The sequence below is a fragment of the Danio aesculapii genome, chromosome 9 (genome assembly GCF_903798145.1).
Source record: "Danio aesculapii chromosome 9, fDanAes4.1, whole genome shotgun sequence".
Lineage (NCBI taxonomy): Eukaryota > Metazoa > Chordata > Actinopteri > Cypriniformes > Danionidae > Danio > Danio aesculapii.
In genome coordinates, this window is record NC_079443.1 from 17,757,628 (window position 1) to 17,901,806 (window position 144,179).

The following is a 144,179-nucleotide window of genomic DNA, read 5'->3' on the forward strand; positions in this document are numbered from 1 at the left end:
CTGTGAGGTGGAAGTGCAAACCACTGAGCCACCATTTTGCCCTCACCATTAAATGTATCCTGATATAAAAATGTTAATTTACATTTTAAAAACTGCACAAAAAACACAACACACTTTCATGTAAGGAAGCTTGCTCATTTGTAAAATCATGATTCAGGCTGGTAGCCAGCTTATTGAAAGGAGTGTTTTTTTTGTTTTTTTTTTAGTTGACCTTTTGCAGTTATTTGCCTCATTTTCTATTCAACTTTAAGGTTTAAATACTGCATTTTAGTGACATTTTAGACACTATTTTTTTTGCTGGATTAGATTGTCGGATGGTGACCATAATCACACTTTTTGATGCTACAAAATTATTCCCCACATTTTTGTCAGAGTGCTTACCATTCTATATTACCGTGAAGTGTTTATTTACAAATGTGCATTTAAACTCTATTACAGTTTTATAAATAATGTTATGAGCTTAAAATTTTAAAAGAAAAAATTGAACAAAGAAATATGAAAATATGCTTGCTTTTAAAATATAAATTTATTATCATCCATTATTTAAAAAAAAAAAACATTTGACTTATCAAGTTTTAAGTGTTCAATGGCTTCTTTGATCTCATTAGCGGAAATTGGAGATTCACAAAACATTTTATCTTCTTGACTAATTTTTTATATTAGGCGAGGCAAGATTATTTATATAACACATTTCATACACAGTGGCAATTCAAAGTGCTTTACATAAACAGGAATAAAACAGACAAGTATAAGAAAAATTAAAAACTAATAATAAAAATGATTAAAAACAGATAAAAACAGATTAAAATGTGTGAAAACAGGTAATAAAACAATGAAAAAGATGAGAAAAATGTATTTGTGCGATCTGTTGGACACAGCACAGTTCTCATTCAGGAAAGGCACAGCTAAACAGATGTGTTTTCAGTCTTGATTTGAATGTACCTAATGTTGGAGCACATCTGATCATTTCTGGAAGTTGATTTCAGCAGCGAGGGGCGTAGTAGCTGAAAGACGATTCACCCTGCTTTGACTGAACTCTTGGAATTTTTAGTTTATATGATCCTAAAGATCTGATAAAAGCATGAACAAGTTTTTCTAAGTCCTCACTGGAAACAAAGCATCTGATTCTTGCAATGTTTTTGAGATGATAGTATGCTGATTTACTAACTGCTTTGACATGACTATTGAATCTCAGATCTGACTCTAGAGTCACACCAAGATTCTTGACCTTATTTTTTGTTGTTTGACCCTTAGAGCCAAGGTACGCATTAACTTCAGTTTTCTCTTTGTTTAACTGAAGAAAGTTTTGGCACATCCAATTGTTAATTTCATCAATGCATTGGCAGCCCAACCCAATTTTGCAGCCTATCCAGAAGTATGCTGTGATCGACAGTGTCAAATGCGGCACTGAGATCAAGCAATACCAGCACTGTTAGTTTGCCTGAATCTGTATTTAGGCGGATATCATTGATTATCTTTATAAGGGCGCTCTCTGTACTGTGATGTGGTCTGAAACCAGATTGACAATTGTCCAAACACCCCTTGAAGTTTAAGAACTTGTTAACCTGGTTAAAAACAACTTTTTTAATGATTTTGCCAATGAAAGGGAGATTTGAGATGGGCCTGTAATTGCTCAATAGGGTATTATCCAGGTTGCTCTTCTTCAAGAGGGGTTTAACTGCAGTTTTAAGTGAGTTAGGAAAAATCCTAGAAAGAGGTGAAGCATTTACCTCTTTTAGAAGATCCATTTCTAAATAGTTAAACACTATTTTAAAGAATGAAGTGGGGAGCATGTCAAGATTGCAGGTTTATGTTTTCATAATTTGCACGGTTTCTTCTAAGATTTTACCATTAATTGCCATGAAATCTGACATAACATTTCATTTTTACTGAGCAATGTTATAAATGATAAATTAAACATGCAATATAATGGTTATTATAAAGTGAACTACTGTTGTTTCACTGTTCCTTTTACTTTAGATACTGTATGTACTCCTAACTAGAGGCACACTACACAGCATTGAACGGAAAAGACTTTGCCTGTATGAAAGATTCTTTTTTCTTTGGTTGGTAATGTCTGTTTATTATTGCCTGTGTTCACAAACCAGCTTTGTCCTTGTTTCTTTAATGATTATGTTCTGGACTGGTGTGTGTTTTTTTTTGTTTTGTTTTGTGTCTTCGTTCCTCTCTTGGGAATATTGCGGTTTACTCGTAGCAGTACTTAATTGTGTGTGGTTTGTATGTGCGTTCAATTAATCTAAATTTTGCATCATTAATCTTATAAAAATTTAATGTAAATGAAACCCTAACAAGATCAGTGAAGTAGGAATATTCAGATGAATGAGTCAAAATTATTGAATTTGACGATATTATAAGACAAATTTGGTTTCAATTAAAAATAAATGTTTGAATTTCATATAATCGCAGATACCAACTTAGTTGTAACCTACTATTCCATTTATTGTAGGTTTTCTGGAAGCTCCAGTTGAGGGCATCAGGGACAAACTGATGGCCTAAACCGGTGTCAGCATGGACAGACATCTATTGCAGTTCTGCTACACCATACCAAACTCTCTGCTTTTGTATGGATGTCTGACTACTACTATATTCTCTGAAGGTATTACTGGGGCAAAACAACAGCACCCTTTACAGTGAAATTTGTGTTCATAAAGGATAGTGATATATGTGTAACAGGTCCAGTACATTTGTCATAATGGTTAAATCAGAGTAAAGTTATTTTTAGAACTTGCAAATGTTTTTTCTTCTTCCCTTCTCTCTCTCCAAACTAAACATTGGTTTGTGCTGGTTTTGGTGATTTTTATGTGATATTTGACTCATTTGCCATGAAGCTTTAGTTCCCTCTTTCTCCATGTACAGCACGGGTCCCAAGATGTTCAAAGTCTAGAAAAGGAACTAAAAACTTTGTCAAATTTTGTCAAAACATTGCTTCTATCTTCAGTGGTTGAACTGTAATCATACAAAGCTCCAAAACACATTTGTCCATCAAAAGTACTGTAAAAATAACTTGTTTGCCTCTGCCACAACAGGTCAGGCTGTGCGCTTACTTCTCGTAGTAAACACACAACAACAGGTTAGGCTGTGCGCTTACTGCTTGCAGTAAACACACACCCTGATCTAATGCAGGAGAGATATATGCAAACAAATTTGTATTTACTGTTTTGTTTTGCCTCACTAAAGTGTTGTTGGAGCTTGGTATGTTCACAGTTGAACCACTGAAGTCACATGGAAAGTTTTGACAATGTTTTTGTGCCTTATCTGGACTATGACCATCTCTGGACCATTGCTGTCTGTAGAGGATGAGGAGCATTTAATCTAAAATATTTTAGTTTGTGTTCTGAAGATGAACGGGTCTCTGGGATGACACAAGTAATTAAAAACAGAACTTAAGTGAAAACTTAATGTCACATTTTTTAAAGACCAATGTTATAGTGAAATTTATCTTCATTTTTTACTAGTTGAATAGTCCTACATTCACAAACATGAGCCATCCTTGTAGGACCCATGTGAACATGTATGTACTGTATGTGGTCATATACACATACATACACACACACACACATATATATATATATATATATATATATATATATATATATATATATATATATATATATATGTGTGTGTGTATGTATGTGTATATGACCACTAATATATGACCACTAATGTTAACCACTAGATGGGAGTCAAGATCTTCCGCCGCAACTTCACCTCTGCACCTGTCACGCGCTCGTCAGGCGCTCGTTAAAAACCCAAAGAACTTTTATGAAACCTTTTTAACACATTTTGCCGAATAAATAATAGTATAAAAACAGCTTCTCAAATCAAACATGATCTCTGGTTGACGTTATCTGTGAAGGAGGAGGCGTGGCTTTTAGAGAAACAACTCTGACGTAATGCGCGGTGACGCCACATCAGGGCGAGTCCAGAATGCAGCGCAAGTCAAAAGAATAGCGGAGACAGACGTGTATCAAAACACGACCAGCAAATTGTCTTACATCATGGAGCTTAACGGTGACTGAAACGTAAGTAAATCATCATGCCTTTATTAAAGCGGGTCATGTTTGCATGAGGTGGTATAAAATGTAAAAGCTTAGGAGGCAGTAAGAAAAAGGAAATACATTTTCTGTAGATAAGCACGATACGGAGTGAGGAAATGTGTGTGAATGATCGTTAGCGTATTTTGCAATGTTTTTGAGTTATTATGATACATAACGGAGGACGCAATCTTGCCTTCAGTCGTCATCACGCTTTATATTCCGTCATGGGTGCATTATCAAAATACAATTCGAGATGTCAGCTTTTGATGCTGCAGTAGCTGAACTGCTATGCTGTCAAGATGCTCAGATAATGTTCATGGGTGAAAAGGGTAAAACTAAATATTTTTTTACATGATTAGCTATGTGTCTTGCACACGTTATGCATGGAAACAGATTCAGTTTCTGTTCCACAAAATGCCAGATTCGAATTATTTTCTTGACGTTGGGTTTCGTTAAAGGTTTTTGACCATTTGTTTATTCTGACATCACAGACGGAACTCTGTACCTAAATAAGCAGACAACATATACAATCCGTAACATTCAGAGGCACCGCAAATCGTTATTGAATCTACAAAACAAAACAGCGAACATTACCGAATGAATGACTCCTAAAAACCGATTCTTTTAGTGAATACGGTCAGTGTTTTACGACCGCTAAATGAATGACTCGTTTGAGTCGACTAATTAAAAAAAAATAGTTTTTGACAAAAAGCAAAACAATCAAAAACGTAATAATCACATTGAGTAAATCTGACTCACTAGTTGAACCGCACTAGAGTTTTGTAATCAGTGCTATTTTGTAAAAAAAAAAAAAATGAATTTAAGTTTTTACGTTTTAGTATTTGAAAATATACATAGCATATATTTCTGATTTGTTGTATCATGTTATGATGAAATATGAAAAGATTTTATCTCTTTGCCCTTAATCCTTAACATACTCATAATTTGCTGAGGGTTAATTAAACCTGACCATTCATATGTTGCTATTTCAAACTGTACTTATCTACATCCTAGATAAACATCCTTAAATGTATTATTTCTGTGTACTTCGTACACTCACCGACCACTTTATTAGTTACACCTGTCCAACTGTTCTTTAATGCACATTTCTAATCAGCCAATCACATGGCAGCAACTCAATGCATTTAGACATGTAGACATGATCAAGGCGATCTGCTGCAGTTCAAACCGAGCATCAGAATGGGGAAGAAAGGTGAATTAAGTGACTTTAAATGTGGCATGCTTGTTGGTGCCAGATTGTCTGGTCTGATTATTTCAGTAACTGCTGATCTACTGGGATTTTCACGCACAACCATCTCTAGGGTTTACAGAGAATGGTCTGAAAAAGAGAAAATATCCAGGGAGCGGCAGTTCTGTGGACGCAAATGCCTTGTTGATGTCAGAGGAGAATGGCCAGACTGGTTGGAGCTGATAGAAAGGCAACAGTAACTCAAATAACCACTTATTACAACTGAAGTATGCAGAAGAGCATCTCTGAACGCACAACACGTCAAACCTTGAGTCAGATGGGCTACAGCAGCAAAAGACCACACCGGGTGCCACTCCTGTCAGCTAAGAACAGGAAACTGAGGCTACAATTGGCACAGGCTCACCAAAATTGGACAATAGAAGATTGGAATAACATTGCCTGGTCTGATGAGTCTCAATTTCTGCTACGACATTCGGATGGTAGGGTCAGAATTTGGCATCAAAAACATGAAAGCATGCATCCATCCTGCCTTGTATCAACGGCTCAGGCTGGTGGTGTTGGTGTAATGGTGTGGGGGATATTTTCTTGGCACACATTGGGCACATTAGTACTAATTGAGCATTGTGTCAATGCTACAGTCTACCTGAGTATTGTTGCTGACCGTGTCCATCCCTTTATGATCACAGTGTATCCATCTTCTGATGGCTACTTCCAGCAGTATAACGCGGCATGTCATAATGCGTAAATCATCTCAGACTGGTTTCTTGAACATGACAAGAGTTCACTGTACTCAAATGGCCTCCACAGTCAACAAAACCCAATCCAATAGAGTACCTTTGGGATGTGGTCGAACGGGAGGTCCGACAAATCTGCAGGAACTGCGTGATGCTGTCTGGTCAATATGGACCAAAATCTCTCAGGAATTTTTCCAGAGCCAGAAGGGGATCCAACCCGGTACAAATAAGGTGTACCTAATAAAGTGGCCAGTGAGTGTATATTTAAACCCTTTAGCATTGTGCAAGTCATATTAACATGTTTTTTTCATTTTCTGAATGGACTTTTTAAACTATAGAGGTAAAACAAAGTCACATTTGACTCTACTCAAAAGCTAATTCAACACTTTTTATACAGCACACAGTGTTTGTGTGACTGCAAAGCATGTGAATTTGAGGCACGCGATTGGCTGACTGTTGCCAAGCATAAAACCATAAAACTATAACACCGTAACACATAATAATTTTTATCAACATGTTTTTTATCAACACAAAAGCTTGCTAACCCAGCTTCTACATTACAAGTGTAAAACATTCATTTATCCAGGATCAAAAGTGAGGTTATAAACAACGATAGCCTGGTGTTGAGTTCAGTGTGAAAAACCCTACAGAGGGCCAGGCCTCAGTTATGTGTGTGTAACAACTGAATGCTGAAACTTTGATAGCTAACAGCATGATGTTAACTCCTCGTTCTCAGCTGGAAGGTGTGTAAGTGTTGTCATCTCTTCCTGTATGTCACTTTGTTTTCCTTGAAAAAAAAAAAACAAGGGCATTTTTGCATCTTCATCAATACTTTCTCTATAAGTTGCTCTTTATAGGTTTGTTTTGTTGTTGTTATGTGTTTGTAATGTTCAGTGTGCTTTAATATTTCGATCAGCTACTGGAGGAAATGGCTGAGATTCTCAAAAACCTTTAAATGTGTGATCTGGGCTTCCAATGCAAATGCAAAGACTCGATTTCGCAGTCCCTATTACAAATAGATACACAAAACTGAATGTAATGTAATATTTCAACGTTTTATTAACTGCTTTTTCTTTTAATTCTTTTTGTCTTATTAATTGTTTCTGTTTAAAACAAGTGAAATTGTTTTTGAGTGCTGGAAATTGAAAATCATAAATCCAAGAGTTTTGTTTCTGTTTTACCAAAACATATGGCTTGTTATAAACCAATCAGACATTAAGCTCATAGTATACTTCTGTCCAGTTCTATTCAAGAGATGCGACCTTTACAGAGACAAAGAATGTTCTGTAGCCTAAAACAAGTAATGTTTTTTTTTTTCATTGTCTGATCAGTGTTACAATGGTCTATGAACCTTAAGTTCATGGTTATTCAAGTGGTGAGACAGTTACTGCCAATGACAAGTGCTTCATTGTTATTCTTTCAATTCATGCACAAAACACAAACAGCACATGTTTTTTGATATCGCTGCACTTGCAACTAAAGAAAAGACATGTAAACTGAAAAACAAATTAAGAAACATCTTTAAGAGTTTGACAACACATACTGTACATACCTAAAATAGTCACAGACAGTTCAACTAAACACAGAAAAGTCCACAATATAAGACTAGACTTATACTTAATAATGATAAATACAATCGGTTTGTGCAATGATTTATTACAGTAGCATGTGTGTAATACAGTTTATGATTCTGTTTATGATTTGCTGACATACTTTATATCATAAGTCGAGTTTTTGAAATCAATTCTTTTTTGACCACACAGGGTTTTGTATCACAGAATGAGGAAGAAATTAGGCCTGCACAATATATCGTTTCAGCATTGATATCGCAGTGATCATTCGCAATGGTCACATCGCACGATATGCAGTGTTGAGTTTCTATTATAATTCATCATTTGTATGTGTATTGGATGCCTGTGATTTGTATAATGATTTAAAAAAACATCCATTCCGGCCGGCCGCGTACCCAATCTAGACTTTACCAAAGAGCATAGAATCACTGAGAGGCGACACTCTAGTGCGATTTGCGAAACAGCCACTGGATGCCATGGCAGCCATTTTGGAATGAAAATTCCAATAGAACAACAGCATATTATAAGTCTGTAAAATAAAGATTAAAAGTGCAGATGATTGTGATAGTACGTGTTGTATTGTTGTCTTTCAGGTTGTATCTCCAGCTTTAATGCACTTTTTAAGTAAATAAACAAAAAACAAAGCGGCTGCCTGCCATCGTGACAGCAATAAGATCCAATGGACAGCCGACCGCTTTCACTCCAAAATGGCAGAATCGCAGGGCTGTTGCTGGGCACTGATGTTGCAATGGAACATTCTATTGAGTGTCACCTCTTGGTGATTCTAAGCTCTTTGGTTGCGTCCGAAACCGCCTACTACTCAGTAGGTACTGCATTTGAATTTAAACATACTACTCGGCCGATAGAAAAGTGTGTTCTATACAGTATGTATGTGAGATGTATGAATGCAATTCAGACGTACTACATCCGCCATTTTGTCATGGTCACGTGACCTACATGCGTCAGTTGCGTCACTTCACTGCCATTCATGAATTCTCTCGCGGGGCATCATGGGATGTCACGAGGCACTTCAGAATCTCGCCGGAAGTAGTCAGTCTTCCGGGTACTTCTCGCATACAGATTTTCAAATTCTATAAATTCGGACATACTACTCGGCTCACATACTGATTTTAGCGTACTGTATAGTATGGAAGTATGCGATTTTGGACACATCCTTTGACTTTACCTGTGATAGCTGATGTCTTTTCTTCAGTGATCTATATGTGGCGTTTATGTGCGAGGACACCCTCTAGTGTCCACTATGAATGGAACAAATAACATTATAATGTCTGATGACAACGGAGTGGTTTCGAACCCACTGTCCTGCAAAGTTTATTACTTTTGATAGAAAATTATTATTTCCATCTGCTTGTTAATTTTCGATTCTGAAAAGCTTAATTGGCAGCTTCAGTGTGTTTGGTTATGGGTGAGCTCTGCTGGATGGTAGATATCAAGGAGCAGGGTTGGAGATCTCTGCTGTATTTCCTTTTTTTTTTTTTTAAGTTGAAAATTAACATTTTTCTCTAAACATACAGGGCTTTTTTTGTTTCTATGTTGATACTTATGAATTATGTCATCATTAGTATCGTTATTACAAAAAATCCCAGAAAATATTGTGATATATTTTTAATTCTGTCCGTAGCCTCAGCTTACAATTTTGCAAAACCACAAAAATGTACTTCAACATACTGTACAGTTGACTGCAGTCTTTTTGGTAAAGTGAATGCGACTGGACAGTATGACACCAATAGCTTTTGTTCCTTTTCACATTAGTAATCATTACAGGGACAAAACTATGTGAAATCAAGATTAACATGGTTATATTGCAGTTTTATCCTCCATTTGCTTTTGAAAACACTATTGGTTGGGTAAGGGTTTAGGCCAGTGGTTTGCCAGGTGATCTGTACAACAAGCTTAACAAGAAGAACATAAAGGTGTATTTGAAACATACAACAAAATATACCCTAACATTAGCAAAAAATGTACACAGTGCCCTCTAGTGGATTTGTCATTTAAAACGTGACAAAACGTATGCAGAGCAACGTATTTTAGTTTTTCGCAAAAATGTTGCCTGGCACATGTATTTTCAATAAGCCTGGGCTGTTGTTTGTTGACGTTTTGGTGTGTTGGGCCTTTGCTATTCGTCTCCTTTATAAGTCAGACTCTGTTTGCATCTCCACACTATTTACGATAAGTTCACATCATTTATCTGTCTGTTATGACACAGCCAAGATATTTTTAAATGAGAGATTGGCCTCTCAATTTTAGGATAAGTCGAATCCCGCTCAGCCAGAAGAAATGATGCAAGGTCTAGAGATAAAAGGGGAGCATGGATAATCCTGTTCTCACCCAGACAATGACTAATCACTAAAAGGAAATGGCTGTTCATTATCGTTGTGTCTACTTTAATTACTGATCATACGAATCCAATCAAAACAGAGATTAAATGAGCATGCTCTTTGATATTTTTTATTATTTTAATTTTTTTGGCATATTCTAAATGAAAGTTTGCTTTTATTCATTTATTTGATTATAATTTGTTTTGCATGAATGAACCCTTTCAAAGGCTTAAAGGTATAGTTCACCCAAAATGAAATAAATACTGCCGTTATTTACTCCATTCCACATAACTAGACTGCCGTGTCATGCTTGTTTATAGCTCAAGAACAAATGACATTTACAGTGACGGTAAATATGACGCATAAGATTGGGGCTTTGAGTTTGAATTTCATATTTGAATTTTAGCCTGTTCAAAGTATATAAATATGGAGACTTCAGGAGTATAAATCAGGAGACTTATGAGTCATATGGACTAGTTTTATGGGGTTTTGTCCTTTTGGATATTGACATTTTACTATGAACTTTTTTGTATTGCGAACAGCAAGTCTTTTAAATATTGCTTTTCGAATCATGTGCAAATGACAGCAGCATACAGGTTTGCACTGACATGAGGATGATGGTTTTTAAATTAAGAATTTTAATTGTTATATAAATTATTTGATGAATAATGACCCCAAGTTATCATATGCCTTACTCCTTAAAAATGTTTAGATCTGTACCTGAACAGTTATTCCATTTTAATTCTGGCTTTGCCTCCTCCTTGTCTTTTGGTCTTGGTTATTTAAAGGAACACTTTTTTTGGGAATAGGCCCATTTTACAAGTCCTCTAGAGTTAAACAGTTTTACCATTTTTAAACCCACTCCGCCAATCTGCAGGTCTGGCTTGAACACTTTTAGCTTAGCTTCGCATAAATCATTGAGTTAAATTAAAATGTTGCTATTTGCTAGGTTGATTTGGTGTGGAAATATATTCTGATTCTAGCCTAATTAAAGAACTTTGCTGCTCTATAATGGTGGCAGCGAGTGGAATGATATTATGCAGTTTCTGAAAAAGTCCCCTGCTAGCTAACTAGATAACAGCACCACATAATCGTTGTGCATAACTAATTATCACTAATAAAGCCTAGAATAACAGGACATTGGTATATTGTAAATCAATAGATTCAAATATTTATTTCCAGATATCAAAGAAATAATTTGTGCCGTAATTATAGTTTTGTAACTATTAAATTGTTGTAAAGACTGAATTGTAATATATAGCTATATCAGTGTAAAACCTATGTATGGTGGAAAAAACGTTTCTGTGATTGTGTGTTAAAACCACCTGGGGTCTCCACTTTTGCCATGGCCTCTCTTTTTGACTTTAGCAGACTTATCCCTCAAGTTATTCCAAACATTTCTTTACAAAACCTTTCCTCTTTTCTCACGGCTGTTGCAGTTTCTACCCAAGAATTATTGGTCATCTGGTTGGGCATAGACGGATCATAAAGATGTCTGTATACAGTCATCCCTGTTGAGACCAAATCTCTTCAAAATGATTCATATTCAACTCAAATTAAATGTGATGCCATGTGAACTGTTCGTTTGAGTCTTGGAAAATTTTGTGCACTCCACCAGCCAAAATCATTTCGCATGCACCCAAAGTGAACCCCCCGTAAACGCTGCGATGACATCGCATTCACCGCGTGCACTCAAGCGAAAGTGTTGAGTATAAATTAGGTGCATTTGTAAAATTTGTCTGGTTCTTTGTCCTAAATATGTACATATTGTGATGTGAGAACAACTGGACCGCTTCTGTTACGTTTTTGTTGGTTGACTTGATAGGTGGTGTAAAACCTACAGTACGGTATTGTTCATCAAGCTAAAACATTTAAATTTACTTCATTTTAAATGTTTTTACTGCCTAAGGTTTCTGGGGGTTTTTAGGTTTGTAGTTTGTACTTGAGCTCAGAATTGCAAACAGTAAAATGTCTTTGTAGAGGATGTATGTTTGTACAGTAAAGTATAATTCAAGTTGTATTTGTATCAGTCAGTCTTCAAATGTAAAGTTTTACCCACTTATGCAGAGTGGAATACTTCAGTAAGGATGATATACAACCCTACCCTATAGTCAAACAATATTTTATATTATAATCCACAGCCTCAGGCAAATGGTCCAGAGTGACGTCTTGTTTGTGAACAAATCATTATTTTGAATGAGTTCCTTTTAGAGATGAATTAGTTCACCAAAGCAAAACATGATATGAGCCAGCACAGATCTACAAGCTACTCAGTCAAAACCTGCTTTTCAGACTGAAAATTAGCCAATATTCTTGTGTATGTGATCAAGTGACACCAGAGTTTGCTAACTTATTTGGCGCTTCAGTTATTCCAACAATGATTGAATGGAGGAAACAGCTCTGAATTGAACTGAAAAACATATACAGTGTATATGCATTAACTCAGCACTTACATTAAGGGGCAAACTTATAGTTTTGGTGGTTTCATATTGTTTATGTCAAAGGTGAGTTGATGAGTAGTTGTTTACAAAAATACAAATACAAAATGTGGATGTTTTAAATCTTTTAATCGTGTAAATGAACATGATTAAAATATTTAAAACATCCACTTTTGTATCATTATTGAGTGTTTTTCTAAGCCATTGGGTTATATAAAACTGGTGATTTGAACCAGAACCAAACTATTCAAAAGAAAACTTGGACTTCCCCATTTGTTTGAGGCTATTGATTACAGGTAATAATGTTGTAAATCAGGTTTATTTTATTACACTAACTGATCGTTTGGCCTCATTAAACCTCAATGTAATGAGTTTTGCATGACCTGATGCACTTTTATTTTAATTCATTTAATAGTTTGACTCTGATGTAGGGCTGGGTAATATGAAACAAATCTCATGTCATGATATAAGTTCCATATCCTGATAAAGATATATATCACAATATAGTACCTTTTTTGTAAATTAATATTTTATATACAGTTGAAGTGTTTTATAAACACTACCTGACAAAAGTCTTGCTGTCGATCCCAGTTGTAAGACTTGTAGTTGATCATTTGGAAAAGTGGCAGAAGGTAGATTTTTCTGATGAATCATCTGTTGAAATGCATCCCAATCATTACAAATACTGCAGAAGACTTATTGGAACCCACATGGACCCAAGATTCTCACAGAAATCAGTCAAGTTTGGTGAAGGAAAAATCATGGTTTGGGGTCACATTCAGTATGGGGATGTGCGAGAGATCTGCTGAGTGGGTGGTAACATCAACAGCCTGAGGTATCAAGACATTTGTGCTGCTCATTATATTATAAACAACAAGGAGAGGGCAAATCCTTTAGCAAGATAGCGCTTGTTTTCACACATCAGCCTCCACATCAAAGTTCCCAAAAGCAAAGAAGGTCAAGGTGCTCCAGGATTGGCCAGCCCAGTCATCAGACATGAGCATTATTGAGTATGTCTGGGGTAAGATGAAGGAGGAGGCATTGAAGATGAATCCAAAGAATCTTGTTGAACTCTGGGAGTCCTGCAAGAACGCTTTCTTTGCCATTCCAGATGACTTTATTAATAAGTTATTTGAGTCATTGCACAGATGTATGGATGCAGTCCTCCAAGCTCATGGGAGTCATACACAATATTAATTATTTTTCCACTGCAACATGACTTCATATTTCATACTGTACATTATGTCTGTTAAGTGACAAGACTTTTGTCTAAGCAAAGTCAGGCCTTACTGTCCTAAATGAATAATTAAAAATCAAGGCATGATCATATTTTATTTTGGTAAAATAAGCATAATCTAGAGGCCTTTGCATTTCATATAAGCCACTTCTGATACCAAATGATAAACTAGAAGTCAAGTTAATACTTGTTGTTACTAAAACTTGGATAGGCAACAAGACTTTTGTCAGGTAGTGTACACCTGAATTATTCGCCCCCTGTATATTTTTTTTCCCAATTTTTGGATTTTTTTTTAACACATTTCTAAACAAAATAGTTTTAATAACTAATTTCTAGTAACTGATTTCTTTTATCTTTGCCATTATGAAAGTACATAATATTTTACTAGATATTTTTGAGGATTAAAGTGCAATTTAAAGGCTTAACTTGCAAGTCATTGTATAACAGTGGTTTGTTCTGTTGACAACTGAAATCAAAATTGCTTAGGAAGCTAATAATGTTGACCTTATAATGATAAAAAAAATGTTTTTATTCTAGCCGAAATAAAACAAATAAGACTTTCTCCTGATGAAAAAAATGTTATAGAAAATACTGTGTAAAAATGTCTTACCCTGTTAACCATCATTTGGGAAATGCCTGAAATAAAAAAAATCACAGGCGGGCAAATGATTTTTTACTTCAACTGTACATTGACCATGTTGAAAGGTTGCTTTTTTTTTTACATTTTAAAGAAGATACTCAATTTACTCATGCTTATGTAGTTATTTTTCTCACTTTATTTAGAACTATAGACAAACAAATGTTTGATTGAGAATGTAGAAATACTGAGTAAATAGATAAAAACACTTCCATTGATTACAGGCCCAGTGGCATGTAAGGCTAAATAAAATGCAGAATGTAAACATTGAATGTTATTCACGTTTCTGCATCCCCGATGTGCCGTGTAAGATTGCAGTCATCCAAATGATGAGAAAGTATTACCAACAATTAATATATTTTCCAACACCACAAAGTAAAGAATGGAGCATAATGAAGATGAACAATGTTTACCTGTGACAGCCGATTTGAATGTTATCACTCGACTGAATGAGAGTTATCAGCTGATAGATATGGCCAAGTAGGGGCCATCTGCACCTACTGGTAAGCTCAGAAGGCTATTATCATCCACCCACATGGTTAATCAGACATAGATCACATATGGTTGTGGCCGAAAGTTAACGAGAATTATTTATATTATTTATAAAATTTCCCATTAATTGTATTTTATTAATGTCTAATGTACTATGTCCATTGAAGAATTCAAGAAACTGGCTGAAAACGGAAGAAAAGGCGGCATGTCATCAACATTTATTTATTACATCTATGTGTACACTTTTTTTTTTTTTTTGAACGCAATAATTCATTTGACATAAAGATTACATAAAGGCCTAGCTATGTGTATAAATATGTTAATGTGATATATAAAAATCTGATACAAGCACTACCACACAAAATCCAGGACAATATAAATAATGTACCCTGCCATGTAATTGCTATAATGAAATATCCATCTGGTTTTGCAATAATCCAAGTCTTTACTGGCGTTTCGGTGGAATAAACAACCATACCATTAAGTTCTGTATGCGCACCAGCGGTGAATGTTTATAGTAAGTTCATTGACCAAACACGAAAGAAATGCAACCGTTGCGACAAAACTAGACTGTTATTATTGTGGAGCACTTTTCCCCCTTACAAAAGTAAATAAATAAATAAATAGTAATGTAGACTATGCGTCAGATGTGTTGTAACACAGCAACATTATAATTACTACGACAGTTTAATTCAAGTAATTATCTATAGTATGCTTCCAAACACTGTAGTATTTACTATAGTATTCTTTTCATGTAATGTAACGCTTATACAGTATATACTGCCTCTGACAGGCAAATATATATTTTATGTTCTCTGCCCTCTTCATGATATAAGGATCATGTCCAACATGTGTGCTTATTTTCTATTTATGTCTCCTTTGAAATATGGTATAAATTGCAAAAATATGGACTTTGTTCTATGTGTCCGATTCTGTAATTTACTTCCTGCCCTCCATCTGAATTCTGCACATCATCAGTACCACGTGATTGAAAACAACCTATAAAGAAATCACATTTCTTTTATCTTGTATGTTTACAGTGCAGATCACCACACAAATGAACCGCTATTCTATTATTTACGTAATGCATTTTTTTTACAAAACATTTGGTGGATTGGTTTAATATTCTACTGCAATGCAATCATTATAAAGTATTTTCAGTATTCTCACACTCTAGTGTTCTTAAACGCTGTCTTATTGTTAGTAGTCCTTAAGATTAATCTCATTCAAATCTGTGTTTAGACATATAAAAGAGTTAAAGTATATAAAACACATTCGGTTTAAAGATTCCACCTCCTCTGTAATATTTCCCACCTCTGTTCCTCTTTAAGTTTCAGCAGTGCTAAAACAGCTGTAATTACATAAGGCTTGAGATCCTTTGGTATTGTTTTTTTCTGCCAGATATTTTTAGATTTCGATTTTCCTTGAATCCAAAAGAGAATTTCTCCTCTGATAACGCAAACTATTTACATTTATTAAAGTCTATAGGGCTCTTGCGTGTCCCATTAGGCACTGCTCTCCTAATGGTTAAATGTAACATCTTAGTTATCCAAGAAACAGGGATATTGATTATCGGGCCTGAATTTGCAGGTGTGTATGGATAACCAGCTCTGCTGATGTTGAACAGAAAGTGTCCGCTCACTGGCAGACCCAGAAAGCTCAGCTGAAAGGAAAGTCACTCACACTTCCTGATTAAGCAAAAGGTCAGGATGCAGTTGTGACAGGAGCTGGACTGTATTGCAGACTGACAGCTGACAGGGTAGAGTGACGCTGAAGATGTGTGTGTGCTGAGACGCACTAACCTGATGGTCGGCTGATAGAAAGCATCTGGCTGTCGGTGAGGCTCTGGCAAGCTAGTTTGTATGGTGTCACCAGCCTGATCTCACAAAGAAACAAAACAATTTTACGTATTTTGAGAAAAGTGCCTGTTTCTATTAATCGCATCCAAAAGAAAAGTTTGTTTTGACATAATATATGTGTGTGTGCTGGCTCAGATATATGTTTATATATGTTTTATGTATAATATATGTTTCAGTGTACTCCTTAATTAATGAAGCAAAAATTAATTGATTGTCTTTATTTTTGAGTCTTTATTTATTTAAATGAACCAAGTAATGTCAAGTTCTTGTTTTAGCAGAAGGAACATTGCTTTCTATCAATTTAAATTTTAAATAGATCTACAAATTAGTACATTTGATGTAACTTGGTTTAATTAAGACACCTTTCCACTTGAAATCTGTTATTTCACTTTATTTAAAGCAAATTGAACCCAAGAGCATGCAAATTTACTTTCAAAACGCTTACTGATCTCAGAGTTAGTGTTAGCACAGCTATGACTCTCTGAGGGAAGCGTCAAAAATTGATGCTGAGGATAAAATGCCAAGACCCTAAGCAAGGTGGTAACCTCAAAACTAAAAAAGACCTACTCAAAACTCTTCTTAATCTTCAAACTAATGAAGATTAAACTCTAACAACTTTTTCTCTCAGATTTAAACACCTAAGATTGCTTGTATTTTTTTAAATATTCTTCTCTGCATGCTGGGAACATGTCCATTGCGACATATCCATTATTAAAATTTACTTAGTGGGTGGCACGGTAGCTCAGTGGTTAGCACTGTCACCTCACAGCTAGAAAGTCTAGGCCAGTTGGCATTTCTGTGTGGAGTTTGCATGTTCTCCCTTTGTTTGCGTGGGTTTCCTCCGGGTGCTCCAGTTTCCCCCACAGTCCAAATATATGCGCTATAGGTGAATTGGGTACGCTAAATTCTCCGTAGTGTATGAGTGTGTGTGAGAATGAGTGTGTATGGGTGTTACCCAATGTTGGGTTGCAGCTGGAAGGTTATCTGCTGCATTAAAAATATGCCGGAATAGTTGGCGGTTCAGTCCGCTGTGGTGACCTCCGAAATGGAGACTAAGCCAAAGGAAAATTAATAAATGAATCAAAATTTACCTAATATTTCTAAGTTTGCAATGATTAGAAAATATTTAAATAATACAAGTGAATGAATATCAATGTTTAACTTTATATATTAAAATAAATAATAATATTTAATTTATTACATGAAGTAAATGTCTAAATATTAAATATTTACTTAGAAAATTCTAGTTATCCTTGACACATAATAGTACAATTAAAAAATCATGAGAGTAAATTTATTACATTTGACTAAACCAAAAAGTCATTTCAGTGTAAATTTGAGGAAATCTTTGTTTGTATTTAGATAGTGGGTAGCATGGTGGCTCAGTGGTTAGCACTGTTGCCTTACAGCAAGAAGGTCAGTGGTTCGAATCCCAGCTAGGTCAGTTGGCATTTCTGAGTGGAGTTTTCATGTTCTCCTTGTGTTCGCGTGGGTTTCCTCCACAACTCCAAAGACATGCGGTATAGAAGTTGTATAATAAATAGAAAATGATACAAATGATATATTAATTTAAATAAGTACCTAAATAGTTTTTTTATGTATGTGTGTATTTCAAATATGTGATTTAATCGCAGTTAATTTTTGCCAAGCACTAATCATTCGTTCATTCATTTTCTTTTCTGCTTAGTCCCTTTATTAATCTGGGGTCGCCACAGTGGAATGAACTGTCAACTTATCCAGCATATGTTTTACGCAGTGGATGCCCTTATAGCTGTAACCTATCACTGGGAAACATCCATACACACTCATTCACACACAAACACTACGGACAATTTAGCTTACCCAATTCACCTATACCACATGTTTTTTTTTGGACTTGTTGGGGAAACTGGAGCACCCGGAGGAAACCCACGCTAACATGGGGAGAACATGCAAACTCCACACAGAAATGCCAACTGACCCAGCCGGGGCTCGAACCAGCGACCTTCTTACCGAGGCGATTGTGCTGAGTCATGCACCCAAACTCTACTTCTAACTAGGCCTGTCACAATAATCAGTATATTGACTTATCGCACAACACATAAACATGACCTCAATTATTTTTTGTGATGCTATATAATATATATCGCCCATACTTAAAAACCAATGCTAATGACACTTTAGCTGATAGCACAGCCTCTGTCATCTCATCCAATCTCTTTTGAAGGTGTCAAGATGGTTCTACTATAAATTACTATAGTGTATTTTCATGTGAGTGAATACAAAAAAATCTGGTATAGGATGTGGCCTGTTCGGTGTCCTGTGCCTCTGTTAAACAGTCTAAACTGACTTTAAGCGTGTTTCTTTTTTCCTAGTTCTTGGTATCTTGCACTTTTTGTTAACATTTTTCTTTATGTATTTGTTTAACATATGTTTTCACAATCTGATTTCAATGCCTAATTGTTAAAGTTTCTATAATATATTCTTAAGAATAAAATCTTATCTGTTCTTTGAAAGAGAGTACTTCCATTATAATGCTATTATGTTTATAGTTGCATTATATATTGAGTGGCATCAACTGATTTTAAAAAGACAATAATATTGTTTATTTCAATAAATTATCGTGCAATATATCGTACAACGAAAATTTGATGTCATGAACACTTAATCCTACTCTTCATTGAGGGATGAATAAATCATACTAAAATGTACGAATGAGATCGTACAAATAAATAGGAATTAGCCACTAAGGACATACTCGCACAATGTACAGTTGCCTTGAACCGGGCCGAAGCACGCTTGTCCACCCTCCCGTCTCCCCTGACGGCCCGCACTCACATTACATTCTACCTGGGCACGCATACGTCATAGATGATGCACTGGTCAGTAAGTGCTCTCGCTCAGCACAGTGGAGATTTCTTTAGTTATTTAGTTTTAGTGGTTTGATATGCAGTGACACGCAGTCAAATATTTCGCCAAACAGATCAGCCACTTTTGACACTCATAAACAATCATAAAGTCTTCGTGCTGCAGGAATTAGGAGATTTGCTGAAGGCGCAGCTGTCGTGCAGTGAGGGGTTTGCGTCTTTAATAATTTACGACAGTTTGCGTTTATTGAACAGTAAGAATGTTTAATAAATTCATATTAAGCAGTCCCTTAAAAGTCACGTCTCATCTTCAGTTTCGGGCTCAGGCGCATTTTGCACTCACACACAAGCGTACCGCACCTGAGCCCAGGTGAACCGCGCTCTGGCACACCTCTTCCAACCGGGCCAGGGCCAGCCAAGTGAATCGTGCCTGAGCCTGATTCAGAGCACTCACACTTCTTAAACGATCCGGGAAATGGGCCTGGGCATGGTTCAAATAGCATAGTGTAAATGTGCCCTAAATTGATACTCTAGTTCTCCTAAACTGGACTTCTGTTCTCTCACAAGTCATTTTTACTCAAAGAGCATTGATGCATGGCACCTTTGAGGCAGTGTTGGCATCCACTTCCTGAAAATTGAACCAGCAGTTTTTATTAGGGTATTCAAACATTTTTTATGCTTGAATCTGACTAGTTATTTTTCTCACTGAAATATGCTTTATATTCTTTATCAAATGTAAAGTACTCTGTGAGTCTGAAAAATGCTGTGTTGTTTTTGTAATCCAGCTCAGTGTCTAATATGGATGTACAATAATTTAATTTTCCCTCATATGGTTTTAAACCTTAATGCAAGAGTGTCCAAACTCGGTCCTGGTGGGCCGGTGTCCTGCAGAGCTTAGCTCCAATTTGCCTCAACACACCTGCTTCTTGAACACCCAGTAAGAGCTTGATTAGCTGACCCAGGTGTGTCTGATTGGGGTTGGAACTAAACTTTGCAGGACACCGGCCCTCCAGGACTGAGTTTGGGCCCCCTGCCTTAATGAGTTTCTTTCTTCATTTATTCAATCATTTTACTTCATCTTAGTCTCTGATTTATCAGTGGTTGCCACAATGGAATTTACCGCCAACTATTTCAGCATATGTTTTACACAACGCAGTACTAGAAAACACCCTTACACTCTCATTCACACACACACTCATATTCTACGGCCAGTTTAGTTCTTCCAGTTCATCTATACCGCATGTTTTTGAAACCAAAGCACCCGTGGAAACCCACGCTAACACGGAGAGAACATGCAAACTCCACACAGAAATGCCAACTGGCCCAGCTGCAACTAGCACCTTTCTGTGAGGTGACCATGCCACCCCCACAAAAAAAGAAGATATTTTCTAGAATGCTGGTTGTTGGCACCCATTGACATCCATAGGATAATTTTATTTACAAAATTCAACAAAATCAACAAGTTTGAACAAGTGGAGGATGAGTAAATTAAGACAATTTTAATATTTAGGTGAACTATCCCTTTAATCACAAGTATGAAAAATGGAATCCAAAATCACTCTTGGGATAAATCCTTTTCGAGACTTTAATTGTCTAGACATTTCGATGACTCTAATAATGTCCGAGTTTTGAACTCTAACCTGAACTCCAATGTAATTGTTTTGCATCGTGGAGTATCTTTTCTTGAAAATTGCTTTAAAATTTTTTTTTAAGGCTCAAGTAATCCTTTATTTGAAGCTGTCTTTTATTTGATATATTATTTATTTTAGATAATAATAATATTATTGACCCCTAGAATTTCTGAAATAGCAAAAAAAATATATAATAAATAAATGATATAGCTCAAAATCATTTTCTGTGATAACCTATTATTACCTGTCAAAACATCTAACCAAATGAAATGTTAAAATTGTTCAACGTGTTGTAATGCAATTAGTGATTCATCGTCAGGCTGAGAGAAAACTTTTAACTGAAATCAACAAACTTCTCACTGATGTAACTTCCATCTGAGGAAATGCCTATCAAATTGGTGCGTTTTCCATAATTGCATTCAAGACAACCTAAATATGCATGAAGCCTGAATGAGGCCTGTGAAAAATCTCGAGAATTATGAACCGGTGCAGTGGCTGGTGTTTAATATCCGTGAAATGTCAAGGCTAATAAGTGTGCGGTAATTATAAAACCTCGTGAGATGGTTTATGGAGCTCTTTAACTGCAGGCGGGAGATGACTATTCTGATGATGACCATTTCTGTCCTTGATTTCACTCAACGCATTATGATAAACGTGCTGTGATCTGTATCTTGTGATATGTTCTGGACTATAACAGGCAGATGGATAGCTTGTGGGTTGTTGGTTTTGTATATGCTGGAGCCTGAGTCAGAATCAGCCATTCAGCCCCAGACTGCTGCCCACTACCTGCTGCTTTGCCTGCTTCGCAGCCAAAAACCCTCCATCAACCACTGATGCAGCGTATTTGCATCCTCATTCAGCCCTTCTGCTCTCTGTGTCAGGATTATTTTGTACTACTACTATAGTCTATTGTAATACTCTGTGTGTGATTACAAACTGTAGCTATTAGCTGTTTCCATCCACATCTTTTAATGTGCATTTTGGAATATAGCATACAAATCTTTTAATGGAATTGGCCAGATGCAATTTTAAGAAGAAAAGTTGAAAACTTATACGCACTACTGAGTAGGATAACCTTTTTACACGATAAGAAAAAAAAAAATGCATAAACTATGATGAAAGCTCATTTGCCAAATAAATTTTAGCATGGGTATCAACAAATCATGTGTTTTTTTGTTTTAACTGATCAAAAATTGAGTAAAAAGGTTGCGATAGAATGACATTAATGGACAAACCTTGGATTGACCACATTGTAAAACATCTGAAATGTTGTTTTGTTCATTTGAAAATCCCTTATCTAAAGTCTGTCAATAAAGAACTGTCTTGAGCATCTACACTCCCAAAGAAGGATCTCGCTCCATCAAAACCCACCATACATTCATTGCATTTCGTCATCGTCCTCTTAATAGTTAAACAAATAATTTATTGTAGAAGAAAAAGTGTCCAAGCAAATTCCATTTTTTTTTTAATTAGCACCAGTTTATCAGGTAATGACAAGTTTGACCCAATGAGTTGAAACGGTGCTTTATTCGCAAATGATTCATACAATATTCCAGTTTTGCGCATAAGTTTAATGCGTTTTATTAGACTGAAGGGCTTTATTCTGTGAAAACAACCATCATGGATGAAATTTATTCTGCTTATTACTTAGCTACTTGCCACAAAGCATAACAATTTGACACAAAACATTGTTCTAAGCTTTAATAGTTGAATAATTCTTTAATTAAAGGCAAAGCTGACAGAAATGTAAACAGCTGAAAGAGTGTACACTAACTTGCGCGTTATTCAGTCAGAAGAAGATACCAAAGAATCAAAAACCGCAGTGTGACAGACAAGCAGATACAGATGAATGTGGATGTAAATATATATGGATTTAAACGTGTTCACTGATGATGTCACGACTGACCAATTAGAATCACGTATTCCATACAGCTGTGAAATAACATTAGTTAATGCATGAAGTAAACATGAACTAACAATGAGCAACTTTATTTCCATTAACTCATGTCAACCAAGATGAAGAAATAGAGTAATTCATGCATCATTCATATTTTATTTATTTATTTGTTAATAATTTTGTTCATAGTTCATATACCTACATTTTTCAAATGATTGTAGCCTAGGAAATATGTATTTTAGATGTGTTGTAATTTGAAACATGTAGCACCTAGATTGAGCTGTGTCTGTGTAAACTAAACGTCCAATGTTTTAACGTCATTGGAAATCCTCTTTAGCATATCCCAACAACATCCTGTTTGTGAACCATTTCCTTTCAGTCATAAATTATCCAGCCATAAACGTAGGGCAATTCTCTGGCACTTACTCTTTTGATTGCAGTTTTGTCATAGCGCGTGTTCAATTTTAAATGCCCTCCTATGAAACCGCATAAATAATGCACATACATGCATACCTACAACATCTTGAGATCAAACACAGATCTCATTGTTTGGTTGTCTCCGGTTAACATCCTCAGTAATCTACAGATTTTTGAGTCTCCAGACAGTTGGTGACGCAAATACTGACTCATCTTCTTTTGTCCCCTTTTCTTTCACTGTTTAGATTCAGAACTTTTGGACTGAAACAGAGCCTGGATTACTGGAAAAACCTTTAACATAGAGTGGGATTGTAAGAGCTAATCCTATTGGTGACTGGAGCCAAGATGGCGGGAAGAGAGCGTAGTCCCCGCCACAGGCCCTGGTCTGTGTACAGAGCTACCACATTTGACTTGTCTTCTGAGATGATGGGGTTGGCACTCACAGGTGAGGAATAATTCACTTCTGATTTAGTTTTTTTTTTTTATTGTTAAATTTGTACATACAATTGGTTGCAAATGTGCCTATAGGCGAGGGCTAATCAATTGGCGGCCCGCTGGCCAAACCTGGCCCCTGAAGCAATTTGTTCCGGCCCTCCAAATAGTGTGACACCAAAAATAAATTTAGTTTAGTCGAAAATCGGCCGCTATAGTTATGTAGTGACGTGCGTCTGTTCAATACACTACGAGCTGCAGTTGAAGGCTGCACAGAGAGTGAGTTAAGTGACATAAAGTGAGGGGTGCGGGCAGCCGAAAAACATTTGGATATGTTTGTAGAAAAGGCCTTTTGTACAATGCACTGATAGAGGGATGCAATGATTCGCCGATTTCACTATTAACCGCGCTTTAACTCATTAAGGTTAATTAATCGTAAAGGCTTCTCAACGCCGCATTTCTCTTGCACAGAACAAAACTGCTGCTGCTAAACAAAGTTATGTCAACTGTGCTAGTTTAAAGTTCCGAGCTTATACCGAGGCTAATACGCACGCACATTTGATTAACTATAGCAGCAGGCCGTTCACATATTGAGTCTTTTCCGCACGCAAATTCATCATTTCCAACGGAGATGTGTGCGTATTGGGAGCGGTGCACATGCAGCTCGCAAGCAGACCGACGCACACAGTAGAAATGAACTCACGCTGTAGTGGTGAGAGTTGTGCGTGGCTTTAAGTGCAATGTAAACAAAAGATACGTTAGACGAATTATTACAAATTATTAAAATGATTATGTATGTATGAACACAGATGATAACAACCGTTCATTTAAATACTTATCTAATATGTAGCTTAAATTAACACAAACATTTTTTTATTTATTATTAATTTTATTTGTTTATTCATTGTTCTGTCATTTATTTTCATTTTAAAATTATCACTCATGTTTAAATCAAAAACTTTTTCATTTATTTTTAAGTCCAAAGAGAGAAATGGACTATTGTTTGTTTTTTATTAATATTTTGTGCTGTATTATTTGATAACTGATCAGCAATAAACACTTTAAATAAAAAGCAGTTTTCTTGTGATTTTCTAAACTAGTAGTGTTTTGAGTTTAATAGATGCATAATCATGGTGTTAACCGTGAAACCATGATTATTCTTCCGACCATAATCGTACAACCAAAATCTATAATCGTTGCTTCCCTAACTGTAACGCAGTTCAAAACAAAAGATATGAATGTGTCTGAATGTAGAAGAAACCTACTTGAGCAATGCACTGTTTTTGCTGTGCTTCGTAATACAACATTTGAATATGTTTGTAAAAAAGCCACATTGTACAATGCACTGATATTATGTAGATTCAAAATACAATATATTAATATTTTAATGTAGAAAAAGCCAACGTAGGTGTCTTAAGGAGCAAAAATACAACATATGGGCTCTTATATGCAGTTGTGTCATCACTTATATTGCAAGTCATCTCTCTCCGGCCCCTCATTTGGGGTGCTTTTCATGAACTGGCCCCCATTACAAACTAATTGAAAAGCCCTGGCCTAGGCTACCTTGCTGAATGGTTTAACACTAGTGTATTAGACTATAGCTGTATCTCATTTCAGAGATTACATCCTCTGAAGAATGCATTCAAAGTACGCTGCGTCATCGCAGCGCGACGAAAACTCTCATTTCAAAAATATTCGAAGGCTCCTTTAAATACAGCCTCAAAATGCATCCTTCGTTTCCCAGGTAATGAAGGATACAACCGGTGGATCCTTTGCTGCCTCGAACGTTCCAAGATTCATTGCGCACTGAAAACAGCAGGAAGTTTTTAAAAGAAAACTCCGGTTTAAATGGATATCTAAACACATGTTAAAAAACAAAAGAGTATGACATGTCTTACTAAAGAGTGATTTTATAGACAGTTTACATGTTTATGTGTACATGTATAGAGCAAAGGAAATATATTTCCAGCTTCTGTATACCTTGTTTTGCCTTCAAAATAGCGCTTATTAACAGCAGCTGTTAGGCTTGCCTGGTGACTAGATCCGTCCTCTGTAGGCTAGATTGTCTCAAATCAAGACGCTCGGTTCAGCCTGTGTGGACTTCAAAGGACTCACCATTGAAGTCTGCATCCTTCAGAGGATGCAGCCTTTGAAATGAGACACAGCTTACTGTATGTGTGCCTTGGCTACTTTTCTGACCAGCTTAACTAGATAATGTGTACCTAGGCTACCTTGCTGACCAGTTTAACACTAATAATGCACACTGTATGTCCTCATTACAAAAAATGTTAGCAAATATTTCATGTAGCATCGCTAATGGAAACACCGCCTATGAAATGACTGAATGAGACATGTTTAAGCAGATAAGTATGGATGTGCGATATGTCAATTTTTGATCGTGGCTGATTAAACTGTCTTCACCATCTGCTTTTGAAGAAATATTGTAGTGTCGTGCTATAGTGCTCATTGTATCTATTGCAATTCTGGTGCCTCTGCCTCAATATACTGTCTACCATTCTTTTTTATTTTATGTTTTGTTGACTTGTAATGCTTTGTTTTTAAACTAAGTAAATTAGTTTGGCTATACTGCTAAAAATTGTGGTTAAAATCTTGATTCAGAATTTTGCTGAAAATATTGTGACATTGTATATTTGCAATATCGCCCACACCCACCTATAGCCAAGTATGACATCTGTATATTACCCCATTGAAGCACAAGGTTATCAGTTGCTTCTGAACATGGTTTTATAAACACTGCTGCTTATGTTTAAATGCATGGAAATTGTATACAAGGCGCTTGGATTGAAATTTATAACCGCGCACTTAAAAACAATAGTTTAGTAGCACATGCCCTGTCATTCATTCATTTTTTTTATGCTTAGTCCCTTTATTAATCTGGGGTCGCCACAGCGGAATGAACCGCCAACTTATCCAGCATATGTTTTACGCAGCGGATGCCCTTCCAGCTGCAACCCATCACTGGGTAGCATCTATACACACTCATTCACACACACATACACTACGAACAATTTAGCTTAGCCAATTAACCCATACCACATGTCTTTGACTTGTGGGGGAAACCGGAGCACCCGGAGGAAACCCACGCCAACACGGGGAGAACATGCAAACTCCACACAGAAACGCCAACTGACCTAGCCGAGGCTCGAACCAGCGACCTTCTTGCTGTGAGGCGACAGAGCTACCCACTGCGCCACCATGCTGCCCCCATGCCCTGTCAATTAAAAGAAAAAAATAATAATCATTATTTTATTTTTAGATGTTGTTTCCAGCTCATTGGATGAAGATGCAATGGCAACCAATTTCCTGCGCCATGGGTTGATGATGTGGTTGGAAGCAGATTTGATAGGACCTATCAGCCTGCATACCCACTAGTTTCATGACAGAACTTTGTATTATTATTACTTAATACAATGGGGAAAATAAGTACTGAACATTTTTCTCAGAAAACATATTTGCAAAGGTGCTGTTGACTTGTTGAAATGTTCCCTGGTTGTTGATAGAAACCAAAGAAATTAATATGTAATTAGTTTACAACTGAAGTTATGCGTAATAAAATGAAATGACGCAGGATAAAAGTATTGAACACACAAAGAAAGGGAGGTGTAGAAAGGCAGCGAAAGTCTAGACAGCAGCTGAAATCTCTCAGTAGTTCTTCAGCAACCCTCTGCCCTTCCTTATTGTAAATTAATATTAGCTGCTTCAGTCCAACATCTACATTAACAGGATGATGAAGATGAAACCAGAATTGAACATTTCAGCAAGACAATGATCAAAAACACAGCCAAGAGAACTCTCGAAGGCTTTCAGAGAAAGAAAATCAAGCTGTAGAATGGCCCAGCCAATCACCTGACCTGAATCGAAAAGAAAATATAAAATAAAAATCTGTTTCGATAGACGAGAACCACAGAACCATCAATATATTTACACTCTGTTGAAGTCTGCCCAACTACTACCTTACTGACTATTTATATGCAGTTAATTAGTAGTTTATTGAGCTAATACTTTTAGTTAATACTTTGTTAATAGTTTGTTAATAGCATGAATTGTACATTTTAAAAAGTGTGACCATGCCACAACAGAATAAGCTTATAATCAAGTAAAAGGCTTTAGTATTGATGTTAATTTTATGTTTCATGTTGTGTTTAGGAAACAGCCAGGATCCTGATGAGCCAGTGCTTGAGTTCAGTCTGGGTAAGTTACAACACTTCAGTCAATCATAGAGAGATTAAAGTTCAGACCAAACTGAAGCTCCTGTCAGTAATATTATGCCACCTAAGCTGGAGTCCACTCATCAAAGAGAGATGTTTACATCTGCATCCAGTGAAGAGTCCATCGCCTCATGTTCTTCCTCCTTTTTTGGCTTCACACTAGCAGTGCACAGCCCACTGTATTTGTGAAGGAAATAAACTGTTTATCAACCATACCCTTTTAACTCATAAGCAGTAAACATTCATGCAGCTTATCTGTGCACTGTCAAATCAGATATGCTCATAGTACTGTGTGCACTGGGTTTTGTCAGGTGCTCTTTGACAGTTATATTACTTTTTCCATGATGAAACGTCATGTTGATTACAGTTTGCCACCTACAGTTATTTGACACTTGTTTATACGGTGCATTTTACTTGTCATATGAGTACAATCTCAGCTAAATCACTCATAATCATTTGACTTACTGAATTGTTCTCCTCCTTCCCGCAGCATGCAGTGAGCTGGTCACCCCATCGCTGGATCGTAAGCCCAGTAGTTTTGTAGCTGTGAGCTGCACCACTCCTCCACAGGCATTCTGGACCAAACATGCACAGACGGAGATCATAGAGGTGAGGAGGGAAACAGACTTGCTATAAAATGCACAATGATATTACCTTGCTTCTGAGCATGTACCATGATGATTACATCCGCAATCCAATCTTCCTGAGCAGCATCGCCTTCTTCCAGGGCTCTCTGGCAGCTAACTCTCTGCAACTCTCACATGGTCGCCCACTGAAGCTAAACAGGGCTGTGCCTGGTCAGTACCTGGATGGGAGACCACATGGGAAAGCTAGGTTACTGCCGGAAGTGGTGTTAGTGAGACAAGCAGGGGGTGCTCAAACTGCGGTCTGTGTGGGTCCTAATGCCCAAGTATAGTGAAGGGGACTCTATACTGCTCAGTCAGCACTGTCTTTCGGATTAGACTTAAACCGAGGTCCTGACTCTCTGTGGTCATTAAAAATCCCAGATTGTCCTTCAAAAAGAGTAGGGGTTTAACCCTGGCATCCTGGCCAAATTTGCCCACTGGCCTCTGTCCATCATGGCCTCCTAACATCCCCATATCATAATTGGCTTCATCACTCCAATCAGCTGGTGTGCGGTCTGACACAATATGGCTGCCGTTGCGTCTTCCAGGTGGATGCTGCACACTGGTGATGGATGAGGAGATTCCCCCCAATGTGTAAAGCATTTTGAGTGTCTAGAAAAGTGCTATATAAATGTAAGGAATTATTATTATTATTATTATTATTATTATTATTATTATTATTATTATTATTATTAGTTGCTGAGACTTTATTTTCAGTATGTTGATGTACTTTCAACTGAATCTGAACATCAAGTACAGGCGGGGCTTTTTTTTTGCGCATCATACGCTCGTAGCAAACTAATGGTCAGAATATTATGGCTGAAGCAATCAAACAGAGAAGGACCACTAACTTGGAATTATTACAAGATTATTACTACTATTTTACAAGAAACAAGCACTTAGTTTCTCACTTCCATCAATATGGATTAATGATCCATCATAGTCCATCATCCTCAGCTTTTCATCATATCAAATTTTGTCTTGAATCTTACAGGGGTAATTTACCTAGACATTAAAATCTACAGTTAATTTACTCCCCCAGGCCATTGCAGTATTTATTTTAAATAAACAAAACAATACTATTGCCTGCCATTCTGTGTATCACCAAGGACCACAAATTCAGCTAAAAATGTCTTTAATGTTCTACTGATGAAAAGGTCACCCACATAATGGATGACTTAGGTTAGTAAATTAGTAGGAAATGTTCATTTTTGGGTGAACTATCCCTCTAAGACACTAAAGCTGCTGCAGAAATTAGTCTTTTATTGATATGTATTATATTAAAATATGAAATGTTTGTAACTATAAATTTGGGTAAGACTTTATTTTGATGGTCCGTTTGAGTATTAGTATACTGTCTGCTTGATATCTGTTGATACAAGACATTCAACAGACATTTAACTGACTATAAGAAACTTTGCAAGTACATGTCAACTTACACTAACCCTAACCCCAACCTAAAAGTCTACTTGTAATCCAATGAGAATTTGTTGGCATGTAGATGCAATGTAAATTCAACAAACGGACCATCAAAAAAAGTGTGACCTAAATTTTTGATAGATTTTTGGTATGTATTATTTGACTTATGAAAATCATGGTGTGTTGGAATTTATTTATTGTTTGTTATGGAGATGAGTTGCATTATAAAGTTATAAGTGTCAATTTTTTTTTATTAAAATTTATTAAAATTGAATGCTGAATAAATAAGCTGTCCATTGATATATTTGTTAGGATATGACAATATTAGTTGAAAATGAAAATATATGTTAGAACAGTTTGACAACCTAGAATCTAAGGGTTAAATATTGAGAAGATTATATATAGCTTATGTAAAATTATATATAAGTTGTCCAAATAAAGTGATTATCAATGCATATTTCTGATAAAAATAAAGTTTTTATATATTTACCATAAAAAATTTACAAAATATCTTAATGGACATGACTTTCTAGAAAATAAAAGAAAATCAATAGTTTCGACCAATACTATGTATTTTTAGTTGCTGGCAAACATATACCCATGCAACTTAAGACCCTGGTTTTGTGATCCATGTCACATTTACAAATACATTCTATGATAGTTTTGGAATAGGATATAAATTAAAATTAAATACAACATACAGAATATTTGCATGTACAGTGCTCAGCATAATTGAGTATCCCTATTTTAAAAATGAATATTTGTTTCCATTTCTAAGTGAATAGGGCCAATATATATTGGTGCATTTGAACAAAACAGATTTATTAAACAGATTTATTTATTAAAATAATATTTTATTCACAGAACATCTTTAGAAATTGAAAGATAATACATTTAAATTCATGCAAACTATTGCAAAAGTATTACAAACTACAACATTTCAACACAATATTTTATATTTTTTGTTTCTCTTGATTTTTGCTATTTTTGAAAATTTTATTTAATATTTTTCTATAACATAAATTTTGGCTACTAATTTTTTAACCGTTATCGTAAGTTATTTTGTTAGATTAGCTCCAGATAATCTTCAGTACTGACTAAACTAATGTATATAGACAAATATAACATTGTAAAGCATCCTATAGAAAATAATAACTTATATGTGGGGAGTGTACTCATATATGCTAAGCACTGAATTTCAGCTTACTTTCAGCCGTAAAGATACCCTCATTTGCACTAGACTTCTTATTATGGCTCCGTTTAGAATAACACTGACTGCTTTTTGCATCCTAGAAGTAAATTTGCTCTGTGAAACCTGGAAGTATCATATTTTGTTTTTCCATTTTTCACAGGGCACCAGCAATCCAATCTTCCTGAGCAGCATCGCCTTCTTCCAGGACTCTCTGATTACCCAGCAGACCCAAATCAAACTGTCTGTGTACGATGTGAAGGATCGCTCACAAGGGACTGTAAGAAACAATCTGTTATTCTTAAAGAAACATTCCTTGTTTTTTTGGAAATAGACTCATTTTACAAGTCTCCTAGAGTTAAACAGTTGAGTTTTACCATTTTTTATCCATTCAGCTTTTCTTAGAGTCTTGTGGGAGCACTTTTAGCTTAGCTTAGCATAGATCATCGAATCAGATTATACTAGCATCTCATTAAAATTATGTTAGAATAAGAGTATAGTTCATTTTGACATAGAAAATAAGAACTTTTTTATTTTCTGTCAGTTTTGGTAAACAATCTAACTACAGAAGAGTCAAGCTTTAAATAGGAAAATGATTAAAAAGCTGGTTATTTTTGAGGGAGATGCTAATAGTCTAATCCGATTTAATGATCTATGCTAAGCTAATCTAAAAGTGTTTGACACAAGGTGAGTTGTAAAATGAGGACATTAAAAAATAAATAAATAAATATATAAATAATAAATATAAATATTTATTATATATATATATATATATATATATATATATATATATATATATATATATATATATATATATATATATATATATATATATATATATATATATATATATATAATAAAAAAAGTAGAACATTCCATGAACATACTTGACCTGTTTGCCTCCACTTCATAAGCTCGCCTCTGTTTTATTAGATGTACCTGCTGGGTTCGGCTATGTTTACAGTAAAAGAGCTCCTTCAAGACAAACACCACAGGCTACACCTCATGCTGAAGTATGTCAGATAAATATAGGAACTCTCATAGCATATTATTAGCATAACATTTGTCAGTATTTCTAGGAAATGTGGTCTGACACGTATTTGTTTTTTTTTTCTGTGGCTCAGATCAGCAGAGAGTGAACGGATGGGAAACATCACCATCATTGGGTGGCAGATTGAGGAGAGGAGAGACCAGCGAGCTCCTCTGGCACGATCAGATACGGTTAACGGCAGGGTGAGAGCTGACACACTTTTAGTTGTTCGCTGATGTTTGGCATTTTTGAAAGGGGGCTGATGGAAGATTTTATAACTGGAAATCATATGCAGTGACAAAACAAATGTTTTTCTATTATTGGAAGTAGCGAAAATTAAAACCATATTAAAGATTAACATTCAAAAAAATGTCCATTTAAAAAATCTTTACTTTTAATAGTTTAATAAATAACTTTTAATAGCAAAATAAATGTTTATTTTTTTAACTTAATAAAACTAAAATATAACAAACTAAATAAGTACAATAAAAAACCTATTAAATATGTAGAAAAACACACACACTTTTTGAAATGCACATTATAATCAGCCAATCACATGGCAGCAACTTAATGCATTTAGACATGTAGACATGGTCAAGACGATCTGCTGCAGTTCAAACCGAGCATCAGAATGGGGAAGAAAGGTGATTTAAGAGACTTTAAACATGGCATGGTTGTTGGTGCCAGATGGGCTGGTCTGAGTATTTCAGAAATTGCAGATCTACTGGGATTTTCACGCACAACCATCTCTAGGGTTTACAGAGAATGGAGTGAAAAAGAGAAAAAATCCAGTGAGCAGCAGTTCTGGGGGTGCAAATTCTTTGTTGATGCCAGAGGTCAGAGGAGAGTGGCCAGACTGGTTCCAGCTGATAAAAAGGCAACAGTAACTCAAATAACCACTTGTTATAACCGAGGTATGCAGAAGAGCATCTCTGAATGCACAACACATCCAACCTTGAGGCGGATGGGCTACAGCAGCAGAAGACCACACCGGGTGCCACTCCTGTAAGCTAAGAACAGGAAACTGAGGCTACAATTCACACAGGCTTACCAAATTGGACAATAGAAGATTAGAGAAATGTTGCCTGGTCTCGATTTTTCTGCTACGACATTCAGATGGTAGGGTCAGAATTCATGTCAACAACATGAAAGCATGGATCCATCCTGCCTTGTATCAATGGTTCAGGCTGGTGGTGGTGGTGTAATGGTGTGGGGGATATTTTCTTGGCACACTGGGCCCATTAGTACCAATTGAGCATTGTGTCAATGCCACAGTCGACCTGAGCATTGTCGCTGACCATGTTCATCCCTTTATGACCACTTCTGATCTTCTGATCACTTATGATCTTCTGATGGCTACTTCCAGCAGGATAATGTGCCATGTCATAAAGTGGTAATCATCTCAGACTGGTTTCTTAAACATGACAATGAGTTCACTGTACTCAAATGCCCTCCACAATCAACAGATCTCAATCCAAAAGAGCACCTTTGGGATGTAGTGGAATGGGAGATTTGCATCATGGATGTGCAGCCGACAAATCTACAGCAACTGTGTGATGCTATCATGTCAACATGGACCAAAATCTCTGAGGAATATTTCTAGTATCTTGTTGAATCTATGCCACAAAGGATTAAGTCAGCACTGAAGGCAAAAGGGGCTCCAACCTGATACTAAATAAGTGTACCTAATAAAGTGAGTGTATATATGTGTGTGTGTGTGTGTGTGTATGTATGTATGTACAGTATGTATGTATGTATGTATGTATGTATATATATATTTATATATATATATATATATATATATATATATATATATATATATATATATATATATATATATATATATATATATATATATATATATATATATATATACACACACACATACACACACAAACTAATATATAATATAAATAGTAAAATTAAAAAGGATAAAAGTATACTACATGGTGACTTAAACTAATACTAAAATTAAAACAAACAAAAAAAATTCTAACTAATAAAAAAATTCTAAAATAGAAAAGAATGGATATAGAATAATATATAATAATGCTGATAAATCTGCCGGCCAAATGCTTAAAAAATAAACTAATAATATAATCGTACTATAAATAAACATGACTAAAATGACACTGTGATTAACAACCTTATTCAAAAGTGTCTATTTATACCTGTTCTGCTGTGTGTTTTTAAATCTATGTGTCCTCATAGAGCAACATCAATATAATCACCAGATAATCATTCTGCTGTTTCTCACAGATGGTGTTACCTGTTGATGAAAGTCTGACAGAATCCATGGGTGTAAAGGCTAAATCTGCTTCCTTATGCAAAGACAGTCTTTTAAAGGCAGGTGAGTGTCTAAAGTTAATATTTCAATACGTTGCAGCACAATTTGGTTTTCATTTCTTAATCATTGCAGCTACATTCCATCTGGAGGCAGCATTTTATCTGTAACTGTGTCCCTCATAACAGAATCAATGAGCTGTAGTTTTCACTTCCCACTGTGAAGATTTATGAACGCCACAGGCTGTGAAAGAGGTTCTGAAAGCTGCTCCTGCACCCATAAAAACACAACAACCCGTATTTATAGAGCAATCTGTAGGAATAGATTATACTGTATATTCTGCAATTCTACTAGCATTTCCTTTAAAAAAAAAGTGCTTTGCGGCAGCAGAAGATGTTTTTTCAGGCTTTAGTTCTGTGTTTGGGGCCTCATTTGCAGCTGTTCCTGCAGACCGCTATACTAGCTTGTTTCCATTGAACAGTTGCTACGGTAACAGTATGGTTTAGTACAGCAGTGGTTCACAAAGAGGAGGTCGGGATCCCCTGAGGAGGTCGCTAGGAGATTTTATTTAAAATGTTATTAAACTATTACATAGTTTATCCATAACCTACAAAGATATAAATATAGTAGCTTACAGTCAAATAAAAAAAAAAACAAGCAAATAAAAAGCCATCAACCTTTTGATTTATAAACAAAAAAAAAGAAAAGATAGAAACTGTTAGGCAAGGCAAGTTTATTTATATAGCACATTTCATACACAGTGGCAATTCAAAGTGCTTTACATAAGCAGGAATAAAAGAGACAAGTATAAGAGAAATAAAAACAAAAAATAAAAATGTAAAAAATAAATAAATAAATATCGTGACCCCCGGGGTTATTACGTTAGATTAATTTTATGGGATCATATTAAACTTTTCCGACACCTTTTGGCACTCACGTACACGACTGAACATAGAGGATGATCTCCGAGTGGCAGTCTTCAAATTAAACCAAGAATAGACTTGCTGTATCCTAAACATTGTCCCCACCCATCTCATTATGTGAGGTTAATCTTGTACAAAGAAATTATACAAATTAATAAATGACTATAAAACATTTCTGTGGTTGTTAGACTGTTTTTGTGTGTTGTCAGTATGCTTGCAGGGCTTTCTACAGCTTTAAAATATATTCGTTGTGGTAGCCGGATTGAAACACACCATTTACCCACATCACATAAGTGGTGAACTATATGCGACAAACAAAACATAATGTCATTTTTAACAATAATTATATTTATAATTACTTTCAAGTTCAGAACTAACTTTAATGCCAGAGCATTTTATATATAAAATAGCCTACGTAATATAGACTAATGACATCATCAAATGAATAAACTATACAGCAAATGAGATTTAAATGACAGACAAAGGAATAAAACAGACAATATCTGTAAAAATTATTATAATTAAAAGATTAAAATGTGTAGATTATTTAAATAAGGCAAATGCATTGAATAACCATTATTAATGGTGTGGCTTCGAGTATATGGTAAAGAATTATTCCATGTTTCTCTCACTCTTATGACTGTGCGTGTGCTGTCAGCTACAAAGCCAAGCGAAAGTTGGCTTTAGTAAAAAGGAAATGCAAAAACTATAAACGAACAGCAGCTTTAGAAAGCAATAATCCCGGACATTTTAGGAAATTTAGAAACCCGGCCGGACAAATTTTTTAAGTGCCAAAAAGGCATGTCTCTGTGGGTCTCGCGCATAAAGAATGAAACGGGTAAACGAGAGAGGTTTCTCCACTATTTAATTGATCGCAGATGTTTGGTTATATTAGGCGGATACAATATAGTGTAAATAGATGATAATAAAAATATTAAAAAAAACATGTCACTAAATATACTTAAATGGCTGTTAATATACCCGGGCGGCCCATCCAAGTAAAGTCTATGTGTAGGAAGCACTGGCTTGTCCTTATACAGTATATACAGTAGGCCTATTGGCTTGTGTGCGTTGTTGCACACAAAATTTTTGTCCAAAATTTTGTATATTTATAACCACCTCCAATGAAACAGAAACAATTGCATACCGTACTATTTTATACTGAATCCGTTAACCGCCCACCATATTGGAATATTTACCAAATTAATATCCTGCCAATTTTTAAAACCAGGGGCTAAATAATAGTGTGGCGCCATTGACGGCATATTAAATGACGCTGGAAATGTTGATGTGTCTGGAACCTTTGGCTTTGAACATTGTATTCATGTAAATTTATCTGTTGTCTTGAGTTACATGGTCCTTCAGAAATCATCCTGATTAGATGATCGAGGGCTAAAGAAACATTTCCCTTAAAATGCTTAATATTGTTGTGCTGCTGGTAGGAGGTATTTTTGAAATTATTATAATTTTTTGTAATAATTAACATGGTTTGTGTCATTTATAAAAATCTTACCTGCCAGTTTTGAATAATTTATTGCATCCTTTTAGAATACGTTCTTAATTTAATAAATTATATATATTTATACAAACTCCAAACTTTTTCAACACCGGTGTATATTCAAATATGACGGTACCAGTTACAATTTAATTAGAAAATATTTTCAAAACTTCATTAACGTCGATTACAATTCATTACACAATGTATTGTAAAACCAATAATATGTCAAAATCTATAGTTGTGATTTTTACTGTATCTTGATTAGCTAACTGACAGATTGATCGATAAAATGATCCATTGACTTACTGCATGACTGATTCTGACCTGTTGTTTGATTGATTAATTTATTGACTTATCGATTGATTGACATTGATTGATGCAGTGTTTGGAGGCACTGTTTCAAGGATGTACCGATTGCCCACGACTGATGGGAACCACCTGCGTGTCCTGGAGCAGATGGCAGAGAGTGTGCTCTCTCTACACATACCAAGACAGTTCGTCAAATTACTGCTGGAAGAAGATGCTGCCAGGTAAATGACACATTTTAGTCTTACTTTTAGGCCACATACACACTGAGAAGCTTCAGTAGTGAACAACAGCATATAAATATAAGAATAAATCCCCTAGGTCATCATCTGCATGTATACAGAGCACTACTCACTCTTGAAATAACGATGAGAGTAACCTGAAGATCATGCGGTGTCTTTTGCATTTCTAGTTGACCAAATTAATTTTGAAGTGACAAGATTTGTTCTGTCGTTTTAGCTAAACAGCCATCGACAGAATCATCAAGTTTTGTTCACGTTTCACAGAGCTCGCTTTTGAAGTGTTGCCATGTCCTCTTTTTATAAGCATTTTTGGGGATTGTTGTTTGGACTTGATTTATGAAGAAGCAATAAAGTTGTTAAAGGGCACCTATGATGAAAAGGACAGAACTGTGTGCAGGTATAGTGTGTCCACTGTCATATTAGGGTAATTATAAAGAAAATAAGTCTATATTTTTGTTAAAATAGGATCCAAATTCCTCCCATTTTGAGGCCGACCGCAACGTGATGTAGGAGTGCAGTTTCCCTGCCCACTGATATTGACAGACATATATTAGCATATCTCCGTAGTAACACGTATAATCATATCAACAACACAGGATGTGTACAAAGCAACTGGGATTAAAATATCTGTTGAGCTCTCTGTAATCATCAATCAGTATCAAATGTGATCAAGAATGACTTTTACAAGTTTAAAATGTTAATAAAACAGTGCTTGTTACTGTCTTTATGTTATCACCACAGCCGCATGTCAGTACAATTATAGAAGAAGTGGGAACGGTGGGTGGGGAGAACTAGCATTAAAGGCATAGGCCACAAAAACTGATGCATAGGGTTCAGAGCAGAAATCCAATATTCTGAAAGCTATAATAAATAATCTGATGAGTGTTTTGAGCTGAAACTTTACAGACACATTCTGGAATTGCAAAAGACTTATAATAAATCTTGAAAAATGGGTAAAATATTGATCTAATTTATAAAATATTGTCATTTTGGATTATCATCAACTTTTTATTTGCTCTTTTCAGTTGTCAGAATCTGATGCAGATCATAATGTTTTTCAGAAACAAGTTGCTCAGTTCAGGGGCCTCACATATGAAGCCTTGCGTTGAATTCATACTAAAACATTGCGGAATCCCATGCATATTTTCTTTGTACATCCGAATTAACGTGAAACTGAGCACACGTGCACAAACTCAAAACCCCTCCCTGCCTCCTCCCCCTAACAAATATGGTAATGACTCTACTTTGGCAAAACCAAATGGAAAAGCAATGACAAAAGCAAGCAAAAAGAGAAAATTTGAGCAGAATGGGAATTGGAGGTGATCCTTTCGGAGGTACACCAGAGAAAAATGGTGTTATTTGCCAGTTTGTCCTCCAGAATTAATAAAAAAAGAAAAAAATCGAGTGGGAGAGTTTAGCTGATGCTGTTAACGCAGTGGGGTCTGAACATCGCACTGAGTGAATTAAAAAGGACATGGTCCGATGTAAAGGTGTAAAATTTTGTAGTGTCTATTTAGGCTAAGTTCAAATAGCACACCTTGTTGGAATGAGCTAGTTGAGTGATTCCCGCTCATCACTGTTTGATTAACAGAGACAACATGACTAAAGAGAGCGGCAAACAGGAGCGTGAGTGGCATAGCTCGTAAAGCGCATGGCAACATGTTTTGACTGGATCGATCATGAAACCGGTTCGAATCCAGCATCTGATGAACTTATTCTTCGTTTTTCCCCCACTACATATCAGATTTTGCCTACTCTTCATCATGAGGAAGACAAGTAGGAATCATTAATAAGTGTGTGTATTATGTTAATCGCATTTGAGCATCACATAATATTGAATGGAAATGTTTCCATTTCACGTATGCAAATTCATCTTCAGATGGTGCCTTTATACAGTAGCAATGTGCGTGCAGTCAATCTCTCCGATTACATTTGGAAAAGTGGCGATCGCTGCAAATTGCGCTTTAATGTTTGGCTGGTCAACTGCATGGTATGGAAACCTTGTATACCTGCTAGACATGCAGATGATCCCGTCCCATACAGCTGCCATTGCACGGCTCAAAGATACTTTGTAGTGTGCAATTTAACATAATTGCCTCTAGCAGTCGCAGATGGAAATAAAACAAACACACACAAGAAATGCACGTACCCCAGACATGAAGTTGGTGTGGACCAGCGCACATTCTCACGTTCATTTCATCGTTTGTAAATCCAAACGTGAGCGTGAAATCTGGCATACGCAAAGTTTTTGTGCTTACGCAGCATTGATGCATGAGGCCCCAGGGGTTTGTTCTGTATACACTGAATGATTTTTGTAGTCACTATGTGGATTTTTCAGGAGTTCATTTGGTTTTAGAATGTGGATGTAAACTACTCCACTCCCCACATACCCGTCAAACGTGATTGCATTAAAAATCAATAGAAAAGTAGTGCAATGGAAAAGAAAAACGCATTCTGTGTAAACTGCCCCTTCCTCTGCTTCACGCTCTATTAAAATAACGTTTGAATAATTTGAACATGACTTCTGCTGGAGTCCCATAGGACGTAATGAAGACAACAACTCCCATGATTCCACACTAAAACTATGCCTTTGTTTGTTGTGAATATGCGCCCTCTAGTGGCTAAAATGACACTGCTTTTAAATAAATTTTATTATGGGGCTTGCCTATATTTGCAGTTTTTGCTAGCAAGATCTGGCAACACTACTGAGAAAAAAAACATACCTTTTGTATGTTATTACTGGACAAACAGAAGAGACACACATTTCGCTTGTGCATTTAAATACGTAATTAGCAACTAGTTATTAAAGAAGGTTTTTATACAAAAGGAATACATTTTTGTACATTACTGTCTTCATTTCTCAGGAGTTTATTTGGTTTCTGAACAGTGTTGGCCCTCCATACATTACTAAACTGTGTATTCACAGAACAGGATTAAGCACTTAAAGGCGAACTGACAAATTCATTCAGCTGCTATGTGTATTTGGCAGTAACCTGTAGTTGATTTATATTCGTGTAACTATCCATTTCTGATTCTCTGTTTCTGTATTTAGAAATAAGAATGATCATATTATTGCACATTTGTGTCTGCATGCAGGGTGTGTGAGCTGGAAGAATTGGGAGAGTTGTCGCCCTGCTGGGAGAATCTGAGGAGACAGATCATCACCCAGTACCAGACTATCATCCTCACCTATCAGGAGACTCTCAGTAATTTACACGAATACAAGGGTAAGCGTCGTGACTTCTGCTCAAGATTTCATGTACAATCAAGGAGGAGGTGAAATAATTATTAATAAAAGTTACTTCATTATTGTAATTATTTGATTTCTCCATGACAGGTGCTTCCTTCAAATCTAGCACTCTGAAAGGAGAGAAGAAATTAGAGTTCATGCCCACAAACCTCCACGTACAGAGGATGAGAGTGCAGGGCGAGTCTGGTTATGGTGAGCTATCAATGGTCAATATTTTCTATTCGATTCCCCTTTATTTGTATAGTGCTTTTACAATGTAGATTGTGTCAAAGCAGCTTCACATGAAAGATCATAGTAAACTGAATCCTTGTCAGTTCAGTTTTCAGTGTTTAAGTTCAGTTCAGTTTAGCTCAGTTCAGTGTGGTTTAATAATCACTACTGAGAGTCCAAACACTGAAGAGCAAATCCATCGATGCGCAGCTCTACAGATCCCGATATTTGCTTTTCAAAAAAAGGCATTCTTCAGTAGTACTTCAGCATTATGGTCATTATTATTCTCATTACCAAATAATCAGGGCCAGGGCAAAACAGCGAACATTTTTTGCTGTTTCTGCACAGAATTTGGTACAAAATCTGTATTTATGCAGAATGATTTTGAGAGTAAAGTAATTAAAAAATAAGTCCAATTAGAAGCATTTGTTTGGTAAACAAAGCAACTCTCTCATTTAATAAATTCACTAAAAGACATAGAATATTACTTTACAAACTGTATTGTACACACATCATATAAACATTTGCAAACCATGCAATAATGCTGCTGTATTTAATATTAAACTGACTAAATATTTTTACACACATTTACATAAGTAAAAAATAGACTCAGTGTTGGGCTCATAAACCTGTGGGGGCAGATTACGGCCCAATCCCAATTCTATTTTTGTGCCTCTACCCCTTCCCCTTCCCCTTGGCGCTTACAACCGAGGGTTAAGGGGAAGGGCTTCAAAATTTACCCCTAATAATTGGGACAGTACTGCATCACCTGCGCACATCATCATATGTCATTGTGAGCTCTTGCTTCATATAAGATCAGACGATTGCGACTGCTGTAGTTATTCCAGTTGTGTTATTTTTTGGTATTTATCTTCAGGAAATCACTGACGGCATATATTATGATAACATAACGATCTAATGTGGCAATAAGCTCATAACTATACTGTGTATTTACACCGTGGCCATATTCATCTAATGTAAACACACAAAAAACAACATTAACATTATAGCAGACACTGTAAAAAGCTCATTCCCAGCCACTAGACTTTTCTAGTAGGATATTCCAGTGTCATTGAGTGTCAGAATGTTGTGGGACTGCTATACAGGAGTTATTATTAGGGATTATAGATAGCGAAATTTAGCGTTTTTTTTTTTTTTTTTTTTTTTAAGCATGATGGTAAAACATGAACGCGGTTATGAATATATTAAAACATGTGTTTGTTTGTCATAAAAATTCAAAATAATAACAAAAAATACTAATTTGTTGATCTCTTTACTTCCGGGTGTAACTGTCCTGCCGCTGTGGCAGGTGTATTCTGGGAAATTTTCTTACCCCTTGGTTTCAAGTGTGGTCCTGAAAAATCTTTGTTCGAAGGGCTATTTACCCCTTCCCCTAAGCCCTACGCCTTCAAGCTAAGGAGAACTGGGACACCACTACCCCTGGTGTGCACGCGCAAAACGAGGGGTAGGGATAAGGGGAAGGGCTAAGGGGTAGAATTGGGATTGGGCCTACGTGTGGACCTAACAATAAATTAATGATTCGGCATACCCTTAGGGTGTACTCACACTAGGCTCTCCGAAGTGCGCATGGACATTGTACTAAAATTGGTTGGCTGGCCCTGGCCTGGTTAGAAGAGTTGTGCCAGAGCACGGTTTGGTTGGGCTTTGGCGTGACACGCTTGTAGTGTGAGTGCAAAGCACGCCTGAGCACGAAACTGAAGACCTGACGACACTTTTAACAGACTGTTTCATTTGGATTTGTTAATCATTTTAACCCATTAGTGCATTTTGACCATAAAATGAGGCAGAAATATGTTTTTTTTGCAGCAATTCCAGGTAAGTTTATGGTTAAAACTGCTTAAACGTTTTGTTTACTCCCAAAAAAGGAATATTAAATGAATATCTCAATGGAAAAATTACAGTTAACTTAACTTTTAAGCTTGGAGCTTAAACTCACACTTAAGTTGTACCAATCCTTTTTTCTGTTAAACATGAAAGTAATATCTTTGAGGAATGATTGGAAGTTGTTACTCATTGGTCTGTGGTAAAAATTTCATATTGTGGAGGTCAATGGCTTCCAGTTACCAACATTCTTCAAACTTTCTTTTATGTTCAGCAGAAGAAGGAGTCCTAAACAGGTTTGGAACAAGTAAAGAGAGTATGAATAATGACAGAACTCTACTATTGGGCTTGACTATTACTTGAGGTCTTAAATTGTCATAAGAATGATTTTGGACAATAGTTTTAATCTTCGTTTTAGTTTTAATTTACTGAAATAACCTTGGTTGGAGTGGAGAAATAAATGATATGTATTTTGAGTCCAATCAACATCACTAACTTTTGTTGTTAAAATGATGTCAGGACTAGCTAGATCATTTCCCATCGACTCCTCTTACTATTGTACACCAGAATGAGGTGATCTTGACATACTTTTACAACATTTCTGAACAGATCGCACATATGACGTGGTGACCACAGGGGCTCCTGCTGCGCACCATCAGGGCTTTAAGAGCAGTGGACTGAGGAAACTCATTCAGAAGTTTGAGGAAGCCAAAAAACAGTAAGACCTTTTATTTAAACAGTTTTGTAAACTATATGAATCAAAGCCTTTGTGAAGGTATTTATTTTATCATTTATAGCTTTTGTATTTTGTGAATGTATTATTTTATTAATTTATAATATATGGAAACTACACTACCTGACAAAAGTCTTGCCGTCAATCCCAGTTGTAAGAGCAACAATTAATAACTTGAAAAAAGCTCATTTTAACTACAATCAAAAAGAGTTTTGTGCAGCTTGTTCAAATTACTTGTTTAAGTAAATGTTTAATACACAAGTACTCGTCATTAAACAGGTACACATAGACATCAGCTATATACTATATAACTTCAGGTTAACTATACTTTTATATAGTAACTATCTGTTAAAAGCTATTAGTTACTAGTTAATTAAAGTAATTATCACCTGATAAAGTTATGGTAACTACTAATTATGTTTTCAGACTGTAATACAGTAACTATTGTTATACAAACAAACTTGAATTTAATTGAATGTAATTGAATCAAAATGAGCTGAAAGAACATTAATTTTTGAGGTTTGGGCAGGAGGGGGGGGGGGGCAACTTAATTGTTTTATTTTCAGTCTACTTAATAGTTATTAGTTAACTTGAAAGATTTGTGTTGGGACAACATGCATGAATTGTGTGGAACCCAGCATTTTTTACAGTGTAATATATTTTTTTGGCTTTGTCTTTTTATCCAGTGAATTCCAATTTTTTTTTCAATTCAAAGTAAAATGAACAGAATTGTGACATAAACGTACCAAAAAAAACAAAAAACTTTCTTATCACCTTTTTTTCTCAGAGTTGCAGCTTAATATCTTGAAATGGCAAGTTTGTATGTTAAAAAAGAGAGATAACAAGTTACAATACTGATAATTCTGTTTATTCTTGTCATGAGAGTGACTTGTATTTTATTTATTTTCATTATGTATAAAGAAGTCATTTCGCATTGATCACATCACTGCTTTTATAATGGGTTGCCCTCATGTTGTTTGTTTTCCGATCAGTGCATTTGAAGGTGAAGGGTGAGTTTCAGGGTTATTGACCGTTTTCCTTTCATGCGTGGTGGTGTTTCATCATGTTTATGATCAGTCTGTGTTCGTCACTTCCATTAAATGTGAAGGATTGTTTGTATTTGCACCAACATTTGTGTTTTCGGAATTACCAGTTAGTGCAAAACCGCTCTCCCACTCATTCAGTGGCATTTGTGTATGTACTGTACAGTTGAAGTCAGAATTATTTTTTCTTTTTTATATATTTCCCAAATTATGTTTAACAGCAAGGAAATTTTCACAGTATGTCTGATAATATTTTTTCTTCTTCTTTAGAAAGTCTTATTTGTTTTATTTCGGCTAGAATAAAAACAGTTTTTTTTTGTTATTTTTTAAACATTTTAAGGTCAAAATTATTAGCCCCTTTAAGCTATATTTTTTTCAATGGTCTATACAAACTATTGTTATACAATAACTTGCCTAGTTAACCTAATTAACCTAGTTAAGCCTGTAAATGTCACTTTAAGCTGTATAGAAGTGTCTTTAAAATATCTAGTAAAATATTATTTACTGTCGTCGTGGCAAAAATAAAATAAATCAGTTATTAGAAATGAGTTATTAATACTGTTGTGATTAGAAATGTGTTGAAAAGATCTTCTCTTCGTTAAACAGATATTGGGGGAAAAAATAAACAGAGAGGCTAATAATTCAGGGGGCTAATAATTCTGACTTCAAATGTATTTCTCTGTGTGTGTGCTTGTGTATCACACATCTCATCTGCAGTGCAGTCACTGTTTGTGTAACTTGGCAAGTGATAATGAATGTTGTTGTTTTTGTTTTGTTGTTAATGGTATGTCTGGTTTCAGTGTTGGAGAGTCAGCTCCTCTCTCTATGCGCTACCAGCCGCAGGATGTGCTTAAAGCGAAAGAAATCATTTCTCATATCAACACTCTGAAGACGCAGGTCAGCTACTACACTGAGCGTCTGTCTCGCGCTGCTAAAGAACGCTCCACTAATGCATTGGAGAGGACCCTCGCAATCCTCACTGACAAGGTCAGGACCACTTGAAGTTTGTTCATTGTCTGTCTAATCATGCATTTTGCACACAAATCTGTCATGTGCTGGCTGAAATCTTCACTTACAGTTCGATTGACAGGCTTCTTTCTTTTTCTATTTGACAAAAAAATAAGTGAATCCACTTAATTTGTCAAGAATATACACAATAAAGGTTTAAAATCAAATCTTATTTCTTTTCTGGTTCATCACTCTATACAAATCTGTGAAAGATAGCTGAGCTTTGCCTGATGAACTAACAGTTAAAATAGTCATTGAACTACTACACAGTTCATTTAATTTAAATAAGTTTATTTAAATGGTGCCAAATTTGTTAAACAGACAGTGAAGACTTTGATGCTGAAGCACTGATGTTCTCAGGACTGGCAAAATAAAAGACACGGTGCTGTCAAAATAAAAGTTTATGACATTGGCCTGACAAAAAAAAAAAGTTAAAGAAGAAGAAGAAAAAAAGAAGTTAAACTGTTTATAAACAATAATGACTTGAATATTTTCTCTATTTTGTGTGAGGAATAATTTGAACATTTTAACTTTTGAAAAAAAACCTAAATAAAATAAAGATATTCTGAGCACAATTTCTTAAATATGTATACAATTGAAGTCAGAATTATTAGCCACCCTGTTTATTTTTTCCCCCAATTTCTGTTTAATGGAGAGATTTTTTTCAACACATTTCTAAACATAATAGTTTTAATAACTCATTTCTAATAACTGATTTATTTTATGTTTGTCATGATGACAGTAAATAATATTTGACTAGATATTCTCCGAGACACTTCTATACAGTCTAAAGTGACATTTAAAGGCTTAACTAGGTTAATTAGGTTAACTAGGCAGGTTAGGGTAATTATATGTATATGTATGTATGTATGTATGTGTGTGTATATACATATATATATATATATATATATATATATATATATATATATATATATATATATATATATATATATATATATATATATATTATATATATATATATATATATATATATATATATATATATATATATATATATATTTATTTATATATATATATATATATATATATATATATATATATATATATATATATATATATATATATATATATATATATATAAATAAATATATTATATATATATATATATATATATATATATATATATATATATATATATATATATATATATATATATATTTATTATATATATATATTTATATATATATATATATATATATATATATATATATATATATATATATATATTGCGATCGTGATTTTAAAAAGTATTACATCACTTCGTAAACGTTTATTGTTGCCATTTGGTGAGTCTCCCCATACAATTTGATAGAGCACTTGAAACCGGAAGCCGCTTTGCGTGACATCACACTTAACAAGCAGATACTATAATTTACAGGGTTTGTACGGGTGCTGGAAATCCTGGAAAATGCTTGATTTTTAATATAGTGTTTTCAAGGTTAAAAAAGTGCTTGAACATGCTTGAATTTGAAATTGCATTGCTTTCATAATAATTCGTTATCTTACAGAGTAGTTTTCCTTTTAGCTTAAAATGCATTTTGCACATAATGAAAACCATTTGACAAGTGGGACATTTGCCATACATTCAAAACAGTACCTTAGTCCTAACCTAAAGTAATATTGACAATAATAAAAAGTAATATTGATGAAAGCTTTCAAACTGTGGTTTGCATATTTGGTGACTGATTTTCGAAAGTGTTGACATAGTTCATTAATTTGCAGCAGGAATACTCTCTGACTCATAAGTATTTAGTTTGTTTCATGACTTTTGAAAAGGATGGACATGAAAGTTTGGTACTACACCCGAACACAATCTGACTGTAAGCTCATTTTTTGAGAAATCAACTTCAGGTAGAAAGAGACCAAACTTTAAAAGATACTTCATCCAATAACTGAACTTTTTGTTTTACGTTTTTGGGTGAACCATTTCAATAAATCTATTCTCCAAAGTATTCAACAATTTAAGTTAAAAGGTCATATTGTGTTTTTTTAAATAGCACAATGGATTTAAATGTGAAAAAGTATATACAGCAAATATAAATGTAATTTATCGTGGTTGTTAGGTGCTGAAAAAACATAAAAATGCACCTTGAAAGTGCTTAAAAAGTGTTGGAATTTGAAGTTGGAAAAGGTGTAAGAACTCTGATTTACTAAATCAATAACTTCATTCCCCATTCATTTCTTTGAGTTTAATTATTTTAATATCATTAATTCATATTAGTACCTGAAAAACTACCTACCTAATGTCAATTTTATTTATACAGCACTGTTAAACATGAGCAAAATTTAACAAATGTGCTGCATAATACAAATCACAAAAAGAAAGATATAAAATTATAGCGAAACCAAACAGTTCTCACCGATAAAATGCCAAATCAAAAAGGTAAGTTTTCAAGATTTAAAAACAGACTACTTAATTTACATAAACATTAAACATAAGTTGTAAACTAATGACAACTTTAATTAAAAAAAAAAAATCTGATTGTGTAATTTTCACTCTCCTTTATAGAAGTTTACCCAATTATTATGACAGAATCTCTGAAGAACCCGAACCCTGGAAATGTGAAAAGAGTCTATTGTAAAGTGTTTCTGTACTAAGTAAAAGCTATTCAGATCCACTTAATGAGTGTGTTCATCCTCTGTTTCTGTCTCAGACGCGGCAGCTAGTGACAGTGTGTGACAGTAAGCTGTTAACCACAGCTATCCAGGCTCTGAGTGCTGCTCGGCCAGAGTTCATCGCCTCCAGAGGCTCTCCGTCCGCCCATGACACTGAGCGCGTGGTGCTGAGGAACGATCAGGGCTCTCCACAGGCCAAATGGAGCGGAAAGGGGAACAGAGCGTCCGTCAACTTAACCTGGCAGGAGGAGGAGTGGGTGAGGACATTCAAAGAATCACTGGACTCTCATGATTAGTGGTCAAACAAATATTGTTTAAGACAGTGTATGTACATGGTATTTTCCACTGCAAAAGTAAAGGTATTACTTTACATTTTGAGGTTATTTATGTTTTTTTTTTGTCATTAAAAATATACAGTTTTTATACATATACATATATACATATTTGTTTTTTTATGTTGCAGCCTTATTCCAAAATGGATAGAATTAATTTAATTTCTCAGAATTCTACACACAATACCCTTCAAAGATTTTTTGGAAATTGTTGCAAATTTATTAAAAATAAAAAGCTGAAAAATCACATGTCAATCCTGTCTCGGTGGTCTACAGACAATTCCTTTGTCTTTATGCTTGGTTTGTGCTTTGACATGCACTGTCAACCCTGGGCCCTTATATAGACTGGTGTATGCCTTTTCAAATCATCTCTAATCAACTGGATTTACCACAGGTGAACTTCAGTTAAGCTGCTGAAATATCTCAAGAATGATGAGAGGAAACAGAATGTACCTGTTACGACTTTATAGTTTTGTTCTAGGGTATAAGAGGCAACATTTAAAGGTGGTTAAAATTTGTAGCGAGTTGGTGGCAAAATTTCAACAACAACAACAACCAAAATACTGCCAAAAATAAGTGAATTTATTTACAATAGTGGAAAGGCAAACAGAAAAGAAAAGTATTATTTACAAGATCACACAAAAGAGAATAAATCAACGTATTATGGCCAAATCTAGCTAATATAACCCTCTAAACTATCTAATAGAAAATAAACAAACAGAACATCTTCAGCGTTTTCACGCTATATCTAAACCTACTCTTCTAACCAAAATTATAGAGAAAACTTACAGCGGGAGATCAGGGGCTTTTCACAAGCACACATTCAAGATGGTAACAGCTATGAACACAACAAGAACAAGACCAAAATCAAAACTCTAAACTAACATCAATATCACATTACATAATAAGCCAAAACACACACAAAAGCACGAAAACACAAGGCAAGCAAGACAGAGCAAAAGCAGAACGAGCTTCCCCGCTCGCGTCCCTTTAAACTGTGAGCTCCTAATGTGATTGGTAGCGATGTCGATGACGTCACAGGGTGGAATAGAGATTGACATCTTCACGGACGAATGGGAAACTGGAATGGGCGTACCTGAGAATTGACATAGAGAGAGGGAGGGAGCGAGCGAAAGAGAGAGAGAGAGAGAGAGAGAGAGAGAGAGAGAGAGAGAGAGAGAGAGAAAGAGAGCGAGCGAACACACACAAGCAAAACAGACAGGCATAATATACATTTGACTGTAACAGTACCTGAGCTCAATTTAGAGCTTCACGGCAAAGGCTGTGAATACTTATGTACATGTGATTTTTCAGGTTTTTTTGTTTTTAAAAAATTTACAAAAAATTTCGAAAAATCTTTTTTCACATTGTCATTATGGGGTATTGTGTGTAGAATTTTGAGGAAATGAATCAATTTAATACATTTTGTAATAAGGCTGTAACATAAAAAAGTGAAGTGCTATGAATACTTTCCGGATGCACTGTATCATTCATTCATTCATTTTTTTTATTTGGCTTAATCCCTTTATTAATCCAGGGTCATCACAGCGGAATGAACCGCCAACTTATCCAACACATGTTTTACGCAGCGGATGCCCTTCCAGCCGCAACCCATCTCTGGGAAACATCCATACACACTCATTCACACTCATACACTACGGACAATTTTAGCCTCAATTCACCTGTACCTCATGTCTTTGAACTGTGGGGGAAAACCGGAGCACCCGGAGGGAAACCCACGCGAATGCAGGGAGTACATGCAAACTCCACACATAAACGCCAACTGATCCACGACCTTCTTGATGTGAGGCAACAGCACTACCTACTGCGCCACTGTGTCGCCCGGATGCGCTGTATTATATAGCAATATATATATTTTTTTTTAACTAAAGGGCAGTTAAGAAAAAAAAATTCTACTAATTATTTATTCTCAGAGAGGATGAAATGACTGGTATAAACTAGTTGCAAAATAAATGTACACCATTAGTAATGGATAATCAACGCATTTGCCTTCTTTAAATAATCTACACATTTAATCTTGTAATTATGATCATTTTTAGAGAGTCTGTTTTTATTCCTTTTTCTGTCATTTATTTCTTATTTTCTGTATATTTTATTAATTTGATGATGTCATTAGTCTATTTTATATACATATGTAAAATGCTTTGGCACACAAGTTTGCTTTGAAAGAGAGAGAGAAGCAGATTTGACCTGTCAGTGGGTGCACAGGGCTCCTGAACAGAAAAAAAGAGATAGTGGATTTTCTTTTTTAATTTTTTCTTTTTTTACTTTTTTTAACCCATTGACAAGATACTGTGAATAACAGTGTCGTAATAAATAAAATTATTGTTAAAAATTAAATTATGTTTTGTTAGTCGCATATAGTTAAATATTTATGTGATGTGGGTAAATGGTGTGTTTCAATCCGGCTACCACTGCAAGTATATTTCAAACCTGTGGGAAGCACTGTAATATATAACAAAATGTAATATTTTAGTAATTACAGGAAATTACTTTTTAGGCAAAGTAATTAGAATTAATTAATTTATGCAATTAGTAATTGATTTAACTTTTTAAAGTAACTTGCCCAACAATGAATAAGTCTCATTTTTAACATCTGAAACATTCTAAAGTTCAAGCTTGGTGAAATCTGACTTGTGAATTTACGTCACGTGAATGTTTAAGACCAATAGAAGATTAAAACGACGACGCAGTGGCGCTGTAGGTAGTGCTGTTGCCTCAAAGCAAGAAGGTCGCCGGTTCGAGCCCCGGCTGGGTCAGTTGGCGTTTCTTTCCGTAAAATGTGTGCTGGATAAGTTGGCGGTTCATTCCGCTGTGGCGACCCCAGATTAATAAAGGGACTAAGCTGAAAAGAAAATGAATGAATGAAGAAGATCGAAACATGACCTCCCTGTGGAAACAAGTGAAGCCCATTTCCTTATTTGAAATATGTTAATGCAAAACCTGCAATATTTCTGCTTCAGGAGAAAATCTGGCTGAATGTGGACAAGAGTCTGGAGTGCGTGATCCGCTGTGTGGACCGTCTACTGACCCGAGAGCGCATGCACAGTGACAGCAGCGAAGACGTGTTTCTGTCGGACCAGCAAGCCGACACAAGCAAGAGAGGTAGCAAGGGCAATGCATTCTGGATCAACCCTGGTGACGGGCTCTCATCCCCTTCCTCATCACACCCCCTATCAGCTCCGTCATTATCACCATCCTCCTCACCCTTTCTGAACCCTGCATGTCCATCCACTCCTAACACTCACTCTTGTAGGTTCTCTTTTGGTTTCTTTTACAAAACTGCTCTCATGTACCACAGATGCTTTCAGTTTTACGTCCTCTTTTGGTAATGCTGCACTCCATTCAAAACGGATGTGAGATTTTTCTACCTGATCAACACGTCTCGGGAAAAATCAGTGGTGTGAAAAAGTGTTTGCCCCCGCACAAATTTGGTTTTGTTTTTTTGTCATGTTTCTCACACTTTAATGCTTCAGATCATCAAACTAATTTAAATATTAGTCAAAGGTAATACGCGTCATGCAGAGCTGAAATTAAGATTTTTATTATTAACCATTATGTACTATTGGGGATGTTTTCATCCACTCTGGGGTGATTTTGAGTCTTAATTTGGCCATAACTTTTTCTGTGTTTCAGCTAAGCAGAATGATTTTTGGTGACAAATCTTATTTTCACACATTTTTGAGAAAAGGTTGAAATTTTAAAGAACTCAACGGTACAAATTTACTACCTTTTGTTATGTTCAGGATGAAAACATGCACTGAATTAAACTGCTGTAAAATTGCATCGGATAGTTCTTTTTTTTCGCATAAATCTGTTAATCAACCTCAGTCCTGATCAAAACTACTTAATTGCTTCGAAAATTACAGGATTTTAACTCTGTAATTGCCAGATTCATAAATGATGTCACTGATTTTGTAAAAAAAAAAAAAAACACACACAAAATGATGTATTTTCAATATGAAAAGTTACTGTAGCATGGATTTTTTTTATCTTTTATTAAAGTCTTGGACATGTGAAACAACATTGCCTTTGATGCATTGTTTTTGATTCAATTTCATTTTATTTCTCCTTAATTTACTGTTGGTGGCTGTTTTTGTCCCGTTGACTACCATTATAACCACAATTTTTTGATTGCAAAACCAAGACACCATATAATCATGCATTTTTTATTTTTTGGTGGTTTTCCCTGTTGGGAAGAGATAAAGTTTGTAATTTTTAATGTTGATCATCAGTTGGCACCATTAACCGTTTAGATAGGCCTGTGCAAAAAAAAAAAGCTTAGTTTGTTGATTTTATATGAAGTATAACAGCAAATTAAAGTGTGTGTCTGTGAGTGTACTGTATGAGAGTGACCTTTACGCACTTACCTTAATGTGTCTGAGAAAATCTGATTATGCATTTCAGCTCTCAGAACTACATGGAGTAAATAAAAACAAAGACTGTGTATTTATGCACCATCAAATGTGGTTATAATGGAAGTTAATGCGGCAAAAACAGCCACCAACAATAAATTAGCGAAAAAAAATTAAAATCTAACAATGCATCAAAGCCAGTGTTGTTACTGATCGTTCTGATCTGTTACTGATGTCCAAGACTGTAATAAAAGGTAAAAAAAATAACAAAAGGTAGCAAATTTGAATCGTGCAGAAAGGTTAAGGTGAAAACTAAATACAAACCTATATAAAATAAAACTAAATTAAAGTGTGACATGCAAAAAAAAAAAAAAAAAAAAACTTTTTCACACCACTGTAAGTGTAGGTAAGTGTACTTTAAAAACATATTTATCATACAATTATGTATTTATTATGTAATATTTTGTCTCTCCGTAATTTCATCTAAAATCTTACTTTAACATTTTAATATGGACAAAAACATGCAACAATAAAGTTTTCCATAACAGAACATGAAGAAAAAAAACATTGTTTTTTTATATAGATCACATTTTTATTTAAGTTGATAAAAGTCAGTACCTTTATAAAATATATAATTAATATAATACTTGGCTGGACCATTTGGCATTTCTGTGGGGAGTTTGCATGCGTGGGTTTTCCTCCGGGTGCTCCAGTTTCCCCTATAGTCCAAAGACATGCACTATAGGTGAATAGAAAAAGCTAAATTGTGTGTGTGTGTGTGTGTGTGTGTGTGTGTGTGTGTGTGTGTGTTTGTGTGTGAGTGAATGAGTGTGTATGGGTGTTTCCCAGTTCTGGGTTGCAGCTGGAAGGGCATCCGCTACATAAAACATATGCTGGAATAGTTGGTGGTTCATTCCAATGTGGCAACCCCTGATAAGTAAGGGACTAAGCCAAAGAAAAATTAATGAATGAATAATATAATATTTATAATTTAAGTGCAATAATTTATATTATTATTATTTATAATCAAACATAATATTTATATATTTATATTTCTATTAAATATATTTAATACAATAACACTCTCAATAATCTGTTTTTAGTGGGATGAAAAGCTTGTGATTTTAATTGAGGTGAGAAAAAATGATGCAATGCTGTAGGTCAATTTGATACTGATTGATTAAACAAATTAATATGTCCTGTTTGATAAATATATATTTTTATAAAATATGTTTTTTTTAGATGTATAGCGTAACACAAAAATTGTATTCTTTGTTTGTCTCTATGTTTCCTTTATATCAAATATAGTCCAGTGGTTGTTGAGGTCAAAAAAAAGAAAAGGAAAATTTACATGATTATTGTCTGTGCACAATTTAATAGGCAAACGCAAAAAAAAATGCTGAACTATTGAGAGAATCTGCTCTAAAGAGTCATTTTAGGCAACAAAAATCTGAAAAATGCCCTGCAAAATCCTAGAGGGACTGGGAAATAATTCTTAACTGTGATTTAAAGCCATACTTCACCCAAAAATGAAGATTCGTTTTGGTAATCCTAGATTTTGGTAACTTTAAAAAAGTAATTTGTTTTCCCTTTCCTTTCTTTTTTTTTTTTACAAATCATTGTTTGAGACTCAGGAAATAAAATAACATAAGTTTTCAGGAATTTGTTTGTGAACAAAATATCCTTGTGGAGAATAAATTCTTCTGTGCAGTGTTAGCATTGCTTCATTCTGACTTAAACTAAACCAAGACTAAAACAAGTTATCTGACGTTTGAGCTGAATGGAATGCAGCATCATTCCTGGTATGAGTTACTTATGTTTTGATACTGTATATGTTCATATCTATATACTGTACTTACTGTTGAAATCAGAATTATTAGCTCCCCTTGAATTATTTATTTATTTATTTTATATTTCCCAAATTATGTTTAACAGAGCAAGGAAATTTTCACAGTATGTCTGATCATATTTTTTCTTCTGGAGTAAGTCTTATTTTGTTTTATTTCAGCTAGAATACAAGCAGTTTTTAATTTTGTAAAAGCCATTTTAAGGTCAAAAATAATAACCTCTTTAAGCTATATATTTTTCGACTGTCTATAGAACAAACCATCATTATACAATAACTTGCCTAATTACCCTAACCTGCCTAGTTAACCTAATTAACCTAGTTCAGCCGTTAAATGTCACTTTAAGCTGTATAGAAGTGTCTTGAAAAATATCTAGTCAAATATTATTTACTGTCATCATGACAAAGATAAAATAAATCAGTTATTAGAAATGAGTTATTAAAACTATTATGTTTAGAAATGTGTTGAAAAAAATCTTCTCTCCGTTAAGCAGAAATAAACAGGGGGCTAATAACTGTTGAATCTGACTTCAACTGTATATGTTGTCAAACCAAAAAATGAATTCATAAGATTTCATGAAGTGTCCTTGTAATTTTGGCTATATTAAAATAATTATAATTGTCTAAAAAGCAATTCTATATCTTTCCCCGTTTAGATAATGCCAGTGTTGAAGGCTCCTCTCCTGGTAAGCCTCTTTCTGCTCAATATTTATACTGCAATTGTGTGTGTGTGTGTGTGACTGTTTGTGTGTGTGCGCGTGCGCTGTTGAGTTTTCTGAACATTGCTGATATTAACTGTATGTGTTTGCGGCTCAGGTGAATGGAGTGAAGCTCTGTATCCTCTCCTGACCACTCTCAATGAGTGCGTGGCCATGATGAGCGACAAAGCCAAGAAGTCCATGGTGTTTCTGCTAATGCAAGACAGCGCTCCGACTATCGCCATGAGTTTATCACTGCAGTACCGCAGAGATGTGGTTTTCTGTCAGACGGTTAGTACAAGATCACATTAAAGAGATGCATAGATCATTTTATTGACAATTAGAAAATACAGTGGAAGTCAGAATTATTTGCCACCCTTTGATTTATTTATTTTTTTTCATGTTTAAATATTTCCCAAATTAAGTTTGACAGAGCAAGGAAATTTCTAAAGGAAACAGTATGTCTGATAATATTTTGTCTTCTAGAGAAAGTTTTATTTGTTTTATTTTGGCTAGAATAAAAGCAGTTTAAAAAAAAAAAAAAACCTTTTTAGGGTCAAAATTATTAGCCCCTTTAAGCTATATATTTTTTCCTATAGTCTACAGAACAAACCATCATTATACAATAACTTGCCTAATTACCCTAACCTGACTAGTTAACCTAATTAACTTAGTTAAGCCTTTAAATGTCACTTTAAGCTGTAAAGAAGTGTCTTGAAAAATATATAGTAAAATAAATCAGTTATTAGAAATGAGTTATTAAAACTATTATGTTTAGAAATGTGTTGAAAAAATCTTCTCTCTGTTAAACAGAAATTGGAGAAAAAATAAACGGGGGCTACTAGTTCAGGGGGGCTAGTAATTCTGACTTCAACTGTATATGGTATATAGGCTTGAATTATTAGCCCCTCTGTGAATTTAGTTTTCTTTTTTAAATATTTTTGTTGATATAAGTGCTGTTTATCATAGAGCATATATATTTCAACACACTTTACACATAATAGTTTTAATAACTAATTTCTATTAGTTAATTTCTTTTTTCTTTGTCATGATGTGGTTTGTTCTGTAGCCAATTGGGGAAAAACATATCTTAAGGAGGCTAATAACACTGACCTTCATTTGAAACTTTTTAAAAACTGCTTTTATTCCAGCCAAACTACAAGAAGTACGACTGTTTTCAGAAGAATAAGCCCTAAGAATTTTACAAAAGGGCTAATAAATTTGTCTTCAACTGTATGCACATACATGGAATATATTGTTGATTTAAACATAAATTATACCAGTTTTTCTTTATAAATCTCATGAATCTTATTATTTAATGCACATTGGTTAACATATTAGCTAATTTGATAATGTATTCAGCTTCTAGTAAGGGTGTAGCCGGACATTTTGTTATGTTATAAATTGGCAGTTTTATTAAAAAATAAATAAATAAAATATTAAAATAAAATATTAAATAATAAAATAGATGAAGTTTTTGTATACAGTTAGGTCCATAAATATTTGGACATTGACACAATTCTAACATTTTTGACTCTATACACCAACACAATGGATTTGAAATGTTGAAAACAAACAGGATGTACTTTAACTGCAGACTGTCAGCTTTAATTTGAGGGTATTGACATCCAAATCAGGTGAACGCTGTAGGAACTACAACAGTTTGCATATGTGCCTCCCATTTGTTAAGGGTCCAAAAGTAATTGGACAATTGGCTTCTCAGCTGTTCCATGGCCAGGTGTGTGTTATTGCCTTATTATTCCAATTACATAGAGCAGATAAAAGGCCCAGCATTCATTTCAAGTGAGCTATTTGCATTTGGAATCTGTCACTGTCAACTCTCAAGATGAGATCCAAAGAACTGTCACTATCAGTCAAGCAAGCCATCATTAGGCTGAAAAAACAAAACAAAACAAACCCATCAGAGAGATTGCAAAAACATTAGGCATGGCCAAAACAACAGTTTGGAGCATTCTTTAAAAGAAAGAACACACCAGCGAGCTCAGCAACACTAAAAGAATTCTTTCCCTGGTGAAGAATACTTCCTTCACAACAGTTGGCCAGATCAAGAACATTCTCCAGTAGGTAGGTGTATGTGTGTCAGAGTCAACAATCAAGAGGAGACTACACCAGAGTGAATACAGAGGGTTCACCACAAGATGTCACACATTGGTGAGCCTCAAAAACAAGAAGGCCAGATTAGTGTTCTAAAAAAAGCCATCACAGTGCTGGAACAACATCCTATGCACAAATGAGTCCAAGTTTAACTTGTACCAGAGTGATGGGAAGAGAAGAGTATGGAGAAGGAAAGGAACTGCTCAAGATCCTAAGCAGTGAAGCTTGGTGTTGGCAGTGTAATGGCGTGGGCATGTATGGCTGTCAATGAAACTAATTTTCTTGTATTTATTGATGATGTGACTGCTGACAAAAACAGCAGGATGAATTCTGAAGAGTTTCAAGCCAAATGCTTCAGAGCTCATTGGATGGTGCTTCACAGTGCAGATGGACAACTACCCAAAGCATACAACAAAACCAACCAAAGAGTTTTTGAAGGGAAATAAGTGGAATGTTATGCAATGGCTAAGTCAATTCCCTAACCTGAATCCGATTGAGCTTGCATTTCACGTGCTGAAGACAAAACTAAAGGAAAATACCCCAAGAACAAGCAGGAACTGAAGACAGTTGTAGAGGCCTGACAGAGCACCACCAGGAATGAAACTCTACAGCGTCTGGTGATATCTATGCGTTCCAGAATTCAGGCTGTAATTGACTGCAAAGAATTTGCAACAAGTATTAAAAAGTGAAAGTTTGATGATTATTATTCTGTCCAGTTACTTTTGGTCTCTTAACAAGTGGGAGGGAGTGGGAGATTTGGATGTAAATAGCCTCAAATTAAAGCTGACAGTCTGCAGTTAAAGCACATCTTGTTCGTTTCATTTTAAATCCATTGTGTTGGTGTACAGAGCCAAAAATGTTAGAATTGTGTCGATGTCCAAATATTTATGGACCTAAATGTATATTACAAAATAAACCAAAATACTCAAATTAATTGAGCTATTATAGGTAATTAAATTTTCTGTATATAAAGTAAGATATATATTTGGATATGTTCCAGTTCCTTCTTTTGTTTGTGTAGTTTTTAAAAAGATACATTAAATTGCACAATAGTATTTTATTTTTTTAAATATTGTTTTTTTTAGTATTGTATTTTTTCATTTACCACAAATATATTAAAGATTCTATCCATCCTTCCATTCATCAGTCTATCTCTACTACCTTATTCAGTGAATAGACATTTCCTTAGCTGACTGTAAACTATAATTTCTCAAATTTGTAATAATAATAATCCTACATCCCTCCTCAGCTGACGGCCCTGATCTGTGGGTTTGTTGTAAAGCTGAGGAACTGTCTCAGTGACAGTGGCTTCCTCAGACAGCTCCACACCATCGGCTTACTGGTCCAGTTTGAGGGTCTCCTGAGCACCTATGGTAAAAACACAAACACAATTCACCTTCCATTTTTAACTTATGCATGGTAATGAATGAACCTGAGTGTGTCAACTCTAACTCTAAGTTCTGTCGCCCTAAAGGAGAAGAGTTGGCCATGCTGGAGGACATGAGTGTAGGAGTAATGGACCTTCGCAACGTCACCTTTAAAATTACCCAAGCCACCTCCAGCTTCAGCCCCGACATGCTGCCGGTCATCACAGGCAACAGAGACGGCTTTAATGTGCGCATTCCCCTACCGGGAGTCATGTTTGATGCACTGCCACGCGAGATCCAGAATGGAATGCTGCTACGCGTTCAACCAGTCTTATTTAACGTAGGAATAAATGAGCAGCAAACGCTAGCCGAGAAGTAAGTGTTTGTTTTGCCAATCTCATCTTAATCTTGCAGTGCATCCTTCATACCTCTGAAAAGTATTTAGCTTTATCAGATTTGTCATAGAATTCTCTCTGAGCTTCTGAAGGTATGTCTGGGGCAGAGCTAAAGACTCGCAAGCACTTTCAGTGGGTTTTAAATTAAAAATGGACATACGGCGGTCAGCTAATCAAATGCATGTCAACACACTCACATCTCTTCGCGTTGTCCCTGGATAACCTCAGATCCACTATAGGTTTGTTTACATTATATGTGTTTACATTATATACATTATCTTTCCCTCTCAACCACCAGAAAAATATTAGCTAACACTTTATAATAACTACACACTATGAATAATTTATGAATGCGTAAGTAAGTGATTAAGAAACATTTCAAAATAATGTTTATATATCTTCTTATTTAGACATACAGTTAAAGTCAGAATTATTAACCCCCCTCTTTCTTTTTCTTTTTTCAATATTTCCAAAATGATGTAGAACAGAGCAAGGAAATTTTCACAGTATGTCTGATAATATTTTATCTTCTGGAGAAAGTCTTATTTGTTTTATTTCGGCTAGAATAAAAGCAGTTTTTAATTTTGTAAAAGCCATTTTTAGATCAAAATTATTAGCCCCTTTAAGCTATATATTTTTTTCGACTATCTACAGAACAAACCATCGTTATACAATAACTTGCCTAATTACCCTAACCTGCCTAGTTTAAATGTCAAATTAAGCTGTACAGAAGTGTCTTAAAAAATATCTAGTTAAATAATATTTACTGTCATCATGGCAAAGATAAAATAAACAGTTATTAGAAATGAGTTATTAAAACTATTATGTTTAGAAATGTGTTGAAAAAATCTCTCCGTTAAACAGAAATTGGGGCAAAAAATAAATGGGGGCTAATAATTCAGGGGGGCTAATAATTCTGATTCAACTGTATATGCTATGAAGCTGCAGGTTAACTATGTTTATATATAATTACATATATTTCATTGTAACTTTGATTTAATTTGATTGTAGTGTAATAATGTGCACCCTAAATATATATAATATATTTATTTCAAATAAACTTGAATTGAATTTAATTGATTTGAATTGTTACAATAATGGTCGATCATGTCAGAGCGAAGTTTCAGGCGCACCCTCTCTTGATCGGTGACACAGACCGAAGACGTTAAGCCACAAATGATCTTAAAGCTTTCCACACAGCATTTCCTTTGCAGCCTTTCATCACTCTGAGCTGCTCTTGCCAGATCCGCCAGCAATGAAAGTGTGCGTCATCAAAAACAGTTCAAACACAATAAACACCTTTCATAGACCCAGATTACAGATCTCTCATTAGCCAGCTGCACTCAAGCACTTCTACTCTGTGATGCTGCAAAACATTACATATGAAGCTGTAATTGGTTATATATATCATAATTGAAATGCAGATAATTTACTGTAAAGTTATATTGTGTTTTAATGTTGGTAATTTATATATTGTATATTAAGTATATATGTATCTATAATATACAGTGGGGAAAATAAGTATTGAACACGTCAAACAATACAAACATAAAAAAAGCTGAAAAATGAGTTATGTAAAATACCATTGAAATGACACGAGGAGAAAGTACTGAACCACTGAAATGTATTTAATACTTTTATATAAAAGCTTTTTTTAATGATGGCAGCTTAAAGGGCCATGAAACCCCCCATGTTTCACCAGGGTGTTTTCACACCTCTAGTTTAAAAAAAGTCTGGAAATTGGGTAAATCCAGCTTTGTTTAGGTGGGAGTGTCGAATGGCAAAATGAGGAGGGGTTTGCATATAAAAGGGGAGTTTCAGTTAAAGCACCCTCTGATTTTCAGGCAAAACATTGGCAAAACAACACACAAACGCTGGGGAGAAAGACAGTGACTATGTTTACATGGACACCAGTAATCAAATTATTTGCCAAAATTTTAATTTGTTGACTTTTAACTGCAGTTTGGCACTTTCACTTTCATTCAGGAACATCTCATGCATGCCCCCGTGACAAACCAGATATTGGATGCGAGGAACTGCTGGAAGAGTGTAGTTTTGATGGAATTTTTGATACCGCACGCTGTATGGGAGAAAAAAAAAACCTCGGCATTTCTCTGTAACTTAGATCCACTTGGTAGGTGCAGAAAGTCGTGTGTATATAGACTATCTTGTCATAATCCTATCCTGCAGCGAAAATCCTACACTACAGTAATAGTTTAATTAAGGTGTTTACATGTTTACACTCGGAGAGCAGCATTTACAGCCGATGTTTCAGCCCATAATATTGTAGTGATATTAATGTACCATCTGAATAAACCTAAACAAAGAACATTGATCGTACATTTACCAAATCCGTAGAGACAGAACAATCAACACGAACTGGAACAGAGTCTTTTTTAAAAGGAGACGAGTGGCAAATCCGGATTTCATCATTTCCAGATGCGAAAAGCTCTCGGGTAAAAAGATGTTACTTACAAACGTATTGTTGTGTGTTAGCAGACCACTGCAATCCACACGTGAGTCCAGTTGCGCTCTCATAGTGGGGAATTGAACACAAAGCCTTCGTTGCGGCACATTTATAAACGCAACACTGACGACCCATGTCTCCAAACAATTCTTCTTCTTCCACTTGTTTTAATCACATTTGGCAACACAACATGGTGTCTCTCTGCCGTCTGAACATTGTAACAGGTAAAAACAGTCTTCGAGGCTATCATGCAAATGAAGTTGCACCTCATTTACAATAGAACGTGCTGATTGGTTCGAACCAAGTCTTTCTCATGAATTAATGATGAAAACTCAAAGACCCACCGGTACAGACAGCCAGTCTACACAATGGAATTTACACAAGGATCTAATCTCTGTGACGTAGCTTCTAAATGTCTTTTCAAACCAGAAGAACGAATTTACTCGAAATAACGCAAAAAACTATTTTCACTTTTTAGGAAAATATATGTGTCCTAATAGTGTTTTTAGTATCATGGGACACATATATGCCTGTCACCATCTCAAAAATGTGGTTTGGTGTTTCGTGACCCTTTAAAGCAGGGGTGTCCAAACTCGGTCCTGGAGGGCCGGTGTCCTGCAGATTTTAGCTCCAACTTGCCTCAACACACCTGCACGGATGTTTCTAAAAAGCCTAATAAGTGCTTGATTAGCTAGCCCAGGTGTGTCTGATTAGGGTTGGAACTAAACTTTGCAGGACACCGGCCCACCAGGACCGAGCTTGGACATGCCTACTTTAAAGTCACCTCTTATATGGAGAATGAAGTCACATGCATTGCTCAGGTGTGAGTGTTACACAGACTTCAACAGAGTGTAAAAATCTTGATGGTTCTGTGGGTCTCATTTATCAAATCAGAGCTTTATTTTGTATTCTCTATTGGATTGAAGTCAGGTGATTGGTTGGGCCATTCTACAGCTTGATTTTCTTTCTCTGAAAGCATTTGAGATTCTCCTTGGCTGTGTTTTTGATCATTGTCTTGCTGAAATGTTCACTCTGGTTTCATCTTCATCATCCTGATAATGTTGATGTTGGACTGAAGCAGCGAATATTACTTTACAATGATGAAGGACAGAGGGTTGCTGAAGAACTTCTGAAGATTTCAGCTGCTGTCTGGGCTTTCACTGCCTTTCTACACCTCCCTTTCTTCATGTGTTCAACACTTTTTCCCTGTGTCATTTCATTACACATAACTTGCATACATGGATTTCTTTGGTTGTTATCAACATCCAGTAAAAATTTCAAGTCAGCAGCACCTTTAGAACTATGGTTTTTTGAGAAAATGGTGACCTTCAATACTTATTTTTCCTGCTGCATAGGCAGCACATTTGTGTCTTATAGTTTCCACAAGGCTATGCAGACTGAGCATGCATACATATCAATTCTGCAATACCACTGGAAATTTAAACAAGAACTGTAAATTAGTTGTTGACACTTATTCTTATCATAAGGTTTTTTGTTTAGTACTGTAGTGTTGTTTGACTTGTGAATGAGACCTTAAGTAATCTGATGTTTTGCAGACGCTGCTTTAGCTGTGTGTGTGTGTGCTCATGTTTTTTTTTTAGAGCAGGTCTGGTTTTGAATGAGAGCTCCGAACAACCCGTTAATATATTTAGCATTTTTGTTCAGGTTTGGAGACACGTCACTGCAGGAAGTCGTGAATATGGAGAGTCTCGCTCGTCTTACCTCCTATTATGACCAGTTTAAAGAAGTGCTGCCTGAAGACTGTGAGTTCTGAACGCTCTTCTGTATCACTCATATTCTTTTATGAAACATTAGTAGATGTTTTTTTTTTTTCAATCCTCACCTCTTGAATGCCTCATCCATAGGTTTACCACGCTCTCGCAGTCAGAACTGTGTGCCTGAGCTCCTCCGGTTCCTCAGTCAAAATATTAATGCCAGGAAGAGCAAGAACGTGGACATCCTGTTGCAGGCAGCAGAGGTACAGTGATACATCTGATGTTTAATTTTCATCATATTCAATAAAATGACTAGGAAGAAATGAACTTTTAGTTTTCCACTTTTTATTTTCATTCATTTTCTTTCTGTTTAGTCCCTTTATTAATCTGGGGTCGCCACAGCAGAATGAACCACCAACTTATCCAGCATATGTTTTACGCAGCGGACGCCCTTCAGCTGCAACCCATCACTGGGAAACATCCATACACACTCATTCACACACATACACTACGGCCAATTTAGCTTACCCAATTCACCTATACCACATGTTTTTGGACTTGTGGGGGAAACCGGAGCACCCGGACGAAACCCAAGCTAACATGAGGAGAACATGCAAACTCCACACAGAAATGCCAACTGACCCTTCCAGGGATCGAACCAGCGACCTTCTTGCTGTGAGGCGATAGTGCTACCCGCTATGCCACTGTGCTGCCCCAGATTTTATTTTATTTTAATTCATTAATTAATTTTTTAAAAATTATTTATGAATTTATTTTTTATTGTCTTTGTTTTGTTTTATTTTATTTTATATTTTTATTTAGTTTTTGGTTTTTTTGCATATGGAGAGGAAAAGTTTGTGTCACCTAGAAAGTATCTGGTGCGCACGGAGAGAGGGAGAGTGGTCCCTCACTCACCTGTGTCGAGCACACTCAGAATATTTTCTTAGAAGGTGTCTGGTAAATATCGCCATATTATCAAAAATGCAATTGATTGTTTAGGCCTAATGTATATTGGTTAAAAAAAACTAAATAAATAAATCTTGTCAGCGTCAAAAGCCTCATCAGTAGTGCACCAACGTATCTGTTTGTCAAGTGTGACATCTTGCGAATATATCAAATTGTATGGGGAGACTCATCAAATAGTAATAGTAAACATTTACAAAGCGCTGTAGTACTTTCAAAAATCACAATCGCAATATATATATGTCCATGCGTAATATCAGATGGCCAGAAAGTCATACATTTTTTATAAATTGTTCAAATTTACATATTTGTGATGCAGCAAGTTCAGAGACTGTTGTGTACTCTGTGATATATTTTTGTATATGTATATATATATATGTATGTATGTATGTATGTATGTATATATATGTATATATATGTATATATATATATATATATATATATATATATATATATATATATATATATATATATATATATATATATATATATATATATATATATATATATATATATATATATATATATATATTCCCCTCACTTTTTTTCAAGATTTGTCGGCGTCTGAATGGTGTGCGTGTGACTAGCTGCAAGAGTGCAAAGGATCGTACGGCCATGTCGGTGACACTGGAGCAGTGTCAGATCCTCCAGAGTGAGCACTGCATGGCCCCGCAGGTCTTCACACAGGCCCTCGACTGTATGCGCAGGTGAGACTGAATTTACAGCAGTGTTCAGTAGGATCATTTTCATTAGTATTTTTCTCAAATATTTTTTACCGATGAAAACAAGATTTTAACAAAATCAAGAAAGTATTTAGTTATTTAAAAGAGTTTTTTATGAGTGAATTTTATAAAAGCATTTTATACAGTGTATCAATCTTAATTGCCTCTCCGGTTCCTCAGTGAGGGCTGCCGACGAGAAAACACCATGAAAAACGTGGGCAGCCGCAAATACGCCTTCAACTCGCTCCAGCTGAAGACCTTCCCTAAGCAGTACAGACCACCAGAGGGAACCTTCGGAAAAGTGGAGACCTGATCTGGGATGACAACTGCATGTTCCCCCTTGTCCGCTTTACTTTATCACCACATATCAGAAGGAAAGTTTTATTATGCACAGTCATGCTGTAATACGCTCTGGTTATTATCCAGATGACAATGTTAATGTTTCTCAGATCCCCCAAACCTCTTGGCTTTGAGAAGAGAGGAGAAATAGGGAAAGAAAGTCAGGCGAAGATCTAGATTGTTGCACTGAAAGCAGGTAAGAAGGCCTGTTATTTCAAACTAAACAATATATATAAATATCAAAGCATTTTACACCCCCCAAAAAGCATCTACTTCTTTTAATCCTTGTTTAGTTAACATAAATACACATATGTTAAATGCTTTCCAGCATCATACATGATCTTTGTACTAAAACACAAAGGTCGAAACTATCAGCACTGAACGCAGAAGCAAATCTTTTTTATCATCCTTTAGATTGTATTTAAGGTTCAATAGGTTACAGGTAACGTATATATGTGCTGTAGTTGGTTTGTTCTTAGAGACATACGATTTATAAGATCAAATTATTCATCATCACTTCAAGTCTACACGATACTAGCTGCCTTAAGAGAGTCCACCAAACTCACGTGTTAAGATAAATATGTAGATACTTCCAGTCTGTTCGTGACGTGGTTTATTTCGTTACTGTAAGACTCTCTCTTTAAGAGTGTTAGCGCTTTAACGCAGGCCTTTTCCCCCTTCTCCTGACTGTGCGTTGTACGGGTTGTAGAGTTTTAAGAGGACACGTTTCCTCAAACTTTTGCCAAGCACAGCTAGCCTCAGTACAAGTGAGCATACTGTGTGAACATACATTCTTTGTAAGGAAATATGTGAATAAGACACTATTGATATGTTCGTTGACTGTACATTTTCCTAGTTTTGTTTTGTTGGGCATTGATATGAGAATCAGTGATGATCTAAAAGGAGTGCTGCAACTGGTCCTAAAATATGAGGAATATTTAGTTTTTGTAAAGCAGAGGAGTGCATTTACGTTATTTATTTAATTGTAATGGAAACCATAATATACTTTGCATTACAAAGCATAATAAAAAGAAGTATATGTAATGATCTCGGTTAAAATCATCAGCGTTTATCTCTGCACAAATACATGCACAACTGGACTGTAGTTCCTGGTTTATATAGCCTATTACAGACAAGAGACATGAGCATGTGACTAAACCTCTGCTGAGATAATCTTTTAAATTCTAACCAGATGCACTGCATGGATGGTCAGCCGTTTACATATTGAGCGTACATGATGTAATTGTTTTATCATACGGATCATTTGATTTCGTTTTTTATGTGTCCATGTAAGGCTGTTGTTCTTCTTTTTCACTGCTGTGTTGTAAGAGCATGCTGCCCTATTGGTCTTTCAGTGTATGTTTTTATTTTTTAATGTATGTTCGGATACCTTGCTGTACAAAATGCCTCTTTCCTCCAAACATACAGCTTTAAGAATTAAATTGAATTCACAAACCTTAAGCAACTGTTTCGTTTGTTGTCTTTTCCTGGACCGTTTGTCAGATCTTCAGGGAATTCGTCTCGTCTTTTTATGTCAACACTCATACAGTACATCGTTCGTTCATTAGTTGAGCGGATCACAGCTTGCATCTTCAACGTTTTCACACTGCTAGCACGGTTTCTGTTTGTGTGTGACATTTTACACATGGTTTTTCTCCGGGTGCTCCGGTTTCCCTTACAGCCCAAAGACATGCGCTATAGGTGAATTGAATAAGCTAAATTGGCCGTAGTATATGTGTGTGAATGAGTGTGTATGGGTGTTTCCCAGTACTGGGTTGCATCTGCTGTGTAAAATATATGCTGGATAAGTTGGCGGTTCATTCCGCTGTGTCGACCGCTGATGAATAAAGGGGCTAAACTGAAGGAAAATGAATGAATGACCAGAATCTGAATCCATTGTACGTTTAAACGTTTATAGTTGCAGATTATTTTTTTTATTTTATTTATTATTGTCAGTTGGTATTTTGCGCTAATATCATTACTGTCGTGTTACTGTTATAGTTAATTGTATTTGTGAATGAGCTACTCTATTAATCTCAATTCCCTCTCTGGTCCACAGTAAGGACTCCATTCATCCATTTAGTCCCTTTATTAATCTGGGGTTGCCACAGTGGAATGAACCACCAACTTTTCCAGCAACTTATGTTTGACGCAGTGGATGCCCTTTCAGCTGCAACCCATCACTGGGAAACACCCATACACACTCATTCACTCATACACTATGGACAGTTTTAGCTTACCCAATTCACCTATACCGCATGTCTTTGGACTTGTGGGGCAAACTGGAGCACTCAGAGGAAAACCCATGCGAACACGTGGAGACCATGCAAACTCCACACTGTATTTATTTATTTATTTTATGTCTTCAGATACCTTGCTGTACAAAATGCCTCTCTTTCCTCTAAAAATACAACTTTAAAAGTCAAATGAAATCACAAACCTTAAGCAACAGTTTTGTATGCGGTTTCCAGTTTCAGTCTCTTCCTGGAACATTTGTCAGATATTCAACAAACTTTGCCTCTAGACAATTCTAGCAAAAGAAAAATAAAATAAAAATACACTCACTAGCCACTTTATAGAACTGGGTTGGACCTCATTTTGCCTTCAGAACTGCCTTAATCCTTCGTGGCATAGATTCAACAAGGTACTGGAAATATTCCTCAGAGATTTTGGTCCATATTGACGTGATAGCATCACACAATTGCTGCAGATTTGTTGGCTGCACATACATGATGCAAATCTCCTGTTCCACCACATATCAAAGGTGCTCTATTGGATTAATGTCTGGTGACTGGAGGTCATTTGAGTACAGAGAATTCCTTGTAATATTCAAGAAACCAGTCTGAGATGATTTGCTCTTTATGACATGCTGCGTTATCCTGTTGGAAATAGCCATCAAAAGATGGTTACACTGTGGTCATAAAGGGATGAACATGGTCAGCAACAATGCTCAGGTCGGCTGTGGCGTTGACACAATGCTCAATTTGTACTAATGAGCCCAATGTGTGCCAAGAAAATATCCCCCACACCCTTACAACACCACCACCAGCCTGAACCATTGATACAAGGCAGGATGGATCCATGCTTTCATGTTGTTGATGTCAAATTCTGGCCCTACCATCTGAATGTCGCAGCATAAATGGAGACTCATCAGACCAGGTAATGTTTTTCCAATCTTCTATTGTCCAATTTGGTAAGCCTGTGTGAATTGTAGCCTCAGTTTCCTGTTCTTAGTTTACAGGAGTGGCACCCGGTGTGGTCTTCTGCTGCTGTAGCCCATCCACCTCAAGGTTGGACGTGTTTTGCATTCAGATATGCTCTTCTGCAGACCTCAGTTGTAATAAGTGGTTATTTGAGTTACTGTTGCCTTTCTATCAGCTCCAACCAGTCTGGCCATTCTCCTCTGACCTCTGGCATCAACAAGGCATTTGTGCCCACAGAACTGCTGCTTACTGGATATTTTTCTCTTTTTCAGACCATTCTCTGTAAACCCCAGAGATGGTTGTGCGTGAAAATCCCAGTAGATCAGTAGTTTTTGAAATACTCAGACCAGCCTATCTGACACCAACAACCATGCCATGTTTAAAGTCACTTAAATCATCTTTCTTCCCCATTCTGATGCTCAGTCTGAACTGCAGCAGATCGTCTTGACCATGTCTACATGCCTAAATGCATCGAGTTGCTGCCATGTGACTGGCTGATTAAAAAGCAGTTGGATAGGTGTACCTAATAAAGTGACCGGTGAGTGTAAATATCCTTAGACCTATTAGTGCAGCCCATTATGACAAACCCCAAACTTGTCAAATGTTCTACATAATGGAGGGCAAGCAAGCTCCAATGAAGGCTTTTGCAACTCTAATGAAATGCATGTCACACACCTAATTTAGGCCTTACTGGTTCTAGGTAGTCATGTTTTGGTCGTTTTGGCAAGTTGAAGCTCAACTCTGCAGGACACACCCCTGTATTAAGGGGACCAAAGTGTGCCAAGAAAATCTCCACCACACCATTACAGCCTGTCTGGCAGCAACAAATATGCCACATTTAAAGGTCGTGTGAAGTGCTTTGAGAAGTATGTTTTTATTTGATGTGTGATGTGATTTCAACTTACACCAGAGATGGGTATAACGCGTTACTGTACTGGGAACAAAGAAATGTAATGCATTACATTTTAAATTTGTGTTATTTGTGTACAATTACCAAAGTAGATATAATGGCTTTACAATTATAATAAAAAGTAATTATGACTTTTAAAGTCATATCATTTTGCACTGCAGTGTCATGAGTTAACAGATTTTCTTCAAAACGGCTTTCAAATGTTATCAAATGTTTTTTTCATTATGTTTATTTTTTCTATCTTATAAATGCGCTTTCACACAAAGTCTATATCTATTGTCTTTAAACAATTGTCTCACAGTAAACATGCATATCAACAAAACAAAACGTAATAGATGTATTTAGATAATAGTAAGTAACACTACTAACAAGAACAGTGTTATTGCGAACTGATGATAAACAGCGCCTGTTAACAAGCAAATTCACTGAAGAAACACAAAAAAATATTTTAATAAATAATATCGCATAATAGAATAAATATTATAGAATTACTACAATTATATACAAATGTTTATGTCCAGACAACATCATATTTAAAATGTTAATTATTATAAATCAAGCAATTTGACAGCTAATATTACACTTCTGTTTAACATGATTTTTCATTAGTATAATTCAATTCATGTTTATTTATATAGTGCTTTTACAATATATATTGTCAAAGCAGCTTAACATAGAAGATCTTGTAAATTGAAACTGTCAGTCAATCAGTTCAGTTTTCAGAGTTAAACTCAGTTTAGTTTAGTCTGTAAAAGTAGTTTTATTTTGAAATTGCAGACAACAGTGATTGGCCGCCCTGATCAGCGTGGAGAAAAGTAACACGAATCACGTCAGCGAGTCATTCTGTTAAACAGTTAACTGAGAGAAAGTCAAGTTCCTGTTGGGATATTTTTAATTTGGGGACTTTTCTACACTTTTTAATCTGCTTAGCGTATAACAAAGCAATATTAGAGTGCACATACGTGCAATTTTTGACGTAAATGTTCTCTTCCCTTCGATTTAGATATATTTTAAGAAAAGCGTTTCTTACAAGGAAACAGATACGTGGACTAGTCAGAAATCGGTAAACATTTCCATTTGTTTTGTCTGTATTACCTTACCAAAATATTAAATTAATCACGGTTACGTAACGAATTACTCAAAGCTCCAAAGGTTCTCCTGACGGCAGACACGGAGAGCACGAGGACACAGCAGACCGCTTTCAGGAAACTCACACCAGTAACTTTAGCCTGCGACACTTCTCTAACGCTACAGGTAAGAGAAGAATCTTCCAAGTTCATGCATATTTGTAATCAGTACGCTACTAATTAATCATGTAATTGGCTGACACGTTGACTTTAAGTATCCACAGTTTATACTATTACAGTGCCCACCTAAATTAATAGTGACACTTGGTAAATATGTGCAAAGACGACTGTAAACAAATGCTTTTTTTGTGTTTATATTTTACTCTACAAAAGAAAAGAAAGAGATTAAGTTTGGTTTTGTTTGAGATTCGAAGCTTTTTTTCTTTGATTTGTGTGTCTACCCATTAAAGGGGTAGTTCACCACACAATTTCAATTCTGCCATCGTTTACTTATCCGCCAATTCTTCCAAAACTATATATATATATATATATATATATATATATATATATATATATATATATATATATATATATTAGATAGATAGATAGATATATTGATCAGTGTGTGTGTCTGTGTACATACATACGTAAATACATACATTTTATATATATATATATATATATATATATATATATATATATATATATATATATATATATTGAACACGTCACCGTTTTCAAGAAATGACACAGGGAAAAAGAATTGAACACACGAAGATAAGGAGGTGTGGAAAGGCAGTGAAAGCCAACACAGCAGCTGAAATCTCAGTAGTTCTCCAGCAAATCTCTGCCCTACCTCATTTTAAATGAATATTTGCTGCTTCATTCCAACATCAACATTATCAGGATGATGAAGATAAAACCGGGGTGGACATTTTAGCATGACAATGATCCAAAGCACATCCAAGGGAACTCTCAAATGCTTTTAGAGAAAGAAAATCAAGCTGTAGAATGGCCCAGCCAATCACCTGACTTAAATCCTTGATTTGTTAATCGAGACCCACAGAACCATCAAGATTTTTATGCTTTGCTTAGGTGTGACTTCAACAATGCATGTGACTTTATTCTCCATATGAGAGGCATCTTTAAGCTGCCATCACCAAAACCGCCTTTTATATAAAGTATAAAATACATTTTAGTAGTTCAGGACATTATCCTTGTGCTATTTCGTTGTTATTACACAGAACTCATTTTTTAGATTTTTTTGTTATATTTTTGTGTTTGTATTGTTTGGGTTTTTTACCAAAATCTGGCAATTCGATGTCAACAGCTCCTTTGGTGATACTAATCCCAGGAAAAAAATGACGTGTTCAATACTTATTTTCCCCGCTGTATATGTAACGAGAGAGACCAAAAGTTAATATAATGTCTAGTGTGCTTGCTTGAAGTGTTTTGATTGCAATTTTTACCAGTCCGGATATTTAACCAGCAGCTGTTTTGAACTGTTATTTGCCCAGAATTCAGCATGAAGAAGCTATTTGTGGACGTGGACTGTGGTGTGGATGATGCTCAGGCTATCATGATGGCTTTGGCAGTGCCTGGTGTGCAGATCCTGGGCATCAGCTGCGTTCATGGCAACACATCAGTGGAGAATGTCTGCAAGAACGTCCTGCGTATTCTCAAAGTCTGTAAGCATCTGGAGGTAAGAAGGTGGTATTAGGGCTGAACGATTCTGGCAAAAATGTGAATCATGATTTAATTTTTATTTTTTTTTTGCATAAAACCAAGATTACGATTTTTCTTACGATTCTGTACAGCCTATTATTATTGTTAATTTTCAAACATGGTAAAACAACAATAATAATATTAGGCCTAAGTGTAGATATACTAAATTTCGTATAGTCTATATGGTGGACTTGAACAGACTTTCAGTATGTCCTGTTTGTTAATTCACAGTAAAATGATGACATCAGAATATAACTATTCAGAATTATAAAGTTGATTTATTATGTTCAAGACATGTGCTTGTCATCTGTTATTGACAACATTATTAGACCACTTGTTTTCACTGTTAAAATTAGAATTTTGTCATTATCAGACTCCTTCTTGCATTATGTTCAACATTATATATAAGCTAGGGTTGTTATACTGACACAGTGAACATTTATTTTCATGCACAACACTTTGTGTTCTCTATGAAAGAAAAAACATATCAATGCTTGTCGTAATTATAACTGTAAAATATAATATGATCATTTAAATGATGTACGCACAGGTTTCACTTTCACTTCCGAGTGGCTGCCGTCGCTGTGAGAAAAAACACATACATGCAAATCAAACCTCCCGCACGGCCCTCAAATGATCACTCTGTGCAACAAACTGAACGTTATTTACAACTTCATTACCTGTTATTCACAGCCTATGCAGCTTCTGTTCACTAAAGTAGGTGTCATGCGTGCACCCGCACGTTCTCGGAAGTAAACAAACAGCTGGCGGTCAGCTCACGTGTGATTTTGCGGCCGCGAATATGTCATTACATTTGGTGAATTATACCTTATAACTACAGTATGTGACACTTTTAACGCCATTTGAAGGTGTCAGTGTTGCTGTGAAGACTTGTGCGTCCACCTTTACCCTTCTCTCCTAACCTTGAAAATATAATTGGCTGAATCATAGAAAAGCTGAATTAAGATCGTGTGTAGGGTCGAATCTAGATTGTGATGTTTTTTCGATTAATTATGCAGCCCTAGGTGGTATCATCTTTAAGTGGAAGATGTTTGGAACCACCAGGACTCTTCCTAGAGCTGGCTGGCCATCTGAGTGATCTGGGGAGAAGGGCCTTAGTCAGGGAGGTGATCAATAACCCGATGGTCACTCTGTCTGAGCAGGAACTGGAAGACTAGTCAGGATAGAGGGAAAGATGAATGCAGCAATGTACAGAGATATCCTGATTGAAAACCTGCTTCAGAGTGCTGTTCACCTCAGACTGGGGTGACGGTTCATTTTCCAGCATGACAATGACCCACCGCCAAAATATCAATGGAGCGGCTCCACAACAACTCGGTGAATGTTCTTGAGGTGCCCAGCCAGAGCCCAGACCTAAATCCTATTGAACATCTCTGGAGAGATCTGAAAATGGCTGTACACAGCCGCTTCCCATCCAACCTGATAGAGTTTGAGAGGTCCTGCAGAGTGGAATGGGCAAAAATTCCCAAAGACAGGTGTGCCAAGCTTGTGGCATCATATTCAAAAAGACTTGAGGCTGTAATTGCTGCCAAAGGTGCATCAACAAAGTATTGAGCAAAGGCTGTTAATACTTATGTACATGTGATTTTTCAGCTTTTTTTAAATTTTTTATAAATTTGCTACAATTTCAAAAAAAAAATATTTTCACCTTTTCAATTTGGGGTATTGTGTGTAGAATTTTGAGGAAATAAAGTAAATAAAATAAGTAAATAAAATAAGGCTGTGACATAAAAAATTGTGGGAAAAGTGAAGCGCTATGAATACTTTCTGGGTGCACTGTTTATATATGCGTAAAAACCTAAAGGAATGGTTCACTCAAAACTTAGTCTTCTCTTGTTCTAAACCAGTTTGATTTCTGTTGAAAACGAAAAAAGATTTATTTGAAGAAAACTAGAAACTGTAACTATTAACTTGCATAGTAGTTGTTTTTCCTACTATGGGTGTCAGTTGTTGAGGGAGAATAAATAGAGTACATTTTCATTTCGGGGTGAACTATCCCTTTGCCTTTTTTTAGTAAACAACCAACAATCCAGAACTCCCATCATAATAGGTTATGGGAATTTATTGCTCAAATTCCATGTGAGTACACTAGTTACTATAAATGTAATCCGTCAGTTGTTGTTTACTTATTCAGCTCAGTCTTCTCGACGACCTGAAATAATGCAGAGTATTGTTTTTGCAGCACATGACTGACATTTCAGCATAATTGAAAGACTCTATTATCTCAGAATAGGATCACCAATCTATTCTTGTGTTTCCAATATAATACACGAACTTTACTGTAGAGATTGTTTTTCAGGAGCGTAGAATTATCCTCCTTTCTTTATGCTCAGTATTTTATCCTTTATTATATCCACAATCATTTATAGAAGCTATTTTGAAGCTTTTTTTTTTAACCTGTTTGACTTTCTTTTTACCGTTGAACATAAAAGCACATACTTTGAAGAATGTTTGAAGTCGGTAGTCAATGACTTCCATAGTATATATTTTTTATACTATAGATATCATTAGGGGTTACCTGAGGGGGGTATTGCACAAAATAGAATTAAGAAACCCAGGCTTTCAGAATAAAAACATGGCTAGACCTAGTTTAATCAACATATCCAGGCTTAATCTGTTTGCTGATTCAGAATGAGAATGTGTCGCTATGTCAAGGCCGGTGCAGATAGCCGAGATAAGTGCATGTTCACAGCATTCTTAAACCAACCACAGGACCGATCACAGATTTATTTATTCAAATATGTGAGCCAATCGGGTAACTATTTGAAAAATGTTCCTTCCGCCCAACGATCTGTTACTCCCACTGATAACAGTGGAAAGAAACTCTGAGAAAAAAGAAACATTGAAAATTATTTTTCTCAATAACGTTCTGGAACCACTCGAGAGTGAGTACATGTAAATTTTTAGGTGATCTGTCCCTTTAAATAGCTCTCAGAATAACCTGCATAGTAATGTATTATTGTCCAGCACATGAACTTTGTGATAATAATTAAACCTGATTGCGTGTGTGTGTGTGTGTGTGTGTATTACTTTAGATTCCTGTGTTTCGTGGAGCAAATAAACCTCTACTGGGACAGGTGGTCGGCACTGGAGATTTTCATGGTAAAGATGGGCTGGGGGACGCACCGGACCCTGAAGCTCCTGGTCTGGATCTTGTCCAGAAGGAAGGCGCAGTATCTGCAATGATCCGAATAGTCAATGAAAACCCTGGAGAGGTCCGTATGGTTATAGGACAGGACATTTTTAAGACATGTCTTGTTTTAAGTGTTTTATCTTGTGTTCTGCTTCTCCTAGGTCTCTTTAGTGGCCACGGCTCCACTGACCAATGTGGCTTTGGCAGTCAAACTCGACCCCTCATTACCACAAAAACTTAAAGGCCTTTACATTATGGGTGGCAATACTGACTGTGAGTCTATAATATTTGATGCTTATTATTTTATCTGAAAAGGACTGAATACTATATCTAGTATAAGCAGCATTTACACTACAGCGTTTATGCTTTTTGGTAATTAATATACATGATTATACAAATTTTGTGATTCTAAAAGTGTAGAACTTTTGAAAGTGGGTTTCAAAGTGCAAGTCAATACTGTTTACAGCTTATAAGTGTTTGACATTCACGTTATAGTATTTCTTTCCAGAATGCCACCTACTGGCCTGGCATACAGAATTCAGTATTGTTTTAGTTTAACATGACATCTGTATGCAAACGTTTTCAAAAACTACAAGAAAATGTTGTTTTTAATACTTCGTTGTAGGGCTGCACAATATATCATTTTAGCAACGATATCGCAATGTGTGCATCTGCACTAGTCACATCACAGAATCAGCAAAGTTCAGTTGGGATTATAGTTAATTATATAGTCGATTATAATCTATGCAGAGTTTGATCATAATAGAGTAAAAGCTTATCGTCTGGCATGCATTTTAAAAGTGATGTTTCACCTAAAAATTTCATTTTACTCACTATTTTCATTTCACCCTTCACTAGTTTCAAACGTTTATGAGTTTCTTTTTTTATGTTGAACACAAAGAGAAGATATTTTAATAATATTAAATGTTTAAAACAACTGAAGTGTGAGTACATTTTCCTTTTTGGTGAACTATCCCTTTACTGTTTGAACATTTCAGTATTTTAGCGTTCAGCCACAATGATACTAATTAAACTTAATGGAGATAATGACTGAAACTTTTATCTTTGGTTTGTTGTATTTATCTATCCTTGTAATTTATTTGTTATATATATTATTCGAGAGTCACTCGCCTACAAAATTATACCAATTAATCTAAAATAAAGATTTGTTTTTGAATAAAGCTGTTTTAGTAATCTGGTGAAATTGTATTACATTGCAATATATATCGCAGAAATACAAAATAACGTAATGTCAGATTTTTCCAAAATCATGCAGCCCTACTTTGTTGTCATGTGAATCAATGTATTCTGGGCGATGTTAAAGTGATGGTTCACCCAAAATTGTGTCATCGTTTACTCACTCTTGACTTGTTCCAAACCTGTTTGAGAAGTTATTTGGAAGAAAGCTGAAAAACCAGTAACATTTGAGTTCTAAAATAAGTAAAAAAACAAATGCTATGGAGGTCAATGGTTACAGGTTTCCAACATTCTTCACTAAACAGTTTTATGTAAAAGTTTGGCCACCCCTGATCATTTTCGTAGTTGCAAGCCATACCCTGCTGGCCTTTCAAATCAGCATTTTCATTTGGAATTCTATACCCAATGGAAAAAGCAGCATTTCAGTTCTGATATAACATTTATTTAATCAACAGATGCAATGCAATTTAAGTCTTAACAAAAACAGACAGGTGCATAAATTTGGGCACCCCAACATAATAATGACATCAATCTTTTGTACAGCCACCTTTTGCTGAAATAACAGCCTGCAGACACTTCTTTTAGCCAAGGATAAGTCCTTGAATTCATGCTGAAGGCATTTTGGACCATTCTTCATTGCACAGTTTCTCTAGTTCAGTCAGATTTGATGTTTGCTAAACATAAAGGGCCATTTTCAAATCAATCCATAGATTTTTAATGATGTTCAAGTCTAGGGACTAGGATGGCCATTCTAGATCATTGTATCATGTCTGAGCATGAATTCCTTGGTAGATCTGGAACTGTGCTTTGAGTCATTGTCCTGCTGAAACATCCAACCTTGCCATAACCTCAGCCTCTTGACTGGTTCCTGAACAGAATCTGCTGATACTGAAATCCATGTGACCTTGAACTCTGACAAGGTTTCCAGTACCTGTGCTTGCCACACATCCCCACAGCATGATGGAGCCTCCATCATATTTTACAGTAGAGAGCAGGTTCTTCTCCTGTAATGCTGTGTTCATTTTCCGCCATGTTAAGCACCTATGATTGTGGCATCTGTCCACAGTGTATTGTCCAAAATAATTCAGGCTTGTCCAGATGAGCCTCTGCATACCTCAAACGACTCTTCTTGTTGGCAGAACACAGAAAAGGCTTCTTCTGCATCATCTTCCATTGAGCTGTTCTTTGTGAAGAGTGCGCTGGACTGTGGAACAATGCACGATGACATTATTAGCACCAAGATGTTCCTGGAGCTTTTTGGAGGTGGTCTGTGGTTTGTCTATGACCATTCTGACTATTCTTCGCCTTTGCCTTTCAGATATTTTTCTTGGGTCTTTGCTTCCCAAGAACTGTTCCTGTGACCTTTCATTTTCTTACTATATTCCTGACTGTGGAGATAAACCTTTGTGACAGCTTTTTGAATCCTTCTCCCAATTCATGTTGATGAATTATCCTAGTTTTTAGGTTATGAAGTTCTTCTGAGGTTCCCATGTTGCTACTTTCTAGTTCACAATAAGGAGAAGCACATCTAGCAATCAGCTATCCTAAATATCCTTGTTCATGATTAGTTGCACCTGTGTTACGATTGTTAAGGTTTACTGAAGCTGCGGTCACACTAGAGTTGTGAAAATCTGTAGTACGGCGCTGCTTAAAGGGTGGGATTAAACAAGATGATAAGACATTAAAAAAAGCGAGCGATTGCTCCATATTTAAAATTTCTGTTCAGAGAGGTCATGTTTTGATTTTCGATTGGTCTCACACACTCAAGTGATGCAATTTCGCAGGTCAGAGTTCACCAAGTTTGAACTTTGCAACGCAGCGAACTGCTTAACTTGTCACACGAGCTTGTGTTTCTGGTCTGACGATTTGCTCGCGAATGAATGGAAGTCTATGGGGAGAAAAGTACAGTGTGACCGCAGCTTAAGTCAATCAAATCAATCAGCAATAAGTGACTACAGGTTCTGAAATCCACACAAACTTTTGCTTAGCCTATTTTTCAGTTTCTATTTAATTTCACACATCTCAGTACTGCTACACTGCGAATCTGTCTAAAAACATGACATCTAGCTTTCTCCAGAAACCAAATGGCATGTCACTGCAATCTTTTATAAAGAACGAGCACATTACTATGCAACCACAGAGGGGTGCCCAAATCTTTACATAAAACTGTATCTTCCTTTGCATACAAACCAACCAAAAGGTCAGGTCAGTAAATGAAAAAAGTTCATTTTTGGTTGAACTATTCCTTTAAGATTAATGGACTTTTAAGCTCAGTGTTTAAAAATTAATCTCTGAATTGTGAGGTGTTTATTTAGTCTTACCACCTTCAGTAATGGCTTCTGTTCTCTATCAAAAAAACTGTCTACATGATAACTTTAGAATGTTTGAATCAAAAAGAATCAGTCGAGTTGAATCAATTGAGTTGTTTTGTGTGGAAATTTCTTGTTAAGTTGCGCAGATTTTTGTGCAAACATTTTTTTTAAACCGTACTTCAACTCACATTTAATTTAATGCATCACTGCTAAATATAATAGTATATATAAAAAAAAACTAAATCATTGTTTTTACACTGATATAAAAAAGCAACAAATCAGAAATGTTTCAAGTTTCAATGCTCTCTGAAGGGTTATGTGACACTAAATACTGAGAATTTTATCATGAATATTCAGCTTGAAAACAGGAATAGCATTTCATAATATATTCAGATAGAAAAGTGATTTAATACGGAAAAATCTCATAAAATTTTTGTACTTTCAAATGATTGACTACTATATATTACCAGCCCTACGTTAGAATCATGTGTTTGATCTATATCAGTGTTTCCCTGGAGGCACACCAACAGTACATATTTTAGATGATTCATTTCAGGTTTTGGAGTCTCTTCTAATGTTCTGATGAGTTGATTGAGGTGTGTTTGATTGGGAAGTGGTTGAAAACGTGTACTTGGAAAACACTGATCTATATTGCTTGTAGCCAGTTTCTATTTTTAATCTAATTCAACCTGTTTTTTTCTCCGTAGCTCGAGGAAACACCACTATGTGTGGAGAGTTCAACTTTGCAGCTGATCCTGAAGCAGCTTATATTGTTCTCAATGAATTTGTTTGCCCGGTTTACATTGCAGCTTGGGAGTTCACCTGCCACAGTAAATTACCCTGGGTAATCAATCCACATCTTCATAAAATATAACCACGCTTATACATAAAGCTGCGGTCACACTGCACTTTTCTCACCATAGGCTTACATTCATATGCACAAGAATGCGTGAGACGGGAAATGCTAGCTCATGCGACAAGTTGTGCAGGATTGGAAAGTTCAAGCTTGGTGAACTCTGACCTGTGAAATCGCATCACATGATTGCGTGAGACTAATCGAAGATCAAAACATGACCTCTCTGGACAGAAATTTAAAACATGGAGCAATCACTCACTTTTTTAAAAATGTCTAATCATCTTGTTTAATCCCAGCCCTTTTGCAGCACCGTACGACAAAATTTCGCACGCACAAACTCTAGCGTGACCGCAGCTTAATGCTTTATATGTTATGTAATAAACATCTCACTCTCTGCATGTGGATTTTAGGAGTTCTGTGATGGGTGGCTGGCGCAGGACACAGATAAAGCTCGCTTCATGAAGCAGATCTTCCAGCACAGCATGAAGAACAGCCACAGCGAGAGGATCGAGAAGGAGCTGGTGGCAGGACAGGGTTTCATCTCCTGCGACTCTTACGCCATGGCGGCGGCCATTGATGGCACCATCATCCTAGAAAGTGAGCAGAGAGCTGTGACGGTGGAGCTGGCAGGAAACTGCTGCCGTGGGATGATGGTGGTGGATCATCTGGATCTCCTTAAGAAGACTCACAAAGTCCACATCCTCAAGAAGGTTGACTTAGAGAGGTTTAAAGAGCTCCTGATGAACTCTTTAAAATAGTGCTGACATCCATAGCCATATATATTATTATATACAAGTTGATAATCAATTGCTATTGGCTGTATTATGTGATTATAAAATCATGATGACTGAAAACCATTCCCGCATAGCTGGTTTAGATTAAAAAAAAAAAATGTTTGTTACAAGTTATATGAAGCACATTTTTATAATTAAAATACTACTGGTTTAACATTTGTTTTGGATTATTCAGAACTGGAAAACATTTTATTTTATTTGATGACACTGGTGCAGTTCAAGAGAGTCTCAAGTCAATGACAGCAGTTTTCCCTATAAACAAATGTGTGTAAAGGCAAAAGACACAGGATCTTCATTAAAAACACAAGGTGAGTGATTTTCATTCTCCTTTTCTGCCTCTGAATCGAGATCGGGTGTCCAGCTGGAATGACAGAAAAGAGAATTTTAATAGAAAGACATCTTTCCTATCTCAGCATGTGCTTTAAAAACCACATTAAAATGACATAGCTAAAAACTCATTTGACCAAATTTCATACAATGTTTACGAAAACTTTACAATGGATAGTATAAAAATATTATTTCAAAAATGATAATTGCATTTGTTTTCTTATTGGCAGATTTTTTTTTTAAATGACCCATCTCCTTCAAAACACCATTCTTGCAGCTTATTTATTGCAGCATTCATTTAAACCAATGATCTCAAACTCAATTCCTGGAGGGCAGCAGCTCTGCATAGTTTAGCTCCAACCACCTCCAACCCACACCTGCTTAATAGTCTCTAGGGCTGTTTTTCAATTCCAAGAACGGACTTGCGTTCTTGTGGAAACCGGTCTTGCCAGGTCACCTCGGAAGAACGGAGAACGCATCCTCTACTGCGTTCTTCCTGATGGTCACTTGACCTTCACGGGTGTTTAACTGAAAATGATTTCAACATTACAGCAGTCATACACAATACATACTGTGCATGAAGACTTTACAAATAAACGTTGCACAATACAAAAAAAAAATATTGGATAAAATTCATATTCAAACACCCTTATTGTGTTTATGACTATTAAGATTATCATGGTAATGTTTACTTTAACGTCCCATTTAGGGAAACTCCTGAGATAAACAAGTTATATCTCTGAAATTTAATAATAAATCTATATAAAATGCTGCGCCTCCCACCTCTAGTCGCAATGACGTCTAGAGCGAGTTCGGTGCTCAAGTCTGCATCGGTGGGTCCTTAATATCAAGAACACATCCGGGAACTTTCATGTGTCCTTCATTCTGATGACATTACACGAGAATCGCTGAGGAACGCATATTGAGAAACAGCCTAGCAGCCTTAAAGACTTTGATTAGTTGGATCAGCTGTGTTTGATAAGGAAACTAACTTACTATGAATTTTATGTAATTTTGCTCAGATGGATAATTTAATGTTAATCAGATGATGTCATTATGCTGCTGTGCCATGAGCCAGTCATTGCATTGCTGATCATGATTTCGAGGATTGATAGATCCGTCCTTAACAACACACGCAGTGATCTCAGATCAGTTCCTCCAGACATTTTAACCCGATTCACGAACTTGTTTGAACAACCAAATTAGCCAGAGATCAGTTATCAAGATTAGGAGATCCAGGATCTGCCAAAACATCTTAGATCATTTAAGCGAGGTACGAGCCCCAGGTGCTGTTTGAATTATCTAGCATTGTTATCTAAAGGGAACATCATTGCTAGAACCTCAGTGTGTTTTTTAACAGGTCAGTCCAGAGGCTGTGTGTTAGGTCAACAGCTTTAAGGACTGCCCACGGAATGCCTATAAAATAATACTGCCTTAATCAGACTTAATGACTGCAGCACGTTATCAATAAGGAATCCTGCATAAAGAACACCAAAGGTTTCTCTTGGTCTGTGCTTCAAAAAGGAAAAAGATGTCACTTCTAGAGTTTCCTACAACACCAATGACTCTCCTCTCAGTGAACACCACCAAATTGAGCCTACAGATTCAACTACTGAAGACAGCAAGAAGAAAAAAAAAATCGTGCTGTCTGGTTTTGGGTTTCAATTTCTGCTGCAATATTCAGATGAATCAACAGTTGGCATTTAATGACCACTGACAAGATAATGCACCACATCACATAGCTCAAATTGTCCATGTCGATCTGTTTCCTGAACAAGTAGTGAGTTCTCTAATCTCAAATGACCTCCATAAGGTCCAGATCTCAAACCTATATAAAGCACCTCTTGGATGTGCAGCTGAAAAATCTGAATCAACCATGTAATTATGTCAATGTGAACCTAAATCTCTAAGATATGTTTTCAGGACTTTAGAATTATGGCAGTTTCTAACGGCAAAACGGGCTCCAACCTAGTACTAGCAAACTAAATCTAATGTAGTGGCAGGTGAGTGTATATCAGGGTTCAGAAGGGAATTAAGCAACTTAACCACTTGCTGCAGGCTGTTTTTTACTCTGCAGGTTCATGTTTTAATAAATTGTATGAATTATATGTCATACTATGATGATAAAACAGAGTAAGGTCACTTCCACCAGAGTTGTTCTGCATTTGTCCTAATCCCTTACATTTTGAACTAAACAGCACACTAAAGACACCACCCAAAAACTGAAAACACTGTCACCATTTACTCACCCTCAAGTGCTTTCAAACCTGTTTGAGTTTCTTTCTTGTCAAACACAAAAGAAGATATTTAGAAGAATTTTTTAAACCTGTAACCATTGACTTCCATAGTACTTGTTTTTCCTAGTATGGATGTCAGTGGTTTTCAGCATTCTTCAAAATATCTTTGTGTTCAACAGAGTAAAGAAACACAAAGGTTTGGAACCACTCAAAGTAAATTTTGATTTTTGTGTGAACGATTCCTTTAAGGAAGTTTTTTATGATAAAAGAATCCTTATAATAAATAATATATGGTTTTATTCAAATAGGAAACTGTACATAATGTGTAATGTAAAATTTATTTTATTAATGGCTGGAAGAATATTTTTATTGGGCTAGTTTCAGGCTATTGGGACATTGAGCAAATTTAGTTCTGAAAACCTAAACAAATACGAATGTTTCAAATCTAAAACATAATTAAATCAAGAGCTTTTGTGGATCAAATAAATTAATTCAATCTGTCAAAACTCAGATACGAGTACAACCATGGTACTTTTTTCAAACCAGTTCAGACTAAGGCTGAATAATTAATCGACATCTGAATGGACATTCAGAACCTATAATCGATCGAATTTTTTCAGGTCAATTTTTTCAGTTACTTTCCCTACCGCATGTGGAGTCACATGACCCCGCTCTGTTAAGGCTGAATTAAACTTCTGCATCAAACACACGACAGGTGTGGTCCGGCGCAGCTTTTGCGTGGTTGCATACACGTGCACCTCTCAAAAAATGTAACTACATGTCGCAAGTTTGCACTACATTGACTATAATTGGAGGCTGAGCCAGAGAAGCCTTGAGACGGCATAATTTCCATTACATTAAAATGATTATTTACATTAAAATATTTGTTTACAGAACTCTTAAAATATTAATTTACGGGATATACAAGTTATTTATTTTAGAAGAGATATTCTGCTTATTTTCTACTTTTAATGTGAAAAACATTGAAAATTATTTATTTTGTTTCCAAAAGTGCAAGTTATTTATTTTTGTTTTAGGCAATGTGTGTTTTAATTTCAGTTGTTCAATAAATAATCATAGATAGCAGATAGTGTGTGTTTCCTCCAATTATTTTAATATCAAGTAATGCTTCCTTCATTAAAAAATCTCTCAGTTGTAATATGTGAGCATATTTACTGTACAAAACTTATCTGTGAACTATGAAGGCAAAGAAAAAAGAAGTAAAAATCATTTCTTGTAATAGAGTTCAAATGTTCAAATAATCAAGATTTAGATTTTTGGCCGAATCGTCCAGCCCTAGTTCAGACAAGTAAATTGCAAACACTTGACCAGAAATAGACTGACCATGGATCTCTTGCACTCAAAGAAAGCCACCTGCATGCTTCTGCAATGTCCTTCCTTCAGACACTCACTGGGCTTCTTGCCTTCCTGTGGACAAACAGACAGCAGCACATTTTAGACAACTGGGGGGGAAATGTCTGACAATAAACTTTAGATAACGTTGTGTGGCTGGCCACTGAATGCATTTAGATTACTTTTATTATTAAAGTACTTATTGACACTTGGCAATCATGAAGTGTTATTAAGAGACTGAAAAAGAAAACTGAAAACAACATCTTACGTCGCAAATATTAAATTGTGAAAGTTCAAAAAATATGTAGTCCAAGACCAAGTTAAGTTAAATATTACATTAATTTCATGAAATGTAAAAGTTTTATTAATCATCCATTATATTAAAATGATATATTTTATGTTTCTGTTGGCGCTGCACAATATATCGCAAAAATATTGTTATCACGATAATAGTACATGCAATATATGCATACAAATTATATTGTTATGTTGATTTTTTGCATTGGTTGTTTACTTAAAATTGATCAGATGGGGCCTTACTATCTCCATCCCCAGTTTTATGAGCTCATTTGCCCTATTTTGACTGCTACGCTGTCATAAATTGTGAAAATAACCCATTGAAAAAAGGCTTTAGGAGCAAGCAGAATCCTGTTGACCGTCACATCAGTGTGACTTCAGCTAATTGGTTTTGGCCAATACAAACTATTATTTTTCAATAATTATTTTTCAACTATTATTTTAAAAAAACTATAGAGTTCAACATCCAGCTGTTCAAGAAAACATACAGTCAGATGTAGGTATGTAGGCTTTCACTACTGTGTTGTTTTCAAATGAAAAAAATATTTTACCTATTCGTGAAACAAAAAATTAGCAATAAAAAAGTGAAGCACCAAAAAAGGCCCATATTAAAATTTATGTAAATACTAATTTGGCTATTGTGTTATCCATGAATTTTCAATCAAATGTACTTTTTTTTTTTTACAGGAGAGGCTAAACAAATCATGGAGCTCTTTTATTATTATTATGTTTAAATTTTTTATTATTCAAACAGCCAAATTCTGGCTGAGGAAAGTTGAATGCGCAGGACAGTTTGTTATTTGCCTAATAAATGACAATAAGCTCTAGTTTTAATTTAAAACTTTAACAGATTCCTGTTTTTTTAACGATGCAATATGATGTAATAAATTTGTATTATTAAAATAAGTATCATTCATTTTTATTTATTCTAAATCTTGAGGAAATATTTTGGTACAATAAAAAAGTGTGGTTATAATGACCATCTGACAACCTAATTCAGCTAAACATAGTGTTTAAAATGACACTAAAATGCAGTATTTAAATCTCATAAATTAATAGAAAATAAGGTGAACAACTGCAAAAAGGTCCAAATATTGGAAAAAAAAAAACCCCTACCCCTTTCACCAGGTTGGCTATCGTTACAGGCCTGTAGAATATAGAAAAGTTTAAACAAACCATTTTACGAAAGCAATCCATTGCTTTTCTAGAAGATAAACTGAAGTTTACGGTTAGTTTATCCATGATAACCCCACATTTACCGTGCTGTTGCCACACTAACGTGTGTAACACTAATATGTTTACAGAACACTTTGTCGTCAAAATATGTTTATACAAGTTGTAATCAATGCACCAAAAACATGTCTACCACACGTTTACTCTAATAACCAATTGTTAATTTCCCTAAGGGGGTGACAGATCACTGCTGTATTGATAAATGTGATGTTACCTTAACTACACAGTCATGCTGAAGGAGACAGGCTTTGAAATCTTCTCTTAATCCAGAGCAGGCGCGGCCATCATCCTCTTTATCTTCGTAATATTTGGGCATCCTGCACAGCTTTCATCCGAGCAAGTCAAAGCGAAATGTTAGAGCAGGAATTAGGTAAAAACGACTAAACAAACTAACGGCAAGTCAAACGCGAGACTATTATGAAAGCGGCCATTTTAAATATGACGTGCACTCGAAAGTGGTATATTAGTGCACTCTGGGAATTGTAGTTCGCAAGTGTTTAACATTTTGGCGAACATTAAAGGGATAGCTCACTTACAATGAAAATGTACTCGCCCTCAAGTGGTTCCAAACGAGTTTCTTTATTCTGCTGAGCACAAAAGATCTTCTGAAAAAAAATGAAAACCGGAAACGACCCATAGTAGGAAAGAAAAAGTCAAAATATCTCCAACCCAACACAGGTTTGAAAATGGTGGAGGATGAGTAAATGACAGAATTCTCAGTTTTGTCTGTACTATCTCTTTAAAAAGAGAAATAATAGTCTAAAATAATGCACCGTTCACAATCTGCATTGTTTTCAGTTGTATTACGTAAGTATTTGACGGTCATACAGCAGTGTAAAGCACTTCTATTCACCACGAGATGGCGGTAAATTTATGTTTGTCACACATATGTTTTGCCACGGAAGTGTATTAACAATAAAACCACCTTTTAATTTCACGTACTTAAACCACCATGTTTTCAACACACTCACAATTCCGATAAACCATTGTAATCAATCTGCCAAAAACCATTTACTATTTTAAAGCATGGTTAATTTTCATTAGACTAGGATTAATTAAGCTGTCAAATCAACTATGCAGCGTTGACAAATTGTAAGGACTTCAGGCTGTTCATAATATTATCAAATGTCACTCTTACAAAAATAATGGTTCTACTACACAAAAAAAAAAAAAAAAAAAAAATCAAACAAACAAATGTTATTAGTAAAACTAATACAAATGTTAACCAATAGCTAAAAACCCAACATTACTAGACCCACACTTTTGCTATATTAAAACAATTGTGTTTTTTTTTGTTTTTTTTGTTTTTTTTTTAACGTAGCCTATTAATTTATGGTTAATTTAATTTGAATCCAAAGTGTAAGCTGAACCTAGGATTCAGGAGGAACAATGCGGTTTTCATCCAGGCCGTGGTACAGTGGACCAGCTCTGTACCTTTACCAGGGTGCTTGAGGGTTCATGGGAGTATGCCAAACCAGTCCACATGTGTTTTATGGACTTGGAGAAGGTATTCGTCCATGTCCTTTGTGGCATTCTGTGGAGGGTGCTCTGGGAGTATGGGGTCAGAGGCACTCTATTAAGGGCTGTCTCGTCCCTGTATGAACAGACTAGGAGTTTGGGTCGCATTGTTGGCAGTAAGTCAGACATGTTTCCAGAGCATGTTGGACTCTGGCAGGTCTGCCCTTTGTCACCAATTCTGTTCAGAATTTATATGGATGGAATTTCAAAGTGCAGCCTTGAGCTGGAGGGGTCCAGTTCAGGAACCACATGATTTCATCTCTGTTATTCGCAGACGTTGTTGTTCTGTTGGCTTCATCGAACATGGACCTTCAGCATGCTCTGAGGCAGTTTGCTGCCGAGTGTGACGCGGCTGGGATGAGAATCAGCACATCCAAGTCCGAGGCCATGGTGCTCCACTGGAAAAAGGTGGTTTCTCCAGGATAGAGGAAAGTCCTTACCCCAGGTGGAGGAGTTCAAGTATCTTGGGGTTTTGTTCATGAGTGAGGGAAGGATGGAACATGAGATTGACAGGCGGATTGGTGCAGTGGCAGCAGTATAAATCTACGTTCCTACTCTCACCTATGGTCATGAGATTTGGGGCATGACCAAAAGGACAAGATCTCGAATACAAGCGGCTGAAATGAGTTTCCTTCAAGGGGGGGGGGGGGGGGGGGGGGGGCGCTCTGTCACCCGGGAGGAGCTTGAGTAGAGCCGCTGCTCCTCCACATCGAGAGAAGTCAGCTGAGGTATCTGTTTCGGATGCCTCCTGGATGCCTACCTAGGAAGGTGTTCCAGGCATAACTTACCCAGGACACGCTGGAGGGACTATATCTCTCAGCTAGCCTGGAAACGCCTCGGGATCCCCCCAGGGGAGCTGAAGGAAGTGTCTGGGGAGAGGGAAGTCTGGGGTTCTCTGTAAAGACTGCTGCCAATGCGACCTGGCCCTGGAAAAGCAGTTGAAAATGAATGAATGAATGAGTGTAAGTTTTAAATTAAGTGTTGATTGTTTAAAGTCATTAAAGGGCTTTCAAGAAGTTTCTAGTTTGCAAATGCAACATTGTTTAACATTTAATTTTGCCAAATGAACTTTCGCAAATCTTTAATGAGGCCAAACAAAGACACAATATAAGGCACAATATAACTATAAGAAACCATTTTTACACCCTAAAAAAAATCATCATTTATTCATAATTTACATAATTTATTCATAAATTTACATAATTCACCTAAAAAAAATAAAATGCATCCCTCAATTAGCTAACATGATTGCACTTTATTAATTAAACGAGCAATGAAGGGGTGACAGAAACATGAAACAATGAATGACTGCGTTTATGTTGAACCGGTTTATTGAAATCAATGTCAGAGCTGGAGAAAGACAGATGAAGGCACATGAATGTCCAGACTGCACATTTCATGTCTGATTCATCTCAATGCAAGACAGAAGGGTGGACACGCGCTCGTCCCAGATGGAGAACTGCCCACCCTGCTGAAAAAAAGCAGCCCAAACCAGCCTAAGTTTGTTTGGTTTATGACGATTTGAATTAAATGTGTTGAATATAAAGCTTGTTTGTTTTGTTTTTCCCCTTTAATAATATGTTGATTTGGCTGGTGGAACATTTGTTTTTCATTTACTTGATTAAATAATACATTTGTTGAAGCTTTATTTTTCTTATTGATTAAATCATTTTGAGTAACTTTAGTGGGATTTTCTACCCCTGGCGCCCAAACCCAATTTATTAGCCAAATACCACTTGTTGGCCATTTCCAGCCTGATCTAACCTGGTCAGGTTAGCAGATGACCAGCTAAAACCAGCTTGACCAGCTTAGCCAGGCTGGGAGCCCATCCAAAACCAGCTATCTCAAGCTTAAACCAGGATGGTTTTAGCTCAATGGTCTCAAACTCAATTCCTGGAGGGCCACAGCTCTGCACAGTTTAGCTCCAACCACCTCCAACTCACACCTACTTAAGTCTCTAGTAGTCTTGACCATCTAGATTAGTTGGATCAGCTGTGTTTGATTAGAGTTGGAGCAAAACTGTGCAGAGCTACGTCCCTCCAGGAATCGAGTTTTAGACCTATGTTTTAGCTGGTGATTCCAAGACCAAGCGGGAAATTACTGAAACCAGCCTTGAAAAGGCCAAAACCTCTCTAAAACCAGGCTGGTCCACCAGCTAACACCAGCCTAGGTTGATTTAAGCAGTTTTTTCAGCAGGGCAATGAGAGCTTAACTAGAGGACAACAGATCACTGAGCACAAACCTGACTTCAAATAATAGGCAGCAGTTCGGCAAACCACAGAGAAAGACCATTCGTCCAACCCATAGACAAGACCGAGGTTTTACCTCAGAAACAATCTGTAAACAATTGTTTATGACAGTACATTGGCTTTCAGTTACAAAACACACACACTGCAGCTCACAACCAGCTCAAAGTAGTCACAGAAACGAGATTGGGATAAAGTTGGTTTTTTATTCTGACATTCTCCTTAATAATTTAATTTCATGAAAGTTCATTAACTCATTTTTCTTTTCAGCTTAGTCCCTTTATTAATCCGGGATCGCCACAGCGGAATGAACTGCCAACTTATCCAGCACATGTTTTACGCAGCGGATGCTCTTCCAGCCGCAACCCATCTCTAGGAAACATCCATACACACTCACACACTACGGACAATTTAGCCTACCCAATTCACTTGTACTGCATGACTTTGGACTGTGGGGGAAACCAGAGCACCCGGAGGAAACTCACGCAAACGCAGGAAGAACATGCAAACTCCACACAGAAACGCCAACCGACTCAGCCGAGGCTCAAACCAGCAACCTTCTTGCTGTGAGGCAACAGCACTACCTACTGCGCCACTGCGTCGCCATTTCATAAAAGTATTATTTGTAAATTCTAAATAGGGAAATCATATTATCAGCCAATGACTATCAAAGTACAACACTGTCCACAGTTAATTAAATAGTGCTAATGTTGTTTTGAAGTCATATTTACATGCAATCTTAGACCGAATATTCCAATTAGAGTGGTTATAGGCCATTAAAATCAACGAACGTGCGAATATAAAACCAACTTTACCTCAATAGAAATGAGGGTGATATGCTCTGAAACTTGAACACGTTATGTCTGGCTGAACTAAAAACTTCCATCTTATTAAAGATATTTATATATACAATCACATGAGATGAGAGCACTTTGGAAATCTGTACAGCAGTTACTTCACCACCGGGTCTTTATGCCAGGAGCTACCGGCAAAATAGAGTAGAACCGTAGCTTTACGATGTAATGAATGTAGAGGCAGCTTTTTCCATTGGAAATCTACGGTCCTGCTGATATTTTGCTTCCGACCAGGTCCACACAGAATCTGCACGACGTGAATGTCATGTAGAGAGTACTACACATGAAGTATTATTTCATTGGTATGGAGCGCCTAAAGGTGCAAAAGATGATGGGGAAAAATGCAACAGTGGTCAAAATTATTAAACTTAAATTGTTTATACAGGATTTTTTTTGCCTCCAAAAACATGATTGTGTTTGATGAAACCTGCAGATGTTACTTATCTGTAATATTTGGTATGTCCGGCAGCGGCTCATCTACTAGCATAATGTCCATATATTTCCGGAGAACTTTGAAATCACCTAAATCTCCTAATGCTAGCTCTAGTTCATAAAGCATTATAAAGCATGTTTCACTCATTTTATGGGTATTATTAAATCAGTTCAACCCAAATATCTAAAACCTCTTAAAGGGTTAGTTCGCCCAAAAATGAAAAATCCCGAGACTTTCGTTCATCTTCGGAACACAAATTAAGATAAATTTGACATAAAATCTGAGAGCTCCCTTAAGCCTGGTTTATACTCGACCCGTTCGCTTGTTCGCTTGAGTGCGCGTGGCGAATGTGACGTCATCGTGGAGTTTGTGGATGGGTATAGTTCGCTTTAGTGGAGTTCGCTTTGGGTATACGCGACATGATTTCGGCTGCCGGCGCTGCAACTGATTTGAGTTGAATATGAACCACTTTGAAGAGATTTTGTCTGAAACAGGATGACTGTACAGACATTTTTGTGACCTGTGATCAGAGAGATAACCAGATGATCAATAATTCTTGGCTAGAAATTGCAACATCAGTGGGAAAGGGGAAAGTTTTTGTTAAAAGGTTTGGAAAAACCTGAGGGATGAGTTTGTTGATACCAAAAGAGGCCATGGCAAAAGTGGAGACCCAGGTACACAATTACAGAATATGTTTTTCCACCAGTCATAGCTTTTACACTGATGTATATGTTTGTGGATCAGGCTAAATCTAAACAAAAAACATCAGTATTTTTTAGTTAGTGTACTTTTTTTTTGCTTTTATTCTTGCCATAATAAAAAATATATTTGTAGAGCAACTCATGTTCTCTTGTGATTAATATTATAATAAACTTTAAATGGTAAAACTGTACGAGATATGAACAAAAGCAAGTGATACATTAAAGTTTGATAAAAAAAATCTTGAATGGTTATAAAAATGCTTATAATCATTAAAATAATGTATTAAAAACAATAAAAAACTATTCGTTTAAAAATATTGAACGATATTATGATATGACGTAGTTCCGGAAACTTTCTACTTTTCACCAGGCGAAAGTATAATTCCAGCTTCATCCTCCATAGACAGCCCAGAAAAGGAGCTAACATTCCATATCAAACATGTGACTTCAGTGGTTCAACTGTAATCATACGAAGCTCCAAGAACAAAAACCGTAAATATGACTTTCTTCTCACAATATTTTTTCTTTCTTGTCAGAGAGCATGTTTACTACTGAAAATACAATACAATACAAAATGTTTGGTGCACAAAACTGTTCTGAGAGTTTTTTGATGATGCTTTTGGTTCCTTTTCTGGACTTCTCATGATCCTTGCTGTCTGAGGAAGATGAGAGCTCTAGGATTTCATCTAAAATATCTTAATTTCTGTTTTGAATATGACCAAATGTCTCAGGTGTTGGAATGAAATGAGGGTCAGTAATCAATCACAGAATGCTTATTTTTGGAATACCTAATACTTTAAATATGCCAAATGTTCAAATAATTTTGGCCATAACGTATGGAAAGATTGAAAAGATGGATTTTTTTTAATGAAACTATGTTAATGATGTGCTCATAACAGTAATGCCTCCCTTTTACAAACTTTTGTTTGCATTTTAAGAGTCTGTTTCCTCCAAGTCGCATATGATTGCGAAGCTTTATTTTCATTTGTTTTTGTTTACAAGAGTGAACATTCTCTTAATAAACATCACATGTTCATTTGTTCCCCCAAAAATGGTGTATTGTGAATGGTGTTCACAAATGTAATTCAATCTACTTTGCATTCATCTATAAAGTATCATGTTTCGCTAAGAAACGGGTTGCGATTTTTTTTTTAAAGTACTGTCACATCGTTTTATCTGGGATAAAACACAATAAATTTGAGAGATTGGAAAATGGAAGCATTTTCCAATGCTTTGAAATACAGTCTAATTTTTCCCCCATCACTGTGCTCCTTTAGCTGAAAGCACAATCTACAGAGCTGATACTGTTAAAGCCAAGCACACCACCCACATCTTCTTTATTAATCACTTTTTACCCCTCATAATCTGCAGATTCCATCTGGACCTGATCAAGACTCACTGAACATTCAGATTCTCGTGATACAGCATAAAAAGGAGCACATTTCCTGACAGGCATGATGAAAGCAGAGTATTCGAGATGGAAATGTTCAACGGAAAAACGAAAACGACAAGATTCTGGAACATAAACACGAACATGCCATGCTCTAAACTTCAAGATCCTACTTAAATCAAGCATACAGAGATTTGTCCAATAGTATGATTTAAGCGTTTTGACACAAGGGCGCGAGGCAGTCCTTCACCAGGCCCTCTAGGGGTCGCTGGAGGTTAAGGCACAGAAGTGGACGTTCCGGCACCCCCTTCACAAACACACAAACAACAACCATCTTCACTTCAATAAATTCTCTGCCACATCCAATTAATATAAAATAAAAGCATTTAAAGACTTATTTCAAATAAATTAATTCACCTTCATAGATCATCAAAAATTATAACAGCAATTAAAAACCTTCAGATCGAAAGCCATGATTGATTGGTAGACATTAAACCCACACGGAAGAAGAAAAGCCACTCCTGGTGGCCGAGGAGGAGGCCGAAGATATGATGTTTGTTTTCTAGAAACGCCTTTTTAAATTTTGGCAAAGCAGTCAACGATTACTTTCTCAGAAATGTTCTTCATAGAGTGTCAAATATCAATAACCCAAAATCTAAAAATCATCCCAGTCGTTCACCTTTCGGCTGAAATCCAGCCGTGCAGTTTGAGGTCAGTTTCAGTTCTGAATCAGTAGGGCACATCCACTCATCTTCCAGCACTCAACGCTAAACTTCAAACCTTCATGAGAGCGTCGATGATTGCAAATTCTTCACGACACTAATTCAGTGTCTGGAACAAAAAAAAAAGAATTTTTTCTATACAGTAGTAGTCACATTCACACCCAACTCAGGGAAGAGTAAAAGGAAAAAGGAGAGAGTGACGAAGCTACCAGAGGAAAAAGTGAAGTGGTGAAGACCATGAACCCAGGATCCTCCACACACTGATAAAGTCACTGTGGATTTGAGCAGAAAGTCTCCATCCAGATGACCAGAGACCTTCAGGCTGTTATCCGGGTATCCTCTTGATATGGATCTGACAACAGACAAACATAGGAAAATCAAGTTAAAGAAATTGTTGCTAAATGTGTCGTCACAGAATTCATTGCCATTTTAAGACCATTTTATGCCAAAGATATTACACTGACAGACCCGTTACACATTTTCAGGTTTTTCTGTAGTAAAAACTCTTCATAGTTGGGTGAACTTTTGCTTCTACTTGCTCAAATAACAGACAATAAAAAGAAAAATACATTTCAAATAAAAGACAAACTCCAAGATAGTGTTTTCATGACTTTTAGAAAAAGGAAAAAAAAAAAAAAAAAAAAATATATATATATATATATATATATATATATATATATATATATATATATATATATATATATATATAATATTATGCTTGGACAGTATCCAAACTTTGATACTGTCAAACCTCCTCCCAAACTGTTGTGTTGTGCCTAAACCATTCAGAAACTGAATACCGTATATGCGACCTAAGGTTTGCGGTCACCTGTCTCCTATATAAGTGCATTTTTTTTATGACAGTATAATGGTATTGAAACTGCCACCGTAGCTATTTTTAGATCCCGCGGTATACCATATTGCCAGCCAAGCCTAAATATATATATATATATCAGTGCAATCATTCTTTCATAGTTGCTGTGTCTCAATTCAAAGGCTGCATCCTCTGAAGGATGCATTCGAAGTGCACTACATCATCGCGCCGTGGCAAAGGCGCTGTCATTTTAACAAAATTGTAAGGCTCCTTCAAATGCAGCCTCAAAATGCATCCTTTGTTTCCTAGGTAATAAAGGATAGAACTGGTGGATCTCTTGCGGCCTCGAACATGCCAAGATTCACTGCGGTCTGAAGCCTGATTTATACTTTCGCCTGGCACCGCTTCCCATGCCTCACGAAACGGATGAGGCTTTTATACTTGATGCGTTCGCCGTTGTAATATTCTTTAAAACGGGGTGGTCAAAAGTAATCAGACGGATAAACAGAGAAGTAGAACGTTTCGGGAACTACGTCATATCATTAATATCGTTCAAGATTTTTAAACTAATAATTTTTATTAATTATTTGAATGATTATAAAGATTTTCAGAACCGTTCAAGATTTTTTAAATTCAAACTTTAATGAATCACTTGCTTTTGTTTATATCTCAGACAGTTTTACCTATTAAAGTTTATTAAAATATTACTGGCAACAGATCATGGGTTGCTCTACAAATATTTTTCTATTATGGCAAGAATAGAATAAAAAAGTACACTTACTAAAAATCTTAAGACTTAAAACTTCTTTTTATTGAACCCACTTAACAATTCACACATTACTGTCTGACTAGTTTGTCCTCTGATATGCTAAAAAGGCAATAATGGTCCAACACTTCTGACCATTATCACTAATAAAGCCTAGAAAAATTGGGAATCAGTGTATTATAAACCAATAGGTTCAAATATTCCTTTCCCGTTATCAAAGAAATAATTTGTTACTTCATTATTCTTTATACTACTATACATATTATTTATTATACTACTTCATAGTTTTGTAACTATTAAATTGTTTTAAATTCAAAATTATAATATATACATCAGTGTAAAACCTATGACTGGTGGAAAAACATATTCTGTACTTGTGTATTAAAACCACCTGGGTCTCCACTTTGCCATGGCCTTTTTTTTTTGGTTTTAACAAACTTATCCCTCAGTTTTTCTAAACTTTTTAACAAAAACGTTCCTCCTTTTCCACGGCTGTTGCAATTTCTAGCCAATAATTATTAGTCATTTGGTTATCCCAATGATCATGCATGGAGGGATCACAAAGATGTCTGTACAGTTGTCCCTGTTTCATATAAAATCTCTTGAAGTGATTCACATTCAACTCAAATCAAATGCGGCACCACGAGAACTGTTCGCTCGAGTCTCAAAAAAAGCATGCGCTCCTGTACTAGAAGGTGGGCTTTATTCACCATATAGCGATCGCTGATTGGCTCCTGTACTAGAAGGTAGGCTTTATTCACCATATAGCGATCGCTGATTGGCTCCTGTACTAGAAGGTGGGCTTTATTCACCATATTGACAGTTACACTTTTCCCCCATTCAAAAGTATATGAGTGACATGTCTTGTGTATTCTATAGTCTTTGCTCAAGTGAACTAGCGGACACGTCGAGTATAAACCAGGCTTGATAACAGCAGAAGGTTTTTGAAAGAAATCTCTGGATTAAATGTATGTATTAGGTTTTATTTTACTTGGATATCTAAACAGATGTTAAATTTTACATTTTATGTGTACATGTATGGATCAGAGGAAATATATTTCCAGCTTCTGTAAACCTTGCTTTGCCTTCGAATTGCGTAAAATAAGTTTTAAAATCACTTTGAAAAAAAAGTCATTACACATTTTGTTAACGTCCGTTGTTACGGTTGCTAGGTGATGAGATCTGTCGTCTGTAGGCTAGATTGTCTCATTTTAAAACACTCGGTTCGGCTTGTGTGGACTTTGAAGGACTCACCTTCGAAGTCTGCATTCTTCGGAGGATGCAGCCTCTGAAATGAGACACAGCTAGTGCAATGTAGGCATCGGACAATAACAATTTTCAAGGTATACCGTGGTTTGGAAAATTCAAGATTTTAAAACCGTCAACATTTTCTGCTATACCGTTCCTACGGTAGATGTATGATTTTTTATTTACATTTTTGGACAACAATATCACAATCAGAGATATCCAAAGATGCTGTTTTAAATTGTAAAAAAAAATAATAATAAATCGGTGTTTTTGAAACTAATGAAGACAGCAGAAGTCAATAATTGATTTGACTTATTTAGCCGGACATGTTTACTGTTCCAGAATATAATAAATGATTTTCAAAATACAATATTTTGTGTTCAATGTGGAAAAAAAGTTTTAGTTTTTTACCCAGACATGTAAAAAGAACACATTTTAGAGCAGTAATCACACTACAGCGAAACCGTGATCATTTTTTCCAAGGTTATCATACCGTCAGAATCTCATCCCGGCCCTTGCCTAGTGCAGTGAGAGCTTAAAATTAAGCCATACTTACTGAAGTACATAAAAACAAAAGTCAAAATAATAAAGAGAATAGGACCTATAATATTAGGTATCTCTACTCTGATACACCACAATCCGGCTCAAGCTCAGAAAACAGCAAACAGACCTCGCTAATAATGGCCCAGACAGCAGAGTCTTTCTGGACGGACAGACGAACAGCCACCACAGGGTTAAAAACAGCTTCCACAGTCCCTTCAGCCACTCCATTCTCAAACTGAGCTGAAGAACAGAGAGAAAACACAGAAATACTGTCAATCTCAAATAGAAGAGCAGACTGTGTAAAAAACACATATTATATAGCTTTTTTTATCATCATATATAATTTAGTTTTTGTGTTGAAAACAGAAGTTATACTGGCACCTAGACTACTTTTTAAAAGTCTGGGTTCAATATTAATTTTCACCCCCACCAAAAAAAACAAAGCGTCATTTTATTCTGAACGGATGCAATAAATGGATCAAAAGTGACTGTATGGTTTTATTTAGGCCCCATTTCTTAATGCATCACCTCTGTTAGACTTGATGAGTCTTGCTGATTGTTTTGCATATTAACTGTTAGTATTGCCAGTAATTTATTATTATTTTTCTTGTTATTTTCTCTTGTTTTTATTTAGATATTTAATTCAATTTGTTAATATTTCTCTGTATTTTTGGACATTGTGGCATTTATTTATTAATTTATCTTCAACTCTACCTTTAACATTAATATGACAAATGACTTGACACAATTTGAGACAAGTATACCATGTGTGAGTGTGTATTTGTATTTTATTTTCACATTTTTAAATAATTGTTAAAAAAAAAGAAATGTGATATTCACTATTCACTTTACTTTTGCATACTAGGCAAGGCAAGGCAAGTTTATTTATATAGCACATTTCATACACAGTGGCAATTCAAAGTGCTATGAATAAAAGAGACAAGTATAAGAGAAATAAAAACATAATAATATAAAAAAAGATGAAAACAGCGTAAAGACAGTTTTTCCATAATCCAAAACACCGGTGTATCTACATACTACATAAATGTTATGCATTTTCTTAATAACCGCACATAAAAAGTGCCAGTAAAGACATTTATAATGTCACAAACACTTTTTCATTTTAAAGAAATTCATCTAATATATATTTTTTAAAGTATCAGGTTCAGAAAATGTATTAAAGACCACAATCTTATTGTTCTGGAGTAATAATGCTGAATATTCTGCTTCAAATCACATGGTTAAATGATACTCTAAGCTATATTCAACAAGAATATTCTTATTTGAAAAGGTAAAAACACTTCACAATTTCACTGTTTTATTATAATTAAACTCAAAGCCATTATTAGAAATGGATGGGGGTGGGGGGGTGAAGAACGAAACAACTGGTAAAATCAATTTTTCTTTCAGTAACTCTCTTAGAATTACTGCATTTAAAAGGTATGAGTGAGTAAAAATGTAATATTTGTTTGATTTTATTCTATAAGGATCAGATAACATTTCTAAATCGTTTAAAAATAATAAGACAATATTATAATTTGGTCATTTTCTGTAGAAAACGATAACTGGTCAGAATAACACATGTTTTCTTTTGTTGATATTGTGATCAGGTTTATTCCACCAAATACTGAATTCTTAACTCTTCTGAAGTTAAACCAATCGTATTGTGTCCTCTAAATTTTATATAAACATGTCTAAAAACACAGCAACTTTATCGAGAAATTTGGAAGAACTGTTTCGAGGTAGCACAGTGGCTCAGTGCAAGAAGGGCACTGGATTGAGTCCCTGCTGGGCCAGTTGGAATTTCTGTGTGACGTTTGCATGTTCTCCCTGATGTTGGTGTGGGTTAGAGGTCTGCATAGGGTGCAAGAGGTCTTGAAATTTTCAAAATAAAACGCAGTAGTGGTCGTGAACTCTGGTGTCATTTGAACGGGAGCGGGCAATCTAACAATATAGTGCTCCCGAGAGAAAGAGAGAGTGCACGCATCTGCCATAGTGCTGTGTGTGTGTGAAAGAGAGAGAGAGAGAATGAAAAAAGAGCATTACTGCTTTGCACTACTGCCCTTTTTTTTGTCTTGTTTGTATGCAGCAATGCTGCACTGCTTTGGCAATACAAATGTACAGTTATTTGTCATGCCAATAAAGCACCTACATGTAAATGTTAATGTGAGAGTGCGCACATCCGCCGTGGTGCTCTTTCTCTGTGTGTGTGTTAATGAGAGAGAGCGCGGTCATCCACTGTGGTGCTGTGTGTCCCTTGTAACAGGCTGACTGGACGCTGTAACATCAGCTGGGTGTTGTTTGGGAGGCTAAACATTCTTCCTTGGCCCAATATGTACCTGCTATGTGTATAGAAAGAATGCTGATATGATATATGAAACACAATCGATAGTTGGCAAATACATTAAGTGGATATGTTTGTAAATCTGACTTTGGAGTTTCCACAAACCTCACCGCACATCACGCGGCAAGCAAAACTGACATTTATCCTACAATCCTTGCACAACCTACACTTTTATCTGCTATCTCTCTCTTGGGAGTGCCCAATTTTAACGTGAGATTTTGAAAATCAGATCTAAATTTAGCAGGAACGGTCGGGTAGAAAACTGGGCGGGTGGGGCAGCGGGTAAACAAAGGCTGAATTTATGACAGGAGCAGTCGGGTGCAGTAGAAAAATTTCAGTCCCGCGCAGATCTCTAGCGTGGGTTTCCTCCATGTGCCCCGGTTTCCCCCACAGACCAAAGAAATGCGGTATAGGTGAATTGAATAAGCTAAATTGTCCGTAGTGCATGTGTGTTAATGAGTGTGTATGGATGTTTCCCAGTGATGTCTTGCAGCTGGAAGGGCATCCACTGCGTAAAACATAAGTTATAAATAAGGATAAATAAGGGACTAAGCCGAAGGACAATGAATGAATGAATGAATGAATTGTTTCAAAACAGAATCCATAATTATAATCCAGACAAAATCCATTTTCCAGTTTTCTACTATTTCCCCCCCACAGTTGTATATAAAACAAGTCAAAAAGAGTTTTTGTTAAAAAGTGTGATGTTTCCTCATGCTGAGAGAAAAGTACTGAGCACAAGCCCAATGAGTGTCATCATTTTAAAGAGGTACCAACATGTACATTCAAAGCAGAACAATCATTTGCTTTAAATGCTGAAACTGCTGATGTGAGCATTAATGGAACTCACCAAGTTTGTAAAAGTGATCCTCTGTTCTTTTGTATTTCTCTTTGGTCTTCAACTCGCCGTCCTGCAAGAGATACATACTGTAACATTCTCATTTGGCGGCACTTAAAGAGCCTCAGAGGGACTAGCATTACGCTAATAACATCAGACACAAATGTGGGCGTAATGTTTGTATACTATGATTAAAAAAAATAACATAACCAAAAAAAAACAAGCCATTTACACAAACCCTGATGAATTACAGTCTAGTTTATTCATGGAAAGTCTTCTAGGACAAACATCAAAGCGCATTTGAAGCTCTGTATCACAGCAGGCTGACAGTTCACTGCCTCATTACTGCAGCAGCTCAACCTGTCATTGACTAAGGCTATGTTTACACTACTGCTTTTATGTTTTAAAACTATTTTAGCTAAGGTTACGCCTAGCATCCACACTTCTGCAGAGTTTTCAAACCTTGAAAATGGCTGCAGACTCTATTTTTGTTTGAAAACCTGACCAAATGCAGACATTTGAAAAGGAAAATGTGGCTAATCACAACTTATCCTTCCCTGATGTGTCAACCCCTTTGTTTAATTTTTGTGACTTACACAAAGTTTATAGAAACCGAGATGGCAGAAAGCATATCTTGTAGCTATGTTTTCTTTTAAAATGTCATAATAGCCCTAGGGCTGGGTGATAATTCGATATCGATAATTATCACGATATATAATTTATCGATAAAACGATAATGACAGTTTGATAATTGCTCAGTAATATTAATGCTGTGTAACGCTGCGCAGGCATTTTGCAGCCAGCCCTTCCGGATGCCGTACACAGTATACAAGTGTACAGCCATACAGTGTTAGTTGCACTTAAAGGAGTAAGAAAAAAAGTCACAAACATTGTTGACAAGAAACGTCACTAGACTTCAGTAGTCTTGAGAATCCGACACAAAACAGCAACGTGCACTGCAAACTGTGCAGACAACTCGTGTCATCAAAAGCAGGCAAAAGTGTGCGAATGAGTGTGTATGGGTTTCCCAGTGATGGGTTGCAGCTGGAAGGGCATCCGCTGCGTAAAACATATGCTGGATAAGTTGGCGGTTCATACCACCGTGGCGACCCCAGAATAATAAAGGGACTAAGCCGAAAAGAAAATGAATGCATGAATGAAAATTGTGGCTAGTAACATTGGAAAACTACTAGCCACAGTGGCTGGTGATCAAAAAAGTTAATATCAAGCCCTGTTTATTTCAGTCATGTAGTCAATTTTTCTGAAATCTATTAGAAACAACAGAATTTTCATGTTAAAAAGAAAACATACATAAATATAGCCTAAAATTAGCCGTAGTGTTAGCATCTGCAAGATACCTACACCAAACCTGTCGCCCCAAGAATCGTTTGGACATTTACAGCAAACCATCTCTTTTTAATTGAGACTGTGTTGTAGGTGGTGGTGTTTTATTAGTTACCGAAAATGGCAGGATCTCAACAGTAGTGTTCTCGATTTTGTCTCCTGGATGCTCCTGGTTTCCACTGCGAAAAAGGAACCTGCCAATCAAAAGCTGATTGTTAATGAATATGCATGTACAGGCACAAGCTCATGAATATTCGTCAACACGCATGTACAAACGCTGGCTAGACATAGACAAGAAGTACTGGTCTTAACTTCCACAGCGCAGCCTGAGTGCACACTGATAAGGGGGCTCTACATAGGCCACTATGTGGGCTGCTAATTAAATCCAGTCACACGCAAGTAAACCAACGCTTCATCTTGTTAGCACGGTTTCTACTCAGACAAATACTTTGAACGGGTCAAGACTCTGTTAGACGAGGAAAATTAATGTGCGAACAGCATGACTATCTGTCCGCATCGGTTTCTTAATTAGCCATCGTCTCTGTCTGATGTATTCGCTAACAGGAATCGACTGTAAGGATGGTTTAATGTTCCTGGCCCAGTGCTAGACAGTTTTGGGCCTTCAGAAATTGGGTAAATACATATATATATATATATATATATATATATATATATATATATATATATATATATATATATATATATATATATATATATATATATATATATATATAGTTTATATTGGTAGTTTATAATAACCTTTTCCATCCAGAATGTCTTTAAAATCTTTGTGATGGTAAAGGTGAAGATTTAGTATCATTACTTATTATAATATCAAACATTGCTCATTATTATTGAAACAGACACTCAAGATGGTTTACTAGAGAAAAATCTGTCATTATTTATTCAACCTCAGATTATAAAAATGCTTGAGCAAAATTTATAAAATCATATTTTAAAGGTCCAGTTAAATTAAAATAACATTTTATTTTTAGATGTTAGCATCAGTATGTTAGTCTGCAAGGATATCTATAAGCTAGTGTGCTAAAAAACAGTGACAAAATTTGTGTTATAAAAGCGAAATAAAAGTGATATAAACATCTGAAGCTTGCAGTTTGTCACTTCCATTTTTTTATTCACATCCCTTCATACTTCAGTTCCTCATGAAATCTTGACCAATCAAATGCTCTCTAGTATCTGACATAGCGCTGCAAGATTCTGGCTAAAATGAGAATCATGATTTTATTTTTGCTTAAAATCAAGATCACACAACTATTCTTAAGTTAATTCTTAAGTTGAATTATCATGTTTGAGACATATGCTTGCAATCTGTCACTGACAACATTATTAGACCACTTTTTTCACAGGTAAAATGAAACATTTGTCGTATCAGATTCTCTCTTCCACTATATTCAACATTAAATATGCTAGAGTAGTTATAGTGATCCGGTGAACATTTATTTGCATGCACAACTCTGTGTTCGATACGAAAGAAAAAAACATATCAAATGCTTTTCGTAATCATACTCTAAAATGTGATATGATCATTTAAATGATGTGCGTACTTTTGGTTTCACGTTTACTGCTGAGTGCGCTCATGGCCGCCGTCACTTTGAGGAAAAAAAAACATGCATGCAAATCATACTTGTCGCGCGGCACTTTGTGCAACAAGCAGATCGTTAATTCCAACTTTATTACCTGTTATTCGTAGGCTGTGCAGGTTCCGCTCACTAAAGTAGACATTATTGGTGGGCATGTGCGCATCCTTTCGGTAGTAAACAAACAGTGCCTCAGCTCACGTGTGATTTCGTGGCCGTGAACACATCATTACATTAAGACAGAAATTACATTTATGGGTGAATTAATCCTTATGAAGACAGTATGTGACACTTTTAGCGCCATTGGAGGTGTCCACATTGCTGAGCAATGTATGTAAAACAATGTGAAGACTTGTGTGACGCTTTTACGCTTCTCTTCCAAACTTGAAAATATAATTGGCTGAATCGTAGAGATGCTGGATTAAGATCGTGTGTAGGGCCGAATCGAGATCGGGATCTTTTTTCGATTAATGGTGCAGCCCTATCCTGACATGTGCCGCCCCCTTCAAGATGCTTCTCATTTTCTCTTCATTTGATGAACTTGAGCTCAACCACTGTCACTGGCAGAGCAGTGTTAAAACAAAACGCTACACTACGTCCCCCCTCTCTTCATATTTCAGTTAAAATTACGTCAAACACTGAATAAAAATGCACATTTCAAAACACTTTATGGGACCTTGTAAGAATGTTTTTAACCCCAGCGGTTCGAAGTTTTGCAGAATGACTAAAAAGTTATCAGCATGATGGTCAAAAACAGTACATTCCTAGTCAAACCATTCTTCTGCAATCTAAAACGGAAATAAGGGCAGTGTTAATATCTAAAAATGTGGGAGAGCGTTGATATTATGTTATTGTATTGTATCGCAATATGGTGCAATTAAGTGTTGATGTTAAATCAAAAGTAATTTACAAATACTTGATAATGAGATGATTTAATGACAATAATTCTCTATGGTTACAACTGAATTAATTACTAAATAACTGTATAAAATAAACATGAGATAAAACATGAGATAATAAAAACATATGATAATAATTGTACCCTGCTTAAATGTAAAAATAAAGTTACTTGAAAGAGAGAGACAGGGGGATGGAGAGACAAAGAGAGTAAGTAGGCCTCAAAGACAGCCTGATAGCACTAGAGTCAGAGAAGAGAAAGGAGCAGAGCAGAAAAGCGCAGAGAAGGAGACAGAGCAAAGACCAAACAACATCGTAAAACCCCCAAAGTCCACACCAGGCCCTGATCTAATCATTATCTGCCTTTGGAGTCAGTATGGACCTTTTTGGTGAAAAAGAGATGTGAAAAAATGCATATGATAATTTTCATTCCTACAACATTTAAAGTAATCTGTTTGAAAACATTAACAAAACGAACTTCAAACAATAACACTCAACAGTTAACAACATTCTGTTGAAATTTTTTCACTTTTAAATGATACCAACTAGGAACTGGTATAATTGATTTTGCATACTGTATATCTTTAGTTGATTTGATGACTTCTATTAAGTTTATTTGCAATTTGCTTTGGATAAAAGCATATTCCAAACCATTAAATGCAAATAACAGAAGTTTGTTCAAATTTAGCGTCAATTTCAAACTATAAAAGTAAATTAATCATTTCATAAACCACTTTAACGCTTGGTATAGAAAATGTAACATTTAATCAAGATTCTAAACATTTGATTTGGCACCAATGTGTTGCCAAAAACACACAAAACTAAAATCTAATATACTGACCCAGATCTGACAAACAAATATAAAAGAGTCTCATCTCTCTATATATAATTCTCTCTCTCTCTCTCTCTCTCTCTCTCTCTCTCTCTCTCTCTCTCTCTCGGAGTAATGAATATCCACTTAACACAGTTTCCTCCATTACATCTTTCTGTTTCTTCCTCTCCAGAGGTTTTTTGGTTGCAGCGGCTTATTTTAGAAGTGTTTCATTAGGCACTTCTTCTCCCCTGTGAGGACAGCGAGACGTGTGAGTGACGTCTCTTGACTGCCAGCATTGCTTCTAGAAAAGGTGATGATTACAGAAATGCCTTATTTTCACTGATCAGTATGGTACTGTTTAGTACAATGCAGTATGGTTGAGTACGGGTCACCCTGATCAGGCTTGTGTTTCCACTGCCGGTAAATAAACATGGTGTATAGAAGAAAGTTGCGATCGACGTCACATATCGCATCTTTTGAGAGCTTAAGTTCATTATTTCCCATGTAAACAATCAACAAACATGCTCAAATAGAGAGAGGAATGTGTGCTTTCCACACATTTAGAATCAATATTTGAACTCCTGAACAGTCCCATAAACAACAATGGAGGACATGAAGCAGATTCTGTTCTTGCTTCTTTACATTTGGTTGTTTGTCACAAGAAGAGGCAAGTTTTGTTTAAATATGGTTCGTTGCTGCGCACCATTGTATTGTAATGTGTTAAGTTTAGACTGTTTACTTAAAAATAGCACTTCCTGTGTTGTTGTTCCTTTGTCTTGTCACAGCCACCCTGCTGAAAAAAACTGCTTAAATCAGCCTAGGCTGGTTGGCTGGTTTTAGCTGGTAGACAAGCCTGGTTTTAGAGGATATTTGGCCACTTCCAGGCTGGTTTCCAGCTATTTCCAGCCTGGCCTTAGCTGGTCAGGCTGGAAAATGACGAGCTAAATCCAGCTAAAACCAGCCTGACCAGCCTGGTTTAAGCTGGACATAGCTGGTTTTGGCTGGGCTCCTAGCCTGCCTAGACTGGTCAAGCTGGTTTTAGCTGGTCATCTCCCAGCCTGACCAGCTAAGACCAGGCTGGAAATGGCTGAAAACCAGCATGGAAATGGCCAAAGCCCCTCTAAAACCAGGCTGGTCGACCAGCTAAAACCAGCCAACCAGTCTAGGCTGATTTAAGCTGTTTTTTTCAGTAGGGCAGGTGATAATTCTCTATAACACCATGTCCTACGCGACAAGATTCCAGCGATAATCATTTTGGCTGTCCACACCAAATACGACACGACAGAAACATTTTAATACCAGAGCCATTCAGAAGCTCAGAACAGTGCCCTGCACTCCCAACCAAATTAACAGGTTTGTAATCTAACAAATACATATTAAACCTCTTTATCGTTGGTATAAGGCTACTGACTTGTGTTGTTGGTTTCTGTCACATTTCTGACTTTCATTGTCAAACTATTACTCATTCAACTGTTTTTGTTTTTTATTTTTGAGATTTGAGATGAAGTATCGGCTGCTGCTTTCAGTTGTATGACAATAAATGTCATGTAAAATGGTAGCTGTAGTATTTAACACTTAATAAAGCACATAATCAGTACCTGAGGTGATCACTGTCATAGTAGTTTATGCTGTTGTTCAGCAGCAACATCACAAAAATATTGTCGCTGTTACAGATGGTAAGAACAAAAATTCCTTTTAGTGCCTTTTATCACATCACATCATGTGTAGTTAGCACAGAGTGTAAACCAGTAGCATTAGCTCCACCATTTTGGTAATCTACTAGACTGTACTAAACCATACCGCTCAGGAGAAAGGATAAGGTATAACAGTATTCAGCAAGAGAAATGAAATTATTAAAATGTTAAGCAATGCTGTATAGTCTTTATTGTATAATTGAATACAATTATTCTAAATTTACAAAGGTAACCATTTCTTGTGCTTAAATACTTTTAACTTGAATTGCACACACAGTGACTGGCTTTAAAAACACATGCAAATGATCAAGTGTCACTCTATAATTTTCACTGTGGTTCCGGGTAAACTAATAATCCCATCTTGACGTAACACTTCCTGCAATGTGACCTTTGCAGATGTTGATGTGGAAACAATATATTGTGCACTGTAAAATAATAGCTGTGATTTAAACAGAAGAAGAAAAAATAAAATAAAATTCTACAATAAATATGTTTACAGCAAGTTTTATTGACATTACTTTTTACTTTTATGATGATCTAATATTGTTAAAACAATGTTTATTGCATTACTTTAGTGTTAAGTGTGTTACCATAATAGTGTTGAGTATTTGTGTGAATGACAATAATATTAGCATATTTTCTGCTCATGACCACCTGCTTTTGGTTGTGTTTTTGTTTGTGTATTGCAAAGGTACAATGTAGATGTTTGTCCTTAAATAGGTTAATGTATTAACATTGTATATGGTAATAAATACGGTAGTTTACCGTTAATTTATACATTTTTCTTCCACCCTACTTTTTAAACTTTCTGGCAACCAGAGATTGTACCTATTTATTGAGAGAGTTTTCTCAGTTTACATGAATAATAATTTGAAATCTGAAACCAGTACTTAAAACTTAAATCGATAACTCACCAAAAGAAATTTACTCATTTTCCATTTCAAACAGCAATCGACTTCAAATGTGTTTTTGTTTCTACTATGGATGTCAATGGCAGCTTTTTCCAACATTCAGAATATCTTCCTTTAGGGCTTGCCGATAAAATCGGTATCACTATTTATTTACCGAACACCATTATCATCCCTAAAAAAAAGTTTGGTATGAAGTTTCAGTATGAAGAGCTACAGTTTTAATAAAATGTGTCTGCTGAGCGCTTGCCTTGGAAGCAGTGCCAATAAGCTTAGGTTGTAAGTTTGTCATTTCCAATGGAGGCACACGACTTGCATGATGTGTATATGGGAGCGACACGCACATGTTGTGCAAGCGACGCGCACTTGAACCGAGTGCATTTTTCAGCCGCACCTAGTTAAGAACATCTGAACTTTTCCGAATGCCCTGAGCGCACCCTACTTGATGCAAGCAGAACTAACCAATCTGCTTTACACTTTGTATGGAATATACACATTTCAGTAATAATAGCAGATTAATTACCGGAGACAAACACGGCGCACACAAGCACTGCAGAACTTTTTACTTTTCTCCGTAAACTTGTATTGGAGCAGCAGCAATGATTGGTCCGTTTGTCATCCTCTGAAAAAATGGTTGATGGTCACCTAGTAACGAGCGACGCCAAGGGGTCGTGAGCGCATAGTCCATTGTAAATGGTCAAGGAATCCACGCACTTGTCACTTCAGGCCAGAATAACAACACACAAGAAAATGAGTGCTGTGGCTAGCAGCAGTGAGGAGATTGTAAATAAAAAATAATTTAAGGATCTCGCCAGAGTGGCTTTTTGGTTTCTTTTCTTGTGCATCCCAGCCACTAGCACCCCACCTGAAAGATTTTTTAGCATAGGGGGTAATGTATTCATCCAACTTCACAGTTGGTAATGTTGCAGTATGCATTTGAATAATGGTGGTTAGTTCCTTTAATTAAAAGGTCAGATTTGATTATAATTTGTGTTGTTTACAGAGTTTGAGGTTTACTGTATTGTTATTATTCACACTTTACAGATGTTGATCTACCATAAAGTTTGCTTTAATTGTTTTATCATTGCACACACTTCGTAACATACTATTTATCAAGTTTAAGAGTTTCTTTAACATGTTTATTTTATTGTAAACAATAAAATATGTTTAATTATGTATAATATTTGTATAATAATGTTGAAATATTTTTGTTTTTGACTATTAAAACAATTTGCCTTAGTGATGTTGGCAAATTAAAATAAAGTGGTTAAATAAAAAAAAATCCTATTATTCCTAAATGTTTTGTTAAAATATTCAATAATTGTCGATATCGAAAGATATTAAACATGATATCATGATCATTTTTTTGCAGTGTCGCCCAGCCCTATCTTCCTTGGTGTTAAAAAGTTTAGAACCACTTGAGTGTGAGTAAATGATGAGAAAAAAGGGCAAACTATCCCTTTAAGAGGCAAATTATCAGAGACAGACTGACCTGTCAATGTGGACGGGCCGGTCAAACTTGAACAGCACATAGTCTCCGGCCATTGGAGTAATGGCCCAGAAAAAATCCTCGCCCATGTAGGTCTTCTCCAGCGTGTGGCCTTGGTACACTTTAAGAGAAGTGGACACCTCCGCCGGCGGGTTCACATGGATCTTGTGCAGCAGAGGCTTCAGGAAATCTTTATCCTGACGGAGCAGAAGACAGAGGAAGTCATGACTGCAGTTAACAGGAAGTGCAGCTGATTTATAACAGCCCTTAATAGTAAAAACAGCAAGTGAGATTCAGGGAAAAGGTCAGTTTATTCAAGAAAACCAGACACTTTGTTTAAAAGAAAACAGGATATGGAACACATCGAGGGAACAGGAAGTCAAAGCAAAAATTGTGTAAAAGAAAATGAGGGATTTTAAGGAACTTTTAAACCTGGTATTCTACTTGAAGAGGTTGCTAATTTTGTTTTGGAGGAGTTCTGTAACGGGTTTAAAGGGATAGTTCAATGAAAAAATGTAAATTCTGTTATTATTAATTCTTGTTGAAAACCTGTCTGATTTCTCTCGTCTGCTGAACACAAAAGAAGATATTTCAAAGAATGTTGGAAAGAAACAGCCATTAGCTACATTTTTATCCACCTATTTTTGTGCATTTTGGATAATAAAAAAGGTGCATAAAAAAACGATTGATGGAAACGCCAAGATGTGGATACATTTTGAAAATGCGCCTAAAAAAACGTATGCGCATAACTGAGTAGGATAAACTTTTTATGCGATAAGAAAATATGCACATAAATTACAATGGAAACACTTACCGAATATTTTCCAGTATCCGTATTAAAGAAAGCCATGTGATTTTGTAATAAGAGGATCATGTGATGATAAAAATGTGTGCGAATGGACGAACCAGCAGGCTGAGCATATTGTAAGACATCTGAAATGTTGTTTTGGTCATTCTAAAACACCAAACTGTTTCAGTATTATTGTTATTTTATTATTAATGACCTCCAGAATCAAGAGTGTTGTGCTATATATGTATTTGTTTATCTTTTTATTGTAACAAGTTCATTATAAAATGTAAAAAAAAAAAAAGTATAATTATTAACAGTATTTTTAAAAGTATTTTTTTCTATTTATTTTTAAATTTTAATACATTACCATTACCATTTATCTTCGGCCCATCACCCTCAATCAAGTTTGGTTTTTGACCCTTCATAAACAAAAGTTTGCTCACCCCTGGTCTACCCTAATGCTATTGGTCAGTTGGCTCAGTCTGTTGTAATTGTATCACAGCTGAATTCAAATAGCAGAGAATTCAGTTCTGCAGCACTTATATCAAGAAACAATGGTGCCAGGTTTCTCAAGCCTGAGACCTCATCCGTATGAAATGCTAGCAAAGTGGATTTACTTCAGCAGTGCAGAAATACTCATCTTCTTGGCACAAACCAAAATCTTTCAGGCCTCAGCTATAGCCACAGTGTTGATGTTGTTTGTGGGCAGCCAATGAAGACCATAGTAAACAACTTTGCACATTTTTGTAGAAAGTAAAACTGGAATTTTGCAGGTTTTGCAGAGCTTTTACATGTACAATTAGCTACTTTACACACTACAGTCCACAATAATTGATAAATAGCTTAATCAAGGTCATGAAGATCTGGTAATATCCATATCCATCTAAATCCATCTGAACTCAAGTGGTCAGCAAGGTTATAATAGTTTTAGATTTTTCAATAGTTTTAGTTTTTATTTCGTTTTGACTTTTTGTTTTTAAATTCAGTTACCTTTCATAGGTTTTAGAGGCAGATTTGCTAGTTTTTAGTAGTGTCTATATTTTGAAATTGCTTAGTTTTAGTTTTATTAGTTTCAGTATTAGTTTTTTGTTGTTGTCGTTTTTGAGTAAATTAGAATATATGTTAGGTACAAGATTCAAAATCATCAGAATAAATATTGTATAATAAAAACTATTATAAAAAATAAAATGTTAATAAAAATACAACAGCCCACAAGACAGCAGCTTTGAGTAAAATATGTGTAAGGCTGCTTCTGAGGTTAGATACACAGTAGTGATGGGAAGTCTGGATCTTTCATGATCTTCCCAAGTTTGGATTTTCAGTCAGTTAAAACATCACCATGATCTGAAAAGTTTCTTACAATTACGTTTTGCAGCCCAACTGAAGCATGATTTACTTATTTAAATTCTATTACAACTTTCTGTTATGAAATAAACTTAAATTTTGACAGATCCTCTCATTTAAGCCCTCAGTTAACCCACGCTGAAGTTGTTCATGTTTAGTTGAGTCACAGCAGGCTGTCATGTACAGTGTGTTCGGTTCACTGAATCACGCATGCACAGTATTATCGGTTCACCACTTCTCAAATCTGATCTCAGTGTACTGTTCTATTAACTGAATAACTCTGTATATATTGGTGTATTTTGAGTCAGAGGAGGGCATCATGCATGATAAAAAGTAAGTTGTTTGTGGATAAGTGCTTAACGTTACTGGAGATGCGAATCATTTCAAATTATTCAGTTTGATTTGGTGAATTAGTTCAGATCTGGTTAAAAAGAACGTAATCACGATCACTAATACAGAAATAAAACCCATTACTGGGCATAAATGTGTTAAAATAATACTGTTAAGAGTCTGCTCGGGTCGTATTTGATGTTGTCACCATGCTGCCGTTATGTCCAGTGATTGTTTTTGTAGGGGGAGCGACAGCGAGGATGACGGCAGGCAGCGTAAATTAAACAGATTTACCTCTAAAAGGCTTACAGCATGTTTGAAATACATTTACTAAGACAAAAACGAAGGACGTTTTTGCTATAATTTTAGTTTGTTCCAGTTAGTTTTCTATGTACACAATACAGTTTCAGTTAGGTCTATTATTTCTTTTTTAAAAACTCAAATTTATTTTTAAAATAATAATATTAATAATAATAATAATAATAATACATTTTATTTGTATAGCACTTTTCCCGCACTCTATGCTCATCTAAAAATTGATTAAGCAGTAGCAATACAACTTTTTCCTACAAAAAATGTAACATTAGAAATTGGTCTATGCTTCTTCAAAACTGTAAAATTCAGATTTGGTTTCTTTAAAAGTGGCTTTACTAAAGCATTAGAAAAAATTTCTGTCACTAATGAATTATTTATCATGTCAAGGACATAGCCAATCAGGCAATGAGAAACGTTTTTAAAAAAATCTGTTGGGATAGGGTCAAGACAGCTAGAAGAGGACTTTAACTGAGATATGATTTGTATACGGTTTTCTTTACTAAAGATTCCAAACCTTTCCATTTTATTTTGTGGATAACTTCCCAATTCATACACAAATGATTGATCAATCTGTACAATACTGGTTCTAAGCTGTTATTTTGTTTTTTAAAAAAATGTAGCAAAATCGTCACACATAATTACAGAAGACCGGTCAAAGTAATTAGCAGGTATATTGTTTAAAAACAATCTATGGTAGAGAAGAGTTTTCTAGGATTACTACTTTACTACTATTTTAGTTAACGAAAATGTTGTTTCAATTCTAGTTTTCGTTTTTTTATTAGCTATAGTAACCTTTGAGGTCAGCAAGAACAAAAAAGTAGCTTGTTTTGGGGAATAAACACCAAACCCATATTTATTGTGTAAACAACGTATCCTGCATATCAACTGAAGTAATCATGTAACAAGGATTTTAACTTCCTGGTTAGCTCACTATGATGGATGCTTATCCTGGTTGTAAACAGAACTTGGTAAAAAAAAAACAAAAAAAAACAAGAGTCGTGAAATAAGTTACCGTGAGTTTCTGTATTTTCCCAGCCAGAGAAGAGTGCAGGCCTACATGCTGAAACAAAGAGGGCCTGAAACGGATGCGCAGACTAGACTTCTGTCTCTCACAGTGTTTCTGAAAAGTAATACACATAAGTGTGAAAATGAGGTAAATAAGAGTTAAGAGTAAATATAGAGGCATGACGTGTCTGTGTGATGAAATGGAGAAATCAGAAAAACGGGTTCCTCTTCTGCTGCATTCAGAGCTGTGAAAAGCTTCTCTGCCTGATGCACCAAAGCAGAGGAGAGCTGAAGGTCACACACGCAGTGAGGGAGTATTAACTTACGGCATCTTTCTCTGGGTTGCACACTTTGACCCAGAGTATGTGATCCAGGAGCCAATCGATGGGCTTCTCTTTATAAAACATGAAGATAAACTCCACGATGAGATTTAGATCTGGAGCTTGAAACATTTTACCTGAAAGTACAAAAATAAAATGTTAGCAAAAAGATGATTATTTAGATTAAAATTTAATTATTAGATCCAATTTAAATTAAGATTATCAAATAAATGTTCTTTCTTTTATGTTAACCAAGGCTGCATTGAAATGATCAAAAGGTTCTAAAAACAATATTGTGATAATGAAAGTAAATTAAGACTAATAACTGTTTTGAATGCATTTTAATATTGTAACTTATTCCCATGATTCAAATCTTTTTAGCATATTTTCAGTGATTATTTAAGGCAGTGTTTCTCAACCACACTCCTGTCACCTTAACCAAACACACCTGATTTAGATCATCAGCTCATTAGCACAGACTGAAAGACCTGTAATGGGTGTGGCAGACAAAGGAAACATCCAAAACATGCAGTGCTGGTGGTCCTCCAGGTTTGTGGTTGAGAAACACTGCTTTAAGGGATAGTTCATCTAAAAATGAAAATTCTGTCATCATTTACACACCCTTTACTGGTTTAAAACCTTTTTGAGTTTCTTCTGTGGAACACAAAAAAGATCTTTTGAAGAATGTTGGAAACCTGTACCTATTGACATCCATAGAGGTTGTTTTTCCTACAATGAAAGTCAATAGTTACAAGTTTCCAACATTCTTTAAAAGATCTTCTTTTGTGTTTAACAGAAAAAACGAACTCATAAAGGTTTGGGACCATTCGAGAGTGTGTAAATGATGACAGAATTTTCATTTTTGGATGAACTATCTCCTAAAGCAGTGTTTCTCAACCTTATTTATGGCCATATTTCTAACAACAATGTGAACAGCTATGCAAAAAAATCTGAGAAGAAAATCAGATATGAGCACTAAGCCTTGCAGTGTGAACGTAGCCTAAATGTCTTTACTGTAGCTTTTTTTTTTAGCAATCTAATGCTTCCTTGTAGAATTAAAGTATTAATTTCTTTCAGAAAGAAATGTTTTATTGATGAAACTTAAACACATATAAAGACGACTTAAACGGATAGTTTACTCAAACAATTTAATCCTGTTAATTTATTCCCCATTTAAGCCGTTCCAAACCTGTATTTCAATGGTACATGAATGTAATTTGAGCAATATTTCAAAATATTTATGCTTTAACTCAAACTATTCAGATTCTTTATGGTGCTTTTTTGAAGCGTAAACTGTGTGGAAATAGAGCAGCAGGAACATTTTAAAAAAATCTCTCTTTTTTTAATTATTGTTGGCTAAAACTAATTTTAAGTAATGTATTACTTTTATTAAAAGAAATTAACAAAGGCCCAATCATATTTTGTTACCCCTTCCCCTAGGCCCTTGAAACAGAGTGTGAAGGTGAAGGGCTTCAAATTTTATCCCTAAATAAAAGAGACAGCACTACAACACCTGCACACATCATATTTCATCGCGATGGGGGGTGGGGTTTTTGTTGCCTTCTAGCCAAAGAGAACTGGGACATCCCTACCCCTTCACATGAAAGCGCAAAACGAGGGGTGGGGATAAGGGGAATGGCTAAGGAGTAGAATTGGAATTGGGCCTACATTTTTTTTTTTTTAGATTAAGATTGTAATATAGTACTTTTAAAAGTGACTTTATCGAACATTGTTTAAAATAGCTCAAGGACGAGTAAATGACACTGACATTTGATGTTAAAAAATAAAACGTATAAAAAATATAGAAGCCACACCGATGAAGCCAAGCTGTGAAAACTCGAGGATCATCCAGTCCTCTGTGGCAAGTTGCAGAGCAAAGTTTTTCATGGTGGCAAAATAGTTGGGCTTGGCAACGATGTCGTCTTCTAACTGCAACATCAACAGGAAACAGAAATGAGTCAGACAGAACAGCTCATAAACCAGATACACCTACTGACACAAGCTTCACCAACTAAAAATACCACTGCCAACTAAAGCTCAACCTGTAAAGATCACCTTACACACAGAGGCTATTGCTATTATACACTACCTGACAAAAGTCTTGTCGCCCATACAAGTTTTAGGAACAACAAATAATAACTTGACTTCTAGTTGATCATTTGGTATCAGAAGTGGCTTATATGAAAGGCCTCTAGATTACACTTATTTTACTAAAATAAAATATGATCATGCCTTGATTTATTATTATTTCATTAGGACAGTAAGGTCTGACTTTTCTCAGACAAAAGTATGTAATGTAATATACAGTACAGAATATAAAGTCATGGTGCAGTGGAAAAAGAATTAATATTGTGTATGACTCCCATGAACTTGGAGGACTGCATCCATACATCTCTGCAATGACTTAAATAACTTATTAATAAAGTCATCTGGAATGGCAAAGAAAGTGATCTTGTAGGACTTCCAGAGTTCATCAAGATTCTTTGGATTCATCTTCAATGCCTCCTCCATCTTACCCCAGACATGCTCAATAACGTTCATATCTGGTAACTGGGCTGGCTAATCCTGGAGCACCTTGACCTTCTTTGCTTTCAGGAACTTTGATGTGGAGGCTGAAGTATGAGAAGGAGCGCTATCCTGCTGAATAATTTGCCCTCTCCTGTGGTTGTAATGTAATGGGCAACACAAATGTCTTGATACCTCAGGCTGTTGATGTTACAATCCACTCTGCAGATCTCTCACAAGCCCCCATACTGAATGTAACCCCAAACCATGACTTTTCTCTTCACCAAACTTGACTGATTTCGAAATATTGGGTCCAGGCAGGGTCCAATAGGTCTTCTGCAGTATTTGTGATGTTTGGGATGCAGTTCAACAGATGATTCATCAGAAAAATCTTCTGCTACTTTCTCAAATGATCAACTAGAAAAGTTATTATTTGTTGCAACAGGGATCAACAACAAGACTTTTGTCAGGTAGTGTACAAGCACACACACAAACTAAGCTAAAGCATGTGGTTGTTTACCATTAAGTAACATGAGTACCAAAAAAACACATGAAAGCAATACCTTTCCCCTCTCCTAAGAAACCACAGAGTGTATTGAGAGCACAAAGACATGGAGACACTGGAGAGAATTATTGGCACAGCACAAAGAAAATGAAACCAAATAAAAAGAATGAAAACATTCAGTAGAGTCCAACACACAGACAGAAGCACATGAGAATGAAGATATGAAAGTGAAAAGATGAACATGACAACATTTGACAAGTAAGAAACTAAACAGCTTTTCTGCATGTTTTACCAAGTTAAATTCAAGCTTTTTTTAAGACCTTTAATTTTACATTAGACCAGCTTTTACTTGGTCAATGGCGGGTTCTATTTCAGTTTCTTAAAATGGCAACGTGCCAACACTGTGCCTTTACACACCTCCTTTGTAGACCAGCACACCCATGAGTCCACAAAGTAGTGCAAATGGATTTGCTATTTAAACAACGTGGCACAAAACGTGAAAATTACTGTTGTGCTGGTGTGAAAATAGCAACAAAACCTGCCATACACATCTTGTGCCTTTTTGCGCTGGGTGTATGATAACAATCTACCTTTACACACATTCACAAAAACAACCAAATAAAACACTATTACATATGACAGAACATTAGTTGGCACTGCCATCATCTTGTTAGCAAACAGAACCTGTAGGAAATTGATTACGTGTTTTTGGCGACTCTGTGCTGGTGTGTCTCTAGAATGTACATTTGTGTATATGACGCGTTTCTACTGTTGGATGTAATATTGGTGAAGTAAATCCACACTTTGCTGAGCAACAAAACTACCATGAAAACAAAGAAAAACAACAATACCATGTCCTCCACCATTGTTTTGTGTGTTTAATTGTGCTTGCCTTTATGTACTGTGCATGTCTTTGTAGTTAAAGCATACTATGCACGCACATGATGTTGCCATTTTTAAAGACTGCCGTGTTTTGGGTGTTTACATGAAAAGGATAATCGTTGCATTTTCAAAAACTTCAACTTTGAAACAGTTTTCAAATATTTTCAGTCCCTAAAACAGGCAAAACACACAGTTTGGCTGAAAACATTGCCATGTAAACGACCCCTATTAGCTGAAACTGATGTGGACGTTGATTGGCAAGGACCAACAATGTAGGATTAGTTTCTATCTCACACACTGTGGTGTGAGGTTGGGGCAGGTCAATCCATTAGCCAACCACTAGTGAACAGTTTTTTTTGTTTAAATAGTTTTTTCAATTGCATGCATTGACATTAGTGGTGCAGAGATGTCACAATTCACCTGTAAACTCATTCATTTGATTTACCTGGACATAATAGACCCCCTTGTTGACAGCGTACATCATTAGAAAGGAATAGTCCAAGTTCTGCTTGGTCCTCCATCTGAAAGAAACACAAATACATCATGTTCAGCAGCCTTAAAAGCCAAGGTCGAATGTGGAAGTTAACCTGTCGATGATTTAGAGAACTGAAACTCTAGATAGACAGGTACGTGACTGCCAAAAAAACAAGACACACACACTCCTACAGCCACATAAGGGTACAAACAAAACTCACCCACATGTACTCAGTATAACCTTTGTTATTGAGTTGTCCTTTGCAGTAAGGGTTTCGGAAGAGAGATATAAATATTCAAAAAGGCAGAATATGAAATGCGATGGGCATCAAAGGCGCTCATTTCCTTTGATCAGAATGGATCAGATAAAGTGGATGAGAGGAGAGTTAGTGGCACAGAATAAGAACTGCAATGTTAAACTATGCTTATTCAAGCTAAAAATCACATACATGTGTTGATATTGGTGGTTTACAGGGACACTCCATATGCGTTATGTGTGTTTTATAGAGTAAAAACAGCTTATTATATGGCCTACCCCACTTCTACCCCTAAACCTCACACCAACAGGAAACTTGTGTTAAGACCCAATTAAGTATGCGTAAGAATTTTAAATTACAAGGACCTCAGGCAAGTCCTGTTAAACCACCATACTAGAGTCTATGACTATGTCATGCCCATGTCATTATACAAAAGACTGTCCTTGTAACCCACCAAAAGCAGTACACACACACAGTCATGTCAGATGGGATCACTTGGACAGACTAATGTCAGCTGATTCACATGGAGGACATCTTCAACACTAACAGTTGTTCACACTTGTTCAGTTCTCTTGATTATTTTGTTACATGTACAACAATTGTTTACATGATATATATTTAACTGCATAATTTCCATAACATGCTAAACAATGCTCTATGTTTATTTGCTTTGCTGTTTTTGATTGTTTTTATTTGGACGTACTTGTGAAGAATAAACGGTGTAAAGATCTTAAGTTCTAGGAATAAGGGAGGTACTGACTTTGTATGTGTGTAATTGAGTTTGTATGGCTGTTTCCCAGTACTGGCTTGTGGCCGGAAGAGCATCTGCTGTGTAAAACATATGCTGGATAAGTTGGCGGTTCATTCTGCTGGTGACCCTTGATGAATAAAGGGACTAAGGGAACTAAAATGAAATTAAATGCCTGTGCATTCAGATGATTTTCTTTACAAAAGAGAAAACTTAAACCGCTCTAAAAATGTACATTTCTGAGTAAATAAAAAACATTTTTACAGAATTTTAAACAATCAAATCTTCCATAAGCACATATTTATTGTTGAACAGCAAATTCTATGAAGCTGTGGTATTTAAATTAGTTTGGAGAAAATGATGAAAAAAATTATTAAATCAGCACAGATACAGACTATTTTTTCAATAGTGGCACCCTTGGAACAGGCAGAATCAGTCTTATGAAAGAAAGAAAGAAAGAAAAGAGAAACCCAGAGCGATTGAGATTAAATCGAGACAGCTGTGGATGAAAGATTTAGAGCTAACAGAAGCTGAGAAGAGGAGTCATTTTAGGACAGAGAAAGAGGAGGAAATGAAGGATCTAATGTCTTTGACCTTGAGTTTATTCGCTTCCCGTCCCACAACAAATCAGCCACTCCTCTCTTTCTCTGTCTCTCCCTGACGTCTCTGCCGCTCTAATCACATTTGTGACAGTAAAGCAGCTCTGAAAAGATGAGATCCGGCCTAATCAAAACTTTATTCCTGCCCACAGCCTCTATAGGCACATAAACGTCGGTCACACGCACCTGTTACAATAGAGAGAGCAATAATATGACTGACCGCAATCAATACGCCTACACAACACTTGGCTGAAATCAGCTTTCTCTTGATCCTTTACTGCCAACCAAACATTCCATCAGGTGGTTTTGAGAGAATGAACAGACAATGACAAAACATTGTAAGCTGAGAAAATTTTATATACTATTCCTTATATGCTAATGAAGGACTAATGGGACAATCCAAACAAAGGAGTAGCCCTCCTGGCTTGGCAGAGTTCATCACAGCTCGACATTTGGCTTACAAAAACCATGTGCTTTTCATCATACACAATTCATCTGCTCGTGATCATCTTTCATATATATTTATCATGTTCGGTAGGGATGAACAATATATCGGCGGCCATATCGTTATCGGCCGATAAATGCTATTTTTAATGTTATCGTTATTTGTCCGATATCAAAATTAGGTCAATATCTTTAAGCCGAGAGATTACATAATTGTACAGAACTACCTGCCTCGCGCATGAGTGGGCCGAACTTGTTCAGACTTGTTCAGTGCACTATAATGAAGTTTTCCTCACATTGTTTATTCCTTCAAAGGCCGTCCTTTCTTTGGTATTTCTGTGCGTTAATAACTCGGTAAGTAGCCATATTCCTCATCATTAGAGATATGTTTTATAGTATCTTGTGTATTTTGGTTTAAATCGCCTCAGGAAAAATATTACATATGTAAACATAATAGCAGCGATGCACACGTGGCAAACAACTCATTGGGTTGTTTGTAATCTAATATGATTATTTGTTATTATCAACGTGTTGTTTGCCATGTTTTGTTGATGTAAGATTGTATTCAGTTTGATCAACATATTTATAATGATTATAATGAGCGCACGTGATGGCTGTCAGCACGCACACATATAGTGAGCCGTCAGAGCCTCCACAGGAGCCCAAACAGCGTAGAAGCTCCATTGAATATACTGGGGTAAAATAAATGTTCATATTTTAATACATATATTAATGTTGACCGGTTGACCAGAAGCGCTTAACCCAGGTTATTGACAAATTAAAAGTCCTTCCACATACTTCTGCATTACCATATACTAACTGTATTTAGCTTTTTGCTTGTACTGTGGCTCTGAACTGCCAAAACACCTCTCAAAATGCTTTTTCGGACATTACATATTTCTACATATGTACATTACTGTAACACATTTTATTCAAGAACATTTGAGCTGGTTTCAGTTCTTAGTTCTTTTATTTTATTTAAAATATATTTATTTTACTTGTTTGTTAATTAAGTCCCATTTTGTTATTTGACCTATTGTTTTTATGCAACAGTCATGTTGCATGTTAATTTGCTATGCGGAGAAATAATTTATTTTTGGCATGCTGATTTATGTGAAATCATGAATATAGGTCTGTATAATTTCCTTGCAATTTTGAAATGACTGCTTTGATTAGGCTACTCAGTTTATAAGATCAGTTCAAACTTTTATGAAGTTTTTAAAATGAAACCAGTTGTTTACTGTATAAAAATACAATAAAAATGTATTGGCTATAATATTTCAGTTATCAGCCTCCAAATCTTAAGAGTTATTGGTTACCAATATCCGCCAAAAAAAAAAATCCATATCGGTGCATCCCTAATGTCTGGTGCCATTTGACAGTTTGACAGCTGGTTTTGGGGGTTGGTATTTCACTCATGTTTGACAATGCTTTGCTCAGGGTATAAGAAGGAAAGCTAACTGTTGATCGGGGAGAATGGCTTTTACTCTGCGTCTACCGCACACCTATGCATAGCCTCATATATAGTTTCACTGTCTTTGTTACACAGCAGTTCATATAGCTTTGTACAATCACTGACCTGCCACTTTTTAAAGCCAAGCTTAAGACCCACGTGTTTAAATTGGCTTTAATGCATAGCACTGACACTTCTTTATATTTTATTGTTTGTTGTACTTTATTGATATTTCTTGAATTGTTTTGCAGTGTCTGCTTTTTAGTTGTGCTGTATAATGTTTTTACTTGTGTAAAGCACTTTGGTCAACCTTGGTAAATTTTAATTACTTTTAAAATGTACTAAAAAAGTGATATTTTAAAAATGCTAGTAATATTTCACAACATTTATTTTTACAGCATTTATATCATTAATTCAAATAAAAGGATGAAGTTGAGAAAGAAAAGGAAGGAAAGAAAAAGCAAAGAGCAATAAAAAAAAAAGTCACTGGCTTTTGAGCAGTTGTCTATTTTAAGGTCATCATGTTTCGATAATGATTAACTTCACAATGTTTACAGATGTAACAAGGTAACAGTTTTATTATATACCCAGGATATTTTATTATTTACTCATTTTAAGACTATTTTATGCTACTGACTATATAATCATAGTCATACTGTACCTCCCAACACTTCCATTTTTCCCGGAAGTCTCCCGTATTTCAGACCCATCTACTGCCATCCTCCCATTTTGTTATTTCTCCCGGAAAACTCCTGTAATTTCACCCCGTCCCCGGTCCTCAGCTTTTTGGTACAGTCTGTAACACCCCCGGGTCACCAACTTTGATATATTATCTGATCGCAGTGGCTGCCCGATACCCAGTCCATAGTACAGTTACTACCACAGTACAGTTAATAACCTGGTTCTCAACTGTGTTATTCAGACAAACACACACCGTCACACCCCAAACCCATCCCTCCCCGGTATCCTGCAATTTTGGAGACAAATGTTAGCAGGTATGATGATAGTATTTCAGTATGAGCAAAGTACAGATAGGCTAGAGGTCAATGCAGTTACATTGTTACACCAGTAGATGGCAACAAGATACTGTCTTTATGAGTAAGCCATCAATGAACAGCTCAATAAAAAATATAATAAAACATTCTTTCCTGAATTAAAAGTGTTAATTTAACACAATTAAAACTTTTGATTGACTATATTTACATGAACGTAAGACTAGACATGAATAAGGACAGATACAGGAATGCTCAAAAACCTTGTCACTCCCTGATGTGTGTGTGTGTGTGTGTGTGTGCATAGTTGTCTAAACAACAGCTGAACAATTAGCTTGGAAAACAACTAAACAACTATTTGGAAAAAAACAAAAACAAAACACAATGTTGTGTGTATCCTCAGTATCTATTGAAATAATGATAATATGATGCTGCATTGGTTAATGTCAAAGTCATATGACAAAATCATGCCAAAGCTAAACTGCTAACCGCAACATTTGTGTGTCTGTGTAGATATTATTTTAAATCGTGAACACAATGAAAGAGGTAAAATGTGTGTGCATGTGTCTGTGTGCCCTAAGCCCTGCTTCCACCTCAGATGCAGAGATCAGATGAGATGATTGAGTCAGAGCAGTGAAAATCAGCTAAAATGTAGGTGACGTAAACTGTTATGTAAAAAATCATGTAATGTAAAAATGTGCAACGCACATCATGAAAACTTATTGCAGCCATCTCTATACACTGCCTTATTTATTGGCACCCTTACTATATATGAGTAAAGAAGGTTGTAAAAATGTCTTTATTGTTCAGCTTCTGCTCAAAATATGAACAAAAAAACTGAAGGTGCTCGAGTTTGTTGTTGTAGCAACTTCAACAGTTTTACAATTATTGAACTGCTGGTGGAAAAGGGCTTTTTCAGTGTCCCACTTTGTAAAGCTCAAAAACCTTTTGACACAAATCACAGCTCTGTTCTTTGGGCTTTAAATACATTGAGTTGAATAACTGAGTGTGTTTGGCCTCTGTTTTATTTATCACATTTATATATTTGTGAAACAAGAAGTCATGGTTAAAGAGCCCCTATTATGCATTAAAAAGGGTCATATTTTGGCATTGGGGTCTCCAACAGCAACACTTTCGTTGTCTTATGATATGCATTTATTTTTACCTAATTACCCCAACGACTCCCATATGATTCGTTCAGCTTTTTGTTTGTTCCCAAACCCCTCCTCAGCGCGATGCTAATCTGCGCTGATTGGTCCGATGACCCAGTCTGTTGTGATTTGTAGACTGGGTTCAGCACGAGACAGAGAGAAATGCCCACCACAGCTTATCAACAATTTTGAGGTAGCGTTGAGTGCAGAGATGTGTGAACCCAGTGCAGGAGTGCATTAAAGACATGCAGTTTAACAGCAGCACATTGCTCTATTCTTAACCATTAAACGGTGACACACATTCAGTATTAATGTGTGGCAAAAGCTGAACTATTTTGAAACTTGACCGCTTCAAGTGTGTAGGAACAGCTGATGGTGGCCATAACAACGCGAGCTCACAAACGCATTTAAATCCGTAAACAAAACGGCACGCGTCACGTTTTCAATGTGGTTTTAGACGCGATATGAGAATACAAAGAGTTAACCAGATACAGTACAAGCGGTTCAGCGATTCATTTGTTCCCAAACCAATTGTGTGAGCCTAGTGCAGGAGTGCATTAAAGCAATGCCGTTTAACACCAGCATATTGCTCTATTCTTAATCATAAGTGAAAAAAGACAGGTTTTCAAAATGGTTTTAAATGCGATATGAGAATATGAAGAGATATCCAAATACAGTACAATCGGTTACAAGCAACAAAACACAATTAAATACATAATTTGCATGCTGGAGAAAACGAGAAGGCAACCATTTTAATCGCACTTAAGTTACTTACACTTGTGAAATGGAGGAAGAAACTGATCTATGAACTGTGCACTGTAAAGTTCCTGTCAAGCTCTGAGTCTGACAAAGTATCCCCAGACGTAGTCCGATGTATCCCCAGTTGTAAGCGTGTAGATTGCTGAAGCACTCTTCAGAAAAATTACAGGAACACAGCACAAGGCTGGGCTATAATGCTGAGGTATTAAAAATATAATATAAAAAAAAATCAACCACCGACTCCTCAAAGCCTTATCTTTGGGTAGGCAAAATAACACTAACTTTCCCCTCACAACCTTCCATCAACCGGGATCTACAGTATTTGTGGGCAGGGCTGGGGGTTTCAATTTTCCCAGGTCTGCACATGCAGCAAATGGGCAGAGCTTGAGTTCCTTATTGATGTCACGCCAGCACGGCTGAAGACTCGTTACTGCGACGATTCATTCAAACTACTATGAGTCGACTCTTTTATAAATGAATCAATAGTTTTAAACACTGTACACTTTCAAATTTAAGCCTAAGCTGGATATTTCACTTCACTTAGAGCTGTGTTACACACTGCATGGAAGGTCATTTTCAAAAACCCGTAATAGGGGCTCTTTAAACAATTTTCGGCTCCTCATCCAAAAAAACAAGAAAATATCAACGAGTAAATATCAACGAGAACACTTTTTTTTGTTTGGTGTTAATCTTTTCAAACGAAAGTTCTTTTTTTTCAACTTTTTTTCTCATATTTGCAAATATTAGCGGAGAATATAGATATTATTGAGGCACAACTAAGTGGTAGGTTGAGGTAGGTGTAGACTAGAGGTCTGCACCGTGGGAGCAGTGGGACCCGACCAGATTTCGTGTGACGTTGGAATAAATTTTCAAATAAAGTGCGGTAGCGTTCGGTAATTCTGGTGTAATCTCAAAGGGAGCGGGCGATCTAACAATATATCATTCCCGAGTCCCGACGTTATTCAGAACAGCATATCTGTGATTTCCTCATTCTTATTGAGCACCGGTACAGCCAGTGCTTACGACTGTTACACGTGCTTTATTTTTTTTTTTGCACAGTCTGTGCGTGCATAACCAACATAAGAGAGCAAAGATGCGCTGTCCTTCAGCTTGCATTAGAAAACGGTCAGTTTACAGTAAGGAAACCAATCAGGCAAGTCTGGTGTAGCCTATGTGAGTCTTTTTCATGCATCATAGACACAAATGGAAAAAATAATTTTTACCCTTTGTGCGATGTGATAATACCTCAAGGTTTTACCCTTTAGCAGTCACAAGATCCTTGCACAACCTAGAGTTTTATCTGTTGTCTCTCTTTTTTGGTAGTACCCAATTTAAATGTGAGATTTTGCAAACCAGATCTAAATTTAGCGGGAATAGTCGGGATCGACCATTTAAAATTATTCTAAGGCTGCATTTACACTGCAGAACTTGATGGTCAGTTTCAATTTTGTGACTGTATTTGATTTGTTTGATGACCTGCTTACATCATCTTTTAAAAGTGACTCGTATCCGGTCTTCTGCCTTTACACAGCACACGGCAAAGACGCAATGACCAGGAAAAAAAAGAGCGGGCGCTGACTAACAGCTGATAATAAAATAGTGCTTTTTTTCTCTATTCCTGTATGTAATCTGTTCACAGCTTTTGAAAAGCTCTTTTACTATAGTTTATGACAGAAATGTTCTCATTTGTCCATCTTCTTTTGATATATAGGCTTTTTTAAACCAGTAGAAGTCTTAATGTCATGTCCATGGTGTGATTTATGCACGTGATGTATACACTAGTTTTATATTAGTTTATATTGGTTACGTGGCAGACATTGCGCTCTCTCGCTCTCGTTAACATGCTTAAATACCTGTGCGTTATGACAATATGAAAGCTGTTTAAGTCCTCATGTATGAGATTTAAGGTTTGGGACTCTGCTGAAGTCTGTTCTGAAAAGAAAGCGTCAGACTTGATGTCATTCGCTAAGATTTTTAATGATGCGCAACTCGCATTGACAGGTGAAAATCCGATCTTCCTGCTTACACTACAGACACGAGGGCACAGATCCGATTCATATCGGATAAATTTCCACATATGAACAAGGCCTGAATCTGATTTGAGTAAATCGGAATCCATGTGATTTTTTCCTGCTTACACTTACATGGGCCATATCCGATCTGTGCCACATGGGAGAAACAAATTGGAATTGGGTCACTTGAACAGTGCAGTGTAAATGTGGCCTAAGTGGGCAGCTGGGTGAACAAAGTCTGAATAAACGGTGTGAGCGGTTAGGTGTGGAATAAAACCTTGCAGGAGCGGGACTAAAAATTTGTCCTACGCAGACCTCGAGTGTAGACATTATTAAAATACCACAGGTTGAACAAACACAAATTAACTAATAGTCTACAGTTAAAAATGTTATGGCTCATCATGTACTGAACATCTAAAAAAAACTATTATGTATCAGTAGTATTTTGTTTATTGTTAGCAAATGCTGTACATGTGGACATTCTTGGGATAGCTCATTTAACTATGTAAATCTGTAAATCCACGAGTCATCAGTCATTACCCATATATGGTTCATCATATATATTGTGCTTCACTTAGACAGGCTTAATCGGCAGAGTAACACTTTCTATTAGCGTACTGTAGCAGTATGTGGCTACCTTAGAGGATAATGTTTCCTGAGTACTTACTTCACCCTCTCCTTTGAGTCACCGAAGGTCTCTTTCAAGCTGCTCAAGTCTGGATAGTAGCTGGCAGGTGGGGAAATGACCTCCAGTAACCCAGAATTCAGCTCAGTGTAGAACCTTATGGACCACGACAGTCAAAAACAACAGTAAGAATATGCATCTGAAGAAAATGTACAGGCAAGAACAAGATTTGAGCAGGAAAAAAGAAAATGCTACTTACTCTTTTTCAAGGCCTGCAACCACACTGTTCACGTAATCCACGTCCGTCTGTAAGGAAGTGGACAAAAACCACTGGTTAGAGGATGCACACACAAAGGTAATTATGGTTTAGCAGTTTTAAATAGATATTTAAACACTGTCTTTATTGATTTTAGGAGCTTTTAATATGTACTACAGAAATCCAAACCAAACATACAAAAAATTAAGAAAAATGTTAAATTAAATTAAATTTAAAAATTGAAGAAAAAAATGTTACAAAAGTATTAATAAACAGATTTTAAAAATGTAATTTTTTTTTTGCCGTGATATATATCGCGATAATTTCACCAGATAATTTGAACAGCTCTATCTAGAAATGTTTCATTCATTTAGATTGACTGTGATGATCAACTCTTTTTCTATGAATAGTGCATCTGCATAAATTATAATAAATTACAAGCAGAAATAAATAAATAAACAGTGCTTCATGGTTTTCGGGGGTAACAGTACAGAAATTGAACAATCAAATGTCAAATATCATGGTCATCATTGTATGTGAAAAACAATAATATCTTTGTTTAAATCTTTAATAAATAATCTAATCCTGCGATGTGACTATTGCAGATACACACATTTCGATATCGCAAATGATATATTGTTCGGCCGTAATATTTATATATACACAAGTATTAGAATAAATGCATGTACAGTTGAAATCAGAATTATTTCTTTAAAAATTGCCCAAATAATGTTTAACAGAGCAAGGAAATTTTCACAGTATGTCTAATAATATTTTTTCTTCTGGAGAAAGTCTTATTTGTTTTATTTCAGCTAGAATAAAAGCAGTTTTACATTTTTTTAAAAGCCATTTGAAAAAGTCAAAATTATTAACCTGTTTAAGCTATATTTGTTTTCGATAGTCTACAGATCAAACCATCATTATACAATAACTTGCCTAATTACCCTAATCTGCCTAGTTAACCTAATTAACCTAGTTAAGCCTTTAAATGTCACTTTAAGCTGTATATAAGTGTCTTGAAAAATATCTAGTCAAATATTATTTACTGTCATCATGGCAAAGATAAAATGAATCAGTTATTAGAAATGAGTTTAACCTTCTCTACGCTAAACAGAAATTGGGGGAAAAAAATAAACAGGGGGCTCATAATTCTGACTTCAACTGTACGTTATAAAGATAATATAAAGACACATTTTATAACAATTTCAATACTTTTTGTGTTGTTTATTTCAGTTTAGTTTTCGTTTGTTTCATTAATGGATTGTTAGTTCTTTTTTATTTTGTGAATATATTTCTATTTAGTTTACATTTATTGTCAGTTTCAATAAATCTAGTTTAGTAGAGGAAGTTTGAGGTCTTCACAGTTTACATTAACTCTTGTGCAAACTTCTTAGAAAATAACAAATAAAACAATTTGTTTAAACACTGAGTACAAAAACACACACAAAATGATGTAATGAATAAATGTAAAAAATTATGCTTTATTGTATATGCTTACTTTTCGAAAAGTAAAAACACACATCTTATGTTTTTATAGGAAAAATATGTTTATTTAATCATGTGCTTGACTGGTGTGTTTTTTCTATAAAAGCTCAGTCAAACGGTATTTTCTCACAATATAAACACCAGGATTTTCACAAATAGAGCGCTCATGAATTTTGAAAATGATTATTTATATTTGCTTATGATTATTTCATTTTAGCTAATTTTTTAGTGTTCCTTTCATTTCATTGTTGTTTTTTAATTTTCTCTTATTTTATTCCAATATTTATAGCCTTGATTTTAGTTTATGTTTACTAAAATGACCTTGGCACACAGAGAGGCTCGGCAGAAATACAGGTGCAGTAAAACAAAGTAAACACAATGGCAAAAAAAAAAGAAGAAAAAAAAAAGAAAAGAAAAGTGAATTGGAGCTACTCTGCTCTAGGCTATTTGTTATCCTCAGACAAACTGTCTATTTTTTTCACAGAATTTATCCAGCCTACACCATCTGTGGGAGCAAGTAAAACTTCAGCGACTGATGTGGGAAGGGGATATCCTTACGCACGCACGCACGCACTCACTCACGCACGCACTCACGCACGCACTCACGCACTCACTCACGCACTCACTCACTCACTCACTCACTCACTCACTCACTCACTCACTCACTCATATACACACACACAAACACACAAACGCTCTGCCACTGGGTGTTTCCCTCTTAACTAAAGCACTTCACACTAATGAACTGCCATTGTTCCAGAAGCCGCATGAATAACTGGTGACAGATCAGTAACCAGACCAAACTTCTGCCCACAGACACAAACAAGCACTGGACAAACATCTGGAGAAAATTGTTGAAATAATTGCACAGGATCAGTGATTCTATAAAGTAAAACTACTATTTTTAAGATAATATATACAGTAACATCCATTTTTATACGATAAACAGTAGGACTGGTATAGAACAACCCTACCTTTAGGCCTGTCACAATAATCAATATATGGACTTATCGCACAACACATGGACATGACCTCAATAATTTTTGATGATGCAATATATACCGCTCATACATACAAATCAAATCTAGCAACATTTTAGCTGATTGTGCAACATCTCTATTGGAGATGTCAGTGTCAGTATAGTTAAAAAACACTGTAGTATTTACTATGAATTACTTTAGTATTTTTTCATGCGAGTGTCTGACAACTGAAAATAGATCTGGTAGCAGATGTCACAGCCTCTGTTACTTTTTACCTTGCACTTTTTTGTTAAAATTATTATTTATTATTTATTTAGAATATGCGTTTTCACATTCTGATTCCAATGCCTAATTATTCAATTGTTAAAAAGACTAGAATTAAATGAAATAATCTCAAGAATAAAATATTCTTCTTCTTTGTAAGAGTGTACTTGCATTGTGATGATATTATATTGTCATTCTGGTATTATATAATGAGTGGGATAAAAGTGGTCTTTAAATGACGATGATATCATTTATCGCAATACATTTTAGTGCAATATATTGTACAAAAAAAAAAATAGATATTGTGACAGGCCTTCATATTTACAGGACATTAACATCAATTTTCATATCACGATATACAGTAAGACTGGTATAGAACAAGACTACCTTAAGACAACCACAATGAGCAAAATTTGTTGTTTCATCCTTATTGTACATCAGGATGTTTCTAGATTAATCCACTGCAACACTGTATCTACATTTAGTCCATATTTAATGAGTTTCTCTTAATGTAATTGGAAATAAAATGTTATCACAATAATAAAAAAAAAAAAAGTACAATAATGTTTTCTCGAATTAGCCTAACAATGCTTCTACAATGAAAATAAGTCCAGAAAAACCACAATGTAGAGTTGCAATAAAAATATAATTAGTTCTTTTTCAAATATTTGATGTATAACAGGGCAAATAAATTGTTTGCAGTATTTCCTATTATATATTTTAGGGCTGCACAATTTATTGTTTCAGTATCGATATTGCAATGTGTGAATCTGTCATATCGCAGGATCTCAAGAGATTTCAAGTTAATTTAAACCATTTGGAGACAAAACATCATAAAGTTTTCTGCTTTAACAATTACATTAGACTAGTTGGATTTTTTATATTTATACATTTATTTGCAAGATGAGTCTTGATTTCTGCTGCCACATTCAGATGGTAGGGTCAGAATTTGGCATCAACAACATGAAAGCATGGATCCATCCTGCCTTGTATTAACAGTTCAGGCTGCTGCTGGTGGTGTAATGGTGTGGGGAATATTTTCTTGGCAGACTTTGGACCCATTAGTACCAATTGAGCATCGTGTCAACACCAAAGCCTACCCTGAGTCTTGTTGCTGACCATGTCCATTCCCTTATGACCACAGTGTATGCCCATCTTCTGATGGCTACTTCCAGCAGGATACCATGCCATGTTATAAAGGGTAAATCATCTCAGACTGGTTTCTTGAACATGACAATGAGTTCACTGTACTCAAATGGCCTCCACAGTCACCAGATCCCAATCCAATAGTGCGCCTTTGGGATAATGGGAGATTCACATCATTGATGTGCATCTGACAAATCTCCAGCAACTGTGATGCTATATATGCTATATATGGATATTTATATGGGTCAATATGGACCAGAATCTCAGAGGAATATCTCCAGTACCTTGTTGAATCTATGCCATGAAGGATTAAGGCAGTTCTGAGGGCAAAATGGGGTCCAACCCGGTACTAGAAAGGTGTACCTAATAAAGTCATTAGGCCTGTCATTAAGGTAGTTATACGAAATCAAACATTATTATGCTTAAATATTTGTAAAATCTTGTCTAATTTAAACACCACAAATTCATATTTGACAGGAGGGCTAATAATTTTTTAAAACTCTCTACAGAAAAATATTTCATTTCCCATCCCATCACCATCCCAGCTTGTTTCTGAAATCTTCAACTCCTTGAATTATCGTATTTCATTAATCCAGTCTTCAGCATAACATAATCCTTGATTAAGATTGATAGAGAGCTCCATGTTTACTGCTAAACTGAACTGAATGCTACTGAACACAAGTTTAATTAAAGTCAAGTATTTATGCGATATCGCTTAGCTCCTCCTACTTTTAGACTTAACTCAAGATCAATTTTTACTCCCACTCTGTGTTCAGACATCCAATACAATGTGGCAGCAGATGAAGCGAGAAACAAATCCTGCCGGGTATGTCTGCATGCCTCTTCCTCTTGCTCTGCCCTTCAGACAGCAGCATGAAAACATCCAGACTCCTGTTCTCAGCGTGAACCGTCCGCACCCCTCCACGGGTGGCAACAGGACAACAAACAACAAACCCTGCTGACCCAATTCAGCCATTCACAAAGACGCTTCGAGATCTGGACAGCACATCTTCTTTAAAACTGTTACATCTGTACACCACCTTTCATTGATGTAAAAGCACGCCCTGCCACCGCGCGATTTCCGCATTGATTCTTCATCGCGATCTGCTCTGAACAGCTGATAGCCCCGTAGGTGAAGCGCGTTGTCCAATATGGTATTGTTCAGCCAGGTTTCCGTGAAACACAGAGCAGCTGAATGCAGAAAATCTCTGTTTGTCTGAGAGAGCAGAATGAGTTCGTCTGTTTTGTTGGGTAGAGAGCGGAGATTTGCCAAATGGATGCTAGGCAACGCGGTGCGAAATCTGCGCTGTCTGAGTTTCACAAGGTCACCTGCATGCTTTTCCTCGTTATCCTCGTGCTGCAGATGGTCTGTTTAACTGTTTTCTCACAGTTGACGTGTCTGGTTTTTAAACATACAAAGTCCGCCATGTAAATAGCAAATGCACCATGGCGCAACGCAACTGACTCTTAAAGGGAATGGGAGATGAATCTCTAATTGGTTTAATGCACAAAACACACCCATAACTCATTAAGAGAATAAGGACAACCCTGTTAGACCATGCGCCAGGGTGTATTTTTCTGTCTTTTAAATAGCAAAAGTGGATTAGACATGTCCTTAATGCTTCTGCGCCATACACTTTAGACTTTGCATCTAGATCGTTAAAATAGACCAACGAGTTTGTATTTTTTATTTTTTTTTGTCCAAATATCTATGAACTCTTAAATCAAGAAGCAACAAGTAAAAATACTGGGTTGCTTTCAGAGATAATAAGACAAAAAGAAGTAATTTTCCCCTTAAAACAAGCTTAATAATCAGCCAATGGGGTAAGTAAAAGAATTTCAAACCGAAAACAAGGTTATTTTGTTTGTTTTAGGGAAATCCCACTTAATTGTGAACCATTTAGGAAATTAAACCCATATATTTTTTACTAAGAAAAACACATTTCAGTGAGGAAACCTTAAAATGATTCTAAACATGTATTTTTATTCATGCTGCATTCTAATAATAATAATAAAAACTTGCATAAAAACTCAAAACACAAAGTATACATGCAGGCAAATTAACTACAACAGAAACAATTAACAAGTCGATTACATGATCAATATTGCTTTATTTACAAAATATTTACACCATATATTCCAATTATTTGTGAAAGTTAACTCTAAAACTTTGGATGGACACACATAATATGTCCTTAAAGGAATAGTTCACCCAACAATGAAAATCCTGTCATTATTTACTCACCCTTCAACTGTTCCAAACCTGTCTGAGTTTCTTTCTTTCATTAAACACAAAGGAAGATATACAGCAAAATGCTGAAAAAAAACAGCCAATGACTTCCATCGTTTGCTGGAGTAGTAGTCTTTGTGTTCAACAGAAGAAAGAAAATCTTGATGGTGATGAAATTATTGGGTGAAATGTCAGTTTCTCACCACATTAGTATCTCATTGGGAACCACTTGTCAGTGCTTGTGAGTAAGCACGACTCAATAATTTCCTTTACAACAAGCTGTTTACTGTAAGCCTTCACACACAAGAAACCAGGTCTCGCCACAGTGCTCACACATAAGCACGCTTCTGCAAACCATAAAAACACTCACCTCTCCTACAAACACTATGATGACGCAGTCCAGCTTCTCCTCCGCCGACAGCTTATCGATGAGCGAATGAAGCGTCTCTGACAGGTATGACTTCACTTTCCGCTTCACTGTGGGGATACCCATCACCATGGAAACTGAATAGAACAGAACAAAAACTCAATTCCAGCATCATAAACCCAATTTAGCAGCACATCATACAGTCATCACTAGGCAGATGACAAACTACTTGAAATAATGTACAATAGTTTTAGCTACACCAGACGAATATGAGACATGCATGTGGACAGAGGTCCTACAATGGTTTGATTTTGGCTAGACACAACAGGGAAAATAAGTATTGAACATGTCATGTTTTTCCTGGGAATAATATTTCTAAAGAAGCTGTTGACATGGAATTGAACCTGATTTTGGTAAAAACTCAAAAAATAAAAAAATAAAAAAATAATAATAATCTGAAAAATTAGTAATGTTTAATAATGGAATGGCACAAGCAGAAATTTCTGAACTACTGAAATGTATTTAATACTTTATATAAAAGGCTTCTTTGGTGATGGCAGCTTAAAGACACCTCTCATATGGAGAATGAAGTCACATGCATTGCTCAGGTGTGAGTTTATTACAGACTTCAAGAGAATCTAAAAATATTGATGCTTCCATTTGTCTCGTCTACTACATCTGATCTTCAATTTGTATTTTATACTGTCAGGTGGTTGGCTGGGCCATTCTACAGCTTGATTTTCTTTCTCTGAAACCATTTGAAAGTCTCCTTGGCTGTGTTTTGGATCATTGTCATGCTGAAACGTCCACCCTGGTTTCATCTTCAACATCCTGATGATGTTGATGTTGAACTGAAGCAGCAAATTTACAAGATGAAGGGCAGGGTGTTGCTGAAGAACTTCTGAGAGATTTCAGTTGCTGTCTGGGCTTTCACTGCCTTTCTACACCTTCCTTTCTTCCTGTGTTCAATACTTTTCCCCTTTTTTGTAAACTAATTAGATTTGTTTTCTTTGCATAATTTTATTTATTTTGTTACAAAAAAAGGTGACGTGTTTAATACTTAATTACGTGTTTTATTTCCTCGCTGTCTCTCAAATCTGAAATAAAAGGAGAAGGGGCTTCCATGATATCATAAGAATAAAGTCCAAACACGAAATGCACATATAGAGGTTTCAAGGGCATCTCCCAGCATTATAAAGGCAAGGGGATTTAGCTTCCTTTCAGGAAGGGAGAAAAGCATAAGGCAGAGATTGTGACTCCTGATAACATTTAAACAAATTGAGTACAGAAGATAGACATCAAGGGACCAATAACAAGCGTTCTAGCATAAGGTTGTCAAAAGTATAGAGTTCGATACCAATCAGTACTGAAATTGTAAAAAAAAATGGTAATTTTCCAATAACATTAGAGCGCTGTTGAGCCGTATTTAAACACTGTTGATTGGCCACTGTGTTCGTGTGATCTACAGAAATGACTGTGATTTACCACACTTAACCAAAAGATGACTAAGTGCAAACACAAATAAAAGGACACTGGAGAATTACAAAGTCGCGTCGATCAGCTGATATATGAGCGATCCACTGATAGATCAACTGATCTTTGCAGCTTTAAAACGCTCCAGTGTCATCTGTATTTGCACTTGATGAACACTAGGGAAGAGCTGTGCACAATGGTTAACTGTTTAAATGTTAAAAGCATTCAAGTATAAGAAATTGTACCATTTCTAGCATTATTAATGTTTAACTTTATTTAACTCTTTGAACAATGAAGACCATGCAGTGTCATTTTACAATTTAATTATTCCGTTTCTGCACCCAAATACTGTTTGAATCCCCAGAAAACCATGATGCACTGTTTATTTTACTTTTATCTTTGCGCCGTTATATTTATCTATGTCTGCAATTTTTATGCATCATTCACTCTCTTACAAAATCATTCCAATTGATTTTATATTAATGAACTCTTTCCAAATAGAGCTATAAAGACATCTGGTAATAGCAATATAAATAGCAGAAAAACACTTTTTTTCAAACCAGATTTTTTCAATATCGTTCAGCCATTTCACATACATCTGAGGTAAAAAATTTAGTCCCTTTAAGGAAAGTCATTTTACTCAGCAGCCATCTTTGAAACTCCTCTCGGACAGTATGGTCGAGCATTCTGTCTGAATAAGGAAACATCAAATTCCCCAAAACTGTTTGCCAAGCTTACAATTACATTACATATTCATTCACAAATAAAATTAAACAACTGTCTCATAAGTTTCATTTCTAAACGTTCAAATCAAACAAAATCTGCATTTTTTTAGGTTCCCAGAGCTAATGCGCATGCACACTCGAAAAGAATGAGATCCCTACACCAACCTCATTTATGGCAGTGTTATACATTATCAACCTCTGAATAATGCTTCATCTGATCGTGCTGGTCTTCAGAAGTAATTCACAACTTGGTATAATGGTGAATCTTCTCAAGAAAATACAGCGACTCTTTGTTTACAAGTTTGTGGGCATTTGAGTAGCTGCTGTCATGTGATGTGCATTTGACAGGATGGACTGTACCTCGCGTTTGTTTCATACAGATTACAAAACCAAAAAAAACTTTTGTTTTCAAGTATAGATTCTTCAATTAAAAGTACAGATTTCAAGCTTTATATGGATATATTTCTCATGTCTGTGAAGCAAGTATTCGCTGACATTCCAGTGCATTTGTTGACCACAAAAACAGTCGTAAACGCCCGCCTGATCGGAGCTTTTCCCCTGGAGAAACGTCAGCCTATAGTGATCGATGACTGGCTCCTGTACTAGTAGGTGAGGTTTCATTTGCCATATTGACCATTACACTTTTCCCCTTTTCAAAACAATACAAGTGACATTTCTTGTGTATTCTATTATCTTTGATCAAACTGAACTGCCATTGCATTAACCACTTGAGCAAGACGCTTACTCCGTAAGGAGGTAAGCTCTTATTTTTAGTTTGTGGTTCGTTATAAGACATCCGCATTAACAAGCATGACCTTCAAAGTCAATGAAAGCAGAAAAAACAAAAACACCCACAAATTCAAAGTAAGGTGAAACAAAAAAAAAAACTCCTGCACAATAATAAAAATAGACAAATAAAAAAGAAATACACTTTAATCTCATAAAATAAAAAATGACTATTACAATTTTTATGATTATTGACCTGTCACAATTCAAGTGCAATCTGAAAATTAATGAATGAAATGCAACATAATTTCAGATATGTTCATATTGTATCAGTTTTTACTTTTCTTGTTGTTTTGTGAATTCGGTCACATTGCTGTAACAATGTATGACCACAATCATGTCTATTGACACTGAGCCAAACAAATTCAAAAGAAAAATCTAATAAATAAAAAGGGATAAAGCATAATTTGACACCTTTTTTGGGAAGAGAGAATGACGTACACAGATGGTATTTCAAGGATCTAAAATTTCCTTTAAAAAAAAAAACCAAACGTGAAAAAAAATTATATTATATATTAATTATTAGATTACTAAATATGAAAATTGATACTAGGGGTGCTCATTTCGGTTAATTTTGCCAACTGACAACCACCGCTCGTTAACCAAATATTAACCGTTAACTGGTCTGATTAATATTAAATTATTATTTAATTTAAAAAATGATTAACGTGTCTATTTTGTGTCTGAAACATTAAATATTGTATTTTAAAATACTGATTTATTTTAACATGCGAACAGCAGCATACAGAACATAACATCTTCACACACCTGCAGTGTTTCCAACAGCATAGAAAAAAAAAGAATAAAATAAATAAAAAGAATAAAATAAATATTCCTGCCCTGATATTTTTCCCTTAAATGACATATTTAGATTACAAAATGAAAACACTGACTGAATCCTTTTTAAGAACCAGCTATTAGAATAGAATACGAGAAGGCTTCCATCAAATAAAAATAAGCTACCTCAAAACAAACACTTATGCTTTTAATTAATGCTCTGCTCTAATTAATTTAATTAATGCACACTGTGTCCTCGCAGTTGAAATAAAAGCCAACTCTGAGTGGAAAGAGCGCGTTACGTCAGTCGTGCCTTTTTCATTCTCCAATTAAATGAAAGCAGAGGCGGGCTTTTCGTTGAGGTGACAGCAGTGCTTGTGTTGTTAAGACGACTATGGAAAACTTTTAAAGATGGAGGAGAGACTAGAGGTCTCTGTTTCGAGTTATCCAGAGCTGTATGACTTTACAAATCTTGAATATCACAATATTATTAAATAATACAATTATAACAACATCGAAAGCAACACTCGCACACAATCAATACAGGTCAGCTAATTCAGTCGTTTTCACAGGGCTTCCTTTTTTCAACAAAAAAGGAAGTGAGTGCGGTGCACCTCGCATTTTTGAAGCGGAAAATCGTGTTAGGTGTGACTTATCCCTAAATGTGCAACACATATTTGTAACTCGTGGGACAGAAACAAATGCAACCAGATGTGCCTACAACAGGTTTGCCAAAGAAGCAAAATGAAAGAATATTATTGCAGTTTGCCACAGACGAGTTGATGCCAAACTAGCACTGATGCTGATCGTCTCTGTCCTGGATCTGCATCATAAACACAACAAATAGGCTATAGGCTATGAAAATTACAGTTATTAATAGTTCTTACTTAATATACATTTTTAAAATAGCCCACATAATCTACGACTTAAGCTTTAAACTAATGACTTCTATTAAAAATGTTGACAAAGGTTTATGATATAAGAATAACAGCGGAGCATTAATTAAATGCATATTGTCCATGTAGTGATCAATTTGAGGTAGCCTGCTATTTTTATTTGATGGAAGAAAAAAACGTGATTGGAAAAAAGCAGCCTATACCGGTTCCTAAAAAGGATTCAGTCAGTGTTTTTGTTTTGTAATCTAAATTTGTTATTTAAATGAAAAATATCTAGGGCAGGCCTATTTATTTTATTCTTTTTATTTAGTTTATTTTTTCTGTGCTGTTGGAAGCCCTGCAGGTGCGTTAAGATGTTATGTTATTAATATGTTCTGTATTCTGCTGTTCGCATGTTAAAATAAATCAATACTTAAAATGCAATATTTAATGTCACACAAAATAGACACGTTTATTTTTTTTTTAATTAAATAATTTAATATTAATCTGACCAGTTAATGGTTAATATTTGGTTAACAAGCAGTGGTTGTCCATTGGCAAAATTAATCGAAACAAGCATCTCTAATTTGCGGCCGTTAGTAAACCATTCAAATGATGCCCCTCTCAATGCTAAAAACGCTTTTGGTGTGATCGGCCCCTTTATGCAGCCAAACTTAAAAAATATATAAAATAATATTTTTTAATCGTTTAACTGATACCATTAATCGGTTAAAAACGCACCCATTCGGTTAACGGTTAATTAGTTATTTTGAGCATCATTAATTGATACAAAAATCACATTAGTGATCTGATCTGAACTCATTTTTCAGGAGTGCAGACAAAATGACAACAGCATTTTTTTCCATATAAGTGCTGATGTCGACCTGCAGTGTGTGTGTGTGTGTACTGATTTGAGTGACAGTCTTGACAGAAGCTCTGTCACACATCATCAGCACCAAACAGAAGATAGTAAAATATGTCCTCGTTTTGCACTGCTTCCCACTGCAAAGCAGAAGTGTGTTTTGAGAGGGAACACCACGTGCTGAAGGAGTAAAGTAGGCTGAGGATCAAAGAGGAGAGAGAGAGAGAGAGAGAGAGAGAGAAAGAGAGAGAGAGAGAGAGAGAGAGAGAGAGAGAGAGAGAGAGAGAGAGAGAGAGAGAAGCATAGAGAAGAGGAAGTTTATCAGACAGTGGTAAAGCACTTGAGAAAGCAAAAAAAAGAAGAATATAGGAAAAAAGGCATGTTTTTAAGTTAATGTGCATTCAACACAAGTCATCCGCTCCTACGCCACCTCTTCTCTTTCACAAAGTAGCATTTGGCCTTCAGGCGATCGCTTACATAAAGAGACGCTGAGCCGCATCGTTCTCCCAGAATGCTCTTTCTTCACTCTCTGCAGCAGAATGAAGCCTGTACGCATCTCTTGTGAGAAAGACATTCAACGTGCCTTGAGACTAAACTACGCTGGTTTCTATATACCAACGGTCTCTAGGGAAGTTGCAGTGCTTTACTGAGGAGAAAAAAAAGAGTGTGCTTGACACAGTGGGGGGTTTCATTGAAGCCCTGTATTGTTGAACATTTTCATTTTCTCATGCGAGCGTCTCTTAAACAATCCTGTCAAACTTTTCAGACCTCTTTTCATTGTTCAATCCACCTTTCAGGGACCCCTCAGCAAACTCAGAGAGCCCAACATATTATATACAAGCTGTGGCGTCTTGTGTGTCAAAGGTCATGAAGCTCTTTTATAAAATGGTTTAGTCCTTATATAAATTTTTCATATTTATTTAGGATACATCTGACTTTACATTATAAAATATAAATTAATTAAGTGCACTCTCAAGGTATTTTTATTTTAGAATATTTTAATTTTCCATGTCATTAAAAACAACATTTCAAAATAAAGTGATGTAGAGTGACCAAAAAAATAAATAAAATACAAATAAAACAAAATAAATTTAAATTAAATTTTAAAAATTTGAATTTTAAAATGTTACTTTTTTAAAATAAAATATAAAATAAAATAGACAAGGCAAGTTTATTTATATAGCACATTTCAAACACAATGGTATATTAAAGTGTTTTAAATAAACAGGAATAGAAGAGAAAAGCATACATTTTTTGAAAAATAATAAAAATGATTAAAAAAACAGATTAAAATGTGTTAAAACAGGTTATAAAAGAATTAAAAGGAAAAGAAAGACATAATAGTGCGATCTGTCGGGTGTAGCACAGTGCTCATTCAGTAAAGGCACAGCTAAACAGATGTGTTTTCAGTCTTGATTTGAATGTGCCTAATGTTGGAGCACATCTGATCATTTCTGGAAGCTGATTCCAGCCGAGGGGGGTGCAGTAGCTGAAGGCGGATTCACCTTTTTTTTGACTGAACTCTAGAATTTCTAATTTAATTGATGCTAATGATCTGAGTGATCTGTTAGGTTTGTATTCAGTCAGCATATCTGTAACGTATTGAGGTCCTAGGCCATTTACAGGGTAGGCCATTTATAGATATGCCTTAAAAAAATTGGAATGGTTGGTGATATTAATGTCCTGTTTGTGGCACATTAGTATATGTGAGGGGGCAAAATTTTCAAGATGGGTGGTGACCATGGTGGCCATTTTGAAGTTGGCCATCTTGGATCCAAATTTTGTTTTTTCAATAGGAAGAGGGTCATGTGACACATCAAACTGATTGGGAATTTCACAAGAAAAACAATGGTGTGCTTGGTTTTAACGTAACTTTATTCTTTCATGAGCCCCCTCACATATACTAATGTGCCACAAACAGGACATTAATATCACCAACCATTCCCATTTTATAGAGGAGTGTCCATATAAATGGCCCACCCTGTAGTGATTTATAGACAAGTAGTACTACTTTAAAATATATTCTGAATGTAACTGGGAGCCAGTGTAAAGGCCTGAGGACAAGTGTGATGTGCTCTGATTTTCTGATTCTGGTCAGAATCCAGGCAGCAGCGTTTTGCAACTGTCTTGACTGTCTGTTTGGGAAGGACGGTGCAGAGTCCATTACAGTAATCCGCCCTGCTGGCGATAAAAGCATGAACAAGTTTCCTACTGGGAAAAAAAGTATCTAATTCTTGCAATGTTTTTGAGATGATAGTATACTGCTTTGACATGACTATTAAAACTCAGATATGACTCCAGAATCACACCAAGATTCTTGGCCTTATTTTTGTTGTTTGACCCTTAGAGCTAAGGTACACATTCAGCTTAAAATAAAATTAAATAAAAAAATTTTATAAAATGAATTTAAATAAAAATTTAACTAAAATAAAAAATTTAAATAAAATAATTTAATTGAATTAACTTAAAAATAATAAAAATAAATAAAATAAATTAAATACAATAAAAATTAAAAAAATAAATAAAAATAAAATAATTTCAGGAAAATACAGCATCAATGTGAAGAACTGTTTCAAAATATTGCATCTACTAATTAACAGCAGCAGCCAAAAATAACACAATTATGGGTCAATCTCTCATGGTTACACTTCATGAGATTTAGAGTCGTTCGGTTTAAACAACAAATAATTCTTAAATCATTTTCCTGTTCTGAATCTTTGACACTGCCTTTTAAAAAGCTCCACTATAAATTCGTAAATTAAACCAGTAAATGTTCATACAAATGCCACAAAATCCAATGCTTTATTAGTCTGGGGTGTCTCAGAGTATGAGATATGCAGTCTCTAGGGTCTGGACAGAAGATGTCGTCCCCATTTACAGCTCTAAAAATAGCTGCTCATAAGCCACAATCTCATTGAGAAGCGTAGGACTGCAGGCACAGGCACGAGCCACACAGACAGTGTGGAATAAGGAGGTCGAGATTACGGTTAGCCAGAAGGTCTGTGGGTTTTGCAGGAGGCGGGAAAAGAGCATTGGTGGGCTTCAGCTTTATAAAAACAACCAGCTCTCTTTGATTTTCCCATATGCTCAGATAAACAACCCGGTCAGTCATAGCAGTCTTTTATTTTGACATTCATTAGCATCGTTGACTATGTTTACATGGACATCAGTAAATATTCCTTTCATGTTCCCATTTTACATGTTGTAGTAAACAGATCGAATAACGTCATTATATCACCACACTATCCAATGTTTTCTTTGGAGTTTTGTGTCGTTTCGGAAGTTCCACTTCAACTGCAGTTCGGTAGTGTCACTTTCACTCAGCAACATTTCATTCATGCCCTCGTGATAAACTCTGATGCTACAGTACATTTCAAAGTGCCAAACACAAGTGATTTACATATTAAATCAATGCAAAGACGCGATTAGACATTCTGCAGTGTTATTCTTGCGGATGAGGTGGCACAAATTGATCTTTTGGGCAATTGATGCGCTTTACGAGTGATTCGTGCGATTTGTTTGAGTTGAAAAATCGTAACTTAGGAAATCCGCGCTGCATTAACCAGAGGTGGGAGTAAGTCACAAATGTGCAAGGTGACAAGCAAGTCTCGAGTAATAACCTTTAAGTCTCAAGCAAGTCAAGTCAATTTTTGTCAGACTTTGTCAAGTCGAGCCACTGCTTATCTCAAGTCAAGTCAAGTCATACAGTAGCTTGGTCTAGCAAGTCACTTTCAAGTCAATAAAATTTTTGTCAATTTTTGAACTTTTGCAATTTCTTTTACAATTTATATTTACACATCTAACTTTCGGTTTTGTATGTAATGCATAATATATAGAAACAGTTATTTATTTAACAAAAAAGTTATGTTGAGCTATTTAACTCAAGTCAAGTCTCAAGTCATGACAGTCAAGTCCAAGTCAAGTCAAGTCTTTTTTGGATATTTATCAAGCAAGTCTCAAGTCCTAAATTTTGTGACTTAAGTCTGACTTGTGTCAAGTCATGTGACTTGGTGGGAAATCCTCCAGCTCACATGGACAGACAACAGCTCAAAACTTGGACTGGCCTAGTCAGAAATACTGCTGAAAGCCTCTGTCATCCAGGAGTTTATGAACTCACAGAGCTGGGTGCATCTTTAAAAGGTCTAATGTACTCAGACATGGCGCCGAACAAATCTATGTCATTTATCAGACTTCCTAAAGAACAAAGCACAGCTTCCCTCTCGATCAGACAGAAGCCCCTCCTATGATGAGAATCTGCGTCTATTATGAAGTAAATTTGACACGTGATTGAAGCGAATTTGACATGCGAACGAAGCGAGTAAACTCTAAATATTAAAGTGTCTAATTACACGATAATAGCGCAATCTATTTGCGCAAGCTGCGTCCGGTGTGAACGCCCCATGAGATATTTTATTCAAGTATGATGTAAAGACTGGTGGGAGAGTGTTGTTTTGAGGGAATCCGACGCCGAATTTATATTAAAAACTTCTGCATTTCACAGACAGCATAAAAGTGTGTTCGGTGATAATGATTATGGTGAGTTCGACACATGTCTTAATTCGATTTGTGCTTAATACGATTATGACTTTAGTGGAATTAATGTTCAAAAACATTCATAACAAAAATCTCTGTTTACATGGTAGACTCTTAATCAGGGTCCTGTGAAGTGCTTTGAAATGTCCATTTTTTTATTTAATGTTTGGCGTAATCTCAACCGAACTTGAAGAGAGCGTGGGACAAAGCCTAGCTCCGCCCATTTAAAAAAAAAAAAAAAAAACAGCCAACAGTGTTTTGCAATATCACTGCTCTGCCATTGGGAATGGTTGAGCTCAAGCACATGAAATGAAAAGTGTCTTGAAGGAGGAGGGACATGTCAGATACTAGAGAGCCATTGATTGCTCATGATTTGATGAGAAACTGAAGTATGAGGTGATGTGAATAAAACGTTGATCCATTTAGGTGGAAGTGACAAACCACTAGTTTTACGTGTTTATAACAGTTGAATTTCTTCTAAA

At 35.8% G+C, this 144,179-nt stretch overlaps 4 protein-coding genes across 6 annotated transcripts in view; 2 read left to right on the forward strand and 2 right to left on the reverse strand.

The window, feature by feature from the left end:
* The first annotated feature begins 3,947 nt into the window (after nucleotides 1-3,947).
* inpp4aa (inositol polyphosphate-4-phosphatase type I Aa) lies at nucleotides 3,948-67,063 on the forward strand. 3 transcript variants are annotated; one of them, XM_056465066.1, is made up of 24 exons: nucleotides 3,948-4,043; nucleotides 23,612-23,811; nucleotides 27,966-28,010; nucleotides 28,518-28,636; nucleotides 31,425-31,541; nucleotides 32,195-32,274; nucleotides 32,386-32,494; nucleotides 34,551-34,641; nucleotides 37,379-37,526; nucleotides 40,641-40,771; nucleotides 40,882-40,986; nucleotides 43,456-43,564; nucleotides 44,572-44,589; nucleotides 45,423-45,609; nucleotides 48,306-48,524; nucleotides 51,584-51,725; nucleotides 55,478-55,507; nucleotides 55,638-55,810; nucleotides 58,884-59,007; nucleotides 59,109-59,376; nucleotides 63,529-63,626; nucleotides 63,729-63,841; nucleotides 65,094-65,248; nucleotides 65,444-67,063. In XM_056465066.1, the coding sequence occupies exons 2-24, from the start codon at nucleotides 23,712-23,714 to the stop codon at nucleotides 65,574-65,576; spliced, it is 2,814 nt and encodes a 937-aa protein (XP_056321041.1). In that variant the 5' UTR covers nucleotides 3,948-4,043; nucleotides 23,612-23,711; the 3' UTR covers nucleotides 65,577-67,063. The 3 variants fall into 3 exon arrangements, with proteins under 3 accessions (XP_056321041.1, XP_056321040.1, XP_056321042.1); XM_056465065.1 differs by lacking the exon at nucleotides 44,572-44,589 and having other exon boundaries at nucleotides 51,584-51,872; XM_056465067.1 differs by lacking the exons at nucleotides 65,094-65,248; nucleotides 65,444-67,063 and adding an exon at nucleotides 63,953-64,814.
* Nucleotides 67,064-70,570: 3,507 nt separating this feature from the next.
* si:dkey-4e7.3 (uncharacterized protein LOC402865 homolog) lies at nucleotides 70,571-80,974 on the forward strand. Its single transcript, XM_056465068.1, has 7 exons — nucleotides 70,571-70,778; nucleotides 70,860-70,969; nucleotides 72,300-72,484; nucleotides 75,564-75,743; nucleotides 75,823-75,934; nucleotides 79,878-80,014; nucleotides 80,437-80,974. The coding sequence occupies exons 1-7, from the start codon at nucleotides 70,696-70,698 to the stop codon at nucleotides 80,782-80,784; spliced, it is 1,155 nt and encodes a 384-aa protein (XP_056321043.1). The 5' UTR covers nucleotides 70,571-70,695; the 3' UTR covers nucleotides 80,785-80,974.
* LOC130234775 (cytochrome c oxidase assembly factor 5) lies at nucleotides 77,279-86,710 on the reverse strand. The gene is made up of 3 exons (XM_056465069.1): nucleotides 86,482-86,710; nucleotides 84,729-84,812; nucleotides 77,279-81,181 (listed from the first exon to the last, which is right to left on the reverse strand). The coding sequence occupies exons 1-3, from the start codon at nucleotides 86,581-86,583 to the stop codon at nucleotides 81,140-81,142; spliced, it is 228 nt and encodes a 75-aa protein (XP_056321044.1). The 5' UTR covers nucleotides 86,584-86,710; the 3' UTR covers nucleotides 77,279-81,139.
* A 2,315-nt stretch (nucleotides 86,711-89,025) lies between these two features.
* mgat4a (alpha-1,3-mannosyl-glycoprotein 4-beta-N-acetylglucosaminyltransferase A) overlaps nucleotides 89,026-144,179 on the reverse strand; it is a 60,990-nt gene continuing 5,836 nt past the window's right edge. Inside the window, exons 3-14 of the mRNA XM_056464862.1 lie at nucleotides 133,670-133,803; nucleotides 127,198-127,244; nucleotides 126,981-127,094; nucleotides 117,870-117,945; nucleotides 115,347-115,461; nucleotides 113,539-113,669; nucleotides 113,220-113,327; nucleotides 109,432-109,625; nucleotides 102,144-102,222; nucleotides 100,697-100,757; nucleotides 97,630-97,742; nucleotides 89,026-94,483 (exon numbers count right to left, since the gene is read on the reverse strand). Of these exons, the coding sequence (XP_056320837.1) occupies nucleotides 94,457-94,483; nucleotides 97,630-97,742; nucleotides 100,697-100,757; nucleotides 102,144-102,222; nucleotides 109,432-109,625; nucleotides 113,220-113,327; nucleotides 113,539-113,669; nucleotides 115,347-115,461; nucleotides 117,870-117,945; nucleotides 126,981-127,094; nucleotides 127,198-127,244; nucleotides 133,670-133,803 (1,199 nt within the window). The 3' untranslated portion in view covers nucleotides 89,026-94,456. The remainder of the gene's footprint in view (nucleotides 94,484-97,629; nucleotides 97,743-100,696; nucleotides 100,758-102,143; nucleotides 102,223-109,431; nucleotides 109,626-113,219; nucleotides 113,328-113,538; nucleotides 113,670-115,346; nucleotides 115,462-117,869; nucleotides 117,946-126,980; nucleotides 127,095-127,197; nucleotides 127,245-133,669; nucleotides 133,804-144,179) is intronic.

Bases quoted from the DNA above. Each gene is read 5' to 3' on its own strand.
- LOC130234775 (XM_056465069.1), bottom strand. From the start codon at position 86,583: ATGCCCAAATATTACGAAGATAAAGAGGATGATGGCCGCGCCTGCTCT. The intron at 84,813-86,481 runs GTAACATCACAT...GTTTGTCCACAG, and splicing joins AGCATGACTGTGTAGTTAAG to GAAGGCAAGAAGCCCAGTGA. The intron at 81,182-84,728 runs GTCAGTCTATTT...CTGTCATTCCAG, and splicing joins TTGAGTGCAAGAGATCCATG to CTGGACACCCGATCTCGATT.
- inpp4aa (XM_056465065.1), top strand. From the start codon at position 23,712: ATGGCGGGAAGAGAGCGTAGTCCCCGCCACAGGCCCTGGTCTGTGTAC. The intron at 32,495-34,550 runs GTGAGAGCTGAC...TGTTTCTCACAG, and splicing joins CAGATACGGTTAACGGCAGG to ATGGTGTTACCTGTTGATGA. The intron at 51,873-55,477 runs GTAGGTTCTCTT...TTCCCCGTTTAG, and splicing joins CACTCCTAACACTCACTCTT to ATAATGCCAGTGTTGAAGGC.
- si:dkey-4e7.3 (XM_056465068.1), top strand. From the start codon at position 70,696: ATGTTCTCTTCCCTTCGATTTAGATATATTTTAAGAAAAGCGTTTCTT. The intron at 72,485-75,563 runs GTAAGAAGGTGG...GTATTACTTTAG, and splicing joins AAGTCTGTAAGCATCTGGAG to ATTCCTGTGTTTCGTGGAGC. The intron at 75,744-75,822 runs GTCCGTATGGTT...TGCTTCTCCTAG, and splicing joins TCAATGAAAACCCTGGAGAG to GTCTCTTTAGTGGCCACGGC.